Raw genomic sequence first — 131,892 nt, forward strand, 5'->3', positions numbered from 1 at the left:
ATTTTTAAAACTCAAACTAAAGCGCTCATGATGTGTAATTGACGGCAGAAATCACTCTTACAAACGTTAAAGATACAAATAGAACGATTTAAAGGTTAGGAACACAAATAAAATTTATCCTAAATATTGGGGACAAAAACAATACTTTACTTTTATAATAAAATAGCAATTCAGATATATAACAATCTAAAACTTTACTGAATTTTTGCATTATATAAAAGGTTTACAAATAATATAAAATTTGATTCCTATGATGTTGGGCACATGACTTTCAATCTAACCACCGCCACAAGATAGACATAGCTCACGAGTCAAGATGAATGGTGCGGTGAGGACTCATCTTCAAGCTCGCTTTTTCTTCCTAAATCCATGGTTTTCTTTCTTTGGTAAGTTCTTTGTGGCTTTGGTTATGTTGAATTTCATTTTAACTTTGATTATGTTTGTTGAAGAACAAGAAAATAGGAGTGATAGTGTTTCCCAATTTTTATTTTATTTTTCTAATTAATTAAATTCCGTTACAAGTTGCTCACTAAAAACACTATATATACCTTGCTAATTAAGGGGTTATGATGAGTTTATCTATTTTTTTATTCGGTTTTGGATTTAATGTGTACTTTGTAATTTATAAGTTTCACTTAACTATTTTTTTACATGATAATCTTTTTCATCAAAATTATTTTTTATGCAACAATCGTAATAAAATTAATCAAAAAAATTAATTATTATTATAAAATACATATTAAAATATATAATACATATTTAAAATAAAAATAGGATATATGTGTAAATAACGTTGGATAAGAGAATCTGGTTTATTAATTATTAGTTAATCTTTTTATTTAGTTATATTATTATTATTATTATTATTATTATTATTATTATTATTATAAAGAAAAGCTCATCAACATGGGCCAAGGAAGTAAAGTCCACCGGCATAAACACTGTTTAAACATATCCAAAAAAGTTGTATCCAATCCATATGGTAAAAAATTATAGATATACATACCCATATATATAATATACGTAAAATACATTATATATGTTGATGAAAAAGAAAACATATAATGCATGCATTATCTTAACTATATGTTTATATACGTAGAAACCATAAGATTTTTTTTTTTCTGTTAAGGTAAGCACAACAACTTTAAATGTGTGAAGTGTTATGATATAAATCATTATGATTTGTTATACGATAGAAAAATTTTCAAATTATTCTTTTATTTGTTTATTTAATATAATGAAAAAAAAGTTGCTTCTTATAGTTTTTTTTTTTTTACTTTTAATTCTCAAAGAAATAATTGTTAGATTCCTAATTTATTTATAAAATACATATATTAATTATAATTACAAATTAAGCTATTTCATAATAAATAATTTATATGCAGTGATCTCATTTATTGTCATAAATAGTGAATTAAATAAATTATTATTTTTTTATTTGAAATTAAATGAAAATAAAGCTAGAGATACTATTTTATTTGGGTTTTAGAGTTTAATGGATGTCACACTTAAATATAAATAGTAACTTCAGAATTTTGGTCCTAACAGCTGTATTTATTCTTTTTCTATCAGAGGAGTTACGATTCAACCTTATTAGGGATATATAAAGCTTTGGTCGAAGAAAATTAAAGAATCAAATTCTCTCGATTATGCTCACGATTCACGAATTCAGGTACGCTTCCGCGCTCTCAAGTATCTCTTTCTCAATGATTTAACATGAATAGTCTTGAAGTTAAAAAAATTTAAGAATTTTTAATAATAATTAATTAAAAAAAATAGGGTAATTTCTCCGATCCAGAATTTGAGTTGATGCTGGGGAGGTTCTATATTCCACATTTATTATTATGTGTCACAAAAGTACAGCTTCCATGAATGTGTAAAGGCAATTTAGCCCATCACTACTTCTAGGTCCCATAAAAGATGTGAAGTTGATACTATTTTGTCCTCTCTCCATTTCATGTGCAACTAATAAACCTGGTTCCAGCTATATCACTTTGTTTCTTTCCGTTATGTGAAATAAAACACAGAAAAATGTTAAAACATATTACATATAAATAGAGAAATATGCATCCCACCCACTATTTATATCTAGTAGTTTTCCACTTCATAATTGTGACACTTCAATGGAAATTGACATTCATCATCACCTCAAAGGAAATGATGATGACGATTGTGATGATGTACTTTAATTTGTTGGATTTACTTTCTATCTAAAATGATACTATACATATAATTAAGCTTATTATAATATTGATTTATATACTTAGCATAATTGAATAATTATAACATGAGGACCCATATGTTTATATAAAAAAGGTTTTAAGTAGAAAAAGTTGACATGCCCTACCTTCATGTCTTTTTAATTTGTTGCTTACTACCATCAAAACCAGCTGCCTATGTTACCACTCCAGCAGCAGTAATACAAGTACAAACAAATTAAATCATATAAATCAAACCCACTTGTATATATTTTTATATGTTGTGTGAAGTCATTATATTGTGGATATATATATAGATATAGATATAGATAGCTCTCTCCGTGCAAGCAGGGGAATATTGAAAGGGACCTTATGTCAATTCATGCACATTTAATTTCATATACATGTATCTCTCCATAATATTCAAAAATTTAAAAGTAAAAGTAGTGGGATTTGTATATATCTACTTAGCTATTTAGCATCAAATTATTATTGATATTCAATAAACTTGATATTTGTATAAAAATATAATTGTTACTAATTAATTGCATATTTACATTATTTTTTAATTAATAAAATAAAAAATTTGTGAACCAAGTTGAGTTAGTATAGTAGTTAGCTCACTAGTCCGCTTAAGCAAGTGTCGGGGATTCGAATCCCATCTTGTGCATGCAGCAACAAACCCTTGAAAATTTTGTGTCTAGTATTTATTATAAATAGAAAATGATAAATAGGTCCCTTACCTTTTTGTCCTGCGGACATTTTCGTTCTTGACTATTGAAAAATATTTTTAAGTCCCTGACCTTTACAAAACTTGGACGGATCAGTCCCTGACGGAGACATTTGGACGGATCAGTCCCTGACGGAGACATTTGGACGGATCAGTCCCTAACGGATGTATTTGGACGAAGGGACTGATTCATCCAAATTTTATAAAAGTCAGAGACTTAAAAATATTTTTCAATGGTTAAAAACAAAAATGTTCTGCAAGACAAAAAGTTAGGAGCTATTTATCCTTTTTTCTATTATAAATAAGTGTATAGCTATACAGAGATTGAAACACGCATTGACTAGATGCAAAGCAAAATGAACATATACACTACTTGACTCGAATCTTCCTTCACTACCCTTTACCACTATCCATAATTGTTGGTCCATTCTTGTAGCTTATAGTACCTTTCAATTCTTATGTGAGTGAGTGAGAGAAACTATATATTATATTAGGAAAATTCGTATAGGGTACGGCTTGGTCATGATAATGATTAATGCATATGTCGAATTGTCGATGGTGTAATATGTTATATAAAGTCTATTGAGCTGTAAACTACCCCAAATCTATGATCATAACTATGGGCCAATAAATTAAGGTATTAGCAAAACCAGAAAACAAGTTTTGATGAGATGAGATTAGGGAAAAACCACTCAAACACTAAAACAAGGGGTACGGTCAATTTATTGAAACTTGTTATCAATTGGGATTGCTTGGAATCAGAATTTCATGTTCATGGGGGGTATAATAGTAATTATCAATAGTAACTATTAGAATAACACTTCTTTTTGGCGTCTTAATTAATCTTCTCCGTGTACTAAATTAAATAAATTAAACTAGTTTTTGCTGCCATACATTTGGCATTTCAATAGTCACTAGCTTAGCTTGAATGTGAAAGTTGCTTTCTTATTATTATTAGCTTTATCTTGTTGTGTTTATTTATATTTTGTCCATTATATATATAATTCTTTTACCCTATCAAGGCCCACACTAATATTATTTAGTAATGATTTGCAACATTATGGGGTGTAAACCACTCTTGGTTTTCAAAGCCCACCTTTTTTGTAGGTCTATTATTATTCCATGCATGACATGAGAGATGAGACTGAAACAGCAGTAAGTTAATTAGTTCCAAAATAATGTTTAATTACAATATTTATTTGCCATATGGAATATTATTTGGTATATTATCCTCGTGCACGGGTGTATCAAGTCAATATATATGATAAATTTTTAAAGGTAATGTTAGGTAGACAAAAAAAATAGACAGAACTTGTCTTATTTAGTATTAATTAATTGTCGCATTAATAAATGCTAAATAAGGTAAGTTATGACTGTTTTTTGCTGATTTTCTTTGGTTACCAAACATTTCCGAATTTTTAAATATACAGATATAGGCTAATTTTTTTGGTTATGGAAGAGGAGCAGGTGTTGTGCCGGGTTATAGAATGTGGGGGTGCTACACCGAATTGTGGAAAGGAAGAAATCGGACCCTCCGTTTTGCTTGTATACAAAATTCACATGGGAGAAATCGGACTGTACGATATGTCTTCATTAAAACGGAAGATCCGTTTTTTTTGTTGGTTTTTTTTATTTTTATTTCGTTATACTAGTCGCTGGGTCCGATTTCTGCTTGAGAGGATTTTTTTTTTAATTTACAGGAAATCGGAGGATTCGAATTCCCATCAGCAACTCGCAGAATTCGATTACTGTGTTCCTGACACCACAGTCCGGTAAAGCTCCTCTCCTCTCCATATCTGCGTCCTACACTAACGATCCCTCCATAATAAAATTAATTTGCGTACAGATATATTCGCATAAATGATAGAAATGATTTATTATGAAAAACAAAAAAAAAACGTATAAATATATACGTCATCATTAAAGGTCATGATATATTATTGGTCATTCATGTAATCATGTTCATAGAATTAGTTAAAATTGAATTAACATGTAGATTCTGTTTCTACATCCAATTGTGTTATAATGTTTTTTGGACGTGAAAGAGATCTATTATAAATCTAATATTTTTGAGTTTTAAAAATAAGATTTTTAAGTGGTTTATAAGTGGGAGATATCTTTATAATAAATATAATGTAATACAAGATGCCACCAGTTGTTTAATTAAGCGCTTTAATATTTAATTATTATACCAACAATTCAAGTTGTTAAGATACACACCAACTACAAGACGTATAGTAATAGATTAATTCGACTAATTAATATCTTATATTAATGGAGCATACACGTTTGGATTTTTATAGTATCATATAGTTATGTAATTAGGGCTAGCTACCTTGCATCTTAGTTATTTTATGGTTAAGAGGAGGATAAGAATGATCTCAGATGTTTGAGTTTGAGGTTTCTTTCAGTAATTTTTTATTAGTTTGACTTACAGTTAAATACAATACATGGTAAACAATGTTTTATATGCTTATTATATTTTGTATTTTAACTTGGTATACATTATTTTATTATTTAGTCTTCGTGTATTATATAACTCGGTCGTAATTAAATTATATCTCCATCTGCTCAAATCCATTTATATATGTTAGCCTTATGAGATTTATTTTTTTATAACTCGTTATTTTTTATTGAGAAAGGAAACTGAATAATTACTCCTTAAACGTAGGGATGTCAATGGGGCAGGGCGGGGCGGGGGATGCCTCCCTGCTCCCCATCTCCGCCCTCAGATTTACTCCCCATCCCCGCCCCATTCCCCGTCGTGGGGGAAAATTGCTCCCCATCCCCATTCCCCACGGAGCCCCATTCTCCGCGGGGACCCCATTCCCCATCTACATAATAGTTCTAACTAATTATTAATTTCCATATGAATAGAGTTACAAGTATCTATCTTATACAAAAACTGCAAGATTTTATACAAAAAGTCTAAATAACACGATGGTGACTTCTTTCGAAATAACGCAATAGGGAGACGCAACGACGAGCCAAAGAAAAAAGTAGTGGACGAGGTGGAAGACGCGACAACAAAGTGGAGAATGGACACGACGGCAGTGTTACGAAAAGGAACGCCGCAAATAGAAATTACGACGCAGTAAGGGTAATGGCACGGTGAGGTGTGACGATGCGGTGAGAAGGGTGACGAGGGGGTGGCTGCAGAGAGGTTGGATGGAGTATGGACAGCCTTAGGGATCTCTGAATTGAAGAGAGGTTATGCAAATAAAGATTAGGAGTTTTGGGTTGCTATATATATGTGTGTGTGAGAAATGACTAAAAAACATATATGAGAAATAAACTATTAAGAATAATTCAAGGAATTCATAAATTTCGGGGAATAGTGGGGACGGGGCGGGGATCCCCGCTCGGGTCCCCGCGCCTGCTTCGGGGGAATTTTGTCCCCCATCCCCATCCCCGCGGGGAAAATTCCCCACAATCGGATTCCCATTCGGGGCAGTCCCCGCAGAGATCTCCGCGTCTCGGGGAATTTTGCCATCCCTACTTAAACGTCTAAAATATTACGCACATTAATAGTGATGGTTTATCGGTGGCTAAGAGAAGATGATTGAATCTTAGTCCCTTTTTGTTTAATAACACTTGCTGGCCTTTAAAATTATTTTTGGAGGCTTTTTACTTTTTGTCTCGTATCTAGCTACGAATTTTTTTTTATCTCGTAACCAAAGCAAGAGATATTTTTCAGTTTTATCTCCTATGCAGCAGAAACAGAAATAGAGTAGAAGAGAGAGAGAGAAAATCACACCACGAAGTATCCTGGTTCAACTGCCAAGTGCAATGCAGCCTACATCCAGTCTCCATCATAACAATGATGGAATTTCACTATAATCATCATGATTACATACACCAATTCTCTCTAGAAACTATCATTCCTATCCGGGACAAGTCCAAAATCTAATCTCAATCCTGAACTTGACTTGGTCACTGCCAAGCTTTCAACTGCTAAGTGTTAACCCAACTTGTAAGGGGATTCCCACAGAATCATAAAACACAACACAGATGTACAAATAACCTCTAAGGACATTTATGGCTTTTTTTTTTAAATTTTGCACTCTCTGCCTTTTTTTGCTCTGTGACTTTTTCTTACAAACCTCACTGTTTGCCTTTTTTCATGAGACTCAAGACAGACAAAATTAAACAGAAAAATACAAAATAAAGAACATTGAAGGAGAAGAACTTCTGTTACTTAGGTAGTTATGAGAACTCTGTGCCTTGCACTCTCACTCCTTGCTTCAAGTCCTGGCTGTTCTCCATTATTTATAGAAGGGGAAGCATCCACGGTTGAAATTGTTGAACCAAGCTAAACTTCTTCTTCTTCAAACCAAACCGTTTCGGCCAGAGAGAGAGGAGAGGAAACCGAATGCTATAACCAACATGCAATTACCTCTGTGTCTTCCCTTTGCACCAAGCTCCATCAATCCGGGCCTTCCATCTTGACTTGCACTTCAAGAAAGACTCCTAGCCCTTGATGTATTCTTGATGATGACAGTTTCTTCTACTCTAACTTCTGCCTCATCCTCCACGTAGCTACAGTGGCTACCCCATGTAGTGGTTGAACAAAAACAGAGACAAGCCATCCCTCCAAGGATCTTCTTCCTCTGACCGAAACGATCTTCACCATTTTTGGCATAGAGAGCTTAAGATCACTTCACCATTTTTTACCCATTTTGGCAAAGATCTCAGCCACTCCATACTTCAGATTTTCTTTTTCTTGATGCCATCATCACTATGGCCTTGCAACTAGCTTCTTCCACTTTCTTTTGATAGCTTAAAATTTCTTCCATAGTTGCTGAAGTGACCGAAACTAGAGGAGAGAAGAGAGAGAGTAGAAAGAAAAATATTCAATAGATTTGAACAAATGAATTAAAATGAATCAATTTTACTTCCCTCTTACTTTAGGTAGCGTGTAGCACTAATGATAGCAATAAAATCAATTGCTATTTTCTCTCTCATGATTTCAATGCAATTAAAGCAAGTTAATTGAATTTGAAATCCATCACAAATTGAAAGTGGGATCCGTTGAAAGCATGGAACTTTGCTTTCTTTCAATATCGGTTTCGGACCAAGCTTTGGTCTAATAACAAAGATTTAAATGAGCTTGTTTCAACAATATACTGGCCCAACTAACAAAAGCTTGCTTCAGCCATAATAATTAAATCAATTTGTTCCAACTTCCAAGGCTGAATTTCTTTATCATATCGGGCTTGCTATTTTTCGGCCCAATAGCAAAATCTGCACAGCAAAATTATTTAATTAACACATATGAACCAAAATCAAATTAATAATTTTATAATTAATCATATTAATAATGTTTAGTCATCACTATATTAATTTTGAGTTTTACAAACTCATCAAATATGTAATAAAATAAAATGTCTAATTATTTCTTTGTGTTTTCAAATTTTAAATGATTTAATTTCTTTCTCAATTTTTTAAAAATGAAGGGACCAATTTTTCATTTACCAAAAAAAATGGAGATTAACTTACTATTTTATTTTATTATGAATGAATGTGTTGGATATATTCGAATAAAGTTTAAGAACTATAATATAACTTGTCAATTCCTTTTTTTTCCAAAGACTTATTTATCCATATCAAAATTCTTCAAAGACCATCATTTAGGTTTACAAAAGAAGAAATCCTATCTCGATATACTAAATAGAAAATATAAATAACAAAAATCTGTATACACTGAATTATGGACTTAATTGTGACAACTTATACTTGTGACATCAGCTAAATATATATGAGGATTGAGGAACCACAATTTGATCCATGTTGTTCCTATTTTATATTTTCTTTTGATGACAACAACTTCCCACTTGGAAATAAAATGCTAAACAATTATTTTCATTATTTGGAGGCTAGCTAGGCGAGTAGTTATATTATATATATAGAAAGGTACGTATTTTTTAGAATTTATGACAAAAAGTTTGAATGCGCAAGTGGTTGATTATGGCCTTTGCCTTTGAAATTTTAAAACCGTCTTCTGGGAAGCCCGACAAGATGGGAAGACTTTATGATAATTATATAACATGATTTCTTGTATTTATGTGATTGGTCCATCCATCAATTCAAAAACATTGGATTGTTGTATCCATTATTATGTTATGGCTCGACTTGCAACTTTGCTTTTGACTTGGGTGACAATTAATGTATAGCACCTAACTTAGTAGAATTACATACACGACTAATACTTGTACTATACAAGGAATCAACACTGTTTAGACAACATGAACAAGACATAGATTCGGTAACCTTAGCTTAACCCCCAAGTGCTAGAGAACAAATAAGGTGGAAACTCAAGTGCAGTCGACTTTAGGCGAAGTTGATAGCTGAGAACCGTTAGATGGTTTGACTGATTTGACTAAATTTTCATCTAACGGCTCTCAATTATCAACTTTACGTGAAGTCGACTGCACCTGAGTTTACACCAACAAATAAATATCGAATATGACAAAGAGAGAGGTTAATCAGTTAATAAGTGTTAAGTGATCAGCTAATAAGAATTAGTTAATAACCAAAGCACATGCAAAAAATAGTAATATTTCAATCAAACAAAAACAGATAATCATCTGAAAAGTAAAAAAAATAAATAAATAAAATAAAACAAAGCACATACAAAAATGATAAACGAAATTAGAAAATCATTCATGCACATTCAAAAGTCATGAACAAAATTTGGAAAAAAGAATGAGCAATGAGTGAGGGAAAAGAATGGGAGAGTGTAGTACATCCAAAAAAAGAAGAAACAAGAAAGAGTGTAGTTTTTTTTAGTGTAAATTGAATGTAGAGAAAATTTTGAGTGTTATTAGAGAATGTTATTTAGAGATTCTATTTTTTTATTTTGATTTTGAAACTGGTAAGGGAGATGAACACTGAATAAATTCAAATTTTTGTGATTTTAAACAAGTGAAAAAAGTGTGAGACATTAAATTTGGATGTGTTTCTATTAACTGAATAATAATTACCTAGCACTAGCAGCACTATAACTCATATGTATTACATAGCAATTTTAATCTAAAACTTGTGTTTACAAAACTTATAAAGGGTGTAATTAATTCACATGAACCAATTAAGTGAATTAACATTATTTATATGCACTTTACACTTTAAACTTCTGAAAATGTACATTGATCTTGTACCTCAGATGATTGCAAGAATCTTCAAGAACTTTGGCTAGAAGGGTTCTTGAATTGCGAGTAGTATGGAGATCTTCACCACAAAGCTCACCGGACCATGTTGAAACCAGGGCCTTGAAGTTAAAGAAACTCAAATTGTTGAGAAAAGAGGAGGAAGATGAGGGAGAGTGAATATTAGAGAAGGGGGAAGAAGAATACAATCATCCAGAGGGTGATCCTCACTCTGCATCTAGTATGAGTTTTGCTTATATACTAGTCAGCTAACCACTATAACTAACTTGCCACTTGTGGTAAAACATATACTTTATTTCTTATTTTTTTGTGTTATTTCACTTCAAATCTTTGGTTAATAAAATTAGGTACAAAAACATGATAGCTTATTACTTATATCATTGGAAGTGATAAACTTTTGTATGTGTTATATCTATTGATGAAAATATGAGATAACAAGTTCAATTTTTCCTTTAATTAATTTCGTCATAGAAACATTTTCCTTTTTCTAAAATACTATTTATGTAGAGGAGTGTTAGGAGGTCAGCAATTTTTGTGTTTTGTAACCATCAATAGTGTTTTTAATGATGTGAGATTACATCAAATGGTGAAAAATCACTCACTTTTCTTTTAATGGTTAAGTACTGGCCACAAAACACAAAAGTTGCTGGTTCCTAAACTTCCTCATTTATGTATTATAATGTGATTCCCCTTTTTTTTTTATAAAAAAAAAAAAGAAAAATCTTTTTGTTATAAATTTACATTAGCTATCATCATAAAATAAAATGCATCTTTCTATACAATTAAAAATATGTGGGTAGGATGTAAATGATCCTCAGACTAACCAACTATTTCCTGGATCTTTCCTCACATGACTCTTGGCCATTTTCTCCCTCCATTTAAGGGCTTCTTCCCATTTTCCCTCTGCACTATAAATGTTTGAAAGTAGAACATACGAAGCATGATGGCTGGGATTTAATTCTATCATCTTCAGAGCAGATTTTTCTCCAATCTTTGTGTTATTATGATTGCTACATGCACTCAGTAGTGTTCTCCATGATGCTTCACTTCCATCCCTTTTCACTATTTCGTAAGCTTCCTCTAGCCTCCCTGCCCTACCATAGGCATCAATTAGGCACGAGTAATGCTCGGATTCTGGCTTAATCTTGTATCTATGAAGCATCAATGTAAAGAAATTCGAAATATCTTCAACATAACCGCCATGACTACAAGCTGAAAACAGAGCTAAGAAAGTTACACGGTTAGGCGTCAAGCCATTCTTCTCCAACATACTGAAAACTTTTATGGCTTCCAATGCTTTTCCATGATGTGCATATCCGCATATCATGGCGTTATAAATTACTTCATTCGCCTGTTGTTGTTCAACGAAAACTTTCTTTGAGTCCTCCATGTTTCCGTATTTAGCATACATATCTATAATGGAACTTGCAACATAGACATCTTGGTTGTAACCAGACTTGATGGCAAAAGCATGGAATTGTTTTCCCACATCTATTGCTGAAAGCTGCGAACAAGCTGAGATGCATAAAGGAAGGCTATAACTGGTGAAAGTGATTCCATCGGCTAACATCTCTTTGCATAGCTCTAATGCTTCAAATTCCATCTCATTTTGTTTACAAGTTCCAATTATAGAACTCCAAGAACTATCATCTTTATGAACAATGTCAAGAAAAGCTTTGTAGGCATCATCCACTTGTTTACACTCAGAGTACATGTGGACTAATGCATTGCCAACCAAAGTAAGATGACTTATACTTGATTTCACTATAAGTGAATGGATTTGTTGACCAGCAGTTAACTCCGGTTTATTCTTGCAAGACTTCAGAACAGCAACTAGAGTGGCACCTTGAATTTGCAAAGATGTAGTTCTTCGAAGTTCTTGAAATAGTTGCATGGAGAGATCAGATCCCATCTCCAGCTGAGCATAAGTCAAGATCATAGAGTTCCATGCTACAATATCTTTATCATCAATCCTTCTAAACAACTTTTCTGCATCTGCTCGTTCACCAAAACTGCAATAGAGAGACAACAACACACTTGCTATAAAGCAATTGTTTTGATGCCCATATTTTATCATTTGGCCATGCACTTGAACTCCAGTGTTCAAGTCCTCTAATTCAAAACAGGCTTTTAAAGTACTTGATAACACATGCTGCTCAAGCTTCATCCTCTGTCTACATAAATCCTTGAAGATATTCACAGCTTCCTCGCCTCTATTGTTCTTGGTATAGGCTGTAATGATCGAATTACAGAGAAAACTATCCTTTTCCTCCATGTAGTCAAAGATTTTCCTGCAAGAATCTATGTCCCTAAATTCAGCATACAAGTCAACCAGAGTACTGCCAATCACCATATCAACTTCGGCACCAAACTTAAACACCAGCCCATGAACTCCCCTAACTTGGTCCAACGAAGAACAACACTTGAACAAGCCAATAAAAGTGCTGTGATCAGGTCTCAAGAAGTGAACCTCCCTCATTTCACTAAACAACCTCTTCACCACACCAAATTTACCAACTTGAGCAAATCCAGAAACCATGACATTCCAAGCAACAAGGTCCCTCTCCAACAATTCATGAAAGACACAACAAGCACTTTCAAGATCGCTGTCACTGCTAAAGTACATATACATAAGAGAGCTCCCAGCAAACTTGTCCCTCTCAAGGCCACACCGAACCAACAAACCATGAAGCTGCAAACCAACATCCCTCAAACCAGGATCAGCACAAGCGCGGAGCAGTGCAGATAACGTGTACTCATTGGGACTCTCACCAACCTCACGCATGTGATTAAACATGTCAAAGGCTTTTGGGAGATACCCATTTCTAAGATTTGCAGAAATTAATGTTGTCCAGGTAACAACGTTCTTGTGGGGCATTTGGTCGAACAGATGGTGGGTATAGCTGAATTGGCCACATTTTGAATAAAGGCTTAAAAGGTTATTTGCCAAATGCGTCTGCGAGATGCATTGGGTGACTACAAGCTTTGCATGAATTTGTTTGCACTCTGCGAGCGTTGTGGGGTTTGAAGACTTGGCCAATGACAGAAAAAACTGGTGAAGAAGATGAATGGATTTAGTTGGCACACGATGATGGTCAAATAGCACATGCATTGGCCTTTGGACAATTCATCCAAATTTCCACTAAATCAAATTGGTCCCCTAATCACCTGAATATGTGATCTGCATGACAATTAGTTGTGAAGTTAAACATGTAATAATACTCCATCCAATGAATTGGCAACCAAACAAAACATGAAAAAGTAATAGTACCTTCAAAGCATTCAAATTTCAGAATGGCCTTAGCTGTTTGGGGATCTGCCCATCTGGCATCTCAATTTCCATTCAAGAACAATCGGTAACAGCAATGACAGCTAGATTTCAACGGTGCTTGAAATTTTGTCACAGCTCACAAATTTCATGCACCAAAAAGCAAAAGAATTACATTATCAATCGAATAAAAAAAATGAACACGAACAACCAAAAGCAAAGTTGAACGAGAAATAACTGGAACGTACTGAGAGGAGAAGAAGAAGGAGGTGGGGATTGGTGGCGAGGTTCACCGGAGAAGAAAGTGAGGAAGTGTTTGTTTTTTGGAGTGAGTGTTTTGGGCTTAAAAACTGTTTTGGGCTTAAAAACTGTTTTGGGCTCTGCTTATGAAGCCCAATGTAGTTCTTTTTTTGACACAAGTGTGATGTAGTAAAGGCCAAAAAAAAAGTGTGATGTAGTAATAGATATGATAGCAGACAATATTGTAGTTCTACATCTGAAGAAAGAAATGATAAATAGATCATATAGTTTGATTTAATAAGGTTAGTAACCTTTCCAATGAAAATGAGTTTTGTTTGCATTTAACTAAGAATTTAATTTTCAATTACATATTATATTAGCATGTGTCTCACGATAAAACGGTGTAAAAACCACGAAAAAGTCAAATAAATTATTAAATTATACTCTATTCTATCCCTAATTAATCTCTATTAATTGTATACATGTTACTTGAACCAAGCCACTAATAAAAACTCTTGACTTTTTTATGTTGACATGTAACACCTTAATACCTAACAATTTAGTCGCATTCTCAAAATGGGAACCATTCTATAACAATTAATTAAGTATTAAGTGTTTGGAATTGGTGACAAGTTGCAAATTCTTTTCTGCATTCCAGCTCTAATTTGAATGTAATGTGATCATGTATACAATGAAAGCCACGTGTACCTTGGTTTGGATTTTAATTTTTTATTATTTGTGTGTTTGGATTATAAACGCGAATTTATATAAAATTAATTTTATAAACTTAATTTTAATAAAAAATAAGTTTGTATTAATTAAGGTGATTTATGTTAGGTAATTTTTATATCAAAATAGATTATAATAAAATAAATATTGTTTGGATTCCATTTCTTAAAATAACTTTAAGATAAAAAAAATTACTAAAATAGACATCAACTTAAATAATTTGCATATATTATCTTATCATTTTAATTTAGATATTTAAATAGATCTTATTAATTAATTTTATAATAAAAATAATATTTATATACTAAAACAAAAATAACATATAAAAATTGGTAAAATATATTTTTAATTAAAACTAACAAAATATAAATTTTAGAGAGTATTAAACATAATAAAAAAATTAATTATTTATCTTGGTAGTGATTGAAATAAATCAAAAAAATGTTGATAATATTTTTTATATAGTATATTTTTAATATCTTAATATTATTTTTTAGTATGCTATAATTATTATTATTATTATTATTATTATTATTATTATTATTATTATTTATAATTAATTGTTGTTTAATTTACTTTATCTAATAGGATCAATAAATCATATTACAAAAAGATAATAAAAATAATACAAAAAAATTACAATTATAAAAAAGATAATAAAAAAATACAAAAAATCATAATTATAAAAGTATATAATATCAAATAAATAATTAATAAAAAAATAATAAATAATAAAAAAAGAGAGTTCATATAAACAAAAATAATAAGAATTTTATGAATAATATAATATCATGTATAAAGGATAAAGTTGGTAAAAGATAAATAAAAATTAAATATTAATAACTAAAAGCCTGTTGGTAAAATATAAAAAGATGTGATAAAATAACTTATTTATAAACTTCTAAATAGCTTTTTAGAAAGTTACAATTTAATTTTAAAAATTATATCAAACATTAATACTACTACTTTTCAAAAATTAAAAGTTTAAAAAAGCTATTTTTAAAACTTCTCAAACTGCCAAAGTCATTTTAAATCATTTTAAATACAGAATCACTTCTACATTCGTGAATAAAAAATTATCAAATCAAAAATTGAAATTTTCAAAAAAAAGTTAAAACGTACTTTTTTTTCTTCTAACAAGTTTGCCAAATCTATTCATAGAGATAGTTAGGTAAATTTTACCATGCGAAGAATTTTCACGAGCTATAACCTATTGCAGTAAGTCACCACAGAAAAAAACTTATTGCAGTAGACTTTAATTTTAATTTAATTTAATCGATCATCACTGAACATGTCTCTTGCATTTGATTTTACAGTGCTGAATTGATATATTATATAATGGAAAAGTCTAGGGGCCAGCAGTTTTGTTGAATTTTGGCCAGCATATAACCAGCAGATAAAGGTGAGTCATTGGATGAAATCTCACACCAATCTCACACCATTAGATCATCATTGATGGCTATTTGATGGCTACCAATCACAAAAGTTGCTGGCCCCTAGCATTGCTCTTATATAATTACATCTTCGAAAATGATACAGGTTGCCGTTCCTCTCATGCATTACAAAGGGATGTTACTTATATGCTATGACTTATCATTATTTTAATTTTTTTGGTATACTTTGTTTTATTATTTATTATTTATTATACAGTTTCATCTTTCATGTTTCTTCAGATCTAGATTCTAGACCACCGGAAAAGATGGCATCATTTTTAAATAAATTAATTTAATTTAAGGGTGTAATATCCAAAATCCAATCAAAGAGAAAGAAAAATACAAAGTTAAAATCCAAGAATAAGCAAGTCTCTCTCAACTAAAGTTGAAAAAAATTAATATAATTATATGCATATTTAAATATATTACATTAATCAATACAAATTAATAGATAAATTTTTATTTATTCAATAAAAAATAAATAAAATAAATTCTTTAAATCTATTAAAAATTTTTAATTTTCTTAAAAAATACTTTATCCTAAATATATCGATAAATATTGATTTTAAATTAGTAAGCAGGTATTAAAATTATTAATTTTTTTCATTTATTAAATTAGTAAGGATATATAATATATTGTTGTTTATTTGGGCATAGTCATGGTTGAGCAAAACTGATTCGTTGACCAAACCCCGCGCATCATCGATACCAACACCCATAAAAAAATTTGGAAACTTTTCAATCTCATTTGCTTCTTCCAATCACCAAAACCCAAATCTCGATTCTGGGTTCTGGGTTCTGGTCTCTTCACTCAATGAAATGAAGCTAGAAACAAAAACACGAACATGAACCAATGATGCTGATTATGTGTTTGATACAACAAAGTTAGCAGTGGTTCCTGTTCTTCAATTTGCGACAAAGGTTACAGTAATGGCGTGGAGAAATGGGTGTGAGGAAGTGGCCCAATCGAAGCCTCTGTTCCTCACGATCTACACCGTTGTCATCATTGGAATCGTTGTTTCCTTCTTCTATGTCTTCTCTGCAATTTACTCTTCCAACAACTTGCTCTCTTCACCTTCCACTGTTTCTTCTTCCTTCTCTCGTGAGTTCCTTTCTTACTTCTTTTACTTCTGCTGCTGTTACTCTTCCTTTTACTGTTTCTCTATGCATTCTCGATCATGTGTGTCTTTTGCTTTCTCAATAAAGGTGTGTTTGTCTCAGCTTATTTCGCCGGAAAAACACTTTTTTTTTTAAGCTGAAGAAAGAGAGTAGATTATCATAGAAATCAGTTTTCAGTTTTTTTCTTCAATTATGTAGAAGATTTCTGAAGTAAAATCTCTTTTATGCCTCTCTAAAAATCATGCCTTTGCTTGTTGCCCTGCAAGGACTTGAAAGTTTTGGCTTGAATCTGATGTACCCTTCTGAATTTTAGGACTGTAACAATGTTGCTGTGTGCTCATCATAGTGTAGAGTGTTCTTATTGTTGGAAGTCATTTTTCTGTTATCTATTGTTGACTTGTTGTATGCATAACAATTGCAGCTTTTTGTGGCTGTGCTCGGTAGTTTTAGCTTAAATATAGTATACCCTTTTAGCATGAAAATTCATTCTTCCCGTAAAGAAGGTTTGTTTCGTGTTAATGGGAAAGGCTACACCCCCTACATTGTGTAGTGTTCTTCTGGAAGAGCTTACTTATTGTTCAAAAAGACAAAGATGATCAAATCTATCACCTCTTTAGGCTCCGATTTGCATTTTTGTGCACAACAAACAACGTTTTTCATTATAGTTCATCATTGCAATTATAGTCTGTGCACTTCTTTTAGTTGAGTTGTCTATGTTTGCTAGTAACTTAGTAACCTTCCTATTTTTGTTAATGGTGTATTGTATAAGACACTTGTGACTTCTAGCCTTGTTTTTCTTCCATCATGTTTTCAAAGGATTTTGAAAGTTATTTCTTACTTTTCCAGATGATAATCAGCCTCCTAGGGATCAAACACTCAACATTTCCCAGCCAGAAGTGATTCATAATGTGCCCCCACCTTCTCTGGAGCCTCAAAATGCATCGACAAAGTCTCTATGGGATGTTCCTCCACTCGACAAAAAGATGCCCGCTTTGGAGACTTTCCGACTGACCAAAGAGCTGGTTCAGCAAAGGGTGAAAGATAATGTTGTAATAGTGACCTTTGGTAACTATGCATTCATGGATTTTATTCTGACTTGGGTGAAACAATTGACAGATATGGAAGTCACTAATTTTCTTGTTGGTGAGCCATTCAAGCCTTATTTTGTTTTCTCATGCTCCTTGCTTAGATGTGCAGTGATGCCTTGCGAGAAATGCATTTCTGGTATTTACACCATCAATTGATCCTTGTAAAATGTGTTTGATATCTATTCTTCAGGTGCGATGGACACCAAATTATTGGAGGCACTATATTGGAAAGGGGTGCCAGTTTTTGACATGGGCAGCCATATGAGCACAGTGGATGTTGGCTGGGGGTCTCCAACATTTCATAAAATGGGAAGAGAAAAAGTTATTCTAATAGATGCCATACTTCCTTTTGGTTTCGAGCTGTTGATGTGCGATACCGACATGGTTTGGATGCAGGTGATCTTCATTTTTACTTATATGTTTCTGTAGTCATTCCCTTTTGAATAATATTTCAATTCCAAAAGAAGTAAAATTTGTATTGGCTACAATGTTTTCCTTTCATCTACTTTGTATGCAATGACAGAGGTTTCATTCAGTTTCTTTTCCAGGTTGCTATAGCATTTATCCAGTCCCTCATTCTTCCCTGATCCATTTTATCTTGTTTAATCTCTTTTCTTTACTTTTCTGTTGTCATTATTATTATTATTATTATTATTATTATTATTATTATTATTATTATTATTATTATTATTATTATTATTATTATTATTTCTTATCTGTTGCATTTATTATGCACAATCTGGTATGCTACTCTTTGATAACTTATACATTCAATTATGCACTCATAAAACAGAACCCGCTTCCATATCTTGCTCGCTATCCAGAAGCAGATGTTTTGACTTCAAGTGATCAGTTAATACCAACAGTTGTTGATGATAGTCTCGAAGTTTGGAATGAAGGTGAAAATGATATGTTGCTGAGCACTTAATTGTCATGATTTTAATTGTGCATGCTTTTTCTCATGTTTAGTTGTTTTCAATACTCTATATTGATGATATTGTCTATCACCTTTGAATAGTTAGTGGAGCCTACAACATAGGAATTTTCCATTGGAGACCCTCAGAGTCGTCAAAAAAGCTGGCAAAGCAATGGAAAGAAATGCTTCTAGCTGATGACAAGATATGGGATCAGAATGGCTTTAATGATATCGTACGCAAAAGCCTAGGACCATCCGTTGGTGATGACAGTGGACTTGTTTATGCATTTGATGGAAATCTGAAGCTGGGAATTTTGCCTGCAAGTATTTTCTGTAGTGGCCATACATATTTTGTCCAGGTAGGAAGCAGTATGATACATACATACATACATACATAAGTATAATTTTTCTCTTTCCTTCGTTTATGTACTCCACAATTTGTACTGCAGGCTATGTATCAGCAGCTAAGGTTGAAGCCTTATGCTGTGCACACAACATTTCAATATGGAGGCACTGAAGGAAAGCGTCACCGACTGCGAGAAGCCATGCTTTTCCATGATCCACCGGAATACTATAATCCTCCAGGTACTCAGTTGCTTTTGCTCCATAACTTTGGGTTCACTGATCATTAACTTAATTGTATTCTTTTAATCAACAACAACAAAGCCTTATACCACCTGGTGGGGGTTGGCTGCATGAATTAATCGATATCATTGCACCTTTTAATTTTATTCTAAGTTCTTCTGATGCCAAAAATTAGAAGTTGTCACTCTAGTGTGTCAACTGATCAGTGAATTTTTATGATTTAAGTTCTGAGATATTGCTACAACCTAACTTTTAGAAGAACTTTTGCAGGGGGCTTCTTGTCATTTAAGCCATTTATCCCAAAAGGCTTGTTGTTAAGTGGAGAACATAATGTTGAATCACATTTTGCCCTTGTTAATTACCAAGTATGTATGTATCGACCTGATCCTTTTAATGTTTAGGGAAATAATGTTATAACATTCTAATATTTATGGTTCACGATTTTTCGCAGATCAAACAGATTAGGACTGCACTTGCAATTGCTTCCCTTTTGAACAGAACACTGGTAAAAACTGATTTCTTGGATCATACACTCATTGTGTTCATGTTGAATTGTAACTTCTCATCATGGATGCCCATTGTTTTTTGGCTTAATACTATTAACACAGTTCTCATTACTGATACGTTTGTTAGCCATGTACCTTCTTTCATACCGTAACATGCTAAAATGGTTTCAATATATTTATCCTAAAGTTGGATCTTTGTGTCTGTTTAGGTCATGCCTCCACTATGGTGCAGGATTGATAGGCTATGGTATCCTCATCCCGGCGTTTTAGAAGGGACTTTGACTAGGCAACCTTTTCTCTGTCCTTTGGATCATGTATTTGAGGTATTTCCTATTCAAGTGATCTCTTTTCATTTTCTCTTTTACATCATTTGATATCAATGCTTTTGGATCCAAGTTTGAGTCAGTGTAAGCTTGATACACCCGTAACATTTTATTGAAACAAGTGTATATTTAATATGGTTTTAAATTTCGTATCTTGGATTTTTAAAATATTTTATCATCACTGCCGTATGCTTCTTATTAAATGCAATACATTGCAGGTGAATGTTATGTTGAAAAAACTCCCAGAAGAAGAGTTTGGCCCTGAAATAGCTATTAGAGAATACTCAATAATTGATAATCCTTCTCTGCCATCGGAGGTGAATCAATGTTAACTGCAAACAATTCTGAGTAATGATTCTTTTTTGTTGATTATTAAAAGTCATTTCCTTTGGTTACTGAGTTCAGGTTAAAAATTCATGGCTTGATGTTCAACTCTGCAAAGAAGGAACCCCTGATTGTGATGCATCAGATAATACCACCCTTGGGGGATTTCTCAAGTTTCCAAAACATAGCAATGAAGAGACGGTATTCGATATTCTTATTCTGCACCAGCTTTATATATATAGATATACTTTGTTTATGAAATGCAGATACTTAACATGGTTTTGCTCTACTTGCATTTGCAGTTTATGAAAATTTTCTCACCATTCAAGGATGTCAAAGTTATCAAGTTCTCTTCAGTGCAAGATGCTTTCACAGGTTTCACTAACAAGGTAAGGCCATGTTTTGCTTCTTGAATATGAAATTTTACTTTGAGTTAGCTTCAAAGATACAAAGAAAAATAGTTACCATGTTCTGAACTTCGGATACCATGCTTCTATGTTTTCTAGGAAAGGGAAGAGAAATTCAGAAACCGTGTCAAGCGATACGTAGGCATATGGTGCTGCGTGCTTGATCATGATCCCGGTCACATATATTACGATATGTACTGGGATGAGAAACCTGGATGGAAAGCAATTCCCCCTCAAACACCAGAGGACGATCATCCACCTTGGTGAAGATCAAATTCATTGATATACTGAGGGGAGTAAGAGACCCAAGTGCAAAGTTGGTTTAGTTTCTAACCGTGATTGTGAAGGCCAACAATGTATACTTTACAAAAGCAAAGTAAGATTTGTATCCATATTGAGGATGTAAGTTATTATAGAGGAATTAGCAAACAATTGGATCTTGTGTAGCAATTGAGGAAATTTTTGTCCTTTTATCAAATTATATTAGCATTGCGGACTAGAGAAATGGAAGCCTGCAATTTGGATTTGTGAGGTGCACTCATTTACCCTTTTGATTTCTTTAAATTGCATACTTGTGATTATAATATTTGACAAGTAAATCCTCGTAATAGTTCCTGAAATTCAAACGATTACTCAATTTGGTCCTCCTGATTCCAATTTCACTATGGTAGTTTCCTAAATCGAGCTCTAGACATCATAATGGTCCCTGGACTCTTTTCTGGTGCGAAGTTACCAATGGAGTGCCATATTATCATTGCAATTACTGATTCAGTATCGGAAAGGAGTCCAGGAACCATCATGGTGCCTGAAATTCGATCTAGGAGACCACTATAATGACCACTGTAATGAAATTAAAATTTGAGAAACCAAATTAGATAATCGACTGAATTTCAAAGACCACTATAAAAATTTACTCTATATTAGAGACGTTGAATTTTATCACATGATATTTAGGAGTTAAATATGTTAGTTTTTAGTTCCTATTTTCTTTTCCGAGAGATATTTTGGTATAGAAAAGTTTCAAATATTTGTTTCAGTTCTTACAATTAGTTTGATACTCGTGGTTGTGGCAAACAAAATTTCAGCTCAAACACCTCACTTGGTGATTTGCCTTTGCCTCATCAATATATAAACGATGCAACTAAGAATAGGAAAACCAAAATATTGACCCAACTTTGTTACAACCTTTTTTTAAGAATTTTTTTTCCTCCCTTTTGAGATTTGATATAAAAATTGTTTAATCAACTTCTCCTTCATAAAGAAAATATATATCAAATTACCATTAAATTATATTAAACTTGGAGGAAATATAAGCTAATGTCTTTTTTTTTTTTAAATATCATTGATGAGTTTATGATCCTTATTTATTATTATGCTCTTATATCTAAGTTAGCATCTCAAATAAATATCCACTTAGAGATACAAATAGCTTTAGTTAAGCAACATGGTAGCAGTATGATCACCATGCAAATAGATGAGAAATTTCACATCACACATGGAAAAGAGAATGATTTCGTTGTTTCGTCACGCTAATATTAGACAATGCTGAATTTCAAAAGCTACATTATTAGAAGAAATAAATAACAAAGGAACATGCTAAATCAATCTATTGCTTCTTGCTGCCTAGAAAGGCATAAATAAATTAAAAACCTCAAGGATCCCCATGTTATCCAGCAATCATTGTGTCGTTCTAATGAAATTCAGGAAGGTAATTGAAATTATCATCAGCGATCATTGTCATAGCCAAAAGAAAGTACAGATATATCCGGGGAAAAAAATGAAAAAGGGTCAACCAATAAAAGATGATGGATTCAGTAAACATCATACCATGTAATGGTTTTATTTATATATTAACAACACAAGCATTATGCAGCAGCAAGCGATTAGTAGTGTGTATCATGATTATACATTCCTCATTTCCACTTCTTGAACTTTCCGCCAAACATACCATGTTTGCCGTGTTTGCCGTGCTTGAACTTGCCACCATGATGCTTGAACTTGCCATGTTTGCCGTGCTTGAACTTGCCACCATGGGGCATACCATATCCATAGCCGCCGCCATGCGCATAGCCGCCGTGAGCTCCGTGAGCACCATGAGAGCCATGGGAAAGTTGGTGAGCACCATATGCAGCAGCAGCGGCGGCAGCACCGCCTGCAAGCACTGCCCCCATAGCGCCATGTCCGCCACCATGAGATCCTGGTAAACAAATATTGCAAGGGGGAAAAAAAACAGAGAACTTAGTTGCTGCCACGGCCAAGGATAATGATACACAAGGAAAAAAGAAATCAAACGAAGCAAAATGTTGGGGTACAGAAAAACTTCAACAAAAACAAGTTTCATACAAAATAAATAAAGTAGTGTGCTAGGAATGTTGATTGCTAAGAAGAGAGCACATATCTCATCAGACATAGCAAAAGTTCTGTCATTGCGGAAGTAATAAGGTTTCAGTTGTTGAATTGTTCTATTAGCTAAACAATCACGAATTGTTTATAAAGTAGGCAGCTTTTTCAAGAGTTCAATCTTTCCCGCGATTATATAAAAAATAATCAGCAAGCCTCTAAATATACATTGCCAGAGCATTAACATTTGGACAAATTACACTATCTCCCTCAAAATTAGGTGGAAGTTCATTACACCTACTCTCAATTTGTCCTGGCAACATTAACCTCCCCTTAGAAGTGGTTTACAGAAGTGTTGAATTCTACCAAAACTTAAAAAAGCAGACTATACTTTGCCATTAACACTTTTACATTTTACAGTCATCAAATTGTATATAGTAGCACAATTAAAATTGCTTGATTTTGATTCTAACAACATAAAAAATCATGCATATCTGGTTGACAATAGGGAAGTAACATTAAAACTCTTCACATTGACAATACATCAGAGAATTGTGTTACATGTACTAAACTTTTTCTCTCACAGAGCCAAACCACTCTTTTCCCCCACTGGATGGGAGAGGAAAACGTGTTAGCTTAGTGTACAAAGTAGAGTAAGTACAATCTCAATCTCAATTATCAAAATTAAAACTTTGTAACCATTGACGACAAAGCAGTTGAAATCAAAAGACATTGTTTTATACCTGATGCATGTTGAGGAGGATAACCAGCTGGAGGGTATCCTTGTTGTGGAGGGTACCCCTGTGGAGGGTATCCCTGTTGTGGAGGATACCCATGTTGTGGAGGGTAACCTTGTGGAGGGTACCCCTGTTGTGGAGGGTAACCTTGTGGAGGGTACCCTTGTTGTGGAGGGTATTGCCCAGGTGGGTAACCATGTCCTCCTCCATGAGCAAAGCCCTGGGCAAGGTTTGTGAAAAGTCCTTTGTCACCTTCATCATGCTTATCCTTCCCACCACCCATGTTTTGTAATCTGAATCATTCACAAAAATCAATCATCATGGAATTATATCCAAATCCAATCGAATTTACTGATGAAGTTGCAAACTTTGCATGCAGCATAATCCAAAACTAAAATGAAATAAATTTCTAGGTCTACAGAGATCAAACAGAAAGTTCGAACCAATAACAGCAGCAGCAACAATGACGATCCAAATCAACTATTAAAACATTACTACTACATTAGAATTCTAGGTTTTGAGATTATCAAAGCTTATGAACATGAATTGATCATTGGAAATGGAACTCACCGAATCGAGATTGAAGAAGAAGAAATTGAGAAATTAGGAGAAGAAATTGGGATCTTGTGAGTTTATATAGGTAGCGTAGTAAAAGCTTGGGTGACGCGGTATGCACACAGAAGAAGACGCGTTCGTCGACGCGTGCATTTTTCAACTCTGACACGTGGAATCTTGTAATTGGTTGTTGTATTCGATTTCCAAATGCTTCTTGATATTTTCAGTTCGGATATGTTCTCACTTCTGAGGCTACGCTTAATACTTATTTTGTCCTTTCTGGTTCTTATATTCTTCCAATTGTGTTGGTTTATGTTTATCACTTTTATTCTCAAGTTTTTTAAATTCTTTTAATTTTTTCATAATAACCAAATAAAAAAAAAAACATTTTCATGATGAGTGATATTTAATATTTGAAACAAGATACAAATATACGAAAAAACAAGTACAAAATAATGCATTTTATAGGTAAATTTTCAATTACCAATTTACCATGTCTCTTTCTATTTGTGGCTGTGTCCAATAACCAAATGCATGCTAAGGTATCTTGATTCTTAGACAAGTTTCTTCAAAGTTGGTCACAATTTTTTGACTAATAATTCATCTTATTATTATAGGTTGGCATCTTGATTTGATTTACTCCTTATGTTGCTAAATATAGCTTCTACAGATCAGCATATTATGATTCCTCATTCGTTGTTGATTAGATTATACTTCAGTCTCATTTTAATTAGAGTATTTATTTAAATTAATCTATAAAAAATTTTTAAATAAATATTTTGATCTTCAACAAAAAATTTATTATATAATTTCTTTTCAACATTTTCTGACATTAAACTAATTGTTTTTTTTTTTTACCGTCGTTCTGTTAAGTACTAATAAGTAATAACAGAATAATTTAACGTGTTACATCAAATTAGTGACTCTTAAATTAAGACAAATTGATCCTTCTCATAAACAAATTATTTATCATCAAACAGAAGAAAATCACATATCAAATATATAGGTCTCTACAAAACTCATATATCAAACAAATAGGTTTTTAATGGTTTTATTTAACAATCATCTAAACTTTTTCATTTTTTCAAAATTAGATTTTATACACATAATTCTAATACTATTTTATAGTCGCTTGTTTTACATAAACATAAACAATACAAATATAATCACAGCAATACAAATATATTTAGGCCATATTAGAATTTTCTAACACAAGTATATTTTCTTGTTACACACCTTTCTAATTTTCTTATCTTCATATATATAAGATGTAGACCTACTTTTATATCAAGAGTTTTTGGATTATACTAATACATTTTTTTGTATGCATAGTAGCCAAATTATTCAAACATTTTTTTCAAATCAAAATAATTTACTAGGTCAATATTCGATGAAAAAAATTTCTTTACATTAAGACCTATAAAGCTAAACATACTTGTGCTAAAAAATTTTGATATGACCTAAATAGTACAGCAAATTATCAATATAAGGTGTAAGATTCACTTTAAATCGAAGTGACTTCATGCAGGTTGATTCCAATATTATGTGAACAGATGGAAATACCACCAAAAAATAAAAAGAATCACATACACTCAATGATGAGGCCATATCTGAAAAACTATCATGTATATGATGTTCTCTCAGATTATTTAACAGAAAAATATAGTAACAACATCCTACTAAATTAAACAATGCAAAAGTAACCCCTTAAAAACTCATCCAACATCCTCTTCTTGATGTAGATACCAATATAAAATACACAGCTGGTTTTATAATGTCAATACTCCATTGCTGAGTCCACAAGTCTACAAGTTCACGCTCCACATTTCTTCTATAGCTGTATTTATAGTGATTGAGACTGAGTCTACAAGTCCTCTGAGTCCACAAGTCCACGCTCCACATTTCTTCTATAGCTGTATTCATAGTGATCGAGACTGAGTCCACGAGTCCACAAGTCCACAAGTTCACGCTCCACATTTCTTCTATAGCTGTATTCATAGTGATCGAGACTGAGTCCACAAGTCCACAAGTCCACACTCCACATTTCTTCTATAGCTGTATTCATGGTGATCGAGACTTAGTCCACAAGTCCACGCTCCACATTTCTTCTATAGCTATATTCACACGGAAGACATCTTGCGTGGATATAAGTTTAGTTTCGATTTAGTGTGAATAGTGAATACATATATCAGTATTTTCATCTTTCATAAATACAAATGATCATTTATTCATAAATCTATTTAAGTCATTCTCAAAATTGTATTCATAAACTCTTTTAGGTCATTTTTTTTAAAAACCATGAGCATAAGTATTCCCTAGACAAACACCTTTTGTTACTACATCACATGCCTCAGCCACAAGTTTAGATTGTGTTTGTGTTTTGGACTTTTGGCTATGAGCCATGAAATAGTTAAAATCGTGAGTTTTTTTTTTCTTCAGAAATCTTGTACAACATCTTTTTGGACAAAAATGTATTGAATTGGGCTCACATGGTTCACCCAGACGAAACAAATAAAATAATTCAAAACTAGTGCTTCTCTTAAAGAAAAAAAAAAAAGAGGAAGGACTTGCAAAAAATCAATAAATTTTAAAAATAAAAATACTTTTTAATCAATTTTAAAAAAATCACATAAAAATTTAATTTCTAAAATCTTTTGAACAAATATTTGTAATAAAATTTAGGGGTGAGCACGGTCGGTTTGATTCGGGTTTATGGTAAAATTAGAACCGAATCGATCAAAATATAATTGATTCGGTTTGGTTTAGATTTACATTTTTTTGTATATGTATCCGAACCAAACCAAACCGATTAAGAACCAATTGGTTCAGTTTGGGTAATTGGGTATCCGATGACTTTGAAATTCATAAAAAAAAAAATTAATTTTTTATCTTAAAAATTCAACAAGTACAATAAACATGTAACATTAATAGAAATAATCCAAACATGTTAAACACCAAATATATTAAAAACTAAACTCATTAAAATCCAAACATATTAATAATGAATAATCATTGTCTAATGGAAAAGTCATATATAATTTTTTATTTAATTAATATATGATCGGGTTCGCGAGTTGGTTCGGGTTCCACACCTCCAAAACCGATACTCGAACCAATCATTAACAAAAGTCATCGGTTTGGTTCGGATTAGACCCAATTACCCGTTAGTTCCAAAATCAATTTAATTGGTTCGGTTCGGAATAGACCCGCTATCCGTGCTCACCCCTAATAAAATTTTTTGTGAATATATATTTTTTCATATATAATTATGAAGAGAAGACTTATGGAATGAAAAGATTATTACCTTACAGAATTAAAATTGTAGAAGTGAGGGACACAACGCAACACAAGAGACAAGACAATGAGAAAGGAGTAGAAAAGAAGCCGGCCATAGCATTCGGATTGGATGTTCAAGTTCCATCTGAAAATCAAAGATCGTTTTGAACGGAATGGGGTGGAGCAACAGTAACAACAATGAGATATGGAAGGCGCATGGGGCCATGGCCATGGTTCAGCTCTTCAGCGGTGGCTATCACGTAATTACCAAATTAGCCCTCAACGTTGGCGTCAACCAGATCGTCTTCTGCGTCTTCCGCGATCTCCTCGCCCTCTCCATCCTCGCCCCTCTCGCCTTCTTCCGTGAAAGACGCACGCGCCCTCCCCTCACCAAGCACCTCCTCTTCTCCTTCTTCTTTCTTGGATTAACCGGGTGAGCGAGCTTCTTCATTCTTCATCCATCTTTTCAATTACATTACCCTTTTTTTCTTTTCTTTTCTTAATGATTTGATTCTGGATTCATTCACATATGCTCAGGATATTTGGGAACCATCTTTTGTTTCTTATTGGTTTAAGCTATACTAATCCAACTTATGCTGCTGCAATACAGCCAGCCACTCCGGTTTTTACATTTCTCTTTGCTGTAATCATGGGGTTAGTTTGCTTTCCCCTCTTGCTAATTACTTCAATTTTTGGATGCATATTTGTGGATACATTCATCAACTTATTATTCATGCAGCACAGAAAGAGTGAATTTGCTAAGATATGAGGGTTTGGCCAAGCTTGGTGGAACTCTTGTCTGTGTTTTTGGTGCTATTTTGATGGTTTTGTACCGAGGTCCGGCTGTCGTAGGGTATGCCGAAATGGACTTTGTTTCGCATAATGAAATCAGTGCTAAAGGTCAACCAGAGCCTTCTGGATGGTTGGTTACTGGTTTAATGGATCTTGGACTCGATCATTTTCATCTTGGGGTTCTGTGTTTCATAGGGAACACCTTGTGCATGGCTGCTTTTCTTGCCATTCAGGTATATATGTATATATTGCATCAAAGGGAGAGGGAGAAAAAAAATAGCAGTCTTTGTGAATGATTTCTGTATTCCTATATGTTTGATGTTCATATAAATGTGGAGATTTTGATATGTTTAATGCTTTAATTACCATGAATGATTTTCAGGCACCAATACTAAAAAAATATCCTGCAAACTTATCTGTCATTGCATTTTCATACTTCTTCGGAGCTCTACTAATGGTGATCACATCAATGTTCGTGACAAATGAGGCGACCGACTGGATTTTGACGCAGTCTGAGACACTTGCTGTTATTTATGCTGTGAGTCACCTGAATGTCAGATTAGTCTTCAGTGTTGTGAACATTACTATTTATTGCCAATCGTGTTGGACCATTTTCCCTATTCATTGTTTTGAACCACTTTTTTTCTTTTTTATTGAGCTCATTCGATGAGAGTATGTGTGTTTCTGTAATGGAGGCCATCCACAATGAAGGGATTATTACTAATAAGAGTCAACCTAGGCATTTATTAACATGGTGATGATGATACTGCACTTTTTTTAGCATAGTCAAGAACGAGATGGGATTTCTCTGGTTTACATTTTGGCAGTTTCTTTCTGTATGGTGAAGCAAGAGATGTAAAAATGTCTTGCATTGGCAGAAATGTAAGCGAGCAGTTCATTATGCTCACAAATGTTTTCCTTGTTTCTCCAGGGTGTTATCGCATCTGCCCTTAACTATGGACTGATTACATGGTGCAACAAGATACTAGGGCCAGCAATGGTTGCTCTTTATAATCCACTTCAACCTGGTGCTTCTGCTCTCTTGTCTAGAATTTTCCTTGGAAGTCCAATTTACATGGGAAGGTACGTCTCCTATTTTGATGCATTGTTCAATAAGTAGAGTAGACATTAACATCAGCACAACACACCACTTCATTTTTTTGTTTTCAAAATAGATTCTTTTAGGACTTGTTCAAGATGGCTTATCTAGTTGAAGAGCTTAGGTTGTGTTCGGTAAGTATCTTGTATTATAAAATACAGAAACATTGAGATAATGGACATAAAATTGAGCATATTCTCATAGAACAATGACATTTTGCCTGATTTTGTATTTGTCTCGGTCTCCATAGTTTTATGCCTCTCAGTTTTTGTTCTGAAACAGTTATCAAACAGGGGTTTACCTAACTCCTTCTCTCAAATCCTTGTCAAATTTTGTTGTCACAACTTTCTTATTCGTTTTTTTTTTGGGACAACAACAGCATTCTTGGAGGTTCTTTGATTATTACTGGTTTGTATGCTGTTACATGGGCATCATTTAGAGAAAGACAAGCATCAAGTGGAGTTCTTCCTCATCATCATCATCATCATCATCATCATCATCATCATCATGGATCTTGGGTCTCTGATGACAAGAGTTCATATCAGAGAGGTCTCATCCTCCCCAGCTTAACTCCAAAGCCTTCTGATTAACAAAAATTAATTGAGTTATGGAATACGTTGTAAAAAAAAACCCTTGATTTTTTTCATGCTCTTGCTGTCATCATATTTACATATAGCTGTTTTGATGAACTAGTATTAGTAGAATTGACATCAAAAAATTTGTTGAGTATACTTTCAAATCGGCTTAAATATATTCAGTTTCTATAAGTATGTAGACCATTTTAAATTTTGTTTTCGTTTTGATCCTTACAAAATTTTGTAAGGTGATTATATAAAATTTTAAATGGGAAAAATATAGATAAGTTAAAAATTAAACTATTTGGTGATGGTAGAGGGTGGAAAATAAGATATTGAAGGACAAGTAACATCATATGACTGAGCTAATGTTGCTTAACTATGTCTAACAATGACTTGAAAATGAATGAAGCCCAACTTGGTCTCTCTATACAATTCTTAATTTCTTGTAGATCATGAAATCCTATTCTATTTTCAGTAGGTAACGAAAGGTTAAAAATGGTTTAGAAATTAGAAGTAGATTTCATTCCTACCTTTTTCAATAATATGAGTTTTTATTTTAATGTCTTTTAATATTTAAGTATATTCAACTTTTTTTTTTTTCTGAAATTCCTAAGTAAATGTTTGTATTTCTCAAAAGATTCATATTATAATTTAATTAATTAAGGTATTAATTCTTGAAGAATCTAAACTTTTGATAGCAAAAGAGTAGTCGAATATATTCCAAAAACAATAGTAGGAATTGGAACCTAGAGAGTTAAAATTATGCGACCACTTTGGTCCATCTCATTTAGAAGTGCCAAAGTGGTTTTTTGAACTGAAGATTTTAAAAGTGGAGTCATGTAGTTTGGTTTAAATTTTAGAAGGATTAAACATAGGAAAATAAACCAAATAGACACTTATAAGAATTTAAGATTAAGTTGACTCTCCCAAAATTACTTGTGGCCATATAGATTTATTTTTCATTCAATAAAAATACTTTTGAGATAAAATGTCAATACTATTTCTATATTATACATTTAAAAGTAATTTTATTTTCCTATTCAAATAAAATTTGAAGTTTGAACTGTTAAATCATACAAAGTCCTAATTTTTTTCAATTTTCATAATCATTAAAAAAACCCAACTTTGGATCAAAGTCATTTTATTCAAGTCACCAAAAAAATGTCATTTTATTCAAGATATAAGAAAAAAAAAAAAAGTGATCTTCTCCTTCCTTTGGTCTTTTGCTGCCTTTGAATCTAACCAAAACAATCCACGTTCCACAGATCCATTAGCAGAGAGAGAGAGAGAGAGAGAGAGAGAGAGAGATCTGCGTAAAACTTGATTCATTCTCTTCCCAAAGATCTCATCACTCTCTGAACAGAACAGAACCAACCAACCACCAACCCACCCATCATCAACTTTCACTAATTTACATTCCCCACCCCCCTAAACTCTACTCTATTTGCATTCAGCTCCCTCCACAACCACCGCCACCACCACAACCACTATGTTTGATGCATAAACCAAATGCCACATAACAACGTAACTACCCAAACAACTCACTGCCAAAACCAAACATGGTCTTCGGCAAGAACAACCTACGAATCTCTTCGTCACTTCAGGATCTCTCCTCGTATCGCCACCTCACCAACAACAACGATGATGATGCCATCTTCGCTTCAGATCCTTTGGATCCAATCCATTTGAAGAAATCCCAGTATCTCCTCAAAAGTGAAAACTTTGCGTCAAGTTTCTCCAAATCCAAGCCGGTTCAGGGTCCCAACCCGGTTCGCAGAAAATGGGTCAGGTCCATTTTCTTCTGTATGTGCCTCTTTCTCTTCATTTTTTTGGTTTACATGGTTGTTACTTCTTATTGGAATAATGGGTCGGGGAATTACTATGTTGTTCTTGATTGTGGTAGCACTGGTACTAGGGTTTATGTTTACCATGCTGAGATTGAGCACACAGAGGATACTAGTCTTCCTATAGTTGTGAAATCGATGAAAGATGGTTTGGGAAAGAAGAGTGGTTTGATGAGTGGTAGAGCTTATGATAGGATGGAAACTGAGCCTGGTCTTGATAAGTTGGTGCATAATGTGTCTGGCTTGAAGGGCGCATTGAAGCCGCTCCTTAAATGGGCTCAGAAGCAGATACCGGAGGATTACCACCGCAGAACTTCACTTTTTTTGTATGCTACGGCGGGTCTCCGGAGGCTGCCGGTTGAGGACTCGATGTGGTTGTTGGACAATGCTTGGAATGTGCTTAAAGGATCGCCTTTCGTGTGCCGCAAGCAATGGGTTAAGATCATCACGGGGACGGAGGAGGCTTATTTTGGATGGATCGCACTTAATTATCACAGTGGGATATTGGGTGTTAAGCCGAGGAAGAGGACTTATGGGGCGCTTGATTTGGGAGGTTCGTCATTGCAGGTCACATTCGAGGGTGATCAGCACGTGAATACTGAGACTAGCTTGTTTGTTAAGATTGGATCGGTGAACCATCATCTCACGGCATATTCACTTGCAGGGTATGGTCTTAATGAGGCATTTGATAAATCCGTGGCACATCTTTTTGACAGAGAGTTTAGGTCGAAACATGTGGATTTACCTAGGCAGAAGATAGAACTTAAGCATCCTTGCTTGCATAAAGGGTATAAGGAGCAATTCACTTGCTCTCGTTGTTCTTTTAATAATCAGGTAGGAGGCAGTCCTATAGGTAATGGGAACATGTTGGATAAAAAAGGAGGATCAGGAGTTCCACTTGTGCTTGTAGGTCATCCAAATTGGCAACAATGCAGTGCACTGGCGAAAGTGGCAGTCAATTTGTCTGAGTGGTCTGATCTCAGCCGGGGACTTGATTGTGAAGTGCATCCTTGTGCCCTACGTGACAATCTTCCACGCCCGATAGGCCACTTTTATGTGATCTCTGGATTTTTTGTGGTGTATCGATTTTTCAACCTAAGTTCCGACGCCACACTTGAAGATGTTTTGGAAAAGGGTAGGGATTTCTGTGGTAAACGATGGGACATTGCAAAAGCAAGTGTTGCTCCTCAGCCCTTTATTGAGCAATATTGCTTTAGGGCGCCATATATTGCATCACTGCTGAGAGAAGGTTTGCACATTACTGATAATGACATAACTGTTGGATCTGGAAGCATCACTTGGACACTTGGGGTTGCTTTGCTGGAAGCTGGGAAGGCATATTCTGCCAGATTTGGGCTTCGCAATTTTGATTTACTTGACACGAAGATAAATCCTCTCATTCTTATTCCCATTTTGATCCTTTCCTTTATTCTACTTCTTTGCGCTTTATCATGTGTTAGCAATTGGATGCCAAGATTTTTCTGGAGGCAATATCTTCCCCTTTTCAGGAATAATAATGTGTCCAATATACCATCACCTTTCCGGTTCCAAGGATGGAGTCCTATCATATCTGGTAAGCTATTGAAATGCTATTTATTTTAAAATCATTAATTTTATACTAGTATTGTACATTTGTAACCCATGAACCATGATCATATTGCTGCAATTTTTATATTTGTTACAAATATGCATCAATTCTTTTCTGTGTCATTTTAAGTTTATCAATAAATATAGCTGGGTACCTCTTTTGGATTGTGTGGTCTATGTAACCAATTCCGTCCTAATTGGTGACAACATTTGGTTGTTTTGTATATAGAGTGGTCTATTGGTAATATTTCTTTATGATAGAACCTTGAAGCCAATATTCCTACGGTGTTTGCAGGGGAATCAAGGATAAAGACGCCACTTAGCCCGAAAATCACAGGTCCACAAGATAGACCATTTAGCCTTGGGGTTGATAATAGTGCCGGCATCCAGCTTGCAGAATCTTCATTTTACCCGTCAGTCAGTAGTGTTTCACATAGTTATTCCTCAAACAATTTAGGGCAGATGCAGTTTGAAAGCAGTAATATGGGTACCTTCTGGTCACCCCACAGGAGTCAAATGCACCTGCAGAGTAGGAGATCACAATCTCGCGAAGACCTGAATTCCTCGTTGAATGAAGCAAACATGGTCAAGGTTTAGGGCATCATCTTCTGGAAACTGGTACAATTGCACTAATATCTTCCGCTATAGTTACAATTTTTCTTTTAATAGACACTGTTAATTCTTTAGTTGTGCTTTATCGATATTACATCCTACATATATTCATTCCTTTCTATAAGAGTTGGCTAAAGCTAATAGTAAAGCAAATACATATTCTTTTACAGATTGTTCTTTCTATAGTTTAAGTTTTTGAAAGTTAGAACAAGTTCCTTACCGACTGATGACATTTCCACCCATTTCTCCTATGTAATTCATTCATAGACTACCATATAAACAACAAACTTTATGTCTAGATATATGAATTGTAAGCCAAACAAATTGTACAGCCCAAGATGAAAATTTTCTGGACATCGATTGAGCCTAGACATCCTGCTATTGTATTTTCACAGGAAAGACAATTTATCATATTATAATGTTATTTGTCTCTTAATTTTCACCCCAAGTTGTAAATACATGTTCCAGCATTTCAGTTCTTTTGTCATGGAGATGACTGTGGTGACTGAGGAAGATGTTTCTGGATCGATTAACTCGAACGAGTTTGCTTCTCACAAGTCTCGCTTCTATACTCGCTTCTTCCACAAGTTGCCTAAGCACAAACAAGTACTATTGTTCATCATTCTCCTTTGTACTGACTACTGTTTTGGTGCTTCAACTTCACAGCCATGAGGTTTTAATTGTTATATTGAAGCATCAAACTCTAACAACAAGGACAAGAAGCATTTGTTTCAGGAAGCTTCTGAGATCAATTGATTTGTGACTCTTTTGTGCATACCATTCTTTAGACTAATAAACCACCATTACTACAAAGTGATTTTGATCTCCATTTGTTGACTTATGAACGAGGAAAATTGGGCAAGTTGTAAAAATTAAACGATGGGAAAGGTTGTAACATGGCACAATACCTCATATACGGCAAATAAGCTTATAGTCAAGTTGCATATTTCAATTTTCAAGCAACTTAAACACTTTTTAAATGACAAATGGTACTTTCCACCTGAAGTAAAGCTTTCCGCTTGAATATTTATAAAGAAATCTCAAAGCAGCATTGGTGTGATGACTTTTTAGTAATGTTGATTCAGATGTTTTAGATAAAGAAAAAAAAGGTTTAGCTTTATGTTGGCCAGCTATATTTATCTACATGAATGATTGTAGTATTGCTTTAGGTTATGCATGAAGCAATTTGAGACCTAAGAAACCGTATATAACACTAAAAAAGATGCAAGAAAAGTGGATCATATCAAAGTAGATGGATCTACGTAACATCTAATATAGTAGAATCGGCCGGGTTAAATTTAACTCTCTGTTTCTCCTATTCTAACTTGTTAATAGATTATAATGACAAGAACATGTGTATCTTACATTTATTTCTCACACCTAAAGAAACTTCCTAATGCACTTAATTTTGAACTAGAATCTTTGAAGACTCAAAAATCAGTTTATTTGTGAATTTGGTTTAAAAAAAAAAGAATATAAGGACTTGACAACCAGGCATTTGAGACAGAGACAGAAGGGATGCATTAAAAGTTCCATTTCCCCATTAGGACTTTATGTTTTTACCCTTTCTTTTAATCAGTGCTCTAGCCGTTTAAGATCTCTCTAGCTGAAATCTGAATCATGTCATTCCAACTAGTAGAGTGATAGGAACCACGAAGAACGAATAGAAGGAAATGATAATTGTATTTGTAATTGTCTTTTGTAAACTTTAATTCCATTTGGAGCTGTTCCTAACACACAGTTCCTTCCAATTCTTCCACGGAAGGCCGTTAGAAACAGGCACTTAACATGCACTAATGAAATTGCGTTTAGATTCTCTTCTTAAGATAGTAAACACATTAATTCGTTTAGTTCATATACATAAACAAAATTCTTGACAAAGTTATGCTTAACCGCAAAAAATTAAAAAAGAAAGAAAGGAGGATGATAAGGCCCTCAGAGACATTGCATCGAACACATGATAGACGTGAATATATTATAACATTATTTCCAACATAAACATGAAAGAGTAACACCATCAAGTAGAAGCCATGCAGGTGCACACATTACAACTAACAAGTATTTATTTGAAGGAATGATATATCGATCACAAGCAGTAAACGGGAAAAGATGGAGATTTTGAAGGACAGCGAAGCAGAACCACCACCACCACCGCGTCCACGTGCCACCACTTGTGGCGGAACCGGCAGCTTCAGCCGCAACCGCAACACCATCATCCTCTCTTATCTCTCTATACCTTTGACATTTCCACTCACTTAGAAGTTAAAATAATATAAATAAGTCTAATCTTTAAAAAGTAAAACCATGATATTTTTTTTGTGTGAAAATTCTTAGTCCTCTAATTAGACCCTACCTGCCTCAGATCTATTGTAATAATAATTATCTTCTTTTCTTTCGCAACCTCCAACTACCAACTCTCTTCTTTCTGCTCCGGCCGCCGGTAACGAACACTTTCATTTCATCTCATTTATTACCGATGCTTATCGTAATTTTCCTAATGAATTATTTAACGATTTGATTTGCAGCACCGATATTAGAAAACTTTGAAGCTATTTATTATTGTGTTTGAGTGTTATGGCGCGGACGATGGAGTGGGCGGCGAGGGCGGAGCACTTGGGAGGAGTGCCTCGGAAGCTGGTGATAGGCGCAGTTGGCGCATTCGCCAAAACGGTGTCGTGTCTTATGAACAGAACCACCGTTCACAACGCCGACACTCTCTTCCGCCTCGTTCGTTCTAGAACCCCCGGCGTCCCCTTAATCACCGTCAGCAACCACATGTCCACGTCAGCACTCCCTCAAACCCTCTCTCTCTATATTGTTTGTTGATTGCTAGTTGCTCCTGGAGCAAGAAACTTCCTTGTTCTGCTCTGTAATCTACGCACAATTTGATATTATAGCAGGACTAGTTGTAAATGATTCAAATGATATGTAGCATTGTGTAACATTCCTAATTATCCTCTAACTACTAAATGTAGTAGAAAATTAGATGCTTTCAGTGTCTTAAATCTTAACTAGCAATCAATTCTTCCATCATTTTGTATTTTGGAGGATATATGAGGGAGATAAATTGATTCTCTTTTTCTTATGTAGAGAGCATGTTAGAATGTCCGATTTGAGGATTTGTTTTTGGAACTTTTCTTAGGTTGGATGATCCGGCTATGTGGGGATTCAGGGGCTTTCCCATCTTTAATACCAAGTTAGCTCGATGGGTGCTAACTGCTGAAGATATATGCTTTAAGAATGCTGTGCATTCATATATTTTTCGGGTTGGTAAGTAACACTAAGTCTCAGTTTTGATTATCCATGTTTCAGTTTAATTAGGCTAGACTTCTTTGAAGAGATTGCAATTTAGAATCATTGTACTAGGCTAGGCTAAGCCTTTATAGTGTTTTGTATAAAAGGACAATGAAAGGGACTTGATGTTCTGATTAAGTTACTGGGCTGTTGCATTTTTTTGGTGTTGGGGTGGGGGAAGGAATTTCTTAGATGAGGTGGCAACAAAGGTAAAGATTGCACATTAAGAGATACATTCTGCTAAACTTACCTGAGAAGCAGAGGTTGCTGGGATTGTCCAACATTAGGAAAAAATTCCTTGGGGTGATTGGGGTCAAATCTTTGATCTTTTATTATGTATTGTCCATACTTTGTAATGTCTGCGGAAATCCATTTCAATTCCATTTAGTAATTTTATGGGTTTCTTGAAGCTTATTAAACTATTAATCAAAATGTGCTGAAATGGTTTTCTATTTGTTTTCGTAGTGTACTGTTATCTTGTTCTAAAATGATAACTTACACAGGGAAATGCATACCTATTACAAGAGGTGGTGGAATTTATCAAGAGCACATGAATGAAGCTCTTGAGCGCTTAAATGATGGAGAATGGGTATCTATGTAACCTAATATTTTACGTCCACATAGGCTTAACTCTTTTATGATGACACTTTCGGTAATTTATATCAAGTGTTGGGCTATTGTGGATTTATTATGGTCCTCTAGCACTGTTTAAGAGTTTGTTTTTCTTTTCCCTTGTGTTTCTCAGCTATGATTGTAATTGGATTACAGAGTTTTAAAGTAATGTCTTCTCATGAATTAATCTCTTTTGTTTTTACTACAGTTCTTTATGTCTCATTTTCAGTTATGCTTTTGCAGGTGCATACATTTCCAGAAGGAAAAGTGTACCAAGACGATGCACCAATTAGGCGATTAAAATGGGGGACTGCTAGTCTAATTGTCCGTGCACCAAAAACTCCAATTATATTGCCAATTGTCCATCATGGTTTTCAAGAGGTAACTCTGAGCATTGTGCTGATTCCTTATAAAACTTATCTTTATAATTTCTGGCATGTTCTTAAATGATTGAAAAGTTGTGGTGAGTGCTCATTTCCTTGGTGATAGAATAAATCATCTGTTTGGTAGAAAAACACCATTTATGTTGGCTATTGATGTTTAAGTTCTGTTCATAATTTTAGGTGATGCCAGAGAATTATATGTTTGGTAGACGGCCTCCTGTACCATTGTGTAATAAGAAAATTGACATAATTATTGGTGATCCGGTTCAATTTGACCTTCCAGCAATGAGGCAAACGGCTATTTCCGAGTCTCGCAATGCAAAATTTCCTACTAGTGGGTGGCCCAGCACTCCAGATGGTCTGGATGAAGCAGCGCAGAAATGTCTCTACTCTGCAATTTCAGAGCAAATCCGCGCTGCCATGGACCGACTAAGGAGTTTTCGTAAAAAAATTCTCAAGTCATAGGTTTAAACCTATCTAAGCTCAGTTAGATCTTGAGTTTATAACATTTGTATGATTGTGTGTTTGTAGTTGATGATTTTGTAGGACTATTTTACTTAGAATTCCTAAATGAAGTACCATATATACAAGTTCATAGGGGGAGGTGGGTTACCTTCCATGCACAGCCCAAAATTAGATGGGCTAACAAATATTTCAAAAAGCAATTCTTTGAGACAAGAAAAAATGTCGATCTTTTGCAATTTTGTAGTGTTGTCAACTTGTCATGTCATGTGACGTAGGAGAGGTTGAAATAAACAGCTGGAAGCCTGGAACAAGCATTCTAGGAAGGCTCTGGTAATTCAAGTGGGGACCTCATTCTTCATTTCTTTAATCCTTTATGTATAATGCACAAGATCCTAATCCATGCTTTAATGTATTGTGCAATATCTATGTTTATTTGTCCGTGTGGTTCAGGTCCTATATAGTTTGCACCATTGTTTTGTGTTCCAGCTCATCCCTCACTTTTTTTGCTGGTAAGTTTTGCAGCATAGAGAGAATCATCATCCTCTGCTTGTGAGAAAAACTCAAATTATTGTTAGCTTAAGCGAAGGATTACAGATATTAGGCTCTGAAAATCCAATATTTAATGGCCCCATTTGCAAAAAGGTAAACTTGCAGCCAAGAATTTATGCAGTGCTTTTGTACAGTTTAATAATTGAGTTGTATGGTATTAAAAAAGTTTTTATGTGTAATTATCACAATCCTTACAGTACAAGTTAGGAGTGTGTTCTAATTTACACCATGTGGTATAGCCCGTGATTTGACATGAAGAAATGCATATTGTGCATAAAACAATTATGTTGCCATTATTTTGTATAAAGTAATCTAGTGATCTTTTGATAATAAAAGGAGTTGATGTAAAAGGTGTAATGATTAATTGATGCATTGTTTTCATCATACTTCTTTTACAATAATTTCAGATACAATTATCGGTTTTGCTAACCAATTTTTGGACACCATGTCCAGGGCACACAATAGACATAGTATGTGTAACAACCAAATCTTCAATTAATCTATTGTTCTCTTGTTCTTTATAATGATGATAATGTGGTTTACAATTTACAGATTTTGGTATGGAGTGTATCTCTTGCTTTTGTAGACTAAGTATACAAATCCATTAATCCCTTATATAAAAGCATAGGAAAAATTTCAAGTGTACCGGAGAACACCGGTGATTCAGTTGTTTTAACCGTTGATTTCAATTAATATATATTATATATATTTTTTATAATTCATATCAACGGTTAAAACAACTGAAACACCGGTGTTCTCGGTACACTTGAAACTCTTCCAAAAGCATATAATAGAGGGGGAAAAGCACATAATGTTTGTGTGACTCTTCTAATAAATTGCAGTTCTTGTGAAAACAAATATAACATAGAGGTAGAAGAATGGATCTACAACTTTAACACACTTTATGATATAAATATAAGTAACACAAGTACTATCTTGTTTTGTAGTGATCATTTTGAAATGGGAAACTACAAGAGAGTTGGGTCAATATTTGGTTAAGAACCTTGTTGTTACCTCATGTGGACTATAGCATAACATACATCAACATGTGTGAGCATTGTTGGATTATTGTGTCCATGAGCATCTATTGAGATCTCTCTTTGATGAATAACAGCACGAGTTCATCAAATGGAAATTTCCAACCTAAAAAGCATTAAGGGGGACCATTTGATCTGTCGTATTTTTATATTGATTTCTCCAAGAAGAAAATGTGTTATTTACATATAAAGTTTGTGTCCTGTTTTATGAAAAATAATTAGTTGGATCAAGTGTTATATAACCTAAAATTCTAGAAAATAAAAAAATAAACGATTTAAGACCAAAAATGAAAAACCAGTTCATTTAAAGGAGGACACTATCAAATAAAAATTTGTCTAAGTGGTTACCTAATGTTGCCTTTTTCCAACTACTAGTGATGATTTGTAATCAAGTTTTTTTTTTTTTTTTCTTTTACGGGGTTATTGCAATTTGGTCCACCATACCCCAATTGAAGAGTAAAGAATAAAGAATGCTCCTCAACTTTCTCATGCATGTCTTTATTGCCAAAAGAGACCCCTCCTAGATTGCTCTCCTTGGTTGTTGGTTAGAGTAACTTCTAAGGTTGCCTTGCCTTTCATATTATTATTGTTTAAGTAAATGGTCAAATTTGTCAATTCTTTAAATTGGACTTCAAAAATTTTTTTAATCAAATTTATTTTTTAAAAATTTTAAATTAGTCATATTAGTTATTTTGTCACTTTTTTTACTCATGGCATTAGAGTTTGCTATTGTAGCATGTTAAATGATACCACAACACACACCTGTCCTAATTGACTATCAATATAATAAATTTATCAAATTAAATTAAATCAACTCCAAATTGAAAAAATTTAATGTCTCAAGGTCCCTTTTATTTGAGGTTAATTTTGATTCAATTGTATAAACTTATAGTAGTGATAACTAATTAGGATTGTTAGATATATGCTGTAGTTAGTGTGGTATTATGTTACATTAATAAATTTTGATATTGTCAGTAACAGAAGTAATTGAAAGACTAATATAACTAATTTAAAATTTTTAAAGGATAAATTTATTTCAAAAAAATTTGAAAACTAATTTAAAAAATAAGTAATTTTTCAAAGATAAATTTGATTATTTATTCGTTTTCCTTTCTGGTTTGCATAAATGTTGAAACAAGCTAAGGACAAATATTTCATTCACAATGCGGCTCATATGTTTTTGAAATATTTATACTGAGTCAAATAGAGTGACCATTCTCGTGAATCATATAACTTCACATTAATTAAACCCTTCGTTTTAATTTCCTTCACTTCTTTGCAATGTCTTGTAGTTTTATTTTATTTTTATTTGACTACATTCCACAGGCCCTAGCCGGCAACCTTGGGAATTTATTGGCCATGTGTACAACTTTGGCTACTTAAGACGAGAATATATCTGTCCAAAAAAAATAAAGAAAAGAAAATCTTATTGCAATTAATTTATTATTATTATTTTTTGAAATAGAGAAAGCTCAACACGTTAAAGTGGAGCAAAACAAACAAACATAAAAATATAAAACGCTACGGACAAAGCAACCAATCTTCTTACACCGCCGACTAAGCTAACAACCACCGAAAAAATCACAGTCATTCCACTCTTTGTAACTTAACACCGTCTTTGTTTGAATGTAGTCAATACTTGCTCGTGTATTCTTGAAAAGAAGATCTTATTGTAATTAATTTATTATTATTATTATTATTATTATTATTATTATTATTTGGCTCTTTCTTTTTCTGAATGAGTCCATTTCAGTTATTTATTTAGTTATATATATCCATGATTTTGGCCCTCTATAATTCTCTTGAACTATGTAATGAATTTGAGGACAAGTTGAACAATATTGTGAATATAATTAATTAACTTCAGTGACTTGTAGTTGTAGAATAAGGCATGATAAAAAAATGGAAAAAATGTTTCTTGAACATGTATTTCGGACTAGGCAGTAGGGATCATATGAAGAACATTTGATATTATTTTAGCATGTTAAAATTGAATGGTTAATTATTTCATAAAATTTCTTGGGATGTGGAGAAGTCAATATGTTCCAATTTATTATTTATCTGAAATTACTGCCTGTAACTATGCTGTTAATTGCATATTTGCATATTATTATAAAATGAGAGGTTGGTTAAAAAATTAAAAGAATTACTTTATTAGAGCTTGAGTTAGTACTAAAATATTTTTCTCTAAAATTAAAAATAGTTGCTGACGGTTCAATAGCTTCAAATCATTTTCTTTGATGCTGCTAATAATAATAAAGAATGCTTAAAGGAATTGAAGAGAAACATAATATAAACACAAACTTCTTCAAAAGCTAAAATATACATGTTAAAGAAATTATTGAATATCTACTATATCTATTAATTATATATATTTACTATAATATACAATATGGATATGAGACATTCTAATGAATAGTTTCTCTTTTAATATTCTTTATCACATATAATTTATAAAAACAAAATTTATATCTTTTGTGCTAAGTTAATAAAATGCCTTTTTCTTTTTCATTATGAATTTCTTTTCCTGCTTTTGCCTTTTATTATCATTGGTTATCAACTTATCATCATATTTCCAAGCCTTTTTAACCCATCAATAATTTATTTTGAATCTCACGCATAACCCCACAGAACATTACTCCAAATTTAATATTGTAAGTAAGCTTCATAGTTTATAATGTATTAATGTGATCAATCATTTCTTTTAGATGATTATTCAATTAATAACTTTGACAAGTAAATTTTATTTATGATAATATATGATTCAATATTTATATAAGTTAAATTTCTAAAAAATAGAAGCACAAAAAGAAGTTTAATTACTTGGTCCCTATAGTTTCGCAAAATTTTCAATTAGATTTTTATACTTTTTTTTTTCTTTTAATTGAGTCCTTGCACTAATTTTTTTTTAATTAGGTCCTTATACTTTTTTTTTCCTTTTATTTAGGTCCCTATACCAATTCTTTTTTTTTTAGTTGGGTTCCTATAAAATTAAGCCAACTACTACTAAGAGAAATTTAATTGAAAAAAAATTAGTGCAGGGACCCAATTAAAAAGAAAAAAAAATATAGGGACCTAATTGAAAATTTTACGAAACTATAGAGACCTACGGAGTAATTAAACTATAAAAAAATAAAAGAGTATATCTAATAATTAAATAAGAATTCCAATTTACAGGCTTCAATTTTATAACACATTTATGGTACAGGATGATGAACAACTCACAACTTGCAATTTCAAAATGACAGACACTTTGAAGGAGGGTGATAAATGTTGATAAAGAGAGGGCATAGCATGCCATATTTAGACTGAGATATTGATATGAAATTTCTAGATTTTGAATGGAAAGAAGAAAAAAAGAAATTATTGGTTATTATTAATATAATGAAACACCATAGATAGATTAATGTAATCACAAATTCACAATTAATAAGACAATACATAATAGTAACTCTTTAAGATATAACTCACTACCAATTTAAATTCTTATCTTTTAAAATAACTTGTTTAATTATATATATATATATATAGACACACACACCATTTGGAAGAAGGGTGATGACTTCTTCATGTGAATGAGTATCTTTAGAGGGACAAAACAGCACAAAGGTTGTGGGTCCAATGTTATTAGCTACTTCAAATTATGTACACATGATTTCTGGTTTATACCTGTCCTTTTGGCTATGGCCATTGGCCTGTAACTAAATTAATTTAGAGGAAAAGAATAGTTGCATACCAAAAAGATTTTTATTTTATATGAAAGTTTCAGACTTTCAACAGAAGGAAATGTTACTTTTCATGTTATTTTAAGTATGCAATTACATCAACAATCATGCTTGAATCATGCAAAACCATTGAACAGTGTATTATTATTATATTATATTTGATTCTGTGTCTACATAGTTAGTATATGATACATTCTCATAATAATAGCTGAAAAAAAAAAGTCAAGATTATTCCAAAACTATAAGTGAATTGGATTGGATATAATTTAATGTCAATACTCAATTGTTCAATCAATTATATTATGATTTGATTCTCGGATGAAATATTATAAAAAGTTGCACATAAAAAATCTAAATATCTGCATATCATCATTATTAAAATTATTATTATATGCTAAAAATTAATTTCAGAAATATTATTTATATTAGGTTATAACAATACAAAATACATATTTGGTTAGTCACAACTGAAATTTGAGAACTTTTTTTTAAATATTATATTATTAGAGGTGAAATTTTTTGTCATGAATTAAATTGTGTGTTGAACACTATTATGGCTATTTACAAAACGTCACTGACGTTTTATGTTTTTTAATTAAAATAATATTTTTCTAATAAAATATCAGTGATATTTTGTATTTTAATAATTAAAATAATATTTTTTATTACAAAATGTCGATAACATTTTATTTTTTTATAATTTAAAATTTTTTTTATTACAAAACATCAATATTACCACTACAACTATGTAAAACACTAAAATAATAAAATATTTTATATTTCGCATTAAAATTATTCATATATAAAAATTTTAGCCTAAATTTAAAGGGAAGGGGTAAAAAACTCTTCATTTCACCCAACAAGCATATTGAGAATCAAGATTTCCTATTTTCTCTTTATATATTAAAAAAAATCTAATTCCATATTAGGTTTAATTTGAATTTTTGAATAATTTGACTATCATTTAATTATATTCTTTTATTCACATAAATATATAAGTATTAAGTGAAAAAAATCAATTAAAATAACTAGTATGAAAAAGTAATAAAATCACCATATATAATTAAATAAAAACATAAAAATCTTCATTCAAATTAAACTGTTAATATTGAATTATCTATTTAATTAATTATATTTGTTTTTGGCATATATGAGAGGGAAGGAAGCAATGAAGGAGAAAGTGACATGAAGTTGCAGCTTTTCATTTGTTTTGTGTCTAAAACTCTGAACTCTCAGAACAGTGGTTTTGAAATTTAAATAAACACAAACTCTGCATTTGCATTTGCATTTGGATTCAACACCAACGCTTCTTCATTACTACTTTCTTTAAAGAACCATCAACGCCAACAACAACCATTTGCCACAATGCTTATTGATTCTCAATCCACAACAAAGACCTCATTTTGATTTTGATTTTTTTATTTTCTTCTGATTTTCTTTAAACCCACAAAAACAAAGCTAAAGCTTTCATAAAGCTATTGTACTTTCTCTCACATCACACTCTAAACTCATTTTTTGATTTTCTCTCTCTTTCCAAACCCATTGGACTGTTTCTGACTTCATCCTTCAGAGATCTTTCTCTCTCTTCAACCTTTTTCAGATACAATTTGTTGTTGCTACTCTCTTGGTGGTGTTCTAAAGGTTGGATTTTCCCTCCTCCAAGTTGTGCCCTTTTTATTTCAGCTCAAAATCTCTCTTTCAAACTGTTCAGTGTGATTTTTTTTTGCAATTTCTGGTGAATGCTGAAGTGGGTGTGTGCCAAGTTTCAGCTCAAAAACCTGTTTTTTGTTGGGCTGGGGGGTGCATAGTTTGATGCTTGAAAAGCATTTTGGTCCCTTTGGTTGTGTTTGGGGATTTTGACAAATGGGGTTTTCATCATAGCCGTTTTTCTATGCAGTACTGTCTATTTTTCTTGTTTCATATTAACTTCATGAAGTTCCTGAATGTCACATGCTTGATTCATGGTTGCTAGTGTTCTGTACTTTCAGCATTGTTCAATTCTGTGTGTGCCTATGTGTCTGTGTTTTGGCCTCTTTCTCTCTTTAGGTGTTTAAGTGTTCTTTTTATTTTTTAGGTTTCCATTTTGTCATGCAGAACAGTTTCAGATATCCAGAAAGTAAAATGACCATGGATATGCCGTCATCAATGGGAAGCAGATCTTCCTTTGGCTCTAGCAATGGCAATGAGGATACACCTGTTCACCCCTATGCTAATGTCTCTAATGGTGATGACTATGACAGTGATAGCTCCAATTTTGCTCCACAGTGAGTATCATCCTTTATTTTGGAGTTACATTGATAAAAGTGATGATCTGCATTGTAGTGTTTGATAAAGGTTACAAATTACTTTGCTAGAATTTAGCATATATATCTTCTGAATTATAGGGTGTTATTAAATTCTCCTTTACATTTCATCTTGATATATTGCAATGTTATATTTGATGTCAAGCATGCTATTATTCGAGCAACGATGACGAGTCAAGAATGGGATTTGTTATTTTTATATATCGTGATCCCTTGAACATCAGGGAGAGGCAAAGGGTGCTTATATAACTTCTGCTTTTACCTTTATATATTTATCACTTGTATAACTCACACATGTTTGGAGCTTTGTTTCAATGATGCGGCAATTTCACCTCTACACGCACATCTGTCCTATATCAACTTTAACTTTATGCCATCAAACAATATTCTTGAATTTTTGTTCTTGTTTATGATCATTCTTACCCTTTGCAACATGCTTATTTTGCATCTTCCCTTTAACTAAGTGGCCATTTTCATAACAAGATAGAGAAAGTTTGCTGTTTGCTATCATGCAATGCGCTGCAGTTGATAATTTGGTGTTTGATTTGTGTGCAGCACACCATCAACTATGTCAATGGCTATTCCAGCAGAACTTGCTGGAGCTGTACCCTTAATTGACAAATTCCAGGTGGGGGAAATAGCTATAATTATAATTTATTTATATAATACTGCTTCCATATCAATGATATTTGTCTAACTGATTACCTAAATGAATGTGTTTTTGAATTTCTTGCATTATGCGTATAAGGGCTTCACCAAGTTTCTTTTGATGTTACTTGTCATAGGTGGACGGATTTCTGAAATTAATGCAGAAACAAATCCATTCTGCTGGGAAACGTGGATTTTTCTCTAAAAAATCTGTAGGTCCTCAAACTCGAGAGAAGTTTACATTTGAGGACATGCTTTGTTTCCAAAAGGTAGTTAAATCAAATACCAAGTTCCCTGAAATATTTATGACTAAAATTCTTTTCCGACTTAAGAAGAGCTAATTTATTGATTCGTGTAGGATCCAATACCAACATCATTGCTCAAGATAAATAGTGATTTAGTAAGCCGGGCAACAAAACTTTTCCAGATTATTCTGAAATACATGGGAGTTGATTCGTCTGATCGTGTAACTCCAATAAGCTTAGATGAACGAGTTGAGCTTGTTGCTAAGCTATATAAGCAAAGTTTGAAGCGTTCAGAACTTCGAGATGAACTTTTTGTTCAGATATCAAAACAAACAAGAAATAACCCTGAGAGGTGTGCAACTTAAACATTTAGTATCCAATGTTACACTATATGGTTTTTGGTTATTGAAGCTATATTTTTTGTTTATTCTATACTAATGCTTAATACATATTTTGTCTTGTAACCAGGCAATACTTGATTAAAGCATGGGAGCTCATGTATTTATGTGCATCTTCCATGCCTCCTAGTAAAGATATAGGGGGTTATTTGTCGGAATATGTCCATAACGTAGCACATGGTGCAGCTACTGATTCTGAGATCCAAGCTCTTGCATTAAATACATTAAATGCTTTGAAGCGCTCTGTCAAGGCTGGTCCTAGGAACATAACACCCGGTCGTGAGGAGATTGAAGCTTTGATGACTGGGAGAAAGCTTACGACCATAGTGTTCTTCTTGGATGAAACTTTTGAAGAAATTACATATGACATGTCAACAACAGTTGCGGATGCTGTTGAGGTACTTCGAAAATTTTATATCTATTTGCTATCAAGGAACTATTTTTTGCATTGTTTATTCCTTAACAGCATATTTGCTACAGGAACTTGCAGGGCTTATTAAACTGTCAACTTATTCGACCTTTAGTCTGTTTGAATGTCACAAGGTCGTTACCGGCTCCAAATCATCCGACCCTGGGAATGGCATGTCCTTTTTTTATCTCTTCATGATTGTATAATATATAGCTAAAAAGCAGTAGTCTAACTGCTCCTTTTATTGTTACCAGAGGAGTATGTCGGCCTTGATGATAACAAATATATTGGGGATCTCTTGGCGGAATTTAAAGCAGCAAAGGATCGAAGTAAGGGAGAAATATTGCACTGCAAACTGATATTCAAGAAAAAGTTATTCCGTGAGTCAGACGAAGCAGTGACGGATCCAATGTTTGTGCAATTGTCTTATGTTCAGGTAAGTCCTTCCTCTTTGAAGTCTTACAAAGTAATAAAAGTTTATATAGTTTATTTTTAAGGCCGCAATTAACTTCTTCAAGTTATTCAATTTTCATGCTTGGATGTGTTATTACAGTTGCAGCATGATTATATTTTGGGCAATTATCCTATTGGGAAGGATGATGCTGCTCAGCTTTCTGCATTACAAATCTTGGCTGAGATTGGATTTCTTAGCTCACCTGAAGCATCCACGTATGTGATTCTCATTATCTTAATAGTGTCTTAGTGTCATTTAAATATTTTCATAGCAAGTGAACTTGTCATTTTTCCATTTTCTGTAGTCTCACAACTTAAGCTGACTGATGATTCTTGATTTCTCAGTGACTGGAATTCACTTTTGGAGCGATTCCTTCCACGACAAATTGCAATGACACGAGCAAAACGGGAATGGGAGATGGACATTCTTTCTCGTTATCATTCACTGGTATGGGATTGTTCTATAATCGGATATTTACTTCTGTCATAAGCTTCGCAGTTGTTGATAGGAATTCTCTCATTTTTATAGGAGCATCTCAACAAAGATGATGCAAGACAACAATTTCTACGTATATTAAGAGCACTTCCTTATGGGAATTCTGTTTTCTTCAACGTTCGCAAGATTGATGATCCTATTGGACTCTTGCCTGGACGAATAATATTAGGAATTAACAAAAGAGGGGTAAGTTTATTTAACACAAATTACTGGTTAAAAATATAACATTATGCAATATACAATTGTACATGGTTAAAGATGAATTATGCTTTTAATTTGTGTTTTCCTTGATCAATTGTCTATAGATTCATTTTTTCCGTCCAGTTCCAAAGGAATATTTGCACTCCGCTGAGTTGAGAGACATAATGCAATTTGGAAGCAGTAATACGGCAGTATTTTTTAAAATGCGAGTTGCTGGTGTTCTTCACATATTCCAGTTTGAAACCAAGCAGGTATAATATCTTCATGGTGCCACACAATCCCCTTATACGAACTTGAATAATCATTAGCATATATCTCACTTATGCATTAATTTTTCTTACCGACATTTTTACCTTCATTGCAGGGGGAAGAAATTTGTGTAGCACTTCAAACACATATAAATGATGTAATGCTGCGCCGCTATTCAAAAGCACGGTCTGCTGCTACTGGTTCTTTGAATGGGGATATTTCTAATAATTTTAAGCCTCCTAACTTGGAGTTGTATGAGAAGCGTGTTAAAGATTTATCAAAGCTTGCTGAAGAATCGCAAAAAAATGTTGATCAAGTAAGTTTAAAATCTATGATTCATTTTGTGGCTTGTTACATTGTAAAGAAACCTATAAGGCTTAGTTGCTTCAATTTTCTAAGTAAATATTTTTGGTAATAGTTGTTTACTTGTCCTCCAATATATTTAGGATACTTGCTTCTTGCCTAAAGTTATCAATGAAAAAAAAGAAAGGAAAGAAGAAACTTTCCATATCTTTTGGGGTGTATAACTCACGTTTTTCTGTAAATAATTATAATGTTTTGCATTATCTTGGGTAGTTGTATCAAGAATTGCATGAAAAGCAAAAACAAGAAGAGACGATGCAAGAAGAATTGGAGGGATTGAAAGAATCCTTAAATGCTGATAGGAAAAATCTCGAGGAAGTTTCGAATGATCGTGATAGACTTAGATCATTATGCAATGAAAAAGATAAGGCACTTCAGGTGAAAGTCTTGAATTCATGGAATGAGCTAAACTTTCTTTTTATCTTCTTATTTACCTTACTAATTATGATCTTCACTAGGCTGCAATTCTTGAGAAAAAGAACATGGAAGCAAAGATGGCCAAATTGAATAATCTAGTAATAGAGAATGCTGCCAAAAAGGAACTCATTGGAACAAATAACCAAGTAAGATACTGTATGAAGTGTTATTCAATATCATACAGTCAATTCATCTCTCTGATTAAACTTGTCATTTTTAAGTTTATAAACTATGTACTTTGGATGACATCCAATAGGTCTCACAAAAGCTTGAAAGTGAACTAAAACTTTGTAAAGAGGAGTTGCAAGCAGCTGAAGAAACTATCAAAAGCTTAATGGATGAAAAAGTGATTTTGGCAGAGAAACTATCTGTGCTTGAGAAGAGAAGTTCTGAAGAGGTGATGTAGAAAATAACAAAAATAATCAACATTCTAAATTAAAAACAATTGATTGAATATGATGGTCAATCAATGTGACCGTGTTGGTTGTAATGCAGATTACGTCTCTTCAACGGAAACTTGAGCAAGAACGCAAGCTTACAAAGTCTCAAGTGTTTGAGCTTGAAAAGAAGCTAGAAGGGCTTAGACAAGAATTAGTGCTTGCAAAGTCTAATATTTCAATAAAGGACTCTGAGTTGGCTGCTTTGCAAAATAATTTGAAGGAATTAGAAGAATTGAGAGAATTGAAAGAGGTTTGCTTAACTGCTCGAATTGTATATAACTATCTATATGTTCTTCACATTCATTTGATTATATCTGATCATTGTTCATTATTCAGGACATTGATAGAAAGAACGAACAAACGGCTGCTATATTGAAGATGCAAGGGGCTCAACTAGTTGAAATGGAAGCGCTTTATAAGGAAGAACAAGTTTTAAGGAAACGTTATTATAATACAATAGAAGGTGAATAACAAGAACTACTTAAGTAGGATATAATTTTGTGAATGTGCTGATATATATGCATTTGACATGTTAACAACTTTGGAACTTGAATTTATTTCAGATATGAAAGGCAAGATTAGAGTTTATTGTCGGCTAAGACCTCTTAGCGAAAAGGAGATTGCCGAGAAAGAAAGACAGGCGCTTGCTGTGGTGGATGAGTTTTCGGTCGAGCATATGTGGAAAGAAGATAAGCCAAAGCAGTATGTATATGACCGTGTGTTTGATGGTGGTGCAAGTCAAGAGAGTGTATTTGATGATACAAAGGCAAGTCTTAGTACAACAACTTATATATTAACTTAGCTCACTTGTTACTGATTTCTTATTAATTACAATGCAGTATTTGGTGCAATCTGCTGTGGATGGATATAATGTCTGTATATTTGCTTATGGTCAAACCGGTTCTGGAAAGACATTTACCATCTATGGAAGTGAAAACAACCCCGGACTTACCCCTCGTGCAACTGCCGAGCTTTTTAGAATTTTAAGGAGAGATAATAGCAAGTATGCCTTTTCGTTAAAGGTAAATCCTTTTAAATTGAAAATTATTGAGTTAACTATATAACTTGATCTAGTCAATGTCCAAATGAAGAGTAAATTATATTTTTTATATCTATGTTTTTGTGCATAATATCTGAAGTTCATCATAACCAGTAATAGAAATTATTCAAATGTTTCTTATTGTTTTCTTAAGTTAACTTTTCTTGTATAACCGATACAGGCATACATGGTGGAATTATATCAAGATACCCTTATAGATCTTTTGTTACCTAAGAATGCAAAACATTCAAAGTTGGACATCAAGAAAGACTCGACGGTAATTATTTCAAATTTATCTTTTAGATTCTATTTGTAATACTAAGCATTTTTTCAATGTTATCATTCTTGTAATATTAATGACTTCATCTTTAATTCTCTGTTGTTAGGGTATGGTGGCTGTGGAAAATGTAACAGTTCGGCCAATCTCTAAAATAGAAGATTTGAATAATATAATACAAAGAGGATCCGACCGGCGCCATACATCGGGTACACAAATGAATGAAGAAAGTTCAAGATCTCATCTCATTCTATCAGTTGTCATCGAGAGTACCAACCTTCAAAGTCAAGCAGTTGCAAGGGGAAAGGTATTCTTTGGAGTTTTATTTCCTTCAATCCTTGTTATAACATTTTTAAACATTTGACACCATATATAACGATTTAAGTGACAATGTAAAATATTAATTTTGATTAAAAATTCTGAATATTTACTATTTTGTTGAAATACCACAGTTGAGTTTTGTGGATCTTGCTGGTTCAGAAAGGGTGAAGAAATCGGGTTCAGTAGGTAGCCAACTCAAGGAAGCTCAAAGCATTAACAAATCGTTATCAGCACTTGGGGATGTGATTAGTGCTTTGTCTAATGGTGGTCAACACATTCCTTATAGGAATCACAAATTAACTATGTTAATGAGTGATTCCCTTGGTGGTAATGCTAAAACTCTCATGTTTGTAAATGTTTCTCCAGTGGCATCAAACTTAGACGAGACGCATAACTCGCTTATGTATGTTATTTGATCTTAGCTATATTGATTTTCTTTTATTATTTCTTCTGTTTTGTTTTAACAATATTCTTGTGTTTTTATGTTTGTTTAGGTATGCATCGCGAGTGAGGTCAATAGTGAATGATCCTAGCAAGAACGTTTCTTCGAAAGAGATAGCACGACTGAAGAAGTTGGTTGCTTACTGGAAAGAGCAGGCTGGTAGAAGAACCGAGGATGAAGAATTGGAAGAAATTCAAGAAGAAAGACCAATTAAAGACAGGACAAGCTGGTAAAAGGCTTGAGCATGAAGTTCTCGGTAGATACTCAAGAATGTTAAACCAAATTGGAAGAACATGTTGGATATAGTCATATGGTCTATTTTCTTTTCGGATTGTTGTATAATCTTACAATTATTAAACATGTTGGAAAGATTTGTAATTTTGTAGAGTGATCTAACTGTATAGCTTAATGATGGTATGTATATATTAATCCTTTTGACTCATGCACATATACATATGTTAAATACTTATTTTAAAAAATGTGCAAGGTTTTCTCTTTCTGGAAAGAAATGTGCAAGGTTATTTACTGCTTATGTTTAGTTTCATGAGTTCTTTAATGGGATTAGTGTAATGAGTTTTGAGGTAGGTAAAAAGTTTGTCCTACAAAATAGGGTACATAATACAATCAACTTTTGTTATTTCATGCAGGTTCAACATATCTAAAAATAGGAATTAACCATAAATAATAGTGGAAGTAACCTCAAAGCATCTACATATATAATTTCTTTGAATTCTGTTTTATATAATGATTGCTTATGCTCCAATCATATAAACTAGTGAACTTTGGCATTGGTCAATAGGAATTCAATATGAATGGTTGTTCTATGGACTATAGTAATCTCAAACTCTTAAACTAACATATATATTTTGCTATATATTTACATGCATTACTATCTGACCAATCCATGATTTGAAGGTGCAACCTTGACAACTATGGGACTTGTGACTTGTGATCTTCTATTCCTCCATGACAAGAACCCAAATCCATAACCCTTTGATGGAGCATTATTCACTTTGAAGTTCACTCTGAACTTGATTTTCTGTCCTAATCTTGAGAATACTAATCTGTTTGGAATAACAGTGACATTAACACCAGGTGGAGAAAGCACTGAAGCTTTGTAAATAGTTCTTGATTTTCCAACATTGGTAACAATCCTAGTTACTGAGGCACTGTTTTTGAGATTTGGCACTGTAATTGATGGATAATTAAGATCAGAAGCAGTTGTGAGTGTTCTATGCTCACATGTGCTGTTGTTGTTCCTTGTGACAAGATGGAGTGAATGCTGATCATAGCCAATTGAACATAGGAATGTGACAAAATCTGATGCCTCTGAATCATAGATGAGACCAGGATCAAGAACTCTTGCAGGGTTCACAAAACCTGATCCATAGTCAAATGCATTAGCCCTTCTTTGCTGTGGATCCGCGCTAATCGGTCTATGGTTCTTGTCCAGAATTGTAGCTGCAAATTGAAGTCATTCATGCCAATGTTCAGTATCTGGGATTTAGATAATCAATTAAGGATTTTTCTTGTTTAAACCACTACTATTAGGACCTTCGAAAGATTCATTCGTCGAGAAAATAGTCCCTCAAAGATTGATAATCATTCTTGGTATTTGAAAAACTGGTTCCTTTTGACAAATCCACCAAAGAAAGAACCAAATTATAAGCAAACTAATATTTCAAAGGTCAAAACGGCAATTTAGTCAAAACTAACATCAATCTCTAAGAAATTATTTTGTAAGTGAACTAATCTTTCAAGGGTAAAGATGATATAGTACTAAATTTTTCTGTTGCAATTTATCTGATCAAGAAATCTGAAACATGGTTTTAGGCCCCTAGAAACTGACATTAACAATTAGAAAGTGATGTTACCAGTGGTCATGATAGCAGATTTGATAGCAGATGGAGACCATGAAGGATGTACAGCTTTGACTATGGTTGCAATTCCTGTGACATGAGGACAAGCCATGGAAGTTCCAGAGAGAATATTGAAGGTGTTTCCAGCTGCTGGAGACCATGCTGCAAGTATATTCAGTCCTGGTGCAGTCACATCAGGCTATGTAACATTACAAGTACAGTGTCAGAACAAGTCCAAGAATGAAATGAAAGACAATCATTCTGTTTCCTTTTACCTATCCATGTTATTTTTCAGTATATCCTTCGATTAATGCATATACATTGACCTAAGGATGTATAAGAGAAAAAACAATGACAAACAAAAGGGGACAAAAGGAGTATTCAATGAATGTTGTAAAGAAGGCAAAGATGAAAGGGAGTATCACCTTCAAAATTTCAGGGTTGAGTGCATTGGGGCCTTTAGAAGAAAATGATGCTACACGTGGCGCAGGCTGGGCTCCTAGAACTGTCTTTGCTTTGAAAATCCTTGACATAGGAGTACTGTTTCACCATATAACAAACAACATGATGCTTGGTAAGACTATGTAGATAATGCAGAAAAAGCATAGCTTATTTAGGAAGATATATGATAATTGTATTCATAATTTTATATATCATGTTGAACATCTAAGATCATATATAGATAACTAAGTATTTTAGTTACATTTCTAGCAGATGTGAATTGAGAGGTTATGAAACAAACCGTGTTCTTCTGATATAAGATAGAATCCTTGCTCCAATTCTGTTTCCAACAATAGCTGAGGGGATCACAAATGGAATTGCAACATCCTGATCTGTCTCATCAATGAGTATCATTCCAACTCCTCCGGCATCTTTCACTATCTTGCTCTTTGCCACCTTTGATTCTGTTGAACTCTCTACATGCCTACACACTAGCACTTTCCCTTTGGTCTTGGTCTTATTAAGAGAGCTCTCTAAACAGTAACTACAGAAAACACAACAAAATCTAACTTAAAAGGCCATTTTCTTGAACTGGTTTCTTCATAGTTCTTACTTTTAAGTACCTTGCTTCACCTGGATTGATAAGGGGTAAAGTATCCTGCAAAGGCTTCAGAAGCAGATATTATACTTGTGGAAGCATTCATTTCTGAGATACTAAGACTTTCACCCTGTTTCATTAATCATAGCAAACTAATCAAGGGACTAATAATTTGTATTAACAAAGTCCACCTTTGAAAAGAAACTAGTAAGATTGAGAATTCCTTTCGTAGATACAACTCTAACATCTCATATTCAGGCATACTCCCAAATACGAGATGTTAGATTTGTATCCATGCAAGAATCTCTTTTTGACTAAGAATATTTACCATGATTCTAACACCATTTCCAAAAATGATGTCAGAAGTGAAATCCCTGTCTGTTGAGCTGGCAGCAACAGTGAGGATCCATGGGGCAAGATTAGTGGCAGAGGCAGGGTGGCCTTCATTGCCAGCTGATGCCACAACAAGAACACCACGGCTGGCAGCATGAAATGACCCCACAGATATTGCATCACTGAAATAGTCTCCTTGTGGAGACTCAGCTCCAAGAGATAGTGACAAAATGTGAACCCCATCTCTTATTGCATCATCAAATGCAGCTAGCAAGTCCACATCATAGCAACCTGCTACATAATAATTCTATGACTAAAATACCCTCTTTAGGATCTGAAAATATAAAACAAGAATAGAAAACATGATCAACTAGGAATTAAGGAGGTAACTAATAATATCAGAACCTGAATCCCAACATGTCTTGTACACAGCAATTCTAGCCATAGGTGCACCTCCCCTGGCTCCTCCAGCTGCCAGCCCCATATAGTTCATGTTTGCCACATAGCGCCCTGCAGCTATGGATGCTGTATGGCTACCATGGCCGGTGCTATCCCTTGCAGATCTGAATGAGGTCTTTGCATCTGAACCTTCCTCTTCAGCTTCATATCCGCTCTTATAGTATCTAGCTCCAATTACTTTCCTGTTCCATAAATTTTATTAATATTATTAACAAATGAAAGATGTCATCCTCATGGTTTTATCTATGATGTGAAATGAGGGGGAAAAGAAGAATAAAATTGGTGAGAAGATAAGTTTCAATTGAATCAAAAACCTGTTGCAAGTTGAAGAATTGAATGCTTCTCCTGGTTGACATTTTCCCTTCCATCCAGGTGGCACTGGAGGCATGTCAGTGTCAATGAAGCTTGGGGATTCAGGCCAAATTCCTATGTGAATAATAATAGGTGATTCCATTAGCAAAATCCAAGTAATTATGGTCTTCAACAAAGCAAGCTCCTTAAGATATTTTGTAGTGTGTTTGATAAACCTTAAGAGTAATTGTGAATGTGTGATTACCCTCTTCATTAGAAAGAATGTCACTACCTTAATTATGTTCCACTGTCATGAATTATAGCTTCCTTAAGATTCTACTGCTAGAAGGAGAAATATAAAGGGGGGGCAGAGTTTCTGACACAAAAGTAATAAATGAAAGGCTAATATGGAAGTTGTGTACTAAAACTGGAACTGGAAGTTGAAGTTCTTCTGAACCAAAGAATTAATGCCTATATGGTACTTCTAAGGAAAAAAGGTCTCAAATTTATTATTATTCTGAGCATGTAGGGGGTCAAGAAATTTAATGCAACAAGAATTACTGTCTACTATGACACTTTTACTAAAAATAGTAACACTTGTTGGTTACTTTACCAGTATCAATGAAACCAATTATGATATTTTCTTGGTTCCTTATGGAGTAGCCAAGAGTCTCCATGGTTTGGTCATCAAGAAGCCCCATGAAGTCCCATGAATGAGTTGTATGCAGCTTTCTCTTGGAATTGGGGAACACAGAAACCACTTCTGGCATTTCTGCTCAAATTTAAACACAATAGAAAAGCTATTACATTAGACACTACTACTAATCTTGGTCTAAATGGATCAAAGGAAAAAAGTATTATTTTTCTTCATCTATTCTATAATATCTATCAAACTAAAGATTTGGTACATTCATAACTAACTGTGATACAGATGATTTGCAAATCAAATAGAAGGAAAATCTCAATGGCATACTTGAAATATGATAAGCTTGTTCATCAGTGAGCTTGGCTGCAAATCCTTTAAAACCATGCTTGTAGCTATAAACATGAGAAGCTTGTGCTTCCTCAATGCTGCATCAAAAACAATTCCAATGACTCAAATCAAATGCTACTGCCACAGATACAGACAACAATAACAAAAAAAAAATTCTAAGGTGGGTCGGCTACATCATAGATTTCAGAAAAAAAAAAAAAAAAAAAAAAAAAAAAAAAAACTGACCTTCCACTATGAACTTCAGCAAGAATTTGATGGTGTTGCTTCAGAATATCATCTGGGTTTTCACCATTGTTGCTTCCCATGTACACTACATAAACCTGCAATACAAGAAACAAATCATAACAAAAGTTCCTCACACACACCAAGAGAAACAAAAAAAAAAAAAAAAAGAACATAGGACATAAAAACAATAACTTGTGCCTGAATTTACCTTAGCAGAAAAGCAAAAGCTAACTTTTTCTGCAACAAGCACTGCAAGAAAGAGATAAAACAACGCACTGCTTCTTCTAGACATTGGTGCTAAAAATGTTGACTGAAAGTTACAAACTTTGGCCTTAAAAACAACAGAAAGTGTATTAACATGTAGTGGGGGCTAAGAACCAGAAGTATATGAATAATAAAGTGGATAAGAGTGATGAAGACAAAAATGTTGCAGAAACCAAATTCAGGATTTTGAGTGTGATGATGAGAAAGAAGAGAAAAACAACAAGAAAGTGGACAATGAGCAACAACCCAGATGGCAAAAGAGCAGAGAGAGAAACATGGTTAAGGTGCCTTATTAGTAGCTGTCATGTGTTCTTAACAAATAATAATAATAATCCAACAAAGTATTATTTAATTTTTCTTTTAACTACAAAAATGAGATGACAGTATGAGAGGAGAAAAAGAATAAAGAAGATGGAGGAGCAGAGCAGTGTAGTAGAAATAGTGTGGCGGCAAAAGGCCAAAATGAACTGTGCTCATGTAATGGGTAAACCTTAAAGCTGATTTACTGTTTATTTGGACTTGATTAAATCAATAAAAAATATTTAATAAAAAATATTTTTTTTTATTTTTTAGTGTATTTGATAAATTTTTAATAATAAAATTAAAAATATTTTCTTTAAAAAGTTATAATTTACATTTTTTTTAAAGATATTTTTTTTAAGAAAAAAGATGTTTTATAAAAATGTACTTCTATCTTATTTTACTCAAATATAATTGATAGATAAAAAGAATTTTTTACATGAGATATTCAAACATAAAATTACTTTTATTTTTATAAAAAAATTTAAAAAAATATCTTTTTCGAGAATAGCGTCTAAACAAAGTGTTAAATGATGGGAAGAGAGAGGATTTATAAGAAGAGGCTTGTTTGGATGAGTTTTAAATTTTTTATAAAAAAAATTTAAGTAACTTTTTTATAAAAAATAAAAATAAGTTTAGGTTTAGATATTTTATATAAAAAATATTTTTATTAATTATATTTAAATATAATAATATAAAAATATTTTTTTATTTATTTATTATATAAAATTTATTTTTTAATTTTTTAAAATAATATAAATTATAGCTTTTTAAAAAATATTTTTTTTAAAACATTTTTATTTTTACTATAAAAAATTTTTAAAGTACGTTAAAAAAATAAAAAAGATCTTTTTTATTAAAAAAAAATTATCTATTAGAATAAAATTAATTAAAATTATCTAGAGTCTCGATAAAATATACTTTGTGAAACTTGAGTATGGTGTTTAAGGATTAGTGGTCTTTGCGTGTGTATGTTATGTGAAGTTGTGATTAAATTTACTACAATTTCTTTTTCTTATCTATTAGAGAAATATAAATTATTTTTGAGATTTAGGTAATATTATACTTGATACTTATATATTTGAAAAAAATTTAAGGGTAAAAAATGTCCATATAAACATAAAAATTTATCCTTTAGTATGAATATATTCTTGGATATCATGCATCATTTTTGTATCTACATAAAAGAATCACTTCAAAAGAAAAGACAAAGGTAAGGACAGAGAGAAAGGGATTGGTGCTTCTTTTTTGTATCAAGACAAAAAACCAGAAAAGCATCTATATTTCATTTCTGGGTGTCTAGTAAAATGTCCATATTGCCCTCTCATTTCCCAAAGACTGTTAAAAAGCAAATGTAATTAACACTCGAGCTTAGTGGAGGCAAGCATGCCAAACACCCTTTACTTGTTATTTGATTCCTCATTTTTAGCATATAAATCCATTATTATAATATCTAATCATTGGCGTAGTTCTTATTCTATATTTTGTCACTTGCTGAGAGCTCAATAAATAATTGAGCTTTCATATATGTGTCTCAATCATCAATAGATTTTTATCTTTTTCAAAAATTTTACATGGTTTTGTCATATATATAATTATTCCTCAGAAATTATATATTAATCATAAAAAGTAGCGCTTTTCTTTAAATAACAATTTATGGTTCTGTGTGTAAAACAGTAAAAGGTCTTTTTTGGTTGTGAATTTGTTTTCTTATTAATTCTTTCTTCTTTTTCTTTTTGCTCATACACTTTTTTTTTTTTTTAAAGAATGTTCTTCTTGATAATCTTCTTTGATATACCTTCATCTAAGTCAAAATCATATAAACTACTTAAACATGTGATTTTATATGAAGTGCTCTAATTTTCAACACTAATTCAAATGGCTAAAGCCATTAAACCATAAACTATATAATGATGGATTATTTTTATAATTCGGATATATCACACAAAGAACCACTCAGATAAAGACGCTAAAAACGTCTTTTTATAAAGATGTTTTTTAATAATTAAAATTTAACACATATAATCGATTAAATCGTGTTATTTTTGTCAAAATTAGGCTAGACAAATTGATTTGACCGAAAAATGGTGAATTAAATCTTAAACTAGTCTAAATTAATATTATTTTTTATAGAAAATAACTACAATACTCTATTATAGAAAATGACTAAAATACTTCTATTATATATATTAATTTTGAAAATCTTAAATTTTAGTCTTTTATTTTCTATCGTAGGGTTAGGATTTAAAATTAATATATATATATATAATTGGAATATTTTAATCATTTTCTATAATAAGGATATTGTTGTCATTTTTTATAAAAAAATAATAATATTAGTTTAGACAAATTCAAGATTTGATTCACTATGTTTTCGGTTAAATCAAATTGTCTAGCCTAATTTTGACAAAAATAATATGATTTAATCGATTATATATGTTAAATTTTAATTACTGAAAAATATTTTTAAAAAAAGACGTTTTAGACGTCTTTATCTGAGTGGCCCTATTATATAAATCACTAAAGATGAATCAACCATACTATAGTCAAACAAATGGAACTTTAACCATATTCAATGATGAGAAATATAATCACAGTAAAAAGCAAAACGCAACGGTAACTCTGTCAAAAAAAAAAGAATAGTCATTTGAGCTAGGTATTAAAATAGTTAAGAATATATATTATTATTTATTAGTTATATGTTTTTACTTCTAAAATTAAAAGTGTAGCTTAACATGATAACAAATCATTGAAAAAGAATAAAAGAATCAAAATATTAATTAAAAAAAAAACTATTGATGATCTATATATCTTAACTTTACTTTGTATCTCTTTCGATTATTCTGTTAAAAAAATAAAAAGATGGGATGACCGAGCAAGTGCAAAGAAACTTTACCGTTACCATGAATCATTCTCATAGAATTTCAGTGCCCAAAAGTCAACATTCTTTTGGATGTGTGTGCAATTTTATCTTCCTCTAATAATAATAATAATCGAATACTATGATGAGCTTGCTCACAGATGTGTACAACCATCCATTACCATCAATATTATTTCTCATCACTGGAAAAAAAAATAAAAATAAAAATAAAAATTACATGGCAACATTTGAAGGAGTAATTTAATCTTAAATGACATCATTGCATATAGTATGCTTTATTTCCTCTTCCTCTTGATGTTAGGTATAAGACAAATAGACAACCGTGCATGGCTTCTTGGCATTGAATTTACTATTTAGTACTTGCAATATAATATTATCATTCTGTGTTATAATTACAAAAGAGCCCAGCCTATCATGAACTGGATTATGGGATCACCCATCCATGACCTGTTCTCATTCTCTTCATTGGTTTGGTTAGAAATAAGAGATTAAACTGGAGAAAGGATTTATGTATTACTGAGTGTATTTAAGTTGTCTATTTAAATTGTGTAGAATGATACAATATAAAAAGATATTTATAGATACTATGAGAATCATAATAATAAAGACATAATCTTCTATAATAAATATTCAGATATATTAAATAATACTAATGAATTCTGATTAATCCTAATTATATTCTAATAGGTTTCACCCAAACAGCCACATACTTCCTAACACAATAAACATGAAACAATTAGGTAGCGTTTATTTTCAAAGATTTAATATTATGTTTCATAGTCAAAAATTGAAATTAAAATTTTAGTTTTGAAATAACTTCAGTCCTTTTAGTATATTTAGAAAATGAGGACGTAGTTGACTAAAATTTTTTAAGATAAGAATTAAAATTTTAATAATTTTTTTTTTGAAAATACACTCATTTAATTTTTCAAAATCTAAATTTATTCTTTAATTTCTATATTTATCTTAAACTAAACATAATATTCAGACATATCTTACTTTAATATATTTTATATACCAAACACAAATAAAGATTTAATTTAGTCTTTATTTTTCAATCTCAGTCTCTTAGTTTCAGTTTTCTTTTCAAACTCAGCCTTATAATAAGAAATTGGGTAAAAAATATAATTTGAAAGTGTTAGATTTAATTTTTTAAACCAATTTAAAATGCAAATTTGGTGTACATAGATATATTTCATCAAATTATTATTATTATTATTATTACCCCTTTTGTTTTATGGAATTTTTTTTTTACAAAGGCTCTTATAGGCTGTCATCATGATAGAAAGGGTTGACATTATTATTTGCACCGAAACCTTGCCCTTATTATATCTGCAAAATTATTATTGAACTGAAACAATCAATTATAAAGTGTGCATGTTTTCTCTGTCAACCACTTTAATCCTTATATTACCACATCTTTTTACTTTCCATTTGTTCCTTTCTTTCATCCCATCAATCATAGGAACATACCCTTTTGGGTTTACTATCATTTTCCAAAACCAAATCATGAATATGATCCCAAGATGTAGATCTCTTCTTTGATAATATAAATGCAGTGATCTAAATTTATAATAATATAGAAAGATGCTGCCTGCATTATGGCTTATTAATTAAAAAATTATGACAGATAATTATATGTATAGATAGTAAAATAGTAATTTGCTACCTAGATGCACCACAGTACTGAAAATGATCTTCAATTCGATCCTCACATGTAATATTCCCGGTAAATTCTATATATATATAGGGCTAGAAGTGAGTCAAGTAAGCTTATGAGTTAGTTTAACGTCGACTCATTAATAGCTCGATAAGCTGAACTCGTAAGCTGGTGAGCTAAACTTGAGCTTGGATTTGAGCTCATAAATTAAATAAACCGAGCTTGAGTTTGGATAAGTTCAGTTCATTAGTTCGTGAGTTGGCTCGATTATACATAATATTAAAAGTATAGATTAAATGCATATATCATATGCGTATTAATAATTATATATATATAATTTTACATATATATTAATGTTCTTAATTGTTTAAAAATTTATAGTCATTTTATATATATAATTTTGATGTAGAATATAAATAAAAAATTTATAATTGATAAATAGACAATATATTAAATTTATTTGTTTTAATAATTTTTAATATATATAAATTATACTTTATTGATATAGAATTATATGTTATGTTCCTATTATTTGAGCCAATTTGTGAGTTCGAGCCAACTGGTGAGCTTTCGTTGAGTCGAACTTGAGCTTACAAAATAGGCTTGATTGTTAATGAGTCAAGCTGTGAACCAAGCTTAATTTTTATGAGTCGAGCTTGAGTTTGGTCTAACTTGTCTCACTTCCAACCCTATATATATATATATATATATATATATATATATATATATATATATATATATGCATTTATTGGTTGATATAAATTACAAATAATAAATTAAAGTATAAGCTTAATATACCACTTTAAAATAAAATAGTATATGATATTATTTTAAAAATATCTATAATAACAATATATAATGTCGATACATGGGTTTGGTGTCCAATTTTCTATTTCCTATCTTAACCTTACTAGCATAATTCAACATTATTTTTCAGTTACTTATTTCACTAACATATTTCACCAACAGTTACAAAATTTACGGATAACTTCGGTTCAATTCTTTACTTCCACAACCTCCTTTTTTAATTTTTTTTAATTCTCCTTCTATATCTTATGAACTCTTCTCTCTACGTAATAATTGTTTAAATAAGTTTTTGTGATGTCTTAAACTAGATAAAGATTATGTCAAAAGGTTTATTTTCGTTTGGTGTCCAATTTTTTATTTCCTATTTTAACCCTACTAATATAATTCAAAATTATTTTGCCGTTACTTATTTCACTAACATATTTTACTAACCGTTACAAAACTCATGCATAACTTCTGTTCAATTCTTTACTCCCACAATCTCCTTTTTTTAATTTTTTTATTTTTTTCTAATTCTCCTTCTTTATCTTATGAACTCTCTGTACGCAATAATTGTTTAAATAAGTTTTTGTTACGTCTTAAACTAAATAAAAACTATGTCAAAAGGTTTATTTTCGTGGCCATATATGAAATGAAAAAAAGAATAATTAGAAGCCAACAAGTGTTTAACCAGTGGTGATAAATAATTTTTTTATAGATCTTATTATATTTTGAGGTATTCATTTAAATTATGTTTTGTTTAATTTTATGTTACAAATTTCATTTAGTTGTAATGCAGTTACTAAGTTTAGCGTATAACTTCCATTTATATTTTTTTTCTTTCATTTACTTGTCCAATTAATATTTTCATCATTCTTTTACCTTTTTAATTTTTTCAATATTTCACATAAAAAAAAATAGTGCTATGTCTTTTTCTTTTATCAATAAAGAACTAATTTCTTTTTATCTTATATGTATTTTTTACTTTTAGTAATTTTAATTTTAATAAAATATGATATAAATAAAATCACGTTAACATTAAAATAAAAAATACTTATATAATAAATTTGAAGAGTAAATGATATATTAACAAAAAAATAAAATTAATTTCTTAAAAATAATAAAAAAACGGCTGAATAGTCACTAACATATAAATTATTAATAAATTAGATGTAATGTCATTTAATTTATATTTTGTCATACATAAACAAAGATAAATGTCATTTTTACTTATCTTTTTAAAAAATTTAGTGCAAAACAAGATATCTCAATTCTATAGGTTTTAATTGAGTTAATTGAACGTCTCTATAATAAGGAATCAATTTTGTCACGGCCGAAAATGAGCCATGATCGGCGCTCAGGAAAATAATCCCCAAGCAAGCCTAACCGACTCAAATATAAGTTGAATACAAAAAATTACAAATATTTTAAATAAATTTACAGTTTTATATTTAAAAAAAAAACAAAATAAAATAAATATGAAAGGATCCTGCCTGTGACATATGGAGCAGATGACGTCTAAGAACTCAACAAAGAACAGATACCCATTGCAGATCATTACTCTTGAATTGAAAGGCTCACATAATCAAATATTTACTCCTGAAAAATATTTTTAGAAAAATAGGGTGAGTTTTGCAACTCAGTGACTAGACAATACATCTATAATCGACGTAAGACCATATAAATACTATTATCAAAGTAATTTTAATTAGAAAATAATAGTTGATAACAATAAGTGAATCAATAAGGGAGTTCTCGTACAGAAATCAAATCAAAAGTCCACACCTGAGCGGCTCCACCTCTATGGGTAGCCCTTTCCTCTTGTGTGTCTTAACAGAATAACAGATCTAACGTGTGACCTACACGTTAGGTTAGCAACACCCTTGCTAGCTAGAGTCTGAGTTAGATGCATCTAAGTTAACGTCATAACCGCCGTTAACTACAATTTTCTAATACGAGCTTCCCAAACCAATTCAAAATATATAATTTCAAATACAACAAATCTTTGATATTTCTAATATATAAGATATCAAATCAAATCAAATCAGATAATTCTTTCTCATCAGAAATCTTTTCCAATCACACTTTCTCAATCAAAAAAAATTTTAAATATATTTCACAATTTTAAAATAAGTGAGTACCAATAAATACTTTAATGTTTCAAAAAAAGATATTCAAGCAAAATCAAACATTTTGGAATAATGTAAAACTTCATAAAAAATATATATAGTTTCATGTAGAGTTCTTAAAGTATAAGCTTTACAAAAACGAATTATTCAATTCTAATAAATCAATTATTCTAATCAATTTAAACTCGTTCAAAATAAATATAGTGAGTATAATTCAAATATCATAATAGATATATGTCAAAATAATTATAGATACACAATCAAATAATTATAAATGTAAAACCTACTCACAATGTGGTCCCAAGGGATCAAAAATATCAAACCCGGAGTGCCAAATTCAACGTGAGGAGTATTGAAGTAGAATAAAACGAATGAGCGCAAAATTTGGACCGGAGTAGTGACAAGATGGAGCTGGCGATAGTTTTGGGAATCTAAAACAAGCAAAACTAAAATCGAATTAAAACAAGGACAAGATAGATTAAATGGTGGCATAATAGGACATGAAAGCTAGAGCAAAATCAAGGAAAAAGGCTGGACCGAGATAATGACAGGAGCGGTTTAGCTCTAGCAGCATTAATAACTCCGGCGGCAAGAACGGTGGCTTGGCTCAGGTACATCCAAACGACGACAGGAACAGCGCAGCAGCGGGCAGTCCCTCCTCCTTGGCGTTTCTCTCTCTCCGGGAACTCCTCTCTCTTCGAAGCTCCAAATTTGCAACTACGACAACGGCGGTGAGGCTGGCTTCGACGGCGGCGGCTAGGCGTTTCTTGGCGGTAGAGGCGCGGCGGCCATGGCAGCAGCAGTTCCATCAGTGACGGTTTCCTCCAATCATGTAACTCCAATGACAACAACGGCTTTAGAAAGACAAACCAAAAACAGGGACAGAGCTCAGCAGCAGCGACAGATTCTTTCCCCATCATCGCGTTTCTTCCCACGGCGGACCCAACAGCGGCGGTAGCGACTTTCTCTAGCGGCGGCAGCGGCGACCATGGAGGCTTCAGCGACGGTGACCAGCTTCAACGGACTCCTCTGTTGCGTCCTCTCTGCTACGCGAACTCCTATCTCTCTCTCTCCATGCTCGTCGGCAGTGACAGAAGTGGCAGCCACGAACCCTAGCAGCGGCGGCGGCGGATCAATCGCGATGAAGGCACGACGGCGTCCCCTTCCTCTCGGCCTTAGCTTGCATCACGTCGCCCTCTTCTCTCCTATGTGGCAGCGTTGACGATGGCGGAACGAGCTCGGCGTGCAGCACCAGGCGCGACGATGGCGACAGCGGGACGCAGCACGGCGGTGACGACTGGGTGCGGTCCGGTCTCCCCCTACTTCCTCTTTTTCCCTCGCGACTCCCTCACTCTCTGAATCTCACGTCTCTCTCTTCCTTGGGTGTGGCTGGTGGCTGGGTAAAGGGTTTCAGGGTTAGGGTTTCCCAATTTGTGAACTAGGGTTTCTGATTTGGAAAAAAGAGAAGTAAGGGTATTTTAGGGATTTTATAAATTTAATTAAATAATCTTGAATCGTTTATATAGTTATTTTTATGGTCAATAAATGTGACAATTTTTTAAGACTCAAGAAGTTATTGATAAAGAGATGTATGATAAATTACGAAGAATTTTTGCAGGTACACAAATTTTATATTCTCCTATTTTGTTTATTAATTATTCTTGTAGTTTGATATTTAAAAACGAAAAAATAAGCATTCTCATTTATTTTGGTTTTTCACTATTTTTAGGAAAATGAAGGCCTCTTTAGATTTAGATCTATATTTTGGCCTACCACTTAAAAAAAATAAAGACAAATATGAATATCCATGACATTTAATTAAAATTATCTTTTGTAAATAACTAATAGGTATTTTGGTTTATATATATTCTTTTTGAATCAGAATAATATTATTATCACTATTTTTTAACTATGTTTTTTCTGATAATATATATACCTCTTTATTGTGTGGTTTTATAATTTAACATTTAAAAATTTTTTTATAGTAATTTTAATTTTAATAAAATATGATATAAAAAAAGTCACGTTAATATTAAAATAAAAAATATTTATTTAATAAATTTAAAAAGTGAATGATATATTAACAAAAAAATATAATTAATTTCTTAAAAATAATAGAAAAGCGACTAAACAGACACGTAATGCCTGTTGAGCCGCTGGTAATTATTAATGTGTCTCGTAATTTTATAATCTGATATCAGAATTTGATGATTATTATTCAAAAGACAAAAATTTACCATAAGACAAGAAAAAAAATTCAAGCTCAAATCAAATTTTTGTGTGAGATAAAAATACGTGTTAGATATATAATTATTAGTGTATTTCTTTAATTTAAATGTTTGGAATAATGATTTTCATGTGAAAGTGATTCATTAGTTATTAACAATTATGTATGTATTATCTTGAGTGATTTTTTGTGTTAATTATTGTGGTTAACTTCTCTAATCACATCTTAATTTTTAGAATGCTTGTTGCAAATTAAACTTAATTATTATTACTTAATTAATAATATGATATATCTTTTGTTGAGAAACAAGTGTAATGAATTAGTTTCGAATTCGAAAAAATAAGAAAAGAGTTTGTAAAATAAAAGACTCATAAATTTAAAGATTTAGTTAATATGTATTCTTATAATATAACTTAAAAGATTAAAATTATAATTAATAAAAAATTTTAAATATTTTATTTTAATAAATATATAATAATTATATTAAAAATTAAATTTTGTATATCTTTTTTTAATAAATTTTTTTATTAATAATTTTAATATGTGTTCTAAAAATACATATTAATTAAATCTTAAATTAGTTTCTTAACATTTTGACGTAGATACGATGTATTCTGATCTTATTTTGATGGTGGTCCAATAATTAGTGATAATCAATTAATCGTAGTTGAATAAAGTGCAACTGATAATAAATTTTTGTAGCTTGCCCTGTTATATCTCCGCGTCTTAAGCCTTTGTTTCAGATTGCAACTCGAATTAGAACCTCAATTCATGGAAAGCATTAATTAAGAGAAAAAATAAATGTTTTAAGCATAGTTGGGATGGCTCGTTGTTCAAGGAATTTAAAAATCCAAATTCATCAGTATGTAATGTTTAATATTATTTATCATATTATACTTTATTTTAAATATATAATTATTTATGAATCATTATCTATTTAGTTTTTAGAATAAATAATTTTATTATAATTTTACGTGAAGAATATAGTAAAAATATTTATTCATTTTTACATATCAATTTAATTTTACATTATCTATTTGTGTGACGTTTTAAAATGTAATTTTTAGAAATAAATTATTCATAAAATAATTTATTGATAAATTTAAAATTTTATTCCTATTTCAAAATGTAAATATTTTAAAAAAAATATATTACACTTAGTTATCTACTTCCACCAAGACCTATTTTAAATAGAACATAAAATACTTATCAGTTATCAGTTATCAGCTTAGTTATTATTATTATTATTATTATTATTCATGCATTTAAGAAAAAAAAATGGTGATGAGTTAGTATACACTAGAATAAATAATGGCTTTAGTTTACTTATTATCCATTCAAATTTAATCTAATGGTTACCATCAAAGTTATTAACTCAACAGGGACTGTTTAAACTCAAGTTCTTTTTATTTAAACTCTTCATATGAAATTGAAAGATAAGGAAATGTTTTTTTTTTTTTTTGGTATTAAAGATTAGGAAATGTTATTCAGAAAAAAAAGGAACTATTTAATTTAAGAGTAAAGTGTTTGTCTCCAACGTTTGGGGTAAATTTTATTTGTATTCCTAACATTTAAATCATTCTATTTGTATCCCTAACGTTTGTGAAAGTGATTCAATGTTATCCTACTGTCAATTACACATCATGAGCGCTTTAGTTTGAGTTTTAAAAATCTCTTCTTGAAGTTAGAACAAATGTTTGGGATAGAATCGATGACTCCGAAAAATAGCTCATCAAATGTTGAAACTAATTCCTACAACATTTACATAATTCACTTTTCTAGGGACATAATTGAATCTAAACACAAATAGTGGGTATAATATTAAAATCGAACACATCCAAGTGAGACCTAATTGAAAATGAATACATCCAAGTGAGAATAATTGAAAAATATAATCTGATTTGTTAGTATAATTGATAGTAGGATAATATTGAATTACTTTTATAAACGTTAAGGATACAAATAGGACGATTTAAATGTTAAAGATAAAAACGATACTTTATTCTTAATTTATAGTTCAAATGGCATAGTCTTTCCATACTCAATTAAGAGGTTGCGGATTCGAGTATCATATCTTTGGTAAAAAAAAAAAAAGTCATTAACTTTTTTTTTTTTCCCTTGGGACATATGCACCTAGTATTTTCGTTTTTGGTCGTGCATTCGCACCTAGAATGATTAGGGTGCATAATAAAAACTGCAAAATAAATATGGGCTTGTACCAAAAACCACACTATTGGGCATAACATATGGCCCAAATTAATCTAACACCACTCCCCCCCCCTCTCAAACCACCAATAATTGGGGAAGATCAACGGCCGGAGTACTTACATGGATCGAAGAAAAAGTTTTAAACAAGCTAGAAGGGTGGAAGGAAAAGCTTCTCAGTCAGGCAGGTAAAGAAATTTTAATTAAAGCAGTCATACAGGCCATACCAGCATATGCAATGAATGTGATTAAGCTCCCAAAATATTTCTGTCAAAGACTTAGTTCAAAAATTGCTAAGTTTTGGTGGGCGTCGTCGGGAAAAGAACGAGGCATCCACTGGAAGAAATGGAGCTCAATAACCAAGAGTAAGAGAGATGGAGGGCTAGGATTCAAAGATTTAGAGTGCCAGAATGTGGCCCATTTAGCTAAACAAGCATGGAGAGCTATGAAAAATCCAAATGCAATCTGGGTTCAAGTCCTTAAGGCTGTCTATTTTCCTAATAGCAACTTTTGGGATGCCAAAATTCAGAGAAACGCGTCATGGTTATGGAAGAGTATTTTAATAGGAAGAGAGCTTCTCAAAAGGAAGGGTAAATGGAGTATAGGAAGCGGATCTCAAGTCAATATTTGGAGAGATAGATGGATATCGGGAGAAATCAGATCTGAAATTACTGAAAATCCAAACATTCAAAAAGTGGAGGAAATTATAACAGAAGGAACAGGGTGGAATGTTTCAAAAATCAAAGACCTCTTCCCACCGGAAGTATGTGAGCAGATTCTTAAAACTCCCATAAGCATAGTAAGAAAGGAAGATTCATTATTTTGGCCCTTCAGAGAGGATGGCAACTATAGCATAAAAACAGGGTATCAAGTAGCAAAATTGGAGACACTGGAAGGTTTGAGCGAGAATCCATCTACAAGCACTGATAACCGGGAACTCTGGAAGGAAATTTGGAATATGAATGTTCCGTCGAAAATCAGGATGTTTTTGTGGAAGGCAGCTCAAAACATTATTCCAGTAAACTCTAATTTATACAAAAGAAGGCTGCGGGACAACCCAATATGTTCAATTTGCAAAAAGGAGGAAGAAACGGTGGAGCATGCGGTGTTGCTTTGTGAATGGACTAGGGGAACTTGGTTTGGTGCACAATGTCATTGCATACCCACCAAATACACAGTAACATCATTCGGTAATTGGTTGATAGACAATATTTTGAAAATCAAAAGGAGTGGAGGGGATGACCACGAAGACAGAATTAGTAGAATTGGATTTCTATCTTGGGAAATATGGAAAGCAAGAAATAAGGCAGTATTCCAGGAACAACAAACAAATCCCAAAAGCACTATCATAAGAGCTAAATTAATGGAAAGAACTCACAGAGAAGCAATAAAACAGGACAAGACAGTAACTAAAGAGTTCAAAAAAAGAAGCACTCAACAAGCAAAATGGAGACCTCCTCCTGCAAATTGGCTTAAAGCTAATGTTGATGCCGCCTTTGACAAGAAAACTGGAGATGGGGCAATTGCTGTAGTATTCAGGAATGATAAAGGGGAATTAGAGCTGGGATTCTCCGGAAGAATTAAAGCTCACTCTAGTTTAGCAGCAGAGGCAAATGCAATTAGACAAGCACTTATAATAGTGGAAAATCTGGGAATGGGAAGAACGCTTATTGAATCAGACAACCAGCAATTAATTCAGGCAATAAAATCTCAAGGTTCAATAGGAGAAATTGAAGCAATTCTGCAAGATATTCAAATTCTAAGAAACCGATTGCTAGACAGTGGGTTTACCTGGATTCCTAGGAATGGAAATCGTCTGGCTCATATAATTGCTCAGCTAACAAACTTGAACAAACTGCATGCGTCGTGGTGTATATATCCTACACAAGAAATTGCGGAAATATTAAGAAAAGATAAATTCAGAATATCTTGATAATTCAGAAAAGATAGGGTCAATAGAGGTAAGATAACGAGGTTACCAATAGAGGATATAGGAGAAGAACCTGAAAAATCATGGGTTCAGGCAGTGACTCAACCTCTGGGGCGAAGCTTCTTGCGGAGGTGATGCCAACAGAGAGACCTGATGTGGACTTCATGAACCAAACCACGCCTTGATTCCAGACAAGATCAATCGGAAAGTGGAAGAAACCATGATCTTAGCTTGGATGCCATGGAAGCTTATCTCTTGCTGTTGCAATTCAACGCCTTGAGAGGGAAAAGATCAGTTTGGGATTTGGGTTTGGGCGGGTTGGATTATGGGTTTGGGTAGGGTTTATGGGCTTAGCCCAAGACCAAAAAAAAAAAAAAAAAAAAAAAACCACCAATAATTATCTTAACACCTTTTAAAGTGATATAGTTGGTTACAAATATTTTATTATTTTTGCAAAAATTTCCATAAAAAATATATATTTATGGTATGATCATTTATCATGCAATTTATAATATATAGTAATAGTAAATAGTTCAAAAATCCAAGAATTGGGTGTTGTGTAGTCTTCTTTTTCTTTTGAGTGTGATGTATATGATGAAATGTCATGAAGATGAACTTGCTGAATTCATTATTGTTAATAGCTACTCCATCAATCTTTCATTCATACTTTCAAGTTTGAACAAATTAAACATGTCTGAATGCAATAAAATACGTGTATGCTGATAAAATATACATTTAAAATACTATTATATAATAGTAGATTAGTAGTACTTAAAACTTTGGTTCTGAAAATCCGATCGGACCGGCCGGTCGAATCGATTTAACTGGGAATCGACAATAAAAATGGTTCGATCCGATACTTATAACCGTTGAGAGAAAACCTTCGAACCGGCCGATCGGTTCGAATAAAACGTCGCCGTTTTGTTTATTTGGAAAAAAAAAAACCAAAACAAAAGCAGAACCATTCGTGAACCAAACCCCCACCCCCCCCCTTCTTCCCCAATCATTCGTGCACTCCCTGGAGACCTCTGAAGCCAAGGAAAACCGTAGCCCTTCATCGCCGCCGCCGTCCTCAGGTCCTCAGCGCCGCCGCTGCTTCCTCTTCCCCGTGTCGTTTTCATCTTCGCTGGCACGTCGTTTTCATCTTCCTCTTCCCCAGGTAGCTCGGCACGTCGTTTTCATCTTCGCTGGCTTCTCGGCACGGAACCCAGGTTAGTGGCCCTGCTTTCAATTCTTCGCCTCCGCTTCTTCCTTTTAATTTCTGAATGTTCGGTCTTCTTCTTCTTCGCTTGAAGTTCTGAAATTGTTGTTCAATTTTTGTTCCATTTTTCTTGTAATGTTTTGTAAATTGTAATTGTCTGCTGCTGATGGATCTGTCTTGTATTTGCTGGTTGCTGATGGCTGTAAATTTTTTTTTCAAATTTACTGATGGCTCGATGGCTCTGTTAGTCAGTTGCTTTCAATTCTTTGCTCTGTTACTGATGGCTCGATGGCTCTGTTAGTTGCTGATGGCTCTTAATTTTTTTGTTCAAATTTACTGATGGCTTTGTTTGTAGTTGCTGGTTTTGCTGGGTGAAGGTTTAGTGTTTTGGAATGTTTTATAATGTGCTAATGTTTGTAATTGCTCGGTGAAGGTTTAGTGTTTTGTGATTATTGGTTAATGTTTTGGTTCAGTGTTCTCTCTTTTCCAGATTTCCCTTCTCCATGTATTTCTGCATGTTGCTGAATTGGTAATCAATAAATTTTCCTTTTTGCTGTAAATCGGGACTTTACTAGGATTTGTTAAATTTGTTGCTGAATTTGTTGCTTCCCAGTCACAGAATCAGAACAGAATGCTCAGTCAGTGCTTGATTGATTGGCTTTGCTCACTGATTGTATTTGATGATAAATTTTAAATTGATAACTTTTAAATTTTAAATTTGCACTGCCTATGTTACTGATTCACTGTTCTTTCAGTGCTTTTTGTTGTTGTTAATCATTGTGATGAGCTTTGTTAAAATTTGCACTGCCTATATTACTGAGTGTTCCTTCAGTGCTTTTTGTTGTTGTTAATCATTGTGATGAACTTTGTTAAAATTTGCACTGCCTATGTTACTGATTCACGGATTCATCCCTCTCGTCATCATCATCGGCATGAACTCCGAACCAAAACCCCAACTCTCTGGATAAAATTGTAACGAAAGCTGATTGGGACTTTTTCTTCTACTTAAGGTATGAATCAGAATGATGAGGCCAAGTTGTGAATACACAAGTGTCAACGGACTATAATATATATTGAGTTTGTGACAGTAGAAGGGTGTAATAATAACAATAATGGAGTCATGTTATTTGAATATTGAGGGTTAACACTTAAACTCTCAGCTTCTCAGCCCTGTTTGATTCTTCATCTCAGGCAATTGAATCGAATCAACCAGGCCTTCCTTTTCTTTTTCTTTTAGTTGATTCTTAATTTTTCTAATATATGTAGCTTTCTGAATCAAGTGGATCAGATTATGTAGTTTTCTTGATTTGGGATATTTTTGGAGACGCATTAGAAGAGCTATTTTATTATTATGTTTGCTATAATAATATTCACATGTTCTGTATGCTTGTGATTGTTTCGGTGTTTACATTTTCTTTCCAAGTCACTTGCTGTGGTTGTTCTTTGAGTTAAGGCTTTGTATGTGTGTGTGAGAATATGTGATAATGTTGAATGCTGTTGCATCTAATAGGAGTTCTTGGAGTACCCTTATCTTTGGTCCTTTATAATTTATTTATTATTTTATTCTAAAACGGTTTTTCCGGTTGAATCACTAGTTGGACCGGTTGGACCAATAAACTAGTGAATCAGTAACTAAAACGGTTTGATGACCGGTCCGGTTTTCAGAACCTGAATAAGTACTCTTCCTTAATTTGAGTCAGAGTTTGCATTTTAGTTTAGTTGGTTCCAACTCATTGTTATTGCATCATCATATATAAATGACTCACTACTCAAGTCCATGTTGGTAAATGTGGTTTATCAAAACAGCCACCTAATTTACCAACTATAGTCAATTCAAAAAAGTCTAAGTTGTTATTCAATATGAATAATTGAACTTGCGCGCGTTATAATTTTGGAAGAAATGTTTGTTGCATCAAAATGGTAATGGACATGAATGCTGGTTATGCAGGGTGAAGCATATTTAATTAAAGATTAATTGTTTTTTTCTTGCTTCGGTCCCTTTTCATTTATTAGTGACTTGGTACAATATATGCAATTTTCAGGCCTAGACAGATCCATATTGTTGATTCCTTTGACTGTTATTTGCATCAATACAATTTTGTCAGTGACTAATCCAAGTTTCTTTGAAGCTGATAAGCATTTTATTTCAGATTTGCCTCTGCCTTCTTTTATCAATACATACTTATATCAATTTGTTTACCGATTGTTGCTAATCCACATAATTAGCTTCTTATGGATCATGGATATGGATGTCAAAACAAATAAAATTCCCATTTCATTTCAATATAAACCTGTGCTTCAGTCTCCAAACCTGTTCTCACTTGTTCTGTTCTGTTGTTCAATTGTAACTATTAATGACTAAAATTAGTTAGCATCCTTTAAATCGTTACAAATTTAGTTTAATAACAATAATAATATATGTAATTTAAAAATGTTAAATTAATTACACTTTTTTGTTTGGGTAAAGATAAACTGAAGCAGCAAGGCGGAGGAGCTGAAAATTGGAGAAGGAAGAAGCTATGCTCCGTTCAGCTTTGCTTCTGGCCCCCTACAATTTTTTGCCGGTTCGAGTGAGAACCGGCACGTGCCATTCCTTCGCTCTCGCACGTGCCTCTCAGGCTATCGTCTCCCCACTCTTTTCATGCTTCGATCTCCACTTTCATCGGTTCCGACAACCCCGTGTGAGTTTATGCGCCGTGCGTCGCTCCCCTGCAACATCTTCGAGGAGGCGACGGCGTCGTGGCACGAAAACGAACGACGATAAATTCGATTACTACGACGACGACGACGAAGACTTTGAAGACGACGACGTTGTTTTGGGCGGCGATAATGAGTACTACTACGACAACGATGGTGATGGTGATGAAGACGAAGACGAAGACGAAGAAGGTGGTGATGAAGAGGGAATGATGCCGTTTGAGAAGATGAGGAAGTGGTTCAAGCACAAACCCAGAGGGTTCGGTGAAGGGAAAGTGTATGATACTTCTGTTGAGGACAAGCTGCTCGATGAAATACGTCAGAGCAGTGAAGCACAAGCTGCTAACTTGAAGAAGCTCAAGAGCGGTGTTGTTAACTCCAAAAACAGTGAAGAAAAGAAGAAAGGTTTAGTTACATTTGAAAACTGTTCGAATTTTATTCCACATAGTGATTGCTTTTGTGCTATTGTTCACTTGTTTGTGTTTCATGTTACTATGTTTGGTGAAATAATACATTCGTTTTAACTTTTAAGAAAATTTTGATGTTTTCTTAATTTTTTCTTCTTATCCTGAATTCTTTAATCTTTGTTGATTCAGAAGTGCAGATTTTATGGAGCCTGAAAAGAATATAAGAACTTGGTAATGGTCAAAGGAAATTGCTAGTGGTCTAGTGTGGTTTATATGTTGTTGATGTTGTTGTTGTTGTTTGTTTGTTTGTTTGTTTGTGTTTGGCCTTTGAATGAAACAGGCCATTGTTTTTGGCCATTGTTTACTTCTTGTTTCTGCGGTGTTTACAATTTGGCATTTGACTATTACTGTTGTCATGAAATTTTGAAGACGCTCAAGTTGTTCCGATTGGTGGTCGAGTGCGCCTGGTGAACCTGCCGAAAAAGAAGAACATTCATAGGGATCTGAAATCTGCATTTGAAGGGATTCCAGGCATAGTGAATATCGTCCCGGCAGTTATTGGAAACAAGAAGACACGGGACCCTATCTGCAAGGGTTTTGCTTTTGTTGATTTCAAGTGTGAAGCAGATGCAGTTAGGTAGGTGTGTTCTAGAACTCTAGTCTATACACAGTGCATGGAGTTCTTGCAATGAGAGAGATATTATGGTGATAATTTCTTTGTGGTGTTGGGATTGTTATTTGAGAATTTGGACTTTTAACCCAGCTTAAAAGTTTTTTCCCTTTTAGAAACTCTTATTTTATTTATCACAGTGAAAATATGTAAAACTTTAAAAGATTGTTTTCTTCTCTTGGTTAACAAATTCAAGCTTCATTTCTTTTACTCGGGTAAAGTGGAATGATTTCAGATGTGTATTTCTAGGAATTAAGGATCTAGTCATAATGGTTGTTGATTATTTGTACCATTATCAATGCCAGAAAGTGTTGCTGGCTCACAGTGATTTTAATTGTTTTCTCTGTGGTAGTATATTTTACTCAAATGATCATTCCTTCAGGTTTATAGAGCTATATTCTGGACAAAGTATTGCTTTTGGCAAGATTCAGAAGCCAATAAAATGTGAATTTGTAAATGCACATTCTTCCTCTCCTGTTTCTCCGAAATCAAGTGCAAATCTTAACACCACTCCACTTCTCATGGTCTCTGGTGTTGAAGAGGACTCAAATGAGGTTTCTAACGCGAAGGATTCTGCCCTTAGTTCTTGGGATGGGACCACTTTGGATGTTTCAGATGAAGCAGACAATCAAATATACAGAGAAGGAGAAGAAGAGAGTTCTGGAGAGGAACCTGATTCTGCCACTGTGTTCAAGGGAGATTATGATGAGAGTGAAGAGGATGAAGAGGGTTCTGTAGGGGATCAGGTTGCTGCCACAGCTTTCGTGACAGATTATGATGATAGTGTAGAAGAAGAAGAAGAAGAAGAGGGTTATGTAGAGGATCTACATGCTGCCGCCGCTTTCATGGCAGATTATGATGATAGTGTAGAAGAAGAGGATGAAGAGGGTTCTGTAGAGGATCAGGATGCTGCCACTGCTTTCATGGATGATGATGATGATAGTGTGGAAATGCAGATCAATTCCGAAATTGGTTCACTTTCCTTAGAGCAGATAGATAGAAACCTCATAGCTGAACCAAATTCATCTGCTGAAGTTGGACAAGAGAGCGTGCAGAAGAAAAAGCGGGCTTCGAAACAGAAAGGCAAGAAGGTTCCAAAGTTATATGTTCCTGGATCCGCAAAGAGGTAATTATCTCATTATCTGTGTGCATTTTACACACGTTTATCAGATGATGATTCTCATGCTTGCTTTTCATTCTAAAATGTTTTTTCCATTCACACTGGTACAGGTTAAAGATCAAGGAAAAGGCTGTACTAAGTGATGTTTTCGCCAAGTATGGATCAAAAGCTCCAGTAGCTGCTTCCAAGGAAAGTTAGTACTATGCCAGACTCGAGAGATTTGCAAGGCTAAAACCATTATCCGCATGTTGGAAATTGAGAATCAGAACTAAAAAGCCACATTGCATGCAAATGGACTTTCTAGCTGGCCATAAATGCCAGTTTTTGGATCAGTGTACAATTAAACAGTTCTGTAGTAACATAGGGGCAGCATTATTTCTATGAATGCCAAATCATTCTTTATTAATATCATTTCTCTCTTCACATGAGTTGGAATCCAAATGTTCGTCCGAAGCTTTCATATCTCAAACGGATTTGGATTTTCTAAAGTTTGAATTTCATTTTAGAGAGTAAAATGTGATCTTTCACCATTTATTTTATTAGGTGGGACTAAGAGAAAATATGAGAGAGAAATTATTCAAGAGTGAGAGATTATACTTTACCCTCTAAAGTGAAAATTCAAAATTTAGAGAATTCAAATTCATCGCACTTTAGAGAGTAAAGTGTGATATTTTACTATTTATTTCATAGGTGGGACTAAGAGAAAATATGAGAGAAATTATTCAAGAGTGAGAGATCATACTTTACCCTCTAAAGTGAAAATTCAAAATTTAGAGAATCCAAATTCATCGCAAACTGCCATATCGAAACGAAGACTAATCTATTGGTCACTTGGAAAATCGTACTACTAAAAGTGATTGAAATCATACGTCTCAACAATAAGAATTGAACATGCGCATCTATTGAAATTTTCATTTATTATTGATTAATTTTATAACTTTTTTAACAAGTCTCTAATAGTCCAATTGGTGGGATATAAACAAGAATATAGGTGATAAATAAATGATTCCAATCCTTAAATGAGATTATTTCGTGAATGAAGTTTAGTTGGATTAATAGTACTCTGCCATTTATCATATTATTAAAAAAATTGTTTGATTTTTTCGTTAATAATATTTCCTGAGACTAAGAATCTAAGAAATTAAGAATTAAATCGACGTTGGTAGGTTTTTCCCTTTATTAAAGAAGCTATTAATGTAAATTAAAATTATAATTATAGAAGCTGGAGTAGCTCAGTTGGTTAGAGCGTGTGGCTGTTAACCATAAGGTCGAAGGTTCAAGCCCTTCCTCTAGCGTACTAAATTACACATATAATAGTATGGGACTTGAAGCCAATTTTAATATGAAATAATCAATCCAACTATATCTTATTACTACACCAAAATCTCAATATAAATATAAAATAATTTTATATATGTATTTAATTTTATAATACTATATTAAAAAAATAATATAAAAAAATATATAATTATACGACGGTATAAATTTACATTATTAGTGCTTTAAAATTAAACTTTTAAAACATATCCACCTAAAAGTTGAACTACACATACTTATAATAAATTTGATTTCTCTTCTTCTATCATGCATGTGAAATTTGCCACATTCTATGTATGCGTAGTATATAGATTTCTATTGCATATAGCAATGCTATAAGTGATGAACAAATATGAAAGAGAAGATCTTAATGTATCCTTGTCCATTCTACAAAGATTGGATCGCCTAGAGACTAGAAAGTCTTGTTACTTGAGTAGTTAGTTATTCAGAAATGTTTGAAACCAATGGAGCTCTTTCCTCTGCTCTTGAAGAGGTTCACCTTAATGGAGAGACTAGCAGTGCTAGAAAATCGACTATATCAGGTTCTTCAATATACACACAAATTTAAAAAAAAAAAAAATTCTTTCGAATTTTCTATTTTTATTTGTTATTATTATTTCTTTATTTATCTTAAAGCTAATTGAATGCTTTTTAATTATATCTGTAGATCAATGTATGTTATTATAACAAGTCTACTAGAAAGAAAAAAAATGGTCAATTTCAACATCAATAAACAAGCAAATCCAATTATTCACAATTTTTTTTAAATAATTCTTTTACTCTTTTTTTTTTATTTTTTTTCTTTCTTTTAAATACTATAATTTTACCGATCATCATCAGCCGCCTACCATTACTATTAGCTGCTATCTTGCTGCTGTCTCTCTGGCCATTTTAAATTCTAAATCTTAAATTCTATATTCTAAATTAATTTTATTTTGTTTCACTTTTAATTTTTTTTTTACTTGAGTTTTTAAAATTTTTATTGTTTTTAGTTTTGTCTACTTATGGGTCATGAGATTTTGTCTTCGAAATTGGCCCAAACCTATGCACCTAGGCAAGCGTGCCTATCAACAAAAATGACAAAGACACCACAAAAGAAGAAAAAATCACATACACTATTAAAAAAAACAAAAAAAACTGATTTAGCTTGGGGTTTTACTTTATATTTATTATTTTTATTTCCATCTTTTTCTTCATTTTATCTCAATTTACAAACATACTTTTAGTTATATATATATATATATATATAGAATTGAAGTTTAAATATATATTTTTTAATATTGTTTTCCTCATTTGCTCAACATGACTAAATGCATTTTATCTTTAAATAATTTAGTTATTATGCTTTTTAATATTATTTTATTTCAGACAAATCCAAAATATAAAGCCAATCACTACTATTATTCCGTAATTGTAGAAAAAACCAGCCAAAATATAAAGACAATTTACTTGCTAGTTGCTAGTACTCACATAGTTATTATTCCATAATTGTAGAAAAAATCAGCCAAAATTTATTTTATTTAATATTTATTAATTATTATAATAATTAATTAATATTAAATAAAATAAATTCTGAGTAATTTTTATTAGATTTTTTTTTGTTATCAACCTCTATATATATATATAGTATTCTCAAATGAAGTATCGTTTAATTAGAAAAGTAAAAATTGGATCGTTTTAATTCGTTAGAAGTATAAAAATTAAATTGTTCGATAAAGTACAAAAATAAGACCTTCCAATTTATATATTTTTTACGATTTTAAAAAATATAAAAAAATTATAATATTAAAATATATTACTATTTTTACCTTCGTACCCAAAAAAAAGAGCCTATGTATTAGTGGCTTAGTGCATGTAAACGGTGTGTGCATGTGTGAGTTTGGTTAAGTGAGCACGTCACCGATGAGTCTCTATCAACTATTAAATGACAAAATTATACAAAAAAAACAATGTGTTGCCCCACATTTATATAAACTCCAAACCATCCATTATTATTATTAAATAATCACGTTCTCCACGATACAAATTTTCGGTTCTATATTTCATAACTCACCTTGTGTCTTAGCTTTAATTTCACAGACCACAATTAGTTTTTAGTTTTTTTACTTTTTATTTAAGCAGTGAATGGATGTTACAAGTTTGTTAGTTGTTATATTAATGGATTTGATACTAACATAAATATTTAGCAGCTTTAATTTACATATAGTTAGTTAGTTAATTTTGTTTTTATTTTCGATATATAATATACATACATGCAGTACAATGTACAATTGTTAGTGTTAAGAAATTTGATAAACGAGAGCTGTTAGATTATTTGACTGATTTGACTGAATTTCATCTAACGACTCTCAACTATTAAATTCACGTGAAGTCGACTGCACCTAAGTTTCCACCGTTAAGAAATGATTTGTATTTGTAAGATGTTCTCCATTAACCGTTATAATGTTATGTTCTTAACTAATAATATAATTAAGGTCTAGTTAATATCCATCTTTGGTAATAAGTTTCAGATAGATGACTTTGTATTTAGGATAAATCCATAACATAATAACGAGTGAATATTTCTATGGCTGTTGAACAAAAAATTTAGGTACAATCGAAATGGCTGGTACAAAAGTGCATCCACTAAAGTTTTATGATCACACATTTCTTGATTGCCAGCTTGAAGCTAGCTTTATTAGAAGATTTCATGTCTTCGATTATATTTATAGAAAAAAACAATTATTTTATAAGAATATATATAGTGTTTATAAAAGTTTTGATTATTCGATTATAATAGGTTTTATTATTCTACTATAATAGATATGACTATTTTAGTTGTTGAAAATATATGAAATAATGTACAAATATACGACCATTTTTTGTTAGTTAAAAACTTAAAATTGATTCTATAAAAAGAAAATAATTTTGGAAGAATGGATTTAGTTAGAATTGATTTTATCAAATTGATAACCATAATCGTCAAATTAAATGTTGTATAATAAAAAAAGTCATTATATATCTTTTTACTAATTTAATTTAATAATTTTATTTACCACATAATTTTTTTTTTCACATAAGCATAAGGGGAAGTATAAATTTTTTTGGTTCAAATTTAATCTAATCCAATTAAACATATTAAACACTTAAACTAATAATTAAAGTTAAATCGAAAAATGGTTGAAATAGCAAAAAGATATACTGGTTTAATACAAGAGTTTAATTTTAATGTATGTCATATAATTACATCAATTCCTTTAAATGTTCATTCACATAGTTAATATAAAAAGTAATGATTTTTACTAATGTGATTGTATATAATTGAATGTATGTATAAAATTATTTTGCACTTAATACAAATGAATTAGAGCAAGTATATTATATCTACATGTTATAATAAAAAAATATAATTTTTTTAGCTATTTACATATTTACATATTAATATAAGATTATAAGAGTTTAATTTTAATACATTCACAGTAAAGTAATTTATTATATAATTATATCTGTTCTTTTAGATGATCATTCATACTGTTAATGTAAAAGATAATTATTTTAATTAATGAGAAAATTTAGGGCCAGCAGATTTTGTGATTTTTAGCCATCAATAATATTTTTAATAGTGTGAGATTACATCTACTGATATAGAATCATTCAATTTTCTTTTAATGGTTTAGTACTGACCAAAATTTAACAAAAGTGCTAGCCCTAACATTCCTCTTAATTAATATAACATTATGTTAATAAGATATACATATAAAACTACTTTATACTATTAAATTCTTAATATATAATTCTTAAACATAAATAGTATATAAATCATGAACACATATTCAAGCAAATATAAATATATATATAATTTAATTTTAGTGTATTATTAATATAAAATTATTTTATACATGTATTTAATTATATAACATAATATTAATAAAAATAACTATTTTTTATATTAATCACGTAAATAATATCTAAAAAGATAGTTATAATTGCATGTCTATGTATCTTTGCATGAAAATTAAACTAATATATTTCTATATATTAATGCAAGGAGACCACTCAGATAAACACGCCTAAAACGTCTTTTTTTAAAGATGTCTTTATGTTGTGTTTTAATTGGTTTTGGTATAATTTATTCGGTGTTCCTCATCACATATTATTAAATTCTTCAAAAGATTTTCTTTCCAAAAACAATAAAAAACATTTAATTTGGACTAAAACAAAAAAGGTAATAGATTAATTATTAGATTTTTTTAAAGATTATTTACATAAAAAAATATATCACATTCATCAAAATATATATATATATATATATATATATATATATATATAAAAGCTCTTAAAAAATTTTATAAATAAAAAAATAATTAATTTTTATTCGTATAATATATAAAATAATTACTATATTATTATTATATTATAGATTAAAATTTACTAATTTAAATTTTGTTTTTATTTTTAATATAAGCATTAGAAATAAATAATTTTTTTATAACAAGATATATTGTAATAAAATATATATAATATTAATTAGTTTTTAAAAAATTCTGAAAAGATGGTTTTTTCTAATAAAGTGTTATTAAAAAATTAACATTATAAAAACTAATTTCAACCAATATGATATAATATGATATAATAGGTTATTAAATATATTTAATACAAAACACATTGAATATAAATTTTTATTGAGTTTAAATTTTAAATAATTTTTAATTAAATTTTGAATATTTTTATTTTAAAGAGTTAGAATATTTTAACATCATTTTTTCGTATCTTTTTAATTGAGTCTTTGATTTTTTAAATTATAAACCTTATTTATAATTAAGAGTAATGTTTTAACACCACCAATTAGTCACACATATAAAAATACAAGAACAATTCTATTGTCATAATTATAATCTAACTTTATAAGCAATACAATACAATGAAACTATATATAAGTAATATAACTAAATTTTACCTACATCTATAGTCACATTTCATAAATAATATAATTAAATTATATTTATGTTTATAATTAAAATATGAATAAAAATACAAAAAAGTATAAGGATGGTTAATTTTTTTCATTCATAATTTTTTATTATTTTTGTTGTGAAAAATTTAATTATTTTAATAATTAATTATTTTTTAAAAAAAGATAATTGAATAACACAAAAAAGTCTTATTAAGAGTAATTTATTTATATGTGATTAAAAAATAATTGAATAATTATATACGGTAAAAAATTAATATTATTAAAAAATAAAAATAAAATTTATTTTAAAATAAAAAATAAAGTTTATTTAAAAATAAAATTAAAAATCATGGTTTTTTTTCTTTTTTCAAAAATTTATCTACGAGTAATTCTATAAATATTTTATGATGAATAAAAATATTAAACTCATACTAAAATTTATTCTAATAAAATTTATTTTTATTCTACTAAACATTAAATAAATTATTGAAAAGAATTTTGTTTCCTCCATTAGAGAAGAATGATAAACTTCCATACTTCTATTATGTTATGGCAATAATTTGGCTTGTTATTTTTTAATGTAAATAATAATAATAATAATAATAATAATAATAATAATAATAATAATAAACAAGTATATCACAGTAAAAAAGAAAGCACGTCATCAAATAATTTATCATCCGAATTATATATGAATCAAATTGATAATATGAGAGCTAACACTACAAAAATCGACAACAAAGTTAGAGACTTACAAAACCTTTCTTAAGATCATAGAAAAAAAAACGTTTATATTTGTGTGATATACAAAGCAATTATCATATTATTATTATTATTATTATTATTATTATTATTATTATTATTATTATATATATATATATATATATATATATAGCAAAAAAAGTCCAACTGTATGTTTTAAAGTAAAATTTTTTTTAATATTTGATTAAATGTTCTTGTATTTAGTACTTTTTTTTTTGCACTTCCTCTTAGTTAAAAATATAATCATTAAAATTTTTTAGTTATTATTGCTAGGGGTGTTTACAGATGGGATATGGCTGAAATTTCTATCCAATCCGCACTAAACTCATTAGATCAAATTCGATATTCGCACTTTTTATGTTTGGATCAGATATCAAATATATCCATAAAATAAAAAATATAAAAAAAAAATTATTTTTATAAAAAAAAGTCAATAAATTTTTTTGTTTACTTTTTTAAACATATTTACTTCTATCTGATTAGAGTGTGGATCCGATTCGATCCAATCCGATCATCTTACAGATCAGATTATATTCTCAAATTACAGATCAGATACGGATAAATACTGTGGATTTATATGGATATGATCTAATCTATGAACACCCCTAACTATTACTATAGGTTCATTGTTGCAAAAGAATGTTTCTTTTATTATAAACTATTATTAGATTTTAATTACCATTAAAATGTCTCCACAAGGTCTCGAACCAAGAACCTTGGAGCAAAAGTAACATCTACTTGCCACTTAGCCATTGCACTTCTAAGTACTATATTTGACAAATACTAATTATATAGTATACATAAGTATCTAATTTAATTTAATTTTTGTTTTTTCTATTTTTAAAATTAATTATATTTTAATTATATACCATTATTAATATAAATATAAATTTCACTAAAAATTTATTAATTTACTTGATCTATTTTATTGCTAGTATTGTGATTAAGGTTATTTGTTTTGATGTTAGTGTTAAAATCTACTGATATTATAGTTAGATGATAGGCTTTGTGAATTAATTATTTTTTTATTGTGTCAAAATAAGATACTATTGTAGTATTAAAATTTTATGGTTTTTTTTATATTAGTTATTTTTAGAAGTTGAGACTTGATTCTTCATAAAATGTTAGTGAAGATATGCATTTCAAATTTTAATTTTAAGTTTTTAACTATTTTATATTTTATATTTACGTGAGACCAGTTTTATCGGTTCAACCAGTGATTTATCAGTTGAACCAATAAACCAGTGAACCAGTAGCTTGATCGGTTCGATCACTGGTTCAGTTCTAACAATTATATTTCAATCTAATTTCAAAAATTTCGATTTACTCAATTTAATAGTTATGACTCACAATTGGTTCCTAATCAAGCAACAACAAATTATGTCTCCCAATTGGTTCCTAATAAGTTCTAACAATTATGTCTCCCAACTTAATAGTTATGACTCACATTGGTTCCTAATCTTATTTTTGTCACTGTCTCACAAAATCGTTAACGACATGCTGAAATGGACTAACGACTGCTACATTATACATTCTAGCGACTATTTGATGTGACAATTGAAATTTTTTTACCTTATTTTTTATTTTCAACTAAACACTTAAAACCCTAATATGAGTTACGGATACCTAAGTTAAAAAATCAAACTAAGTAAATTGAAACTTTAAAAATCAGATTAAAGCTCGAATATAACTTCAAAACAGAACTTTAACTTATGTAGTGATTAATTTAAATAAAAATCAAATAAATCAAAATTCAACATAATTTTTATCAATGTTTTTAAATTCGAAATTTCTATATCAAAATTAACTAGGATTTTTCTTTAAATTAAAAATTTAATGAAATAGTGACTTTAATTATCTTAACCAATGTCCTAATTAATTGCTTTTATGTCTTAAAAAAATCGTATATAAGAAGAAAATAATTAATTTATCTACTTTAATAAATAGTTATTTTACTAAAATGAGAAACTATTTTTTTAAAATTTTTAAGAACTAATTAATATTATATATATTTTGTTACACTACATTTAAATATAAAAATTTTATTTATTTCTAATACTTATATTAAAAATAAAAAAAATTAAATTAGTGAATCTTAATCTATAATATAATAATAATATAGTAATTATTTTATATATTGTACGAATATAAATTAATTATTTTTTTTATTTATAAAAATTTTTAAACGCTTGAGCTTGTTTTATATATATATATATATATATTTTGATGAATGTGATATATTTTTTTATGTAAATAATCTTTAAAAAAATCTAATAATTAATCTATTACCTTTTTTGTTTTAGTCTAAATTAAATGTTTTTTATTGTTTTTGGAAAGAAAATCTTTTGAGGAATTTAATAATATGTGATGAGGAACACCGAATAAATTATACCAAAACCAATTAAAACACAACATAAAGACATCTTTAAAAAAAGACGTTTTAGGCGTGATTATCTGAGTGCCCTCCTCCTTAATGCAAATACAATTCTTTTTTCTTAACGCCCACCACCCCACCTTGACCTGGGAAAATAGTTTACATATTTTTAATTAAAAAAAAAAAAAGAAAATGGAAGCATGTGCGAAGTGCCAACTGCCAAAGAAGTAGACGGAAACTCCGAGAGACGAACTCAAAATGACAAATTTACCCTCCAAAATCTGCGAAATTTTGTCCCCGCTTCCTTCATAAGCACACCACACTCGCATTGACGATTGGAACTTCAACAGCCACCGAATCCAAACATGGAAGTCCGAGGGAACGTCACGGTGGCGCCGCCGGCGGAGGAGAAGGTCTTCAGGTCCACGGAAGTGTTCGCGCCGGAGTCGTCTTCGAAATCGAAGGGCTTCAAAACGACGCTGGCGCTTGCGTTGTGGCTTGGAGCTATTCACTTCAACGGCGCTTTGATGCTCTTCGCTCTTCTCTTTCTACCTCTCTCCAAAGCTCTATTGTGAGTTTTTATTTTATTTTATTTTTTAAACATGATATTTAATGGTTGCTAGTAAAAATTTAATCTGTTAACCGAAAGGATAAATTTTATTACTCTAAGGATCAAATTATTGTTTTTTTAATTATTATTAGTGATCAAATTAATGTTTGACTATATTACATTGCATTAGAGGACTAAAATTGACCTTCATTCGAAGCAACAAGTTAAGTAGCTCAATTGATGTCTAATTTTTATTTTTATTTTTCCCCCTAAAGATTAGTTTCATGTCTGGATATGTTGTTGAAGGATGAATATAAGTATTTCTTTTTAACCATTTTTTTTGTTGCCTCTTCAAAGCTATTTTTTTATAATTCTCATTTTTGTTAAATGTTTTTATTTTTTATTTTTGCGTTGCATGACAGGGTTTTTGCTTTGCTGTTTGTGTTCATGGTGATTCCAATTGATGAAAAGAGCAAATTCGGACGAAAATTGTCCAGGTAGAGCCTTTTTAGCTTTTTGTTTTTTGATGCTGGACTTTCTCCTTTTTTTTTTTTCCCCTTCTTTTCAGTGACATTCTCCTATCCTTTCTTTTAATCAAAATAAAATAAAATAATGATTGGATGCGTTTTCAGGTACATATGCAAGAATGCTTGCAGTTATTTTCCTATCACGCTTCATGTTGAAGACATAAAGGCCTTCAATTCTAATCGTGCTTATGGTTTGAATCAAAACTATTGTTGATTCCATTTTAATGAATGTTTTTGTTTAATGCTTTATGTTGAATTCTTATTGTTTTCATTTCCAATCTTTTTCCTTTTTATGTTGGAAAGTTTGATGGGAATGTAAAAAAAGGAAACTTGTTTTCTTGTAATTTTGTTGTGTCGGTTTGTTTTAGGAAGAAAAGTGTTATAAAGAAAAGTGGTATTATAAATGAATGGTGTTTGGAAATTACCATTATTTACCACATAAATGACTCAGAGAATGATGTCAACAAGTTTGAAAAGTGTAACTTAACCTGAGATTTTTGAACTTGTATTCTTAAATTTTCATGAATAAATGTGTATAGTGGAATTGGAATAGGAGTACTATTATTTATTAATGTTTGACTTTAACAAAGAAAATTTCTACTTATCATTAATAATTTAAGAAATTGTAGCTACAAATAATGGTTAGTATGGAGTCAAAACAGGCAGTGCATAGTCTGCCAATAGCCTGACCCAAATTTAAGGATTTTGCAATGTATTGAAGTGAAAAATATGGGGTCCAGTTGTTTAGTTAACCATTGTGATGGTACCTGTTTTTATTGTATTTTATCAATTGCTGGCTATTGATACTAACATGAGTATGCACTTCGTGCAGTTTTTGGTTTTGAACCACATTCGGTTTTGCCAATTGGTGTTGTTGCGCTAGCCGACAACACAGGGTTTATGCCTCTTCCAAAGATAAAGGTTCTTGCTAGCAGTGCGGTAAGGCTTTCGCTTGAGAATTGCAACTCTGCTTTGTAATTGGTTCTTAAGTATGTAACATTAAAATTTTCTCATTTGATGCATAGGTATTCTATACACCATTTTTGAGACACATATGGACATGGTTGGGTCTTACACCAGCAACAAAGAAAAACTTCCTCTCCCTGTTGGATAATGGCTACAGTTGCATTTTAATACCTGGTGGAGTGCAAGAAACATTTCTCATGGAGCATGGTACTGAGGTGGGTTCCATTTTACTCCTTTTTAGTATTTCTATTCTATTTTTGATAATTGTAGTGCTATGATTGATGCAAAGTTTAGTATTATATTGTTATGGGAAAAATTTCCCTTCTAATGCTATGTAAATGGTTGAGGCCAACTATCCTATAACATGACATACTAGTCTACGTTTTCCTTGTATGATTATATTAGTGTATAGTCAAAAAATTCCTAAAAAAGTTGTAAATATAATTAAGGAGTACATTGTGTTAGTTAGATCTTTTAGTGCCTACATCTTGCTGGTTTTTCTTGATATTTGGTTTTGTGCTGTATTTCTCCTTTCTACTAATTTTAAAGACAGGCTGAAGAGGATTTGAAATAAATTGTGTCTTTCAAGATGAGCATCATTATTGTCATTGCATGATTTATGTTAAAAACTTTAAATGGGTCAGTGATATTAAGATATTTTTACCCTGTAGACTGCCTATCTCAAGGCAAGAAAAGGATTTATCCGCATAGCCATGCAGAAGGGCCAACCCCTTGTTCCGGTTTTCTGTTTTGGACAGGTACTTATTTCTTGTCCAAATCAGCTTTACAACACTAAAAATTATTTAGTGTTTCACATCCTTATATGTTAGTGTTACTGATTTATGTTTGTCATTAACTACCATTTCTCATTTTCCTTCATCACTGCAATGTTTGCTATAGTCAGATATCTATAAGTGGTGGAAACCTGGTGGGAAGTTAATTCTGAATTTTGCAAGGGCTATCAAGTTCACCCCCATATACTTTTGGGGAATTTTCGGGTGTGTTTCTTCTACATCCCAATTTGTTAATCCTCATCATTTTCGTTATCCATGTTTTCACTAGACAATGTTTCTTCCATGAAAAATCAGGGTAACTAAATTTATATTTGAAGTTGAGTTGGTTTAATCTTTTAACACAAATTATCTCTTCAACTTCTAGATCTCCAATACCATTCAAGCATCCAATGTATGTTGTTGTGGGGAGACCGATTGAGCTTGACAAAAATCCAGAACCAACAACAGAAGAGGTATATGTCCATCATGCGGTGTTTATCCATTAAGTTATCCTGGGATAACATATTAACATGCTGCATTTTTTTCCTCTAGCATTGTTCCTTATTCATCTACAAAATGTTCATTACATTGACTTGTGTTATGCTTTCACTAAAGATTCTAGCTTCCATGAAAAAAAAAAAAACCTTATTCAAACCTTTTATGGAACCTTATATTTCAATGTAAAGCATGTGAGGTATCTCTAATATTGTTTGTAAATTTGATATCTTTCTCCATATTAGGTTGCTACGGTGCATAGTCAGTTTGTTGCATCACTTCAAGATCTTTTTGAACGGTACAAAGCTCGTGCTGGATATCCAAACCTTGAGTTGAGAATTGTCTGATGATTAGTCCAATATTCTGGGGAATTACACCAATCTTTCTTAGAGTTTATGCTTATTACACTTTGACATTCTTCTTGGTTGAAGGATTACATGTGCATTCCTTATTTTATATATTGATATTGTACATGGCACCCTTCCTTGTTTTAAGAATCACGCTTCTCTTATCTATTGTAAATAACAAAGTTAATCTGACGCATATTTTCAAATAACTGAATAAGGAAGGTGTTGAGTGTAATAAGTATTAAACTTAAGTGGAGGTTTCTTATTTTTATTGTTTGTGTATTATTTATTATTCCTCTTCTCTCTCATTGGCGAGGAGCTTGTGGTGTAGTGGATTAATTATTTTGGCACACAGTTGTAATTACTAATTATTTATTTTATGACTATCAAGTATCAACCATAGATAAAGGTTATATTGAACTTATTTTGGGCTCTTTTGTTATTGTTTGGTGGGGTTTGTTATGGGCTAATGTCTATCGATGGTTGTGCCAACCTTGCTACGGGCATCAAATAGAGAGAGAGAAATATTGCCTAACAACAACATATTATACCAAGCTAAAAGGAAAATGAAAAATTGAGCCCATGAAAAAAAAATTAAGCTGATGAGAAATGTTTGGATAATATTTTTTGAATTTAATTTTGATACACTCTCAGTATAAAGTAATTTTATACGTGTATTTAATTACGTAATGTCACATCAGTAAAAAAAATTACTCTTTTCATATTAATTGTGTGAATAGTCATTTAAAAGAATGGATATAATTGTACGATTGTATAAAACGTTTTACACGGTGCATCAAAATTAAAATATATGTTTTTAAGCAATATACATTATTATTGGGGCAATTTACGCAAATAAAATGATTGAAGAAAACGTTTACGCAAATACAACATTGGTAATTTTCAGACGCAAATGCAATAAACGCAACTATATATAATCTGCTACACCCTGTAGCGGAAATCAATTGCACGTAATCCGCTACAAGGTACCGCGGATTATGTTGATGATTGATTTAGTCATAAACCGCTACATCCTGTAGCGGTTTATGCTCAAATGGTGCTACACTCATAATCCGCTACACCCTGTAGCGGATTATGAACAATGTGGATTGATGGGAAGATGCCTATATATACCAGTCTTACAGTAACAACTCGTGATGCAAAATGTACGAAGTTATAAGTGTTCATAAATAATAAGCCATAGAAATATAATAGGCACGAGGCATTAACAGTAACACGGATTAAATTTCTACATTAGGCATAAATCATAAGTCATACAAATAGGTCGGATCCAAGACTAACACAAACACACGAAAGGAACTAACACTAACACAGGAAAGGAACTAACACTAACATCCGAAAGCGTAAATTGCTACAGGAGAATATAAAATTCAAAAAACTAGAAGCACACAGACTATAAGTCCTACGAACTACCGGCAACGGTGGAGCCTCTCTGGGGGCAAGACCTACGCGTGTGCCCAGGCTGTCTACAGAGCCCGCACCGCTTCGGTCGGTTAGGGTCGGCCTCATCCATGTTGTTCCGGATTCTGGTAGACCTCGGTCGGCCATCACGGCAACGCCTCAAGCTGGGGTCCGGAATAATGGTCGGACCGTCATAAGGTGGCCAAAGTCCCTCCGGTATTGGCGGCACGAAACCCATCTGGTACACCCTGAACACCTTCTGCATGGTGTAGACCTCGTTGACATAGATGGACCAGTCAAGCCGTGACTGGGCACAACATGCAATCGCATGGCAACATGGGTAATGGAGAGCTTGAAAGTATCCACAATCGCATGTACGGTGCTGGAGGTAAACTTGGTACGTCCCAAGTGAAAATCTCCCGGTGGGCGTCGTCTCGGCAACGGTGTACTCAGACTGCTGTCTATCGAACAGGGTGATAGTGAAACATCTGGAGTCTTTCAAGTTGCGCTACATCGCCTTCATAAAAGACTGGCAGAACTTGGCACCACTGGCCAATTGAGCCTCTGCCGTCTGACCACGAATCACGAACAACTCCGCTAGCCGACCATATGTGGACTTGACTAGGGCGGTAACCGGAAGATTCCGTGTACCCTTCAGAAAAGAATTAACACACTCAGATATATTGGTCGTCATGTGACCGAACCGTCTGCCACCATCCTGGTGCTGAGTCCATTTATCGTATTCTATTCTGTTCGCCTAATCACACATTGCCGGATTCTCATTCCGCATTATATCAAACCAATAGTCAAACTCTGCCTCAATCTTCGCATAAGCAGCGTTCACAAGCAAACGCTTTGCATCTGTGCCTTTGAAACTGAGTGCGAAGTTAGCTGCAACATGCCGAATACAAAATGCTTGGTACGCATGCGGGGGTAACCACCCACTGTTCGGGTTCTCCAATGCAGCCTTGATGCCATTGTGCCTATCTGAAATGACCAGTATCCCCTGTTGCGGAGTCACATGTTGCCTCAGGTTGGTCACGAAGAAAGACCAAGACTCGGCATTTTCCCCCTCCACGAGACTGAAAGCAATAGGCAAGATGTTGGAGTTCCCATCTTGAGCGATGGTCAGGAGCAAAGTCCCTCCATACTTGCCATACAGATGAGTACCGTCTATGCTTACCAACGGCTTGCAATGTCGGAAAGCTTCAACATAAGGAGGAAACGTCCAGAAAAGACGATGAAAGTACACGGTTGAGTCATCCACGTCATCACCGACGCGAATCGGAGATGTCTTCAACAACGTAACCGTCCCCTCCATGGTGGACTGCACACCAAGGATCCAACGAGGTAGCTCGGCGTAGGACTCTTCCCAGTCCCCGTATATCTGTGCTATCGCCTTCTGTTTTGCCAACCACGTCTTCCTGTAACTTGTCTTGAACCCGTACGTTCCTTCGGTAGCTTCTTGCAACACCTTTATCGATACCGCCGCATTGGCGCGAACCAGAGAAAAGATCTTGGCACAGATCACGTGATAATCTAGTTGTCGGTGGTCGCTGGATATCGATGTAGCCAAGCATGTGTGTGGTCCGTTGTACCGCCGAACCTCCCAGGTTCCCTTCCGTGCTCGAAGGCTGATGCGAATCATCTATGTGCAACCCTTCCCAAACTCCTTGCATCTCCCATGGTACTTAAGATGATCTGACTCCATCACTCTATACTCAACACCGCGCCGAATGCTGTAATCCTTTACAGTAAGCACAGCTTCCTCCTTACTATGGAAAGATTGGCCAACTTGAAATTCAGCTACAGAATTTTTCTCGTGCAAGCCTCGAACCCCAAAGGTTAGTGCTGGATCTGTCGGTTGGCTGATGGCTCCCAGATCCAGGGTAGAATAATGTGCAGGTTGCTCATGTGTGCCGGCACTTGACGGTGGTTGACATGTTCCTGGATTTGTCGAAATTTCATCATCGCTGTCCCCTCCAATGTCAACAGGCTCTTCATCGGAGTCATCCCCTTGCATAGCATTTTCCATCCGATCCGGTTCCCCCTCATGTTCTACATTTGCAGATGGATGAGTTGAGGTGAATGCCCCAACTGGACCGGCTGGCCGATACTCCAACAAACACTCAGGTGCAACGACGGGCATCGAGGTAGAGGCACCACCCATCGTGGTGGACTAGGGGTTTGGAGCGGATGCACCAGAACTATCGATCCCATGTTCCAGCTTCGCAAACAACTCATGTATCCTCACTTTCGGAAAACTCCGACGACAATGAAACAACACCCGCATATCTTCATCTGTTCGTAACACGAACGTTTCATATTGCACGCCAGTTGACACAACCGCAATAGGTATCTTGTAGAACAGCTTCTTCACCCACTTTGTGCCACCCACAACCAACTTCTGCAGTATACTGCTCTTCAGATCCAACAGTGTATCAGACGACCTGACAAAAACACTCAACGGTTCTCTGTCTGTAAACTTCACACCGTGCCTCTTACTCTTTTTTTATTTTTCCAGAATGATGCACTAACACCAAAAAGCTCTCTTCACTCTCCATTCCTCAAGTGATGAATGAATGAGAATGACACTCTACACAACTTGTTGGGTATATATAGCATCTTCCCATCAATCCACATTGTTCATAATCCGCTACAGGGTGTAGCGGATTATGAGTGTAGCATCATTTGAGCATAAACCGCTACAGGGTGTAGCGGTTTATGACTAAATCAGTCCTCAACGTAATCCGCAGTACCCTGTAGCGGATTACGTGCAATTGATTTCCGCTACAGGGTGTAGCGAATTATATATAGTTGCGTTTATTGCATTTGCTTCCGAAAATTGCCAATATTGTATTTACATAAACGTTTTCTTCAATCATTTTATTTACGTAAATTGCCATTATTATTGAAGCGTAAATTGCCATATAAAATGAATCTAATCATCATCCTCCTCATTATTATTATATCCTCTGATGTGGCCTCAAGTTTTCTTTTTCCGGTAGTTATGTGGCATCAAGTTTTAAAGGGTTTCTACCAACTAAGAGAAGGTTGAGTGAGCCCTTTGATGGCAATTCAAGTGCCATGGCTTTTCCAATTCCATCAGTGGAAGCAGTGACTATATCCTTTGAACATAGTATTTGTCTCTCTCAGATTCTTTAGAGACCTTAGGAGCATAGCCCAAACCCACTTCACAAAACTAGCTCACATTTTTTTCTCTCATCAGGAGGGATGGAACTCTCAACAGGAGAGACAAATTAAAACTCAAGGTTCTATCTCCTTGATCTTAGCTCAAGCCAAGATTTCATTCTCAACCTTCTTGCCACAACCATGATATTTAGGCACGCTCACCATGCAATTAACTTAGTGGTATTGCAACCAAAATTCCCCAAATCATTCTAATCATCTTCCTACAATTGTATCCTTTCCAGTCTGATACTTGTTCACACCAACACTCCCCCAACTCCTACACTCCAGCTCTTCCCCTATCAGTCTTTAACCCATATGACCATACCAAACATGGGTACCGAACCTGTTGAGTCTGCAGCAGAATTTTGACTTAGGGTATCAAGTGCATTTGGAGGGGAAAAAAGCAGAAGATAGCAGCACTCAACAGAAATCAAATGCAGAAAACAGCAATGAAAAAACAACAATTAACCCAGACAAACAAATAACAATCAACATAATCAAATCCAAAAACAGCAATTAACTCCCAAAAATAAAAACTGAAGCAGGGTAGGGATCTGCTTACAAACTCAGAAATTCAAAAACTCAAGCTAAGCAGAAATTAGCAAACTCAAACTCAGAATCAGAAATCAGAAACAAAAAAAAAGTACAAAAGCAAGTAAAAGTAAATTGAAGATCGGCGGCGAAGGAGGAATCCAAGTGACGGCGATGGAAGAGGAGAAGTGAGCTCGGTCACAGAGGGGATTGAAGACAGGCTTGACGCGCGAGAGAGAGGGATCGACGATGAGGATGGACCGACGGAGACATGATTTCAAGGTGGCCAACGACGACGAAGACAGAGGCGGTGACATCAACAGCGAGCATACCTGGCGACGCGAGGTGAAGCGATCCAGGAGAAGAGAATCGCAACGGCGGGGCTCGACACTGGCTGAGGAGAAGAGTTCGTCGGTGATGGTGGTGCTGGTCGCTGGCTGCTGTTGCTGGTGGTCTGGGAGAAAGAGAGCGGCTAGGGTTTCATGTGGAGATCAGAGACAGAGAGAGAGGGGCTGGGTGGTGAGTGGTGACTGAATTAGTGGGTTGTGGGTGTGTGTGAGAGAGAAGGGAGGGGGGTATATATATATATAAACTAAAAATCGGTAAAAAACCGTCCGATTCAAGCGGTTCACCAGTTAACCGCCGATTTGACCAGTTTTTTCACCGGTTTTTTGTTAGACGATTTTTCACTTCAACAAAATCGGCTAGAAGACCGGTTCTCGGTTAACCCGATTGAACCGATCGGTCCGGTTCGATTTTTAGAACCATGCTCTTTTCTCTATGTGTACTCTCGATGTACTCTTATGGAGATTTTAAATTACATATTTTTTGAGATGTAACCAAATTTATTACTGAAAGCTATCTTCAAATAAATTGCTAGATTCCACGTCAGATTATCTCATTCATTTTTAATTTATTGCGGGCAATACTACAATGAATAAGGATGGTATTGGCCAACCAACTTAAAGTCGGTGAATTGGTTAATTCATTTTTTTTAAATAAGTCTTATAGTTCAAATTTTCTGAATTCTATATGTAATTTGTTGCTATTGCGTATGCATGGCAAGGACAAACTCTACTAATAGAGAGAAGGACAAAATTGCCTTCACATTTGGAATAGAATGAGAACAGAGTTACTGAAATAAAGTTCTTCTATTTTTAGTTACTGAATAATTCGCCAAGTTCTCTTAGCTTGCTGCATATGCTATATATAGACACACACGACTTTACCCAAAGAATATCAAGACAGCAACTAATTAATTTTTCCTTTCTGTCTCAACTACTTCCTAACTTCCCTTTCTGCCATGTTTTTATTATATCCCATGTGTCTGACACTGTTGCTTTCCATCCATATTTCATAACATTTAATTTACCTCACAAGCATCGTTCTCATTATTAAATAAAAAAATACAAAAAATACTGTACACACAAAATTAGTACAGTAAGAGAGGTAACGTCAATCTTTAAATCTAATTAATTGATGTAGGGTATAAATGATAGTTGATATCGTACTCAAACGTTATAAATTAAACACAACACATGTTATAGATAGAGCGAGAAACATGGCGGAGGAGAAGGTGTTCAGGTCCAATAAGGTGTTCGCCGGCGATGTGTCTTCGTGCAATAAGTTGTTGAAAGGCCTGAAAACAACGGTGGCATTGGCACTGTGGTTGGGACCTATTCACTTCAATGGTGCCTTCACTCTCTTCTCGCTTCTTTTCCTCCCTTTCTCAAAGGCACTCTTGTGAGTCTTCATCTCTCTCGTCGTCCTCTCACTCTCACACATGTATTGTCATAAAACAAAATCTTACATGAAAATACAAATATGGCTTTGGGTTTTTTAATGTGTACAAATAATAAAATATAAAAATAAAAGCTTAATTATCCTCTGATCTTTTCAACTTAGGCATCTTAGAGAAAACTATTATTAGTATGTTCACCTCTTTTCAATAGTAAGAAATTAATTTGTCAAATTTTGATAGATAAATTTATTATTTTTAAATTAAGGGATATTTTATTCTTCAATTTATATGAATATAAGACTGTATTTGTTTGTGAGAACAAGACAATATACTAAAAATAAGATATAAATGACAAAGACATTTATATTCTATTTGATGATAAAGTAAATTGAATTATAAAAATATAATTTTTTATTAGTGTTTATGTGTCTTTTTTGTCAGAATGAATATAAAATACATTAATTCAATGTCTATACACAATACTTTTATTCATGTCACATGTTAATTTTGTCACAATCTCGTTCTTATAAACAAATACGGCATAAGAGTTTCAAAAAAAGAGGCAAACAAATTGATTTCCAAATATTTTAGAAGGCTACTTTCATGTGGCTATATTTTCAAAGAGTGATTTAATTCCTTTTTTTTATTTTTGTTACTAACTGTTAATATTTTTTCTAAAAAAATAATATTAAGAAAGAAAAGTCTTTTTACATTGTATGACAGGACATTTGCTTTGCTGTTTGTGTTTGTGGCGATTCCTATCGATGAAAATAGTAAATTTGGTCAAAAATTGTCCAGGTTAGTGGTTACTTTGTTGGATTTCTATTTTTGTTTATGGAATATTTTTTATCCCGTTTTTGAAGAAAATTTCATGCTCTAAATTGTTTAAACTGTGATGTTGATGGTTTGATGAATTAAAAGGGATTAAGAGATAGAAAAATAAGTTTTTCTCATTTTGAAAAGAATGAAAAATTCCTTTAAAAAATATTTGTTAAGTTATTACACTTTATATACTATGTACTCTTTATGTACTGTAGTCCCATCCAAAAATTACAACAAATAAGCTTACATCTACTATTGATAAAAAAAATAAACTAGGTAACACCCTTCCGCAAGCTAGAATTGTATAAATCTAACCATCCTAGCTTGGAAACATTAGTAAGAAAAGGACCCGGTAGCAAAATTTTGGTAAGAAAATCAGCAGGTTGGTCTTTGGAACGAACTAGCATAAGATGAATGAGACCAAACAAATACTTTTCACGAACAATGTTACAATCTACTTCAATGTGTTTGGTTCTTTCATGAAAGATGGAATTATTGGCGATCTGAATGGCTGACTGGTTGTCTAGGATAGAGTGATAGACTTTTGAAGCGGTAAACCAATAAAATCCATTAAGAAAGATAATCAACTAGCTTCACAAGTGGCAACAACAAGAGACCTATATTCAACTTCTGCAAGGACTTGGCAACGGTGGTGTGCTTCTTACTCTTCTATCTAATGAGAGAGTTTCCAAACCGAAAACGGAAAGACGAGTATCGGCACAGGTAGCCCAGTCAGCGTCAGCAAATCCGGTAAGATACAGATTAGAAGTAGAGGAGAAGAATAGACCAGTTGCAGGTCTGCGTTTTAAATATCGGAGTACGCAAAAAGTATCCTGTAGGTGAGAAGTGGTTGCATAGTCCAAAAACTGGCTCAAACGTCCCACAGCATAAGAGATATCAGGTCTAGTATTTGTGAGGTAAATGAGTCGGTCGATGAGTTGTCTATAAGTAATGTTGTCCGTTAAAATGGTACCTGATTCCTTCGAGAGTTTCTGACTATAATCAAATGGGGTGGAGAGAGGCTTGCAATCTAGATAACCAAAATCTTTGAGAAGGTCCATGGCGTACTCCAGGCTGATAAATGTGAATTATAGAGTTAGTGCGTGCTACTTCCATTCCCAAGAAGTACTTGAGATCACCAATATCCTTTATTTTGAATTTGTCATCCAAAATTTGCTTGATGGAATTGATTTTGCCAATGTCATTCCCGGTTAAAACCAATTCATCAATATATACTAAAATAGCAGTGAAGTTTTCATATTGTTTCTTGATGAAGAGGGAATCATAAAAAAACTGCTTATAATCATATAGAGACTTTTGTAATTTACAAATCAAACCTAGTTGTGACACAGCCAAATCGAGTGGTATTTTCATATAAACTTTCTTGTCCAAATCTCCATGAAAGAAGGCAGTATTGACCTCCAACTGTTTCAAATGCCATTTTTTTTGTCAATTGCTAATGCTAACATTACTCGTAGGGTAGTCATTTTGACAACTGGACTAAAAGTATCACTATAATCCACTCATTGTACTTGAGTAAATGCTTTTGCAACTAGCTCGTTTTGTGCCTTTCTATGGTGCCATCGGGATTGAATTTTATCCGAAAAATCCATTTGCAACCCACAGTCTTCTTGCCTTTTGGGAGTTCAGTGAGACACCAAATTCTGCTCTAATCTAGAGCTGTCAATTCAACTTGTATTGCTTTTCTCCAACATTCATGTGTAGCTGCTTCCTCATAAGTATTAGATTCTAGATTTGAGGTGAACGCTTGAAAAATGGACTTATATTTTGGGGTTAGTTTATCATATGATAAGTATTATGAGATAAGATATAAAGAATTAGAATTGGCAAAGTTGCTAGAGTGAGCTGCGTGGGTTTATCATACAATGGTAGTCCTTTAAATAAGCAGGCGATTTTTTTATACTTTCATATTTTTTAGTGATGCAGTCATGTGTGATGTCGTAGTTTTGTGATGCAGGTGCATTGTTATAGTGTGTGGTGTGGTAATGGGTGCAATGATGTGTGAGAAAATTGGTGAGTGAATTGAGCTTGAGAAATATTTATTTGAATCTGTGAGTGTGGTATGTGTGGGTAGTGACAAATAATGTGTGGATGGTGTATCATGTTGAAAAATATCAATACATTGTGGAGTACGAGTGGGTAGCACAAGAATGTCAGTGTAGTGGAATATGAAAATGAAAAATGAGTTTCATAGAAAGTTACATGGCTAGATATGAAAATTTCTTTTTATTTTAAATTAATAAGTCAAAAACCTTTTGTTCCTAATTTAAAACTGAAAAAGGCTGTTTTTCTGGCTTTTGGGTCTAATTTTGTTCTTGAATTTGTTAATGTAGAAAAAATAAGCCTAAATTTTTTCTAGGGAGAAGAAAATAAGGTTTTGATTGATATTGATCGGACTTGTGGTGTTCTTCGAAATTTGAGATTAAAGATTCGTGAGTTGATGGAGGAGATTGGCATTGCTATGATGGTCAAAACCATCACTCGAGGATCTGTTTACATGTCTGCCATTTTGAGAAATCAATGAACAGCTATGTTCTAACTCGTTGATAGGAACAGCTATGTTCACAAAAAAAGAATCTTGCGAAATAGCCTCTCATAAAACTCTATTGGATGAGTTTGAAGGAAGAGGTAAGGAAAGGGAAAAGGAGATGTGGAAAGAAAAATTAGGAAAAGAAAGAAAATGGCAAAATTGGCGAAGCTTGGATCTCAATTTACAACTTTTTCAATTTGATTCAGAGCTTGGTTGCTCTCCGCATCCACTACACCATAAAAATAATCTCATGGTCTAAGCTATTCAAGTTGTGATGTTGATGATTTGATAAAGCAGAAGGGATTAAGAGAGAGAAAAATAAGTTCTTCTCATTTTGAAAAGAATGAAAAATTTCTTTAAAAATTATTTTTTTATGATGAATGCTAGGGGGCCAGCAATTTTGGTGTTTTGTAACCATCAATTGGCCATCAATAGTGTTTTTAATGGTGTGAGATTACATCTAATGATGAGAGATCACTCACTTTTGTTTTGATGGTTAAGTGCTCGCCAGAAAAACACAAAAGTTGCTGGCCCCTAGACTTTTTTTTTATTACACGTTATATACTATGTACACTTTATATACTGTACTCACACTAAAAAAAATTATAACAAATAAGTCCACACCTATTATTGATAAAAAAAAAATAAATAAATTAGGTACCAGTTATAAAAGAAAAATAAAACACAGACCAATTATTAACTAACCAAATATAAACCTTGTTTTCTGTTTCTATTTTTATTTTCTATTTTTCAGGTTTATATGCAAACATGCTTGCAGTTATTTTCCCGTGACACTTCATGTAGAGGATATAAAGGCCTTCAATCCTAATCGTGCTTATGGTTTGAACCAAACTACTCTTGATTAAATTTTACAGTATAATTACTATGCTTAATTACTTGATAGTATAACATTTTTATATACCTACAAAGTATATATTTCTTTTGTTCTTCGTTTCATTTAAAATTAAATTGTGAGGTATGCATAGAGTGTGGAATAACATAACATTTTATTTACATTCAAAATTAAATTTCTATTTTTAAAATATGTTCATGACGATAAATCTATCAAAAAATATTTAATCACATTAAACTTATAATATATGAGCTCATGCTAATTAATTGTAGACTAGATTGAATTTTAATTATGATTAAGATTTTGTTATTCTATATTATTAAAATAAATTATTATTTTGGTGAGTGAAATCATTTTGTTATTTTATGGCCCTATTAATGTGCAGTTTTTGGTTATGAACCACATTCAATTTTGTCGAATGGCATTATTGCACTAACAAGCAGCACAGGTCTCATACCTCTTCCTAAGATAAAAGTTCTTGCAAGCAGTGTGGTAAGCTTTTTTTCTACTTGAGAATTTAATTATTTTTTTGTAATGATTATCATTAATAAGTATATAATTTTAAAATTTTCTGTAGATATTTTATATACCATTTTTGAGACACATATGGACTTGGTTGGGTTTTACATCAGTGTCGAAGAAAAATTTTGTGTCGCTATTGGATTCTGGCTATAGTTGCATTCTTGTGCCTGGTGGATGGCGAGAAATATCTCTCATGGAGTATAGTTCTGAGGTGCATTTAATTTCTTCCTTCATTTCTATATAATTATTCATATATCAAAAGTTATCATTATTTTTTAATCAACTTATATTATTATTATGAATAAATTAATTAGAGAAAAAATTAATACCCCCTAAATATTTATAAATATGACATATTTTAAAACCTTTAAAAATGCAAATGGAATAAATATTATAAAACAAATGGAGTATTAATGTTTTCTATATGTGTTTTTATTTAAATTTAGGTGGAAACTCAGGTGCAGCCGACTTCACGTGAAGTTGATAGTTGAGAGCCGTTAGATGAAAATTTAGTCAAATCTAGGGGTGTCCATGGATCGGATCGTATCCGCAGATCCGCGGTAAATATCCGCATCCGATCCGAAAATTGCGGATAAGATCCGATCCGCAAATTAATCGGATCCAATCCACACCCTTTGCGGATCGGATCGCGGATATCTGCTCTACATCCGCGGATCCGCAGATCCACACTATAATAATTAAAAAATAAATAAATAAATATATATATATGTTTGGTATTATATTTACTTGTTTGTATCTTTTAGTTAGTAATTATTATTCATATATTGTATTATTTTATTTTTGTTATGTAGAGAGAGTTTGATTAAAAATATTTTAGGAATAAATAAGTTTAAAAATATGAAAGAAATATTTTTATCGAATTCTTTTACATAGAAATACGATTAAAAAGAGAAGGTTTAATTATGCGGATATATCCGATATCCGATCCGATCCGATCCGCAAATGTACGGATCGGATCGGATCGGATCCGGCACTAAAAAGTACGGATATCATATCCGATCCGATCCGATGGAAATTGTGCGGATCGGATCGAATTTTCGGCCATATCCGATCCGATCCGATCCGCGGACACCCACTCAAATCAGTCAAACCATCTAACGACTCTCATCTATCAACTTCACGTGAAGTCGACTGCACCTGAGTTTTCACTTTAAATTTATTGTGTTGTTGCATTATCCTATTTCTAGCATTGGATAAGATGGACTGATGGAATCATTGAAGAGGATTTAATTACTATTTTCATTTATGATTTAATTATTTTGTATTTTATAGGTTATCTTTCTTAAGGAAAGAAGAGGATTTGTCCGCGTAGCAATGGAGAAGGGCAAACCTCTTGTTCCAGTTTTCTGCTTTGGACAGGTAATTTCATGGATCTATATTATTCCTTTTAATACTTCATGTTTTTTATTTTAACTAACTACAATTTCTCTTTTGATGCAATGGTGCTATATATAGTCAGATATCTATAATTGGTGGAAACCAAATTGGAAGTTGATTCTCAATTTTGCAACGGCCATCAAATTCCCCCCAATATTTTTTTGGGGAATTTTCGGGTTTGTGTTTATTTTTTATGTCAATGTACCTTTTGGATAATTAGAATTTTGGATAGAAATGATTGAAGGTGGTGTATAAATAAAAACGTGGAGATTCACGTACAGTTGTTTTTATATAAAATCAATAACTAAGAACGGTTAAATGATTTGACAAATTTAACTAAATTATGATCTAATGATTCTTAATTATCACTTTACATGAAAACAACCGTGTATGTAAATTTCTACTAAATATGGTTAGAATCCATGAATTTATCTAAAGAATTATTACAATAGTAATTATAGTTTGTGGCGGTTTTCAACCATTGCTAAACGCTTTAGTGACACTTGGACTTGAATTGCCGCTAAACGATTTAGTTAATATTATATTGCATCTTTTGAGAATTTTTTTTATAGAATATAATTAACCTAAGTAATTTTTCATTTTTGAGGCTGAGAAAATATAATTTTAGCACAAGTCCTCTTTTCTATTCAGGTCTCCAATACCATTCAAACGTCCAATATATGTTGTGGTGGGTAAACCTATTGAGGTCAACAAAATTCCAGAACCAACCGTGGAGGAGGTATATATATATATATATATATATATATATATATATATATATATTTTTTTATGTTAGTTTAGAAAGAAAAGAAAAAGGTAATGCGTTACTCAAAGAATGTAGAGTGAATACCCCATACGGCCTTGACAATTATCTCGAAAGGACAACGAGGCTACCAAGAAAAAAAAACACTAAATTCGGCTTCTGATTTTTTTTTTGGGACTGATTAGCCCTTGTGCAAAAAAAATAATATTAATTTTTTTTGGCACAAGGATCTCGTTGTCCTTTCGAGGTAATTATCAGGGACCAGATTGAAGTTTTTTTTTTCAAAGGCCTGTTGTCTTTCGAAGTAATTGTCAGGGGCTATTTTGGATTTTTTTCAAGAATTGTATATATATCTTCTTTTTCATACATTTTTTGTTCTATATAATAGATATTTTGAGAAATTAAAACTTTTAGTCTTCTAACAATATTTTATTCTACTTGAACACTAACAGTAGATGGAAAATAAATTTTAGGTTGGCAAAGTACAAAGTCAGTTTATTGAAGCAGTTGAAGATCTTTTTGAACGGTACAAAACTCAAGCTGGATATCCAAACCTTTCGTTGAAAATTGTTTGATTACAAGCAAGGCCATGCATGAATATGATCGTGTATGTGTATTCTTTATTGGTGAAAACTCAAGTGAACTTGACTTCACGTGAAGTTGATACTTGAGAGCCGTTAGATAAAAATTTAGTCAAATCAGTCAAATCATCTAACGGCTCTCAAGTATCAACTTTAGGTGAAGTCAACTTTACCTGAGTTTCCACCTTTCTTATTTCATATTTTTCTTAATATAATAAATTCATCAGTTAAGTAGTTGTCTTGTGTTTTCCTATTTGGGAATTCACCTTAATAATTATGTCATTCTCTATTAGTGTAAAGTATTCCTCTTTATAATTAATTAAGGAACACTCCAATTCCCAGATATAGTAACTCATATTGTGTCATTCCAATAATATCATTCACATTCAGTTTTATACTTTTTTCATTCTTTGAATCTTCATTCATTATTTACTTTGTTTTTGTTCTTAATTAAATAAGACCCTTTTGTTACGGATAAAAGTTGCATATTCTAAAGTATTATAGTTAAGACTTTGGATTTATTTGGGTGAGTCTTTACAAAAAGATTATTTTCAAGTGATTTTTTTTAAAAGATCTTATAAAAAAGTAAAAATAATTTTATGTTTAGATATCTTTTATGTAAATATTTTTTTTTAGCAATTATATTCAAGTACAACAATATAAAATATTTCTTTAAGTAAAAACAATCTTTAAAAAAAAGGATATAAATTATAATTTCTAAAAAAAAAAAATTTTAATATTTTTATTTTTACTATTAAAATTTTACCAAATATACTAAAAAAAAATCTTTTTTATTAAAAAAATATTTTTCTAACAACTTAATATTTGACACTCAAACAAGCACTTCATCAACAATATTATGACACTTCAGAATGTAGCTATACATGTATACATGCAACAATTTCTTTACCTACTCTTCTTTCTCTTTAACATTTTGTCAATATCACCAATTGCTAAAATAAAGTTAGTGAAAACTTGAGGGGAAATAATACTATAGAAATAAAATAATTAATAAAAATGAAATAATTATTATATGAATACAAAATCAGGCAACTAGCCACATGAAGAAGGTTGACCAAAGAGTTACAGCAATTGAAGCCAAAGCATATGTCCATAGCATGATTACAGAGCATTCACTTTCACCTGATCCAAACAATTGAGCCATAGTTCCTAACAACGTGGACTCATGGTTAGTTATCTCTAAAAGTTTCACACGCAGTTGATTCTTTGTATAAAGGTGAAAACTCAGGTGAAGTCGACTTCATGTGAAGTTAATAGTTGAGAGCCGTTAGATAAAAATTTAGTCAAATCAGTCAAATCATTTAACGGCTTTCAGATATCAACTTCACGTGAAGTCGACTGCACCTGAGTTTCCACCTTGTATAAAATAGAATTAGTGTTACATTTCAAAAAAATACATGAATATCAATCAAATATAACATTATCTCAATTTTAGAAGAAAAAAAAGTTAATGTATATTTTCATAATCTAATTTTGGAGAATATTATTAGTATGATAATGAATAAAATTGGTAATTAAAAAGTAGGAATAAATGTGTGTGTACCTATATTCATAGCTGGTGGAAGTGAATATTGAAGAAGTAGAACAAATTGAAATAAGGGATCAGACTGAACCAAACCCAAGTGTATTGCTCCTTTAACAACCACAACACCCAAAAGTGGCAGAAAAATGTACCGAACAACAATAATTCCCACAATCGTCCATAATGGGGTACTTGCTCCCCTTAAGCCTGGAAATGCATTCATAACATTAATTTACAAAGAAAAAAAAAATCATGTAATATACATCTATGGCTGGCAATGGATAGAGTAGGGTAGGGTCTGGACCCTACCCTAACTCTACCCGCAAGCATATCCAGACCGTACCCTACCCTACTCGCAGCGGGTCGGGTAACCTACCCTACTCGAACAGGTTGGACCGGATTGGATACCTGCAGGTAGGGTATGAATTGCCAGCTCTATATACATCAGTTATCAATATATAAGTCATTACCTCTAAAATAAGTATTTAGCATCTCATAAAAAGTTTTATTATATTACTGATTATTCGTTTATTATAAATTTAATTATATTATTATGACATATTTAATTATTTTTATGTCTGAATATTTAGTTAGAAAAAAAATTGTGAATCAAAATGAATATATATATATATATATATATACACAAATATATAATAATAATTGGTTTTTAATATACATAAAACAATTTTTGTTCAAAAAATCGGTATAGTGGTTAAAAAATAATGATAAAATGTAGATTTAGTTCCTTAGAGAGATTTTTATAATTTCACGACAATTTTCAATCAATTTCTTATAACTAAACACTTTTAATTAAATTCCTATAATTAATAACATTTTCAATTTTTCATAGTGTACCTCTGAGTAGGTTTGCACCCATTATAAGTGTGACGGTTGGAATAGCTGCATCACTGAAAAATTGAAAATCAGTTGTATTCTTTAGAATCCAGAGACAAAATAATGGCATAAAATTACTTAGACAACATATAATTAAGAAAATAGAAAGTGCATGCATTAGTTAAAGTTCACCTCTATTTAAGGGTTACATACATAATACATTTATATAAAAACTAAAGTAGCTGTTTAGTTATTCTTTGAACTTTTGGAACATGCAAAAACATGTAAGAAAGTTACTTTTTTCCTTTTAGTTATGTAAGGTGGATCAAACAATATTAAAGTGCTTTATAAAAAATGGTATGTATATCATTTTAAGAGAAAAACTCAAAACAGCCCTGACAATTATCTCGAAAGACAACGAGGCTCTTGACAAAAAAAAAAATCAAACTCGATCCTTGATAATTACTTCGAAAGAACAACGAGATCCCTGTACCAAAAAAAAGTCAATGTTATTTTTTTTGTCACAGGGGCTAATCAGTCCAAAAAAAAATACCAATGACTGGATTAAGTGCTTTTTTTTTGGGGCCTTGTCTTTTCGAGATAATTGTCAGGGTCGGGTGAGGTATTCACTCTTATTTTAAACATAGACTTATAATTTAAAATCGTGATGAGCAAGTTTTGAGAGGCATACCCCAACATGGATGCAGAGTCTTCAACCACACGAAGTGGAGCATCACTTCCAATCAATACATTTCTTAATTGGGGAATTACACCAATCATAAAGCCACAAATCTATGATGGAAAAAGAGAAAAACAAAACAAAATATATAATACCTTTGTTTAGAAATCCATACAATTTAATGGGTTTCTCATCTTATAAATTTTTCATTTTTTATTGTTTTCTTCGATGTGAGACTAACTTTATGCACTCATCATTTGCAGACAAAACTAAGGTACTAGTGCAGCCTATATTACAAAAATGCATACAAAATATGAATTTTAAGAGAGAATAAAGTGTCATACTGCTCCAATGGTTGATGGTGCAAACATGGATTTCCAATTGACATTGCTAACAATCTTCTCCACTTGGTTCTTAATTCTTTTTGACATTGAAATCTGGAGAAATGACACCAAAATATTATTGTGTGGTGAAAATTAACAAAACTTGCTTATCTAAATTAAACTCATGAATATATACAATGTTTTTTTTGTGGCAACCTTGAGTTTTTCCTGAGATTCTGGGGTTGGAAGCAGAATGGTGTATGCATCATCCAATGTGTCTTTTGCAGGATTAAGAGTTTCTGAGTGAGATATTTCCCCTGAAGCCTTCACTTTGTTGGTGCCTTCTTTTTGGAGTCTACTTGATGAAATTCTTATTATGTTGTAAACATAAGACCATAAGAAAACTGCTCCAATCTAAGGTTCCCCAATGAGTAGTAATAATCAAAATTAGAACAAATTAACCCCTTTGTTTTCTTCATTCATTCTTTCATTCTAGAATAGATTCACCAACAAGTATTGAACTATTTCAGAACAGAACACAATGTTTATTTCGAGAATCATACAGATAAAACGACAGTTACATACCGCCATAGAAAGTGTAGCATAAGCCATTCCATATTGATAGCAGAGATCAGGATCTCCAAAAGGACTTCCTTTTTCTTTACATGTGGCTGGAATAATAATTACCAGCAAGTTTCCCAAGTTTCCTGTTTCACATTATGATGAATGAATGAATACATGAAGTTTGAAGCTTAAGTAAGATAAACAAAATCACAGAAATGACACATTCCAAAGTTTTCATGTGTAAAAATCTTTGACACCAGTCTCATGTTACATTGAAGTAACATTGTTTCCTAGAATTACATATTCTGTTGAAGAATCTGAACAACTTTGTACAAATTAACAGAAACATATGAGCTCTAATATGATTATAGACATTATCTAACAATATTTCCATTTTGGTTATCTAAGATTTCTCAAATATGCCATGATAACTATCTCAGCATAGAAATACAAAGATATTGTGACACAGAAATTTGTTTAGAGGAAGAGATAGATACAAAAACATGCATAATTTCTCTGTCTTGCAATGAAATTTTCCCAATTTACTTAATTTTTGAACTAAAAGACTTACTAGCCAAAAAGGGTGCCTTAGTGAAAGCATCATATGTATGTATGTATGTATGTATGTACCTGCAGAACAGCAACCTACTATTAGACCTTCAATGTGTTTTGGAGGCCTTGTGATCTTAATCACAATCCATCCTAATCCTGATCCTAATATGAATGTAGCAAGAATGTTGATTGGCATGAACCACCTAATTCACACAACCAAATATGTCAAATTCAATTCAACAAACCAATAATAATAATAATAATCCTCTAATTAGTTATGATCACAAAACAATACTCACACTAATAGAAAACTCTCCAAAGTAATTGTTTTGGCCAAACTGCTACCAACCAATGAAGGATTGAACACATAAAATACAAGCTGTCACAGAAAAATAAGATCAATGCTACAAGTAATTAAAGTTGGCTATCATAAATCATATTTTAGGATTAGCAAGTTACACAGAAACAAATTAATAAAAGCTTACATGATTGACTTTCTTCCTTGAATCTTCTCCAAGAATACTAATCTGATCCACTGCAAGAAACAAACCAATTGCAGTAACAAGCAAGACTTTGATCACTGGAAAGGAAGCAACACTAAAGAGCTCCAGAAACCCCATCTATTATTGTCACAAGTTCTTGCACTTTCAACAAGGTGTAATGTAATATAATCCTACACACAATAATAATAATTCATGTGAAAAAAAATAGATTCTGAATTACATTGTTCACATTGAAAATAACAAAAAAACATAACCCCAACAAAAAAGAAAGAAACCGACAAGCATTCACATAACACCAAGCAACCTTTTTATTCCAAATCATATGAACATAAGAGGAATTAACTTCAATGTCTTATTATATACATATTAATTAATGGGGTGCATAAAAAATCTTTTTTTTTTAATAATAATAATTATATTTAATTTATTCATCCCTTATTAGATAATAAATTCGTACACAGTAAATTACCAATAAATGCATCTTCCAATGAACTGACACAAACACTGAACACAATGTGACCAACTGACATTGATATGCAGAAGATTAACTGACAATGATACAGTGATATATATAATTTTTAATTATTAATTAAACATATATCAATACAAAAGAAACAAAAATATGGGTGGCATGTGATTCATAATTATATATATATATATATATATATATATATTTGATTATGGTTGAACACATGCAATGAAAATAAGAATGAATACGTGCTATATATATATATGGTGACTGTAATAAATTTTTAGATTCCTCACCTGAATAGAGAGAAATGGTTTTTGCCTTAGCTTGATGGTGTTATAGTGATGGCTGAGATGATAAGGAAGAAGAAAATGGTGTCATGAGAGGAACATTTACGTGTTGCAACAAAACGCTAAGGAGAATAAAAACTATATATATATATATAAGGTTTAATTTATAGAGAATAAAAAACAAAGGAATTTATGAAAAAGATATATTTAATTTTGAAACAAAAAGTGAGCCATATGATAATGATAAGAACGGGGAATAAAAAGATATATTTAATTTTAATATAAAAATTCAATCAGAAAAAAAAATAAAAGAGGAAAAATATAGATATAGAAATATTATTTTGGAAACCATTGAAAATAAATATTATTATTCTATATATTAAAAATGCTATTCTATATGCACTATCTCCTTGTTCAAACAAATATCTATTTTTAAATTTTTATTTAGAAATTAGATAATTTCAATTAATTTAAATTTTATTAGTAATTTTATCAAATAAATAAAAATTACAATTATATTAGGTTTACATTAAAATCGATCACCAATATAAAATACACATTCAAAATGAATTAAACTACATATATATTGATAATTTAATTCGATATACATATATTATTTTTGTAAAAATAAATGCATAGAAATTAATAAAGATAACTTTTACAATTAATTTAGTTTATTTGAAATTAAGATTTTTTTCAATCATTTTGTGGATGAAAACAGTTAGTTCTACTTCTATGTATGTAATTAAAAATAAAATAAAATGATTATCTCAAATAATTATTACTTAAAAACTAAAAATTGGTTTTCTTTTGTGGTTTTAAATTGGCCGTAAATTAATTGTTGTTTTTATTAAGATTGTAAATTCACTAAATTTTTCCCATCAATCTTATACATGGTTAGTTGAGGTTATTTAATTTATAGCCAAATCAATTAAAGAATAATCTTCTTGACTAAGAATTTGGCAAATTGTAAGCAAAAGTCGTAGAATTATTAAATAAAATTGTTCAACACGTTCGTTAATTGTGTATGTTAATAAATGAGATTTGAAAGTTTATTTGGAGATAGATAAAAATAAATAAATTGTATAACGTGACATATATAGTTTTTATTTATTTATTTTTTTTTTTACAAAAGATAGAGAGATTCAAACTCGCAACCTTATTAGCAACACATATAATTTATTATTTATCATAAATTCATAATCATTATCCCGATAATTAATTAAGAGAAAAAAATGACTTTACTAAAATTATTTCCGCTCCTTTTTCGAAATACTTTAAAGGAATTTTTTTAATATTAGTTCGTCCTATTTTTTTTTAATATTATATAAATTATAACATCTCTAATTAAGTTAAAACAACATCGTCCTACTAATAATGTACAAGTTCATTGATCATCAACCATAATAAAATTAAACCCTTCTCTGATCAATTGCTTAACGTCATTATCTGATTTAATTTAGAATTATTATTAATAACCTAACCAGCCTTGTTGATTTAATTTATGTTATTTCTAGCTAGTAGTACTTATTAAGTTTATATATATATAAGAGATACTTTTTATATTACCTTTTTAAAATATTTTAAAGGGATCCAAACGTGTTTCAACCTTTCTTTTTATCTCTTTTAAGTCATTTAAATTAAAAGTCAAAACAATTATAAAACATTAGTGCATGACATGTTATGTTATGAATTTTCAAAAAGAGTCTCACATGAAGGGTTAACATATGAAAAAGAATTTTATAAGACGTTCAATTCTCTCAATATATATATAAATTAACTTTTTTTTATGATATATGAAAAAAAAAAAACATCAATTTCAATCAATTCTTAAATCAAGATATATGTATAGTTATGCAAGATAAAATATGCATCTTCTAAGAAAATACTCACTTATTAGTCATTTTTAATGCAATAAAGTAAACAAAAAAATTAATTTTTTTAAACAAAAAATACAATTGAATACACACTATATTATTTCCTAAAAAATTACTAATAATAACTAATTGTATTATATTATCATCGTGTTAAAGCAGACTTCAAAATGAATAGAAAATATTTAAAGTTTTTTCTTCTTTCCGTTTCAAGAATTGAATGGTGATGGAGAAGACAAAATTGATAGTTGGCGGTTCATGCACTTATGCGTCAAATTGACACATTTTAAAATGAATGATAATTAGAGTGACCAACTTGTCTTCTAAAAAAAGCATATCTACCATTCAACCTTATTACCTTCTTTCATCGTCATCTGCTGATTGAAAATTATAAGAAGACAAATAATATGAAAACAACCCCTTTATTTTGTAATGCATATTGAAAGTGAAAATAGCATTTATATATATTGGTAATTTAATTTGATGTATGATGTTGGTTGCATATGTTGACTCGCATGAAAAACATGTTAGGGGCATATTTAATTTGGATTGAGTAGTATTAGATTTTATTGGATTTTTATTTACCGATAATTATAGAGACAATGAAAAATTTTGACAATGTATACAATAAATTTTAAATTTAGTCCAATATAAAAAAAAAAAAAAAAACTCAACCAGTTATTTTAAAAAGTTAACCATCTCAACCCTAATTTGCTATCAAAGGAATTTACCCAAACACCTTCTCCCCTCTTCCCAAAACCATCAGTTATCCCATCTTCATCAATCATTCCACTTTTCGGCGTTAGAAGCTTTTTTATCGGCCATCTTCAAACAACCATCCACGTAATTATTAAAATAATCATCCGACTACTTAGTGAAATGACTATCCAGCATTTGTTATTTGTTATTGTATATACTTAAACTGATCAAACAAAATAACCACCCAATTAATAATTAAAATAACCATCTACATACCTAGTGAATTGAACATTCAGCATCTAAATTCGCCCATTAATATATATACCTTAGTAGGAACCTCCGCAACACCATAAAACAAAACACTCGCCTTCTTGATATCTTCAATCCGATGCACCACATCCACCGGAGGCAATCCACTGAACCCCAAATCATCGTACACGTGGCACCATCCCCACCCGCTATATGTCGCGGACGAAGACGCTAGGACGGTGAAACCCGCCGATTGTCGGGGGGCTGTACGACCGCCGCATTGGTGGGCTGTGCAACGGACACAACATGCACGAAGGGGGTGTCTTCGTCGGACGTTCTCGGACAGCTAGGCGGCGTCGGATTGCGTTCTGGGTGGCAGACGATGGTGATCTTCGCGGCGTTAGTGCGGAGAGAGTAGAAGAGACTGTCGAAGCTGCTCGAGCAAATGACGCAAATTGCGTGACGGTGCTGCTCGAGCGTTCGTGGTGCGCACAGCGGTGTTAATTAGCCGGAGCTATGAGCGACAGTGGCTGTTGTTGGTGGCGGCGCGGCACTGATGAGACAGGAAGAGACTGGACGAAAAGAAAGTCACATCATGAGAGAGAGATCGTTTTTGCGGTGTACGTAATTGTTACAAATCCTTATTTACTTTGAATTTCAAATAAAAAATTATTAAAAATTAATTAATTTAATTATCATTTGATGTTAATTTCAACTTTATTCTTATTGTATACATTGTATACTAAATTCATTGTCTCCCCATACTTATCATGTTAATTTGGATTGAGTAGTATTAGATTCTATTGGACTTTTATCTACAGATTTCGTATTTAATATGTGGCACCAAATAGTATATTAACGTGAATTACGTTTTAAATTTTCAAATATTAGGTTGATTTATCATTTTATATTTTAGGGACAAATTAAACGTGACTACGTGAGTATTAACTTTTAAAAAAATGATAGTTATATACAAGTTTTTTACTATTAAATATGTGTAATAATGACAAATGTGAGATTATAATTATTTAAAATGATAAATACTTTATTATTTTAATAAGAGATTTTAATAAGATTAAACTTTAGAAATAACATATATATATATGGTAAACTATATTTTTTATTTTTGAATTTTGTTAAAAATTATAAAAATATCTCTAAATATTATTTTATTTTAATTTTATTCTATAAATTTTTAAATTGCATCAAATATGTTCTTGATGACTACTTTTTTTAAAAAAATTAAGAGCAATAATTTTATAATAATAATTTTTAACATAAGCAAATCAGACATAGTTGTAATGCATTATTACTGGATTATATAAATTAAAAATTTTAGAGACAAAAGTGAAACAAAATAAAATTCAAGAATATTTTTAAAATTTTTGACAAATTAAATTTTAAGGACAAAAATATATTATATATATATATATATATATATATATATGAAAATGGTAGTTAGGGAAAAAATAATATTGTGTATGACGAAACTCCTTTAATTTGATTATATGTAATAGATATAATTATTATTATTATCATATGGATACATCCTATTCGGAAAAAGAAAAGAAAATTTCAAAGAAGAGAACCAAATGACAATGAAATAGTTAATAATTAAAGGGTGAATTTCTTCCCTTCTTTTTTTCTTTTCTATCTTGAAACAATTAAAATATATATTATTTGAATAATGCTTGAAAAAGAGTCAGTCGAGCATCCACATGAAGAAAGTGCACCAAAGAGTGAGAGTAAATGTAGAAACTGCATAGGTCCATAGCATTATTAAGGAACATTCACTTTCAGCAACCCCAAGCAACTGAGCAATTGTTCCTGCATGCATGCATTCAACCTTAATTAATTAATTAATTAATTCGCGTTGACAAATTATAATTACACAGTCTTATTATTGTTTATTAGCTTCTTGTCGATCAAGTCGTATTTTTAGATATACATGTATATATTTTACATGCTATAAACGCATATACAAAATCAATTACAATCTAGTGATTAAGGATCGTAGGTAAAAAAATTTCATTTTTTTGAAAAGTACATAGATTAAAAAAAGTAAAATATTAAAAATATAAGAATTAAAAAAAGTTTAATTACTTTAATTTGTCAATCTCTATAATTTTACTTAATTTTCAATTAGATCGAATCCATATACCATATTAGATTTTGTAATTAAGTCATTATCTGGACAAAAATATTAGAATTAACTGAATATTCCATTAAACAAAATAAATATGCTTAATACTTGACTTAATATTTTGTTTTGTTTAATAGAATATTTCGTTAATTCCAACGCTTTTGTTACAATAGGAATCTAGTTATAAAATCTGATATGGTATAACGATTCAATCAAAAAAATTCGAAAAAAAAATATAAATGCCTAAAAAAATATGTGATGATAATAGTCTAAATTTTAGTGTTATATAAAAAAAATTAGTATATACTGCCTTCACTAACAATGTATAAATCTATTCTCTTAATTATATTAAAACTTAGGCTTATATATTTAAACTATGATTATCACATACAAATTTAGATATTATAAATTAATAACTCAAAAAAACCCTAATTATTACAAATAAATATGTGGAATGAATTGATCATACCTACAGAAGTTGCAGGAGGAAGTGCATATTGAAGCATAAGAACAAACTGATATAAATTGTATGATCCAACCAATCCCCAATAATATGCAGCCTTAACAATCAAAACACCCAATAATGGTGATAATATGAACCGCACTACCATAATCCCTATTATTAGATACCAGCTTATTCCTGATTGCTTTAAACCTGTCAAATTAATTTGGAATAACATTTAAATATAATTATCAAGTTTGATATGTAAAAAAAAAAAAAAAAGTATAATTACAATTGATAAAATTAAATATACCATCAAGAAGATTTGCTCCCACTATCAAAGTCATGGACACAATTGTTCCCTCCCTGCGATTAGGTATATAATAAGGTTTTTTTTTTATTATTCAATGGGATAATATAATAATAAGAACACGTTATATTACATGTATATACAAAATTAGCTATAAATAATCAACTATTGTATATATAAATATTAGGGTTAAGTACGATTTTGGTCCCTAAGGTAGGAATTAAAATTTTTTTTTTGTCTCCAACCTTTTTTTGTTTACAAAATCGTCCCTAAGGTTTAACTTAGTTTTAAAATCGTAATTTTTACCAAAATTTTAATTTTTATCACCAAATAACCCCTAACTAAAAAAAGAAAAAAAAAAAAAGAAAACGGATTAAAGGGGGATGGATCACGCTTTGGAGGGGGTTCAGGGAAGAAGAGGGGGAAGGGAAGGTGGGAAAGGAAAGAGAAAGGGAATTCGCTGCCGCTGTTCCTCGCCGTTCGTCATTGCTCCTCGTCGTTCGCATCCTCGCCGCTGGATTTCGCTGCTGCTCTTCTTCTTCGCTCAACGTCGACGCCAGCAGATCCGCAAGGGTGGATGTCGTGCGCCGCTTGTAAACTCCGTAAAATTAGTAAATAATTAGTCAATAAATTGAATTTTAATTAGGAAAATTAAAAATGCAAAACTAATATCAAAATAGGATAGAGCTCTTCAAAACGAGAATTTTGATACTAATTTCAAAAAATTTGGCCCAAAATTGGACCGGATGGACAGCCATAGGACAGGCATGCATCATGTGCACACTGTGTGAATTGCTTGTTTGTGAACTATTTGGGAATGCCTACATGATTATAACATGATATCTGTTGTACTTGTTATCTGTATTACATGTAAGTTAGTTGTGCTTGCCTTGTTTGCTTATTTGTCTGTGTAAACTAATTGGTGATGGAGAAGTGGAGGAAGGGTGGACCGGTTTGGAGTTAATGTTAGGTTTAAAATATGTTAAGGTTAGAATTCATTAGGTCACCTACCCCTTTTTATGGCTTCTGCTTAGAAATTAAGCTTTGCAATTGTATGATGGAGTTCTAGGATTGTCTCTGGCATTCCCAGGACCTTATTTATTATACGCGTGGCACCTTTACCATGTTGAGAACATCCGGTTCTCCCCCATACTGTGTTACTGTTTTCAGATGCAGGTCGAGAGGCTCCTCGCTAGGCGTTTGGATCTCTGAAGCGGAGCTGTTCCTGGGTTTTTGGTGTTTATCAGCTTATGTATATAAGTACTTAGCTTTCTCTCCAAGAAACTTATCTATTTTGTTCCTCATAGAGGTTACAGGAGAGTTAGGGACTTATTACTGTACGTTGGGTGTTTGGGATACTTATGTAATTATATGTAAATATTCTCCGGCCAGTCTTGGCTTCGCAGGCTGAGTCAGGAGCTAGTTTCACTGTATTTTTGGCTTTTTTTTTTATTCTTTTGCTTATTCATATCTGTAATCTTCAAGTTTCTTCGCACGCAAGTTATTCCGTTCCGGAGCATTGCGCTTTTTATTTTACGAGTTTTGTTTTACCCATTTTTCAAGGCTCCTAGTTTATTATATTCTTTCTACTATTATATGTATGTATTTTATTTTAGCAGTCGTAGTGCCTCGCCACCTCTGTTTTACATCCTAGGTGTAAAGCTCTATGTGGTAGGGTGTTACACCGCTCACCGTTTCTGCTCTTCCTTCTCGCTCGGTCACCGGTCATTGCTGCTCCTCGTCACTCATCGCTGTGCTTCCTAGGGTTCCAATTCTATTTCTGATTTGTTGATTTTGTTAATTACATTGTTGTCTTCTGTTAATTATATTGATTTTTTTATTTGTGGATTTGTTGCTTTTATTAATTACATTATTTCTGATTATGATTCTATTATTGTTGTGGATTCTGATTCCATTATGTTTCCATGGTTCTGCTTCTGTTTCTTCTGCTTCTGATTCTGATTTCATTATCCATTGTTGTTGTTAATGCTTCTGGTTGCTTCTATTTCTGTTTCTTTTGTTGTTGTTGTTGTTGTTGTTCTTTGGAGTTGGGAGAGATAGTGATGGAGATTATACATATTTGTTGATGCTTCTGGTTTCTTCTGCTTCTGGTTCTGGTTATTTTTTTTATGTTTATTACATTATTTCATTGTTGTTATTGCTGATGCTTTGATGATGAAGAAGAAGAAGAAAAAAGAAGAAGAGATGATGTTGTGATGGAGAAGAAGAAAAAGAAGAATAGGAAATTAAGATTTTGGGGATGAAGGGGAAAAGTATTTTGGTCTGAAGAACGATTTTAAAATTAAGTTAAACCTTGGAGACGATTTTGTAAATAAAAAAGGTTGGAGACAAAAAAAAATTTTCAACCCCTATTTTAGAGATCAAAATCGTACTTAACCTTAAATATTATTTGAAGCCTCATAAAATTAAAAATATCATATTACTATAAATAAATTTATTTGATTATTCGTCTGATTCTATTAAAGGTTTGATTCTTGTAACTGTTTATTTTTTTATTAAAAAATGTATGAAATAATTTATATAAATATATGCAAATATATAGCATTGATTTGAGTGTATATAGACTATTTTTTAAATAAGAATGATGTGTAATAGCTAGTTTTTTTTTTTTTTTAAATTGATAGGATTATATAATAGTTTGAAGCTTTCATACTATATATAGTAAAAAAAAACACGAGACAAGCAAATTAATTAAATTAAGATCACATACCCTACCAAAGCTATAGATTTGATAATAGCACGAAGAGGAGCATCATCACCAACCATGAGCTTTTGAATTGGAGAGACTGCTCCAATGATAAATCCTATAATCTGACCAAAGAGTACCAGAAAATATCAAATAATAATGATATAGGTGGCATTAATAATTAATAACCATATATATATATTAAAGGAAGCATATACAAATATAACTATGAAATAATGATAAGCTAAGATATAACATTATAACAATACCACTGCAATTGTTGATGGCGTAAACACCATCTCCAGCTTGATATATTTATTACATTTTGTAATTGGCCATGTAATATAATCCAAGAATGACATCTGCAATATATATAATAGAAAATTATTGTAAAGTGGTGTTATTCATAATTAATTGACCTAATCAATTTTAATTCATTCTACATGCATGGATCTAGAATTGATATTTAACTTATCATAATGTTAAAGAAGATAAAAAAAAACCCCAAGCTTATTTTATTTAGTATTTATTAATTCTAACAATAATTAATAAATATTAAATAAAATAAATTTTAACTTATTTTTAATTATTTTTTTAGTTATAAAAAATTTTCTTTTAACTTATTTTCAACTTAGTTCGTTGTGCATTGTTATTCTTCATAATTCAGAGATTAAACTTCTCATCATTGATTCCATTATAAAAGAAGTTAAATTTTATTCAATAATGAAAGGGATATATATGTAATAAATAATTATTAAGAAGATGTTATTATATATGGTATTACCTTGTTCCCAATTCTGTTATTACAAATTGACTCATCATATTGAATTGAAATGTTATCAGAGCTGACTATGTTTGTTGAAGGAATAATCAATGATTCTGTAATGGTTGAGTAATCACTACAAGTGTTCATAATTTCAGTGTTCCTTTCCATATTTGCCCCCATGATGATATACAAATATGTCCAAATAAAAAGTGAAGACACCTGAGATATATCAAAAACTGATCAATTATTTATTTGGTATAAGAAATAGATCTCATTCCTCATGAAATAGCATAATATATATAATTAATTTAAAAAAGAAAAAAGAAAAAAAGAAACATACTCCAGCAGAGACAGATGCATAAGCGTCACCATATGTTTCACAAGTGGATGAATCACCAAATGGGCTATCACTCTCATCACAAACCGCCGGCACAATTATAAGAACCAAATTTCCCAAATTTCCTGAAATTAATTCAATCATTTTAACAATTTTTTTATGAAATCATGAGCTTAATTTTAATATACTGACGGTATAAATTTTTATGCAATCAATCAATAAAATTAATACGTTCAGATAAATACTTTTTTAAATAGTAAACATAAAAATTAATTATTTTTAGTCATGTAACAATATTTCATTGATTGTGGGTGTAAATTTTTTTATAGGTGCATAAAATTAGATTATGAAATTATTAAGAATAAAGTATATTTTTTGTCCTTGAAGTTTGTCAAAAATTTAAAAAATATCTCTAAATTTTATTTTGTTATAATTTTGTCCCTGAAATTTTCAGTTTGTATCAAATATACTCTGACAACTAAATTTTCAAAAAATTTAGAATCAATTCAGTAATAATGCATGACAATTATATCTGATTTGCTTGTATTAAAGATTGTTCTTGTAAAATTGTTGTTGAACTAGTCCTAATGTTTTAAAAAATTAGCCGTCAAATATATATTTGATGCAATTCGAAAATTTGGAAAATAAAATTAAAACAAAATAATACTTAAAGGTATTTTTAAAGCATTTAACAAACTTCAAAAATAAAAAATATACTTTACCTAACTATTAATTATTTAATACATAAGATAATATATGAAAGCTAATTAATTAAATAATTAATTACAATTACCAGCAGTGCAACAACCATTGACGAGGCCACGAAGATGTTGAGGAGTTCTTGCAATTTTGTTAAGCATCCAACCCAACACGGATCCAACCACGAACGTTAAGAAGATATTCACAAACATGAACCACCTATTTATTTATTTTTTATTTATTTATTTTTACATATCCCACAAACACAAAGAAATTAAAAACACTTCTACACTAACATAAAAAATAAAATGCATGTGTATAGTCACTATCTATGATTATATATGATTGAGATACTTACATTTCAACCAATCGATCATACGTTATTGTTTCGGCCAATTGGGCTGCGATAAGTGCCGGAGTGAAAATGTAATAAACTATCTGCAATAATATAATAATATTACTAATATAATAATTCAACCACAAATTAACAAAAAAAAAAAGGGTAAAGTATCGTTTTTGTCTCCAACGTTTGGGGTAAATCCTATTTGTATCCCTAACGTTTAAATCGTTCTATTTGTATCCCTAACATTTGTAAAATTGATTCAATGTTATCCCGCCGTCAATTACACATCATGAGCCCTCTAGTTTGAGTTTTAAAAATCTTTTCTTGAAGTTAGAATATAAATGTTTGAGATAGAATCGATGATCTACTCCGAAAAATAGCTCATCAAATGTTGAAACTAATTCCTACAACATTTACATAATTCACTTTTCTAGGGACATAATTGAATCACAAATAGTGGGTATAATATTAAAATCGAACACATCCAAGTGAGACCTAATTGAGAATAAATACATCCAAGTGAGAATAATTGAAAAATATAATCTGATTTGTTAGTATAATTGATAGTAGGATAACATTGAATCACTTTTATAAACGTTAAGGAAACAAATAAGACGATTTAAACGTTAGGGACACAAATAAGACTTACCCCAAACGTTGGGGACAAAAACCATACTTTACTAAAAAAAACTAAAATTTGATTATTGTTACCCACATTTAAAATGTAATAAGTCTCTGTTCGAGTGTTTTAATTATACCTCCAAAGCACTACTTGACTAGTTAAATAAGAAACCAAAATTAAAGAAGCTAATTAATAAAGAAGTGATGAAGTAACTCACGTTGTTGAGATAATTTCTTGCATCAATGTCTCTCAAGAGATTAAAACGTTCGGTAGCAATGAACAAACCAAGAAGAGTGATCAATAGTGTCTCCAGAACAGGCACTAATGCCACCAAAAACAGGTCCCAAAATGCCATTGATGATCACTAATGTGATCATATAATATAAGAACCTAAGCAACAAGATAGATAGATAGGTATTGATTATTTATGTATAGAGTTAGAGAACCCGTTAATATATTTCATATTACCTCAGTATATATTCTGTTTATAAGATATATACATAGTATAGTGTTTCAATCATAGCCATAAGGATTAGTCGAATTATTACCATAAATGTTTGGGTCCCCTTTGGATTATTGGATGGACAAATGATGTGTAAAACTGAAGCTGTGTCTGTCCGTGAACTAACTACTAGTCTTCATATCCAACAATCAGCATTCAGCAGGGAGCATGGAAAAAATCTATATTGATTTTATTATTAAAAATTTGATTTAATTGACTACTAAAATATTTTTTTTATTATTCTCGAATGAGGAGTGATAGCGGGCAGTAACTTTTGTGTTTTGTAATCGTCAATTGGCCATCAATAGTATTTTTAATGGTGTGAGATTGCATCCAATGGTGAGAAATCACTCATTTTTCTTTTGATGGTTAAGTACTGGCCACAAAACACAAAAATTGCTGGCCCCTAAACTTTCTCTACTCGAATTAAAATCCAAACTCAATATCTCTAGTTAATTGATCAATATATTTTGCCAACTTAATCAATTTCACGCTCTGAAGCACGGACACTTCGCTGAGTTGCCGTGTTCGCGTGCCGAACATATTTCAGACACATTTCGGACATGACACTTATCGACACACGTGTCTGATGTGTCCAACCGTATCTTAATAAAAAATAAAAAATTCTTCTTCAAACACACTTGGATACACCTAAATATCATCAGGTGTTAGTGTGTCCGGTCTTATTCTTAACATATATTATAGAAATAAATTTAGATATAATATATATTATTATTTATTAAAACAAAAAATATTTTAAATACTTCATATAATTCAAATAAGACATTAAAAATAATTAATTTATATTTTAATATTAATAAAATATCAAAATATCATTACGATTTATCTAAAAAATACTTTATATTTTATATGTATGCGTGTCCTCGTGTCTTATAAGATTTTAAAATTCTTAAAATTCGCATGTCGACATATCTCATGTCCGCCATCATAGATCTCACGTTATAATCTTATTTATCGTACTTTAAGGTAAACTTATTATCCAAGAGAAGGGATAGAAAGTAGTGTGATAAAAATATACTAATAGTGGATCTTATCAATGTAGAGATTAGGTTCTTCAGCAGTTACTACTCATTGGAGTAATGAAAATAAAAAGTGATCCACAAATACTAAAATTTTATCTAAATAATTGAAATATTCAAAATTTATTGTTTCCTGTAGTATATATAATGGGTGCAAACAAGTCTATTTAAGGTGAACTAGTTACAATTGGCATGAAGACTATAGAAATAGGCCACACATTTATGACCTAAAACCCACACATTTTTTCTTATTATAATTTTCTTGAGTTGAGGCACGTGAATGGTATAAAATGGTGTAACTTAGCTTAAAACGCATGGCAAAACTGTACAATTGTTTCAAATCAATCTGGCATTTTTTTTTTTTTGGAGGGATGGAGTGACAAAATATCTAACGGGATACACTATAAATAACTATAGTTTAACGATAAAAACAGAGTTTCAAAAACAATAACAACAACAAAAAGCTTTGATACAATTTTACAAATCCATTCTTTCTTCCTCAAAAAACTGCCTTAACTCAAGAAGTCACCATGGACTCCAAGTCCAATTCTTCGTCAGAATCTATCACCTCTTCAAAATTATAATAGGCATTCACCTGCACAACGGAACATAGATATAACTAACCACTATACAAATAAGTTTATTGTTAGAAACTGTTGAAGATATGCAACTTAGATGCCTAACTAAAGAGCTAATTATATGTTTCCCTACTGGTCAGATGAGTAAGATGCCTTTACCTTTGGCCTTGGAGTAACTGCTGTAAATCCATGAAATATGGCATTGTCAAAATTTGGGGGTTCAAGAACAACATAGGCTCCTTTGTTGTTATACCTCTCCTCTGTTGCCTGAAAAAAAAAGGGTCTTATTATAAAGTTGCCGTGACAAAGTAATAGTCATTCTTGATGATCAGAAAGATCAAATAGAATTCACTGTAAGCTGCTGAACATCTTCAACCAATTATCAACAACCAATCATCAGAACCAAACATGGCTCATGTTAAAGTGATTGTGTGCGAGTTTGAATTAGTTTGATTTTTCCCGTAAGTAGTAAGAAGTTGACGACAGATGTAAAGGCAAGAATCTTATTTATATAAAAAGCATAGCCAATAATAACATTAACAAACCTGAAATTGCGGGTAATCTGGAGCACTAAAGAGGGTGATCAGTTTTCCAGAATCCACAACATGATCAATAGTGTAACCTTCAGACATTCTATCTAAACCATCCCTCTTTTCCCTAGCATCAGGACCTTCATGAGACCTGATGACCAGCTGAGAGGGGGGAAATAAAGATAATAATTCATGCATAGAAGTTAGGGTAGATAGACATAAGCATAAAAAACATAATAAACAAGAAACAATCATACAAAAACAAGGTAGCAACAATAAAACATAGAACTTAATGCAGAACGCAAATATTAGGTGTGCATTGGGGGCTGCATACTCGATCTTAACGTAATACTTGGACTTAACTACAAGCTAACTGATTTCCTAATTAGCAGTAGCTATCTAATCACTAGATACCAAACATAATTGTATGTGACTAAATATTTTAACATAAATGCTATCATTTGGTATTTGTTCATCCATAAATTTTCCTTCCATGCAACTTTCAATCTAAAACAAATTCCAGAAACTATTTCAACAAATACCTTTGCCATTCAACCCTAAATCTAAATGAACTCTCGGGCAGTGTCAAATAAAGTACATTCAATATAGTAGGTTTCAATTACTATTGAACTTGGCTAGCTTACTGAAAAGAAGTAGGTGTTGGCCAAACCAAGTTTCCCAGCTCCTTGCTTAACAACAAAGTTATGATATACTTATTCTGGTTTTATCCCTCTTTCACTAGTTTCAAACAGCACAATCAATAACTTCATTATGTCCTCCCCATACAAAGATATTATTCAGACAATACATTAAAATCATGATAAATCTATGCTTAGAAAAGTCATGTTTTAATCAAGAAAGTATCTGAAAGTGTTGAAAATAACAATACTCTCATATCATCATCATATGTCAAAGTAATCTTTCTCTCAAAACGCATTGCGATATATTCTAGACAATTAATAAGATGACATAATTTCAACAAGACAATTAAATAGATCACTATGAACATATGAAACTAACTTATCACCTTTAATTGATACTTCTTCAAAAATTCTTCAGTACAATCGGGACCCCACAACAAGCCAATGCCTCTCTCTTTGTTCGGGGCAAGACCAGGATTTTTCGATGGATCAGACCACAAAACATCACCAGGAATCAAGTTTGGGCCTTCCCAAGGAGGATCAAGAACTGACCGTCGGGCCTTAGACAATTCTTCCAAGGAACCAAGAGTTAAAGTTTTGTTATCATGATTAAGATGAATCTTTCTGTTCTTCTTCCCTTTTAATCTCTTTGATGGCGTCACTGTTACACTGCGGAAGAGTCCTCCATGAGCTGTGAATACACACCCTGCTACAATGGAAGCCAAAGGAAGACCCTCAAAGCATCCCAAGCATTTGCGATACACATGCTTACCTTTATCACCATACTTTGCCATCACTTCCTTCTCATAACCATAGACCGATGTGCAGTATTTTGATTCGTGATTCCCACGTAGCAGATATACATTATGAGGCATAAACACCTGATCCAAAAATAATCACATTTGCATAAGTAACATAAAAAGTGAACAACCAAAATCATCTCCTCCTTCATTGACTGTGAGAGTATACCCTATTCAAATATAAAACCCTAGCTTACATGTAACATTTAGACAAATTAGCCTAGATGATTACAACTATCTCAGCTCAAAAGTATCACACCAGCATCTAAAACAAACAATAAAACTCTGTGCATGGTCGATTCATGATTCTGCCAAACAAAAGCACATTAATACCATATACCACAACATAAATAGAAAAGCTCTCATGACAAGTGAAGCAAGAATAACAGTTAAACAAAAGCAATAGAACAAAAAACCACAAAATCTAACTGCAAAAATTTCAAACAAAACTTGATTTTTTTTTTCGCAATCCAGAGTTCAAATTACTCCAAGTAATCTATCCCAACTTGAGAACTCAATTTTGCCAAAGACACCTAAAAACTAAGAAATGACCATAAAGTCTAAAAATTTTCACCTTCCAAGCTAACAAGAGCATGAAAGTTTCGAGCCCCCAAGCTCCACGATCAACGTAATCACCATTGAAGACGAAGATTCGATCATCGGAAGGGTAACCTGCGTCTTTGAGGAGAAAAAGCAGATCATGCAGCTGCCCGTGAACGTCACCAACGACCACCACCGACGCCGTCGTGCCGGAATTAGGGCGAAACGGATCAACGGTGACGCAATTGGGTTCCTTATGGAGCATCTTGGAAGCAACGAGGATGAGAGAGTCGAATACCTGAACGGGAAGAACGGAAGGGAACTCCGAAGGAGGAAAGTTCCTCGAAGACCAATCGAAGCACTGCATCAGATTGTGGATCCATTCGACGCTCAAGGTTCCGTCTTGCGGCCATGAAATTGGGAGTTGGAGCTCTTGCGGCGGTGTAGGCAGGGAATCCGGTGGATTTTCGGAAGATGAGGAGGAGGTGGGGGTGGTGGTGGTTGCTCCGTTTTCTGTGGCGGTGGCGGTGTCGGTGGCGGAATCCGGTGGAGGAGGAGAAGGTGGTGGCGGTTCCGAATCAGTAGGAAGCGTCATGGTGTGGCGCAACACCAAGTGCATAAATTATTATGTGGAAAAAAAATTAAATAATTTCTCACATATATGTATCTCTCTCCTTCTTACATTTTCTTAATTTTTTCTTTTCTTAAAAAAAATCATTATTATCCTTAAGTTCTTAATGATTTTTTATTTTGATTTTTAATATAGAAAAATTGGTTTTTATGATAATTATAATATAATGCTCTATTATTTGTTAGATGGTCAATGACTAGTGATGATATAGTGCCATTATTGTAGAAAACAAAATAATAAATAGGAACTAATTAATTTGTAATCTATTATTACTAAGTATTTTATTATATTTTGATTATTTTCTATAAGTGTAAATTTACTACCAAAAAATTGTAAGTTTTGAGGTGTTTTATCAAAAAGATTTTACTATTTTAGCAACATGAGAATATATAATTGAATTGAATTTTGTTATAAAGTTAAATTTGTTAGGATTGAATAAGAAGCTTGTCAAAATATTAATCTTCATTTATGAGCAAATTTAAGATTTATTTTGGTGAATTTTTAAAAAATATTCTTTTAATTATTTTTTAAAAAATAAAAAATAATTTGATATTTAAATATTTTATATAATAATATTTTTTAAGAATAAATTTAAAGAATAAATTATCTTTTATAAATTAATTTTACTATTGTTCATACCCTGACCCAACGCTAAGGCCTAGGTCCAAACGAAAGGCCCAACCCAAAAGATTGGGTCTCATCCTACACCGACCCTTTCCCTGGAGAAGTCGGTTCTTAACACGTCTTGTTTTAAAGAAGTCGGGAACTAAGATTAGCTGGCAGATAGGCACTCATTCAAAGCTAGTAACTGCCCCTAAAATCTCTCAACCCACTTCTAGGAGCCATATCTCAACTTCCTTAAGATAAAGGGACGGTTATCCACCTTAAAAGGTAGAACTACTCCAACGGTGGTTATTGGTTCACCACTATAAATACACTGACACTCAGCTATCACTAAGTCCCAATACTTTCTAAACCTGCTTACGCCCTTGCTAACTTAGGCATCGGAGTGTCTTTGCAGGTACCATCCCCCGCTCATTCATACTCACAAGTCGGACGGAGGCCAGAAGAGTGATCCATTTGCTAAGGCTTCCCTCCTCAGACGATCGGGCCAACCTAACAGTCCAGCCCATTAATCTCCGGTTACCCATCATAACAACTATTAACCCATAAAAACTACCATGAATGTTACAACGGTCTACCGCATTATTATTATTGTTGTTGTCATTTTGGTCAATTACCACATAATTTAGTTTGGTATAGGTTTTTTTGTTTTGATAGAGAATTTTTTTGTTTTGGTAGTTTTGATATAGAATTACCTCATGATTAAATCCACCTCCGAGGATTATCCAGGCCCATAACATAACAAAAAAAATGATAGGCTTTTTGGTGGATCAGAAAATGCAGACTTAATAGCTACAAAAAGATAATAACCCACCAATAACTCACTAACCCCTGGCCAAAACAGAAAAAAGACAACCTCACATAAAAAACCTTAAAATTATTTTTTATCATAAGCATGTAATCATATGAGCATCCCTTTAAAAAATAAGTATATAAAATTAAATATTAATTAGTTAACATTAATTAATTTTTTTAAATTGTTTTTATTTCAACTCTCAATTTTTAAAGAATTTAAAGATTAAGGTTAAATTTAAATTTTAGAATTTAAAATAAAAAATTATTCTAAAAAATTAGTTGATATTAACTAAAAACAATAAATTGATAAATTCTTTTTAAAATGCTGCAGCTTAGGTGATATGGTAATGGAAGTATGTGCCCAATTTTCTATGAAGAATGTGGGACAGCTACTCCATAGAATGATTAGCGGATATTTTGTCACAAAACTGCAATAATTAGGGGGTAATTATATTCATCCTTTCGGATTTTGTTTTATATAAGTTCAACCATAGTATCTAAGTACTAAAAATAGTCATATTAAAATAGTAGAATGAATTTTTCTCTATAAAATAACAAAAATATTGTTAATATCAATTATCTGTCCTTTCTCAGTCCGTTATTTTCATAAAATGTGTGATAAAAACCAAGTTAAATTTTTCATGAGCTACACAGAAAAGCATATATGAAACCAACAAATGCCTAATCCCTATCCCTACTCTACCATAAAAAGCCAATTCAGAAGTCAAAGTTTGCTACATGCATTAACAAAGCATTAGATTAAACCACATTATAATATAGGTTTAGTTAGCACAAATTTTGGAATTTCACTAATTTGATACCCATTATCACATTCTTATGCCGCTTTAGTCGCATACTTTGAAAACGAAATTGGTGTCATTTTTTACCTTTTTGTTTCCTCCTTGTTCCCTAATATGGCCCCACCACCATACCAAGCAATTAATTATAATGTTTTCTATAGTTCATATTGTTTAATATTTTTAGGGAAAGTACGAGGAGCCAATAGAATATTTATACAATGTGTACAATAGAGATTTAGAGAGTATTAGAGATATAATTATTAATGTTACCTTTTTTCATCAGCGGGATGAGTGGTATCATGACAAGGTATTAGAGCGTTAGATTCGAAAGGTCAAGAGTTCGATCCGAAAGGTCAAAAGTTCGATTCTTGGTGAATCTCAAAATCAATTTAAGCTTTTGAAAAGATGTTTCAGATGGTTATTTTAGATAATATAAAAGATGTTCATTTTATAACTCAATAATAATTCATTGTCTCCCTAGCAGAATCCATAATTTTATTGTCTATCTATATTTTTTTTTAAATTAAGTTTCTCTCATGTGATTCAACATATCTAATTGGCTCATTTTTAATCAACTTGGTCGGATTGAAAAAATGTTAAGCGGTATACTAAAATTCAATTATTAAATTTATTATTACGTATTTATTTATAAATATATGTAGTTAAATTTATTTTTAATATATATATTTATATTTTAATTTATATTTTACATTAATAATTAATTTTTGTGATTAATTTTAATATATATCTAATATAATTAATTTAGTTGAATAATCAACTTATTTATATACTTAATCAAGTATGTCGGGAATTTAAATTTAATTTATTAACCTAATTTTTAAATAAAACTCAAATCTATTAAGAATTAATATTTAATTTATCGGATGGAAAAATCTAATTAAAATTTTAAATAATAATAATTTTTCGTTAGCTTAACTAATTAATCCGGTCATATATAGGCTCATTTTTTTTATATGGCAGCAGCGTGTCTGTTATGCGTGGATGTGAAGAACATATGTGCTAAACATGGATGTGGGACAGTTTGTTTTGAAACAGTAAAAAGATAAATTGGACTATCCGATTTTTTTGTTAAAAAAAATTTGTCTTCTAATCGGACAGTCCGAGTTGTGTGAAAGAATTTGAAT

At 31.9% G+C, this 131,892-nt stretch overlaps 15 protein-coding genes, 2 long non-coding RNA genes and 1 other non-coding gene across 29 annotated transcripts; 10 read left to right on the forward strand and 8 right to left on the reverse strand.

Moving 5' to 3' along the window:
• Positions 1-243: 243 nt before the first annotated feature.
• LOC148578904 (uncharacterized) lies at positions 244-10,553 on the forward strand. The gene is made up of 4 exons (XR_015902661.1): positions 244-386; positions 1,576-1,675; positions 4,023-4,703; positions 10,094-10,553. It is a non-coding gene; the product is annotated as an uncharacterized LOC148578904 (long non-coding RNA).
• On the reverse strand, positions 7,644-10,305 carry LOC148578905 (uncharacterized). Its single transcript, XR_015902660.1, has 2 exons — positions 10,089-10,305; positions 7,644-8,175 (listed from the first exon to the last, which is right to left on the reverse strand). It is a non-coding gene; the product is annotated as an uncharacterized LOC148578905 (long non-coding RNA).
• Positions 10,554-10,740: 187 nt separating the features above from the next.
• Positions 10,741-13,695, reverse strand: LOC107624279 (pentatricopeptide repeat-containing protein At4g39530-like). The gene is made up of 2 exons (XM_016326766.3): positions 13,369-13,695; positions 10,741-13,278 (listed from the first exon to the last, which is right to left on the reverse strand). The coding sequence occupies exon 2, from the start codon at positions 13,207-13,209 to the stop codon at positions 10,912-10,914; it is 2,298 nt and encodes a 765-aa protein (XP_016182252.1). The 5' UTR covers positions 13,210-13,278; positions 13,369-13,695; the 3' UTR covers positions 10,741-10,911.
• A 2,717-nt stretch (positions 13,696-16,412) lies between these two features.
• On the forward strand, positions 16,413-21,561 carry LOC107623358 (arabinosyltransferase XEG113). The gene is made up of 13 exons (XM_016325585.3): positions 16,413-16,869; positions 17,733-18,029; positions 18,165-18,370; positions 18,768-18,873; positions 18,993-19,249; positions 19,340-19,475; positions 19,746-19,840; positions 19,927-19,980; positions 20,191-20,304; positions 20,523-20,621; positions 20,710-20,829; positions 20,931-21,017; positions 21,135-21,561. Exons 1-13 carry the CDS (start codon positions 16,698-16,700, stop codon positions 21,300-21,302), a joined length of 1,911 nt encoding a protein of 636 aa, XP_016181071.1. The 5' UTR covers positions 16,413-16,697; the 3' UTR covers positions 21,303-21,561.
• Positions 21,562-22,533: 972 nt separating this feature from the next.
• LOC107622994 (uncharacterized) lies at positions 22,534-24,831 on the reverse strand. Its single transcript, XM_016325087.3, has 3 exons — positions 24,683-24,831; positions 24,119-24,405; positions 22,534-23,232 (listed from the first exon to the last, which is right to left on the reverse strand). The coding sequence occupies exons 2-3, from the start codon at positions 24,393-24,395 to the stop codon at positions 22,949-22,951; spliced, it is 561 nt and encodes a 186-aa protein (XP_016180573.1). The 5' UTR covers positions 24,396-24,405; positions 24,683-24,831; the 3' UTR covers positions 22,534-22,948.
• Positions 24,832-27,950: 3,119 nt separating this feature from the next.
• On the forward strand, positions 27,951-30,601 carry LOC107622705 (WAT1-related protein At4g19185). Its single transcript, XM_016324689.3, has 6 exons — positions 27,951-28,376; positions 28,481-28,597; positions 28,683-28,968; positions 29,118-29,273; positions 29,667-29,818; positions 30,214-30,601. The coding sequence occupies exons 1-6, from the start codon at positions 28,117-28,119 to the stop codon at positions 30,422-30,424; spliced, it is 1,182 nt and encodes a 393-aa protein (XP_016180175.1). The 5' UTR covers positions 27,951-28,116; the 3' UTR covers positions 30,425-30,601.
• Positions 30,602-31,507: 906 nt separating this feature from the next.
• Positions 31,508-35,513, forward strand: LOC107622704 (putative apyrase 7). 3 transcript variants are annotated; one of them, XM_016324688.3, is made up of 3 exons: positions 31,579-33,829; positions 34,139-34,461; positions 34,924-35,513. In XM_016324688.3, exons 1-2 carry the CDS (start codon positions 31,972-31,974, stop codon positions 34,438-34,440), a joined length of 2,160 nt encoding a protein of 719 aa, XP_016180174.1. In that variant the 5' UTR covers positions 31,579-31,971; the 3' UTR covers positions 34,441-34,461; positions 34,924-35,513. The 3 variants fall into 3 exon arrangements, with proteins under 3 accessions (XP_088358512.1, XP_016180174.1, XP_088358516.1); XM_088502390.1 differs by having other exon boundaries at positions 31,707-33,829; positions 34,932-35,069; XM_088502386.1 differs by lacking the exon at positions 34,924-35,513 and having other exon boundaries at positions 31,508-33,829; positions 34,139-34,897.
• A 944-nt stretch (positions 35,514-36,457) lies between these two features.
• LOC107623928 (Phospholipid/glycerol acyltransferase family protein) lies at positions 36,458-39,641 on the forward strand. 2 transcript variants are annotated; one of them, XM_016326331.3, is made up of 6 exons: positions 36,458-36,895; positions 36,981-37,238; positions 37,598-37,725; positions 38,253-38,338; positions 38,605-38,742; positions 38,925-39,641. In XM_016326331.3, exons 2-6 carry the CDS (start codon positions 37,030-37,032, stop codon positions 39,207-39,209), a joined length of 846 nt encoding a protein of 281 aa, XP_016181817.1. In that variant the 5' UTR covers positions 36,458-36,895; positions 36,981-37,029; the 3' UTR covers positions 39,210-39,641. The 2 variants fall into 2 exon arrangements, with proteins under 2 accessions (XP_016181817.1, XP_088358526.1); XM_088502400.1 differs by lacking the exon at positions 38,253-38,338 and having other exon boundaries at positions 36,464-36,895; positions 37,598-37,721.
• A 6,006-nt stretch (positions 39,642-45,647) lies between these two features.
• On the forward strand, positions 45,648-53,731 carry LOC107623091 (kinesin-like protein KIN-14E). Of its 2 annotated transcripts, none has more exons than XM_016325232.3 (24): positions 45,648-46,161; positions 46,595-46,784; positions 47,379-47,451; positions 47,609-47,740; positions 47,830-48,068; positions 48,185-48,512; positions 48,595-48,694; positions 48,778-48,959; positions 49,077-49,192; positions 49,322-49,424; positions 49,506-49,658; positions 49,778-49,924; positions 50,038-50,238; positions 50,499-50,663; positions 50,744-50,848; positions 50,959-51,099; positions 51,198-51,392; positions 51,479-51,605; positions 51,706-51,908; positions 51,982-52,164; positions 52,363-52,458; positions 52,568-52,765; positions 52,911-53,182; positions 53,274-53,731. In XM_016325232.3, exons 2-24 carry the CDS (start codon positions 46,609-46,611, stop codon positions 53,452-53,454), a joined length of 3,816 nt encoding a protein of 1,271 aa, XP_016180718.1. In that variant the 5' UTR covers positions 45,648-46,161; positions 46,595-46,608; the 3' UTR covers positions 53,455-53,731. The 2 variants fall into 2 exon arrangements, with proteins under 2 accessions (XP_016180718.1, XP_088358531.1); XM_088502405.1 differs by having other exon boundaries at positions 45,703-46,161; positions 46,615-46,784.
• Positions 53,732-53,876: 145 nt separating this feature from the next.
• On the reverse strand, positions 53,877-59,064 carry LOC107623714 (subtilisin-like serine-protease S). The gene is made up of 12 exons (XM_088502402.1): positions 58,630-59,064; positions 58,422-58,516; positions 58,176-58,273; positions 57,816-57,974; positions 57,226-57,337; positions 56,858-57,093; positions 56,448-56,743; positions 56,155-56,249; positions 55,823-56,065; positions 55,506-55,620; positions 55,096-55,279; positions 53,877-54,682 (listed from the first exon to the last, which is right to left on the reverse strand). Exons 1-12 carry the CDS (start codon positions 58,711-58,713, stop codon positions 54,111-54,113), a joined length of 2,289 nt encoding a protein of 762 aa, XP_088358528.1. The 5' UTR covers positions 58,714-59,064; the 3' UTR covers positions 53,877-54,110.
• Positions 59,065-73,749: 14,685 nt separating this feature from the next.
• On the forward strand, positions 73,750-79,340 carry LOC107622645 (uncharacterized). 3 transcript variants are annotated; one of them, XM_088502415.1, is made up of 6 exons: positions 73,886-74,014; positions 74,987-75,014; positions 76,472-77,106; positions 77,538-77,745; positions 78,161-78,904; positions 79,009-79,340. In XM_088502415.1, exons 3-6 carry the CDS (start codon positions 76,524-76,526, stop codon positions 79,094-79,096), a joined length of 1,623 nt encoding a protein of 540 aa, XP_088358541.1. In that variant the 5' UTR covers positions 73,886-74,014; positions 74,987-75,014; positions 76,472-76,523; the 3' UTR covers positions 79,097-79,340. The 3 variants fall into 3 exon arrangements, with proteins under 3 accessions (XP_088358545.1, XP_088358535.1, XP_088358541.1); XM_088502419.1 differs by lacking the exon at positions 74,987-75,014 and having other exon boundaries at positions 73,750-74,014; positions 76,486-77,106; XM_088502409.1 differs by lacking the exon at positions 74,987-75,014 and having other exon boundaries at positions 73,782-74,014.
• Positions 79,341-80,119: 779 nt separating this feature from the next.
• TRNAN-GUU (transfer RNA asparagine (anticodon GUU)) lies at positions 80,120-80,193 on the forward strand. The gene has a single exon. It is a non-coding gene; the product is annotated as a tRNA-Asn (tRNA).
• Positions 80,194-88,407: 8,214 nt separating this feature from the next.
• Positions 88,408-92,365, forward strand: LOC107622646 (diacylglycerol O-acyltransferase 2D). The gene is made up of 9 exons (XM_016324627.3): positions 88,408-88,855; positions 89,257-89,331; positions 89,467-89,552; positions 90,194-90,300; positions 90,387-90,542; positions 90,999-91,085; positions 91,228-91,325; positions 91,486-91,573; positions 91,841-92,365. Exons 1-9 carry the CDS (start codon positions 88,650-88,652, stop codon positions 91,940-91,942), a joined length of 1,005 nt encoding a protein of 334 aa, XP_016180113.1. The 5' UTR covers positions 88,408-88,649; the 3' UTR covers positions 91,943-92,365.
• A 1,000-nt stretch (positions 92,366-93,365) lies between these two features.
• Positions 93,366-95,012, reverse strand: LOC107619862 (uncharacterized). Its single transcript, XM_016322101.2, has 3 exons — positions 94,137-95,012; positions 93,877-94,016; positions 93,366-93,825 (listed from the first exon to the last, which is right to left on the reverse strand). Exons 1-3 carry the CDS (start codon positions 95,010-95,012, stop codon positions 93,366-93,368), a joined length of 1,476 nt encoding a protein of 491 aa, XP_016177587.2.
• Positions 95,013-98,604: 3,592 nt separating this feature from the next.
• Positions 98,605-106,711, forward strand: LOC107619863 (diacylglycerol O-acyltransferase 2D-like). 2 transcript variants are annotated; one of them, XM_088502541.1, is made up of 9 exons: positions 98,605-98,830; positions 99,552-99,626; positions 102,956-103,041; positions 103,440-103,546; positions 103,632-103,787; positions 104,870-104,956; positions 105,053-105,150; positions 105,626-105,790; positions 106,211-106,711. In XM_088502541.1, exons 1-8 carry the CDS (start codon positions 98,649-98,651, stop codon positions 105,768-105,770), a joined length of 936 nt encoding a protein of 311 aa, XP_088358667.1. In that variant the 5' UTR covers positions 98,605-98,648; the 3' UTR covers positions 105,771-105,790; positions 106,211-106,711. The 2 variants fall into 2 exon arrangements, with proteins under 2 accessions (XP_088358667.1, XP_088358664.1); XM_088502538.1 differs by having other exon boundaries at positions 105,626-105,713.
• A 451-nt stretch (positions 106,712-107,162) lies between these two features.
• Positions 107,163-112,197, reverse strand: LOC107622634 (protein PIN-LIKES 3). Of its 4 annotated transcripts, none has more exons than XM_088502549.1 (11): positions 112,082-112,197; positions 111,299-111,486; positions 111,113-111,192; positions 110,833-110,891; positions 110,283-110,404; positions 109,914-110,111; positions 109,719-109,811; positions 109,387-109,487; positions 108,717-108,769; positions 107,883-108,068; positions 107,163-107,488 (listed from the first exon to the last, which is right to left on the reverse strand). In XM_088502549.1, the coding sequence occupies exons 2-11, from the start codon at positions 111,431-111,433 to the stop codon at positions 107,364-107,366; spliced, it is 1,152 nt and encodes a 383-aa protein (XP_088358675.1). In that variant the 5' UTR covers positions 111,434-111,486; positions 112,082-112,197; the 3' UTR covers positions 107,163-107,363. The 4 variants fall into 4 exon arrangements, with proteins under 4 accessions (XP_088358675.1, XP_088358670.1, XP_088358677.1 ...); XM_088502544.1 differs by lacking the exon at positions 110,833-110,891 and adding an exon at positions 110,892-111,016; XM_088502551.1 differs by lacking the exon at positions 110,833-110,891 and adding an exon at positions 110,892-111,016 and having other exon boundaries at positions 111,299-111,348; positions 112,082-112,179.
• Positions 112,198-116,490: 4,293 nt separating this feature from the next.
• On the reverse strand, positions 116,491-123,866 carry LOC107619856 (protein PIN-LIKES 3-like). 2 transcript variants are annotated; one of them, XM_088492751.1, is made up of 11 exons: positions 123,815-123,866; positions 123,484-123,656; positions 122,660-122,739; positions 122,396-122,520; positions 121,606-121,727; positions 121,284-121,484; positions 120,769-120,861; positions 120,524-120,624; positions 117,796-117,848; positions 117,510-117,695; positions 116,491-116,724 (listed from the first exon to the last, which is right to left on the reverse strand). In XM_088492751.1, the coding sequence occupies exons 2-11, from the start codon at positions 123,619-123,621 to the stop codon at positions 116,600-116,602; spliced, it is 1,224 nt and encodes a 407-aa protein (XP_088348877.1). In that variant the 5' UTR covers positions 123,622-123,656; positions 123,815-123,866; the 3' UTR covers positions 116,491-116,599. The 2 variants fall into 2 exon arrangements, with proteins under 2 accessions (XP_088348877.1, XP_016177580.1); XM_016322094.3 differs by lacking the exon at positions 123,815-123,866 and having other exon boundaries at positions 123,484-123,719.
• A 1,273-nt stretch (positions 123,867-125,139) lies between these two features.
• PP7 (serine/threonine phosphatase 7) lies at positions 125,140-128,587 on the reverse strand. The gene is made up of 5 exons (XM_016324610.3): positions 127,932-128,587; positions 126,944-127,438; positions 125,932-126,078; positions 125,546-125,653; positions 125,140-125,403 (listed from the first exon to the last, which is right to left on the reverse strand). Exons 1-5 carry the CDS (start codon positions 128,514-128,516, stop codon positions 125,326-125,328), a joined length of 1,413 nt encoding a protein of 470 aa, XP_016180096.1. The 5' UTR covers positions 128,517-128,587; the 3' UTR covers positions 125,140-125,325.
• Between the last annotated feature and the right edge of the window lie 3,305 nt (positions 128,588-131,892).

This window comes from Arachis ipaensis, chromosome B10, assembly GCF_059453495.1.
Source record: "Arachis ipaensis isolate K30076 ecotype BB chromosome B10, ASM5945349v1, whole genome shotgun sequence".
In the NCBI taxonomy this organism is placed as follows: domain Eukaryota; kingdom Viridiplantae; phylum Streptophyta; class Magnoliopsida; order Fabales; family Fabaceae; genus Arachis; species Arachis ipaensis.

Coding starts and splice junctions, on each gene's coding strand:
- LOC107624279 (XM_016326766.3), bottom strand. CDS start 13,209: ATGCATGTGCTATTTGACCATCATCGTGTGCCAACTAAATCCATTCAT.
- LOC107623358 (XM_016325585.3), top strand. CDS start 16,698: ATGGCGTGGAGAAATGGGTGTGAGGAAGTGGCCCAATCGAAGCCTCTG. Junction 18,874..18,992: donor TCTCGAAGTTTGGAATGAAG/GTGAAAATGATA, acceptor ACCTTTGAATAG/TTAGTGGAGCCTACAACATA. Junction 19,981..20,190: donor CCCTTTTGAACAGAACACTG/GTAAAAACTGAT, acceptor GTGTCTGTTTAG/GTCATGCCTCCACTATGGTG.
- LOC107622994 (XM_016325087.3), bottom strand. CDS start 24,395: ATGGGTGGTGGGAAGGATAAGCATGATGAAGGTGACAAAGGACTTTTC. Junction 23,233..24,118: donor TCCTCCTCAACATGCATCAG/GTATAAAACAAT, acceptor TTTGTTTACCAG/GATCTCATGGTGGCGGACAT.
- LOC107622705 (XM_016324689.3), top strand. CDS start 28,117: ATGGGGTGGAGCAACAGTAACAACAATGAGATATGGAAGGCGCATGGG. Junction 28,598..28,682: donor CTCTTTGCTGTAATCATGGG/GTTAGTTTGCTT, acceptor TTATTCATGCAG/CACAGAAAGAGTGAATTTGC. Junction 29,274..29,666: donor CACTTGCTGTTATTTATGCT/GTGAGTCACCTG, acceptor TTGTTTCTCCAG/GGTGTTATCGCATCTGCCCT.
- LOC107622704 (XM_088502386.1), top strand. CDS start 31,972: ATGGTCTTCGGCAAGAACAACCTACGAATCTCTTCGTCACTTCAGGAT. Junction 33,830..34,138: donor ATGGAGTCCTATCATATCTG/GTAAGCTATTGA, acceptor CGGTGTTTGCAG/GGGAATCAAGGATAAAGACG.
- LOC107623928 (XM_016326331.3), top strand. CDS start 37,030: ATGGCGCGGACGATGGAGTGGGCGGCGAGGGCGGAGCACTTGGGAGGA. Junction 37,239..37,597: donor GTCAGCAACCACATGTCCAC/GTCAGCACTCCC, acceptor AACTTTTCTTAG/GTTGGATGATCCGGCTATGT. Junction 37,726..38,252: donor TTCATATATTTTTCGGGTTG/GTAAGTAACACT, acceptor TAACTTACACAG/GGAAATGCATACCTATTACA.
- LOC107623091 (XM_016325232.3), top strand. CDS start 46,609: ATGCAGAACAGTTTCAGATATCCAGAAAGTAAAATGACCATGGATATG. Junction 48,069..48,184: donor ACAAGAAATAACCCTGAGAG/GTGTGCAACTTA, acceptor TCTTGTAACCAG/GCAATACTTGATTAAAGCAT. Junction 50,239..50,498: donor CGCAAAAAAATGTTGATCAA/GTAAGTTTAAAA, acceptor TATCTTGGGTAG/TTGTATCAAGAATTGCATGA.
- LOC107623714 (XM_088502402.1), bottom strand. CDS start 58,713: ATGTCTAGAAGAAGCAGTGCGTTGTTTTATCTCTTTCTTGCAGTGCTT. Junction 57,094..57,225: donor AATTCTTCAACTTGCAACAG/GTTTTTGATTCA, acceptor TTTATGGAACAG/GAAAGTAATTGGAGCTAGAT. Junction 56,250..56,447: donor GAAATGGTGTTAGAATCATG/GTAAATATTCTT, acceptor TTAATGAAACAG/GGTGAAAGTCTTAGTATCTC.
- LOC107622645 (XM_088502419.1), top strand. CDS start 76,524: ATGCTCCGTTCAGCTTTGCTTCTGGCCCCCTACAATTTTTTGCCGGTT. Junction 77,107..77,537: donor CAGTGAAGAAAAGAAGAAAG/GTTTAGTTACAT, acceptor GAAATTTTGAAG/ACGCTCAAGTTGTTCCGATT. Junction 78,905..79,008: donor GTTCCTGGATCCGCAAAGAG/GTAATTATCTCA, acceptor ACACTGGTACAG/GTTAAAGATCAAGGAAAAGG.
- LOC107622646 (XM_016324627.3), top strand. CDS start 88,650: ATGGAAGTCCGAGGGAACGTCACGGTGGCGCCGCCGGCGGAGGAGAAG. Junction 91,086..91,227: donor CGGTTTTCTGTTTTGGACAG/GTACTTATTTCT, acceptor TGTTTGCTATAG/TCAGATATCTATAAGTGGTG. Junction 91,574..91,840: donor CAGAACCAACAACAGAAGAG/GTATATGTCCAT, acceptor TCTCCATATTAG/GTTGCTACGGTGCATAGTCA.
- LOC107619862 (XM_016322101.2), bottom strand. CDS start 95,012: ATGATTCGCATCAGCCTTCGAGCACGGAAGGGAACCTGGGAGGTTCGG. Junction 94,017..94,136: donor TAATGCGGAATGAGAATCCG/GCAATGTGTGAT, acceptor TCTTTTCTGAAG/GGTACACGGAATCTTCCGGT. Junction 93,826..93,876: donor CAGTCTTTTATGAAGGCGAT/GTAGCGCAACTT, acceptor CCTGTTCGATAG/ACAGCAGTCTGAGTACACCG.
- LOC107619863 (XM_088502538.1), top strand. CDS start 98,649: ATGGCGGAGGAGAAGGTGTTCAGGTCCAATAAGGTGTTCGCCGGCGAT. Junction 103,042..103,439: donor CAATCCTAATCGTGCTTATG/GTTTGAACCAAA, acceptor ATTAATGTGCAG/TTTTTGGTTATGAACCACAT. Junction 105,714..106,210: donor CAGAACCAACCGTGGAGGAG/GTATATATATAT, acceptor AATAAATTTTAG/GTTGGCAAAGTACAAAGTCA.
- LOC107622634 (XM_088502544.1), bottom strand. CDS start 111,433: ATGGGGTTTCTGGAGCTCTTTAGTGTTGCTTCCTTTCCAGTGATCAAA. Junction 111,193..111,298: donor CAAGGAAGAAAGTCAATCAT/GTAAGCTTTTAT, acceptor TTTCTGTGACAG/CTTGTATTTTATGTGTTCAA. Junction 110,112..110,282: donor ATGCTACACTTTCTATGGCG/GTATGTAACTGT, acceptor GGGGAACCTTAG/ATTGGAGCAGTTTTCTTATG.
- LOC107619856 (XM_088492751.1), bottom strand. CDS start 123,621: ATGGCATTTTGGGACCTGTTTTTGGTGGCATTAGTGCCTGTTCTGGAG. Junction 122,521..122,659: donor TATGATCGATTGGTTGAAAT/GTAAGTATCTCA, acceptor ATAAATAAATAG/GTGGTTCATGTTTGTGAATA. Junction 116,725..117,509: donor TCCTCCTGCAACTTCTGTAG/GTATGATCAATT, acceptor GCATGCATGCAG/GAACAATTGCTCAGTTGCTT.
- PP7 (XM_016324610.3), bottom strand. CDS start 128,516: ATGCACTTGGTGTTGCGCCACACCATGACGCTTCCTACTGATTCGGAA. Junction 127,439..127,931: donor TGCTCTTGTTAGCTTGGAAG/GTGAAAATTTTT, acceptor TTTTTGGATCAG/GTGTTTATGCCTCATAATGT. Junction 126,079..126,943: donor TGAAGAAGTATCAATTAAAG/GTGATAAGTTAG, acceptor CCCCCCTCTCAG/CTGGTCATCAGGTCTCATGA.